At 47.7% G+C, this 140,986-nt stretch overlaps 2 protein-coding genes across 3 annotated transcripts; one reads left to right on the top strand and one right to left on the bottom strand.

Annotated features, from left to right (window-relative positions):
- Positions 1 to 75,244: 75,244 nt before the first annotated feature.
- Positions 75,245 to 93,978, bottom strand: LOC132586066 (heat shock cognate 71 kDa protein-like). Its single transcript, XM_060258005.1, has 9 exons — positions 93,862 to 93,978; positions 87,919 to 88,128; positions 86,102 to 86,307; positions 85,503 to 85,655; positions 83,837 to 84,392; positions 81,777 to 81,979; positions 79,220 to 79,418; positions 78,872 to 79,104; positions 75,245 to 75,686 (listed from the first exon to the last, which is right to left on the bottom strand). The coding sequence occupies exons 2-9, from the start codon at positions 88,121 to 88,123 to the stop codon at positions 75,504 to 75,506; spliced, it is 1,938 nt and encodes a 645-aa protein (XP_060113988.1). The 5' UTR covers positions 88,124 to 88,128; positions 93,862 to 93,978; the 3' UTR covers positions 75,245 to 75,503.
- An 11,953-nt stretch (positions 93,979 to 105,931) lies between these two features.
- LOC132586069 (interferon-inducible GTPase 5-like) lies at positions 105,932 to 112,447 on the top strand. 2 transcript variants are annotated; one of them, XM_060258010.1, is made up of 2 exons: positions 105,932 to 106,086; positions 109,539 to 112,447. In XM_060258010.1, exons 1-2 carry the CDS (start codon positions 106,082 to 106,084, stop codon positions 110,779 to 110,781), a joined length of 1,248 nt encoding a protein of 415 aa, XP_060113993.1. In that variant the 5' UTR covers positions 105,932 to 106,081; the 3' UTR covers positions 110,782 to 112,447. The 2 variants fall into 2 exon arrangements, with proteins under 2 accessions (XP_060113993.1, XP_060113994.1); XM_060258011.1 differs by having other exon boundaries at positions 105,989 to 106,073.
- Positions 112,448 to 140,986: the final 28,539 nt, after the last annotated feature.

Genomic DNA, 140,986 nt, shown 5'->3' with positions numbered 1-140,986 from the left:
GAAGCCTAGTTTGACATCATCTTTTACTTCACCTGGATTTCCTGGATGTTATTTGGCATTAGTGTGCTGAAAGAAAATAGGACTGGTTTCCGGTGAACACGTTCCTTGTTTTGTATTAAGGACTGATGGAGTTGTCTTTCTGAGAATATACTGTATTTATTGTTTATACAATTTGTATTTTTTTTGGTTTTTTGTTTTTGTTTGGAGGCTGGCTTTCACAGAAGCTTCCTGCTTTTGATTCCCCTGCCCCTCTTTTGCCATGATTCTCTGTTTTTGTTGCACAAAAACCTCAGGTGGGGGGCAGGGGATCCAAAAATGTAATTCTCTGGGGCATGCGGGACTGTGGTCTGCTGGGAAAGGGGATGGGCGGGTCTCTTGTTAGAGTGGGAGACATCCCACCATTTACCACTGCCCAGCCGGTAGGGAGGAAATAGGAAAAGGGGACAGCACTAATGATGTCACTTCCTTTTCTGCTGGAAGTGACATCACGATAGGCTTGCCAATCCCCAGGTCCCAGCGGGAGTTCTTCCACTTTCCCAGGCTCCTTCCCGCCCCCAGTCAGCTGGCCGGCGGGGGGAAGCCCCACCCCCAGAGGACCATGTGCCTTTCCACCTCCGGAGGCTTCAGTCCCTGATTGAAAGGCTTCCTCTTGGGATGGTGAGTCTGTGTTACTTGGAAGAAGCTGGCAGCAACTCGTGAGTAGAGAGGCCACTGCCTCGCTTCAGAGTCGCCAGAAAAGGGGGGGGGACGTCTGCCGAGCACTTCATTATTCCCTATGTGGAGATCAATTCTCATAGGGTATAATGGGGAATTGATCTGGAGGTTTTGTGAGCTCTGGGGGAGCTGTTTTTTGAGGTAGAGGCACCAACTTTTCAGTATAGTATCTCGTGCCTCTCCCCCAAGTACCCCCCAAGTTTCAAAACGATTGGACCAGGGGGTCCAATTCTATGAGCCCGAAATCCTTCATTATTTCCTATGGAAGGAAGACATTTTAAAAAGTGTGCTGTCCCTTGAAAAGTGATGGCCAGAACTCCCTTGGAGTTCAATTATGCTTGTCACACCCTTGCTCCTGGCTGCACCCCCAATGTCTCCTGGCTCCACCCCCAAAGTCCTCAGATATTTCTTGAATTGGACTTGGAGTGATGTCACTTCTTTGGTGGGAGTGGATGCAGGCAGCAGTTGGCAAACCCAGCTGTGAGGGAGGGACTTAATGCCCAGTCCCACAACATTTTCCAGACTTAAATTGATCCCCAGGGAGCCGCTATTTGACTACTTTAGGGAAACTTAAGTGCTCTATTGGACCATGTGTGTTTCTCCGACTGGGCAAAGGATTTATTTATTTATTTATTCCTTGCCTTTCCACCCGAACATGGCTGCCTTTAGAACAATTCTTTTGAGTCCAGTGGCACCTCAGACCATTAAAAGTTTTATTCAAGGTATGAGCTTTCGTGTGCACACACTTCCTCAGACACAGTGAAATGAAATGAAACAGCAATGAGGTTCCTGTGAATTTAGGGGGCGGTATTTGTGAAATTCCTGCATTGTGCAGTGGGTTGGTCTAGATGACGCTGAAGGTCCCTTCCAACTCTATGATGATAGATTAGATAGATAGATAGATAGATAGATAGATAGATAGATAGATAGATAGATAGATAGATAGATAGATAGATAGATAGATAGATAGATAGATAGATGATGATGAGGATGATGACGATGATGATGGTGATGATGATATTGGATTTATATCCCATCCTCCACTCCAAATCTCAGAGTCTCAGAGCAGCTCACAATCTCCTTCCTCCCCCACAACAGACACCTTGTGAAGTGGGTGGGGCTGAGAAATCTCTCACAGCAGCTTGCCTTTCAAAGACAGCTCTGCCAGAGCTATGGCTGACCCAAAGCCATTCCAGCAGCTGTACGTGGAGGAGTGGGGAATCAAACTTGGTTCTCCCAGATAAGAGTCTGCACACTTAACCACTACACCAAACTCTCTCTCTCTCTCAGCAAACTAGCATACAATTTATTGAAGATGTTTTGACATATGCAAAGACTAAGTAGCAAAAACAAGCTTAAGTTTATAGGTCACAGTATGTTTGCATTTAATTACGGGAGGGAAACAGTAGAGCAATAAATATGTCAAAGTAGGAGTCTACTGTGTTTAAACTATCTTTCTTAAGAGTAATAATGCTCCATTTGGCTGCCATTAGCGGCTCCAAGAGCTAATTCGGGTCAGTAAAACATGCAGTAGAAGAAGCTCTCTTTCCCTGCATGTGACAGTCCCAGTTCAAATTGTTTTTATTTATTCTCTAGGACTCAGCCTGGCATAGGAATCAAGTTCCAAGTAGAGAACTCCTAGGTCACATTTGATTGAAAGAACCCAGGCTGCTGCCTGGGGGGCATGAATTGCCAACCTCCAGGTGGGGCCTGGAGCCCTCCTGGAATTGCAACTTGATTTCCAGATCACTGAAATCAGTTTCCCCTGGAAGAAAGGGCTGCTTTGGAGGTTGGACTGGATTATACTCCACGAAGATCCCTCTCCTCCTCAAACCTTGCCCCGTCCCTAAGCTCCACGCCGAAATCTCCAGGAATTTCCCACCCTGGAGTTGGCAATGCTAGCCGGTGAGGCCTTTGTGATGTGAGAATTGGCTTTTGCAGATGGGTCAGCTGGGGGGGGGGGTGTTGTTTCCATTCTGATTCCTCTCTGTGCTGTATTCCGGGATGGATGTAACCTTGAGTCTGACGGGAAGTGGAAACCGCACTCTCACCAGCCCGGTAGCTCTGTGCAAGCAATCTTTTTGGCATCACTCAGAGGTGAAAGAAAGGGCTTGGGCCAGTTGCAGCCATCACCTCTATGAAAAACAGATGTCAAAGCTGAGTCCTAGAGAAGAAAGGAGACCATGAGATGAGGTAGGGCTGTCACTCTCCAGGTGGGGGCAGGGGATCCCCCGGTTTGGAGGCCTTCCCCCCACTTCAGGGTCATCAGAAAGCGGTGGGGGGAGGGAAATGTCCCTCTCAAATTGCTAGAGCGGGCTGGAAAACCATAGAGTTTTCCTGGATGGTCCTAGAGCAATAATAACAATAATAATAATAAAATTTTATTTGTATCCCGCCCTCCCCGCCGAGGTGGGCTCAGGGTGGCTAACAACATTTCATAAAAATTATACAGAGTTTAAAATCACATTAGCTTTAAAACATTCCAATTAATCGAGTATTATACAAGTTTCCAGGTGCTAATTCCATTTATAAATGATAATAGCGAAGTCACCCACAGCAGTCTCTCAGCCAGCAAAGGCCATCCTGAAAAGGGTGGTCTTGCAGGCCCTGCGGAACTGGTCAAGGCACCGCAGGGCTCACACTTCTTCCAGGAGCTGGTTCCATAAATGTGGAGCTGCGATGGAGAAGGCCCGTGTACGGGTGTTTTGGAGTTTGGCCTCCTTTAGTCCAGGGATAGTCAGCTGGTTCTTCCCTGCTGACCTCAGTGCTCTCTGGGGTTCGTATGGGGAGAGATGGTCCCTCAGGTAGGCAGGTCCTCGGCCAGTTGGCATGCGACATTGCTGGCATGATGACGTCACTTCCTAGTGATGTCATCATGCTGATGACATTGGGGGAGGATCTCCCCACTGGCCCACTGTGGGCCGGCAGGCTGGGAACCGCCAGGATGGGAGTAGGGTTGCCAATCCCCAGGTAGGTACAGGGGATCTGCCGGTTTAGAGGCCCTGCCCCCCCTTCAGGATCATCAGAAAGTGGGAGGGAAATGTCTGCTGGGAATATTATTCCCCGTGGAGACTTATTCCCATAGGAAATAATGGAGAATTGATCTGCGGGTATCTGGGGCTCTGGGGGGGCTGTTTTTTGAGGTAAAGGCACCAAATTTTCAGTATAGCATTCAGTGCCTCTCCCCAAAATAACCCGTAGGTTTCAAGAGGATTGGACCAGAGGGTTCAATTCTATGAGCCCCAAAGGAAGGTGCCCCTATCCTTCGTTATTTCCTATGGAAGGAAGGCATTTAAAAAGGTGTGCAGTCCCTTAAAATGTGATGGCCAGAACTCCCTTTGGAGTTCAAGTATGCTTGTCACACCCTTGCTCCTGACTCTACCCCCAAAGTCTCCTGGCTCCACCCCCCAAAGTCCCCAGATATTTCTTGAATTGGACTTGGCAACCCTAGATGGGAGAACTTGGCAGCCTTATCCAAGGCTGCTTTTTTGCAAGCTGATCACATGTTTGGAGATCTGGACGCTAATCCCTAACATCACATGCTGTTTCCCCCCCAGGAGGAGATCTTGTAACCTAACAGCTGATTGTTCTCATTTCTGCTTCGGGCTCTGAATGCTCTGAAGAACTTGGGTGGAGGAGAGCCAGTTTGGTGTAGTGGTTAAGTGTGCGGACTCTTATCTGGGAGAACCGGGTTTGATTCCCCACTCCTCCACTTGCACCTGCTGGAATGGCCTTGGGTCAGCCATAGCTCTGGCAGAGGTTGTCCTTGAAAGGGCAGCTGCTGGGAGAACCCTCTCCAGCCCCACCCACCTCACAGGGTGTCTGTTGTGGGGGAGGAAGGTAAAGGAGATTGTGAGCCGCTCTGAGACTCTTCGGAGTGGAGGGCGGGATATAAATCCAATATCTTCTTCTTCTTCTTCTTCTTCTTCTTCTTCTTCTTCTTCTTCTTCTCCCTCTCTGACTGTCCTTAACAAACAGGCCGGCCCTGCTACTAGGCAATAGCCTAGGGCGCCGGCCTTCTGGGGTTACAGAATTGGGAGCCCTCATGTGACTCGGTGATGTTATCAGTGCAGGAGGGGGGGGGAGGGTGGTACCAGAAGTTAGCCTTGTCTAAGGTGCCAGACAGTCTAGGGCTGGCCCCGATAACAAAAATCACATGGTGAACTGTGAAATGAATTGGATCGAAGAGTTCTTTAGAGAAAACTAAAGAAAAGAAATGATTCAATGTAGTGCTGCCAATCCCCAATTGGGGGCAGGGGATCCCCTGGTTTGGAGGACTCCCCCCCTCCCCGCTTCAGGGTTATCAAAAAGAGGGCGGGGAGGGAAATGTCTGCTGGGTACTCCATTATTCCCTATGGAGACTGATTCCCATAAGGTATAATGGATAATTGATCTGTGGGTATCTGGGGCTCTGGGGAAGCTGTTTTTTGAGGTAGAGGTAGAGGCACCAAATTCGCAACACAGCATCCAATGCCTCTCCTCAAAATACCCTCTGAGTTTCAAAAGGATTGTACTGTGGGTCCGATTCTATGAGCTCCAAAGAAGGTGCCCCTATCCTTCATCATTTCCTATGGAAGGAAGGCATTTAAAAGGTGTGCAGTCCATTTAAATGTGATGGCCAGAACTCCCTTTGGAGTCCAATTACTGGAGTCCAACCTTGCTCCTGGCTCCAACCCCAAAGTCCTCAGATATTTTTATTAATTGGACTTGGCTACCCTAATTCTATGCTGAGATCCAGGGGTCAGAGGAGAGAACAAAGAGGAACATAGTCCCCGAAATGTCCCGCCTACTTCTCTTTTCTCTTTCCATTCATCCTTGTGACCACCGTGGGCTGAATCACTGCTGACAGCGTCTGTCTTTACTCTGCACTAAAATACCGCAGCCTTGCAAAAGCAGATCTCTGTTTGCATTTCAAGCAAAACCTACCATTTGGAATGGGCCAGAAGAATGCCCCAATTCAGACCAATCCTGAACCCAGGAAGCAGAGCCGGCCAGTCACTGAAGTTCTGAAAACATCTCTCTTCTCCCCCCCCCACCCACCAGGCAATGGTAGTTGCCAGCTCCGGGTTGGGAAATCCATGGAGACAGGGCTTTTAAAAAGCAGGAACTCATTTGCATATTAAGCCACACCCCCTTGACATCCCCAGACGTGGCACTGCCTGTTCAGTAGGTTACTTTTCGCATATCAACACAGAACAGCACAGTGGAGCCAGAGCCTTGGCCAAGCTAGCCGGAACTGCTTTCCTGTGCGTTCCTGCTCAAAAAAAGCCCAGCATGGAGATTTTGAGAGTGAAGCCTAAGTAAGGCAGGGTTTGGGGAGAGGAGGGACTTTACTGCAGTAGAATGCCATAGAGGCCACCTTCCGAAGAAGAGATTGCATTTATACCCTGCCCTTCACTACCTACTAGCCCCGTGGCGCAGAGTGTTAAAGCTGCAGTACTGCAGTCCTGAGCCCTGCTCACGACCTGAGTTCGATCCCCGGCAGAAGCTGGGCTTTCAGGTAGCCGACTCAAGGTTGACTCAGCCTTCCATCCTTCTGAGGTCGGTAAAATGAGTCCCCAGCTTGCTGGGGGGAAAGCGTAGATGACTGGGGAAGGCAATGGCAAACCTCCCCGTAAAAAGTCTGCCGTGAAAATGTTGTGAAAGCAACGTCACCTCAGAGTTGGAAACGACTGGTGCTTGCACAGGGGACCTTTCCTTTTCCTTCACTACCTGAAGGAGAGCAGCTTACAATCTCCTTTCCCTCCCCCTTCCCCACAACACCTGTGAGGCAGGTGGGGCTGAGAGTTCTGACGGAAACTGCTCTTTCCAGAACAGCCTCTGAGAGAATTATGACTGACCCAGGGTCACTCCAGCAGGTGCAAGTGGAGGAGTGGGGAATCAAACCCAGTTCTTCCAGATAAGAGTCTTCCCAAATAACCACTACAACAAACTGGCTCTCAATGTGGCCATTTCCTCCAGGTGAACTGATCTCTTTCATTTGGTGATCAGTTGTAATCCCAGACACTACTTGCAGTTTGGCAACCCCCTCCAATGCAATCCATGGGGGCAGCCCATAGAGGACACCATGCAGATCGAACCGCCCCAGAGGCTTACATAATTGAGCTGAGCTGTATAGTGTAGGCTAAAGCAAAATGTTAAAAAGAAAAGTTAAGGTAAGTGTTTGTTTGCAAGGCAGTGGAAACAAGAATCAGCTCCTTAAAGCTGAATAAGAATCAGAGAGAAAACAGCAGAGATTTGGTTGGTCAAGTTGACATCCTCAAGGAATAGGGGGTGCGGAACAGCAGCATGAGCTAATTTGGAAACCGATTCTTCAGAAATGAAGTCATTTCACCATATAGGTCTTTGTTTTATGTATGTAAACATATTTTTTTGTATATCTGCCTGGGCGGGTGTTTATTTGTGTGTGTGTTTGTATGTGGGGAGTGAGTGAGTGTCAGCACCTGGAAGTCACGTTAACCTCTGGTGGCTGATCCCTACTGGTGGCCTGGAGGATATTCAGAGAGGTGGCTGAATAGAGCCTGCCTCTGCCTCCCGGCTCTGGTATTCCAAGGAGGTCTATCCAAGTATGAACACGGTTGTCCCTGCTTAGCTTCCAAGACATTATGAGATCTTGGGTTTTCCAGGTAATGGCATGTATATAAAAATAAGTTGTGTGTGTACACACACATATAGGTAATGATAGTGGATCGGGTGGTATCACCTCAGGTTTCAAATAGGGCCTAGTGAAATTATAGGAAAAAATAAAATTGGCTGGACCATGGATGGTCATTTTTAGGGCTTCCAGCTAACTAATTTTCTCATAGCATCCCACCCGCCCATGCTTCTAGTCAGTTTCCAGACAAGGGTTTCTCCATTAGGGTTTGTAGAATCTTTCGGGCTCAAGTGCCGTGTTCTACTGGAGAAAGTTTTTCATCCAGATGTTTCGTTCTCAGCTGCGGAGAACATCCTCAGTGGCATTGCAGCCGGAGTAGGCGCTCTGACCTTCTTGGCTGCTGTGCATTGAGTGAGGCCAGGGCTGCTGGAGAGCTGCTATTTCTAGGCTGGAGGGGGTGTGGTGAAAGGGCAATTGGTTTGTGGATGTGCCCATTGTTTGGTGGGGCTTCCTGGAAGGGTAGTGATAAGGAACACACTTGAGCCCGAAAGATTCTACAAACCCTAATGATGTTACCAGCCGTGAAAACCTGAAATCTTTGATAAGAGTTTCTCTCTTTATAATGGGGTGGGGGGTGGGTGGGATAGAAGGGAGATGGGTTTTCAGTTATTTATACCTCACTGTTTCCCTCATGATCAGAACTATTTGCATCGCTTGAGGTCCTTCTGATTGTGGCCAGTATTTCTGTGAAGTGTAGGTGAGGAGGGCAAGTTTTTGAGGTTGGGAAAATCGCACAGTTCCTTGGCTGAACCTCAAAGGCTATATCAAGCTGTCATGATGCCATTTCCTTGGGGGGGGGGATGCCTCCTGGAAGAGGAAACCAGAAGGAAGCACCCTTGTGCTCTCTTTTTCAAAGAAAACAGAAGGAAATACTCTAAGATAATATGAAGAAAGATTTGGCGTCTAGCCTGGTTAAACCAGCTAGCATTCTATGAACACAGGGTGAAGGGATGGGAAAGAAGGCAGGCCTGTTAGAATAAGCAAGGGCAGAATTCCTGAGTTTTCGACAAATTATGTAAGCAATTCCTTGCTCCTTTTTGGGTCAGGACATAACTCCCCTTGGATGAGTGGATTACTTGAAGGGCATTTTTCCTCTTATACTGTCCAACCTACCAGGTATGATCTTCTCTCTCCTCCCAAGGTGAGGCATCATGTTACAATCAAGGACGGGGCTTGTAAAGTGGTGGCACCTCACCTTTGGAACACCTCCCCCCCATAGGCTTGTCATTTGCTGCTGGTGGGAGAACCCTCAACAGCACTCAGTGGGGTGGGGAGAAAATCAGAGAGGTGAAGTGGTATCCATCAACATAGCAAGGTTAATTCTCACTGCCTAACTGGAAGTGATGTCACTGTGTCTTGCAGGGCAGTGATCTCACTTCCAGTGATGCAGCCAGAAGTCAAGTCATGACATTGACGGAAGTCGTTTCATTAAGCTCTGCTCCTGACTGTCTCACCAGTGTTGTCAACTCTTGAGCCTTGCCTGATGCCTACTGTATTGTGTTTCAGGACCAATACAATATATTTTTGGTACCCATGCCTTTAACTGAGGGGTTTCATCTTTTTAAACTGCTTTTATGATCAGCTTCTAGTCTGAGGGCTGTTTTAGGGATAGCATTTTGAGCTGTTGAATGTCAATTTGTGCCGTTTTCATGTCACTAATTGTTATACTCTTTCCCCTCAGTTTTAGTGTATTGTTTTATCCTTGTGAGGCATCTCAGTAAGCTCTCTGGAGAGGCAGTGTACAAATTTTCTATAAATAACCAGATTGGACAGAAATCCGTGAAATTATGTGCAGTTGCAAAACCCTCTGGGTAACTGCTCTTGCCTGACTAGAATCACAGAGAATTCCCTTGAACTGAGGTGAAGAGATTAGAAATGACTGAGCAGAGCACGTTTTTTCTTCCATTAGCTGTACCATTCTCTTCCCACCTGAACTACCTGTGAGTAACTCACACGGATTGCAAGATGCATTCCAGATAACGAAGTCACCGGGGTGGGCAAAGGAGTGACGAAGGGAATTCTGCACATTGTTATGACCCTGAACGACCAGAGACCAAGTGAAGTGTTCAAACGTCTCCGAAACATCTGTGGAATTTGCTGCATCATAATGCCGAGTCTTGGAACACCTCTGCAGCGGTTTTGAAAGATACAACTCAAAGCTAAGGAGAAGCTGCCTGGTGCATTCAAAATCAGAAAAGAAAGGAGGAATGTTGGGATATTAGAGCTCATAGGAATTGTCTTGATTGGACTAAAGTGTGTCGCTGCAGGTGTTTTCTTAGGGAGGAGTTTTATTGTACTTTGTATATTTTTTTAAAAAAATTGCAACTGTAGTCCCTTTTGAGCCAAAAGGAAAAAGCAAGTTATAAATATTTGAATTAATAAATATCACGGTGCACGTTCTCTGGTGTCTGGCTTCCAAGAGGAGCTGGACAGATGACTTGGGAAGGTGACCAACAGTGAGTGAAGAATTTAGGGTTCCCAGCCTCCAGGTGGTAAAGGGAGAGAGGTCATTTGTAGAATAAAGACAGTACAACCAAAGTTATAGTGACTTAGGGCTGCCAAGCCCCCAGTCCGGGCGGGGAATCTTCCTCCGGGAAGGTTCTCAACCCGCCGGCCCACACTGGGCTGGCAGGGGGAACCTCCCCCTGTATCGCTGGCATGATGACGTCACTCTGGAAGTGAGGTCATCAACATGGCAGCACCCGTGAGGGGGGGCACTCTAGGCATTTCTGGGAAAACTCTATGGGTTTTTCCAGATGCTCTAGCCATTTGGGAGGTAAAACTCTATGGAACAATAGGTACCATAGAGTTTAACCTCTCAAATGGCCAGAACGTCCAGGGAAAACCATAGTTTTTTTCCGGAAACACCTAGAGCAGCCTTGCACAGGTGCCACCATTTTGATGATGTCACTTCCTGGTGATGTCATTTCATCACGCACGCACACACGCATCGCACACACAGATGTCGCCCACTGGGGGATGACAAGAACTTGGCAACCCTATAGTGACTGAATAACTAAGAATGTACTGAAACAAAATCATACAAATATGTTCAATAGAAGACAAAATAGCAAGAACAATTCCCCAAAAGTTTCACAGTTCCATCAAAGGAGTCCCAATGAACAGGAGGTCAACTGGATTATTCCTGCTTCGAATCCTTTTTGAAGCCAGTATCATAATGCCCCTGCTTCGAATCCTTTTTGAAGCCAGTATTATAATGCCCCTGTATAAATCGATGGTGTGGTCTCATTTGGAATACTGTGTGCAGTTCTGGTCACCGCACCTCAAAAAGGATATCATAGGATTGGAAAAAGTGCAGAAAAGGGCAACTAGAATGATTAAAGGTTTGGAACACTTTCCCTATGAAGAAAGGTTAAAACGTTTGGGGTTCTTTAACTTGGAGAAACGTCGACTGCGGGGTGACATGATAGAGGTTTAAAAGATAATGCAATGGATGGAGAAAGTAGGGAAAGAAGTCCTTTTCTCCCTTTCTCACAGTACAAGAACTTGTGGGCATTCGATGAAATTGCTGAGCAGTTGGGTTAAAATGGATAAAAGGAGGTACTTCTTCACCCAAAGGGTGATTAACGTGGAATTCACTGCCACAGGAGGTGGTGGCGGCTACAAGCATAGACAGCTTCAAGAGGGGGTTAGATAAAAATATGGAGCAGAGGTCCATCAGTGGCTATTAGCCACAGTGTGTGTGTGTGTATTGGCTCCGTGTGACACAGATATTGGACTGGATGGGCCATTGGCCTGATCCAGCATGGCTTCTCTTATGTTCTTATGTTCTCTTCTAGCATAGGGGGCTCCAACCACATATCTCAACCAAAGGCAAAAGCTTAGGAAAAATATCAAAGTTTTTCTGATGCATCAATAAGTTGCAAAAGGCTGCAAAACCCAAAGGATTTTTTTTTCAGTGCATCCAAAGGCTGCCTAAATGGGACAGAAAGTCACGGAACTCCGAAAGGCTCCAGGTCCTACCTGGAGGCTGCTGGCATCCCTCCTTGATAGGCCAAGGGACTTCCTGTCCTGGAGTTTTATCTACTAACCGCAGGCAATATTTGCCAGTATATTGGGAGTTCTCAGCCTTGTGGGGGGCCCACGGCTCACCTTCTATAAGGCCTATATAGTGAAAAAGGCAGCCATCTCTTCCCATCCAGTTCACTAACGATCTCCCCAAAAGCAATCATTCTATTAAAAGAACGGTGTGTTTAGCAATGTTTCCTCATCTCCTCTTTCAAATCATTCCAGGATGGAAAAGCCTTGGAGCTATAAATAAATGAGGAACATTCCAGGGCTGAAAATCTTTTTAAGATGTTTTGTTTTGTAAATCCCACACCATGAAAACAGGACTACTTAGTACATCTCTCATCTCTTTCATTTCATGGCAGGCAGAGGTGGTAAGGAAGTGAAATCGTGTACATTTCGAGATGTAACTCCGAGGAAACCTGTGGTTTCTTTTAAAGTGGAAATAAAGTAGCAGTTGCCGAAGGCTTTTGTGACCATAAGGTTTCTTCCGTATATATTAACTATGCATGAAGACAAGGTCAAGAGATGTCCGTATAAGGGTAAAATATATGATTAACATCGGGGATAGGCAGAGTGTGCGCCTTCCGCGTTGGCCATGATTGGCTGGCGGGACAGATAGGGGGCGTAGCGTCGGGACCCTTAAATTGAGCTGGACTGCGACCCAGACTTCAGAGACCGCACCCCGGGCGCCTTCTCTCCATGCCGGCAGACATATATTCCAAATAAAACCTGTTTGCTGCTGACCGCCTTGTCTTGGTATTTTCCTGGTGAGATGAAAACAATCCATAACAGCCACACACCCTGATGTAGCCAATCCTCCAAGAGCTTACAAGGCTCTTTTTTGAAAGCTCTTGGACGATTGGCTACATCAGGGGTGGGTGGCCTATTGTGTAAAGGAGCTCCTGCTAGAATTCCACCCCTGGTTATTGCACTGTAAAACATTGCAACCAGAAAATGCTTTGTGGATTTGCCCATGTGCGATTAGAGCTGCCAAGTTCCAGGGCTGACGGGGGTTCTCCCACCCTGGAGGTTCCCAACCTGCCAGCCCACATTGGGCCAGCAGGGGGAACCTCCCCCATCATCGCCAGCATGATGATGTCATTCACAAGTGACGCCATCGCACTAGCAACATTGCGCGCCAGCCGGTCTAGGCATTTCTGGGAAAACTCTATGGTAAGGGTGGCCAACGGTAGCTCTCCAGATGTTTTTTACCTACAACTCCCATCAGCCCCAGCCATTGGCCATGCTGGCTGGGGCTGATGGGAGTTGTAGGCAAAAACATCTGGAGAGCTACCGTTGGCCACCCCTGCTCTATGGTTTTCCAGGACGCTCTAGCAATTTGGGAGGGAAAACTCTATGGTACAACTCTATGGTATGGCGTGCGAAAAAAGTCTCCCTCTGAAGACCATGGGGGACTTGGCAACCCTATGTGAGATTATGATAATCCAAATATATAATTACAATAGGTCCCGAGTCTGAGCACTACCTGTTTTGATGACCTTAAACACACACACACACACAGTTTGCAATAGAATCACACAAGACTCTTCTTATATTTAAAAGAGTTCTGATTTTTACCAGTGGGAGAATTTGAACACAGTGCTTATTTGCAGGCATTTAAGAAGACAGTGCGCAAAATCAGAATGTAGAAACAGGAGCTGTCAAAATGGGGTTGCCAATCTCCAGGTGGCATCCGGATGTCTCCTGGAATCCCAGCTGCTCTCCAGAGATTGGTCCCCCTGGCGAAAACATCAACGTTGGCGGGTGGATTCTATGACAATGGACCCTGGTGAGGCCCCTCCATTTCTCTGTGAATTGTGCTGGAAAGTATGGCCCATTGAATGGTGGTTTTGTGTGGACTTTTTATTATTTTTAGGATTTATGAAGTCAAGCTTAGACCATCAAACTCTGCAAAGTGTTCCTAGTGTCCCGTAGGCACTGCCTGCCTCTTCAAGGTGTTTATCTATCTTCTGCCGGTTTAAAATTATATTAGTATCTCAGCCTGACAAACCTCTAGTGTTTACTGATTATTTTGCCAACTACATGCCTGCCAACTGATTTGTTTTTAATACAGCTAATTAATATTATTTTTAAAAGAAGATATTGGATTTATATCCCGCCCTCCACTCCGAAGAGTCTCAGAGTGGCTCACAATCTCCTTTACCTTCCTCCCCCACCACAGACACCCTGTGAGGTGGGTGGGGCTGGAGAGGGCTCTCACAGCAGCTGCCCTTTCAAGGACAACCTCTGCCAGAGCTATGGCTGACCCAGGGCCATCCCAGCAGGTGCAAGTGGAGGAGTGGGGAATCAAACCCGGTTCTCCCAGATAAGAGTCTGCCCTTTCAAGGACAACCTCTGCCAGAGCTATGGCTGACCCGAGGCCATTCCAGCAGCTGCAAGTGGAGGAGTGGGGAATCAAACCCGGTTCTCCCAGATAAGAGTCCGCACACTTATCGATTACAGGGGAGGAATGTCTATGAGAGCTATGGCTGACCCAAGGCCATTCCAGCAGGTGCAAGTGGAGGAGTGGGGAATCAAACCCGGTTCTCCCAGATAAGAGTCCGCACACTTAACCACTACACCAAACTGGCTCTGTTTATCCCTCTCTCTTACCTTTTGTAAACCAATTAATATTCTTTTGTGATTTTGAACTTTAAAACGTCTGGTGCCTAGTCCTTATATATTTCTGACAGGATTTCTGTGAACGTGCCTGAGGTAATGAGTAAGGTGAGTGTTTGTAAAAGATCTCTTATCTCTGTTCACCATTTGTAGTACAACGGTACTAGGCTGTGGATAGGATGTTGTACACTGCTTCGTCGTTTAAAATGGATAATTAATAAAATAGCACAGAAAACAAACCTTTTTTTTTAATGTTGGTGAATGCAGTCCTCATTTGTCAGTCCTCAGTGAGAAATAAAAAAGGAATCACGGAACGGTTAACCTGAAATTGCCGACTGAGTGAACCTGGTTTAAGAAGCTTTGCATCATTTCTGCAAATTTCTAGCTGGAAATGCAATGAGATCTCAACAAACCAAGGACACAGAATTATCAATAATCAAATATCTTTACTGGTTCCCCCCAATAGGCATAGCATGGGGTGAGGGTGGGGAGGGCCAGGAGCTGTAACCGAAGCAGAAAGGAAGAGAAACCAAAACAGAAGACATAAATAAGATCAACTCTGCAGCCAACTATAGAAGGCAAAAAAATAAACCCTGGATCCAGGGCCGGCCCTAGACTGTCTGCTCCCCTAGGCAAGGCCAACTCCCCCCCCCACACACACACACACTGATAACATCAGCGAATCACATGGCGGGCACTTAATTCGGAGCCCCCAGAAGTCCGGGGCGCCCTAGGCAATTGCCTGGTTTGCCTAGTGGCAGGGCTGGGCCCGAGAATCTTAAAGGTTGTACTTCACAAATGAGAAAATGGCAGATTGAAGCCACACAAAAGCCTGCTTTGAATCTAAGCATCAGAAGCACTGATATCACATGCGGAGTTTTGCAAACTTCAAAAGCAAACAAGCTCTGGCAAGTTGCACTCAACAAATCTCATAGCCCGCCAATCTGGCACTGTATAGAGAAACGTCAGCCCCAAAGGCAGGCGCTGCCCCAGGGAGCTTCCAATCTGACTTGCAGAAAAGAGAAAAGGAAAACGTAAAGAGTGACTGCATTTGGGGGGCTTTGCTTCAATCGAGGATGAAAATCTAAGGGACTAAAGAAGCCCTGGCATGGATCTCAATTTCTGACACTGTTTATTTTTTAAAAAGAAACATCCTTCCCCCATTTCGCATTTTGAGCTTAGCCTTTTTCTGTTTCCTTCCTGGGGCTGATCTACCACGGATGGATCTTCGTCACCATTCCGTGTTCCACTTTGCTCTGTTTAGCTAACCAGTTTTACCACAGATGACGAAATGGGTCCTGGAGAATAAGTTTTCCTTTCAGGCCCCAGAGGGATGTTTCGTGTAACCGATTTCTTAGACCCCCAATGCCATTGTCCCTTGCATTTGTAAAAAAAAAAAAAAAATTTAAACTGCAAAAAATAAATACCCAGTGCAAGATCTCACAATAAACAGAACACGTTTCAATGCGTTATAGGAGTCCATTGCAGAAGAATGCCGCGGAGATAGCGAACCACAAGTTGATCCCTTTGTGCCTAAATTGCTATGCAGATGGCACCAGGCTGGAAGGCATTAAATGCATTTTGAGGAGGGAGGGAAGTGCGCAGCTGTTGCTGGGATGTGGCAGATGCCCGAACTTTCAGCCTTGGAAGGAACTACAACTTGGTAGTATAGCCAATAAATCACAGGTTGAACTAACCTCAATATTGCTGTCCATAGCAAGAACTACAGTAGCTGCAAACTGGAAAAACGAGTTACCTCTAAATCTACAATCGTGGTATACTCAAATGCGGTCAATATTTTGCATCGGCTAAAATAGCAGCGCATCTGACGATTCCTTTCTCAGAAAGAAAGTATCCTAATTTTGTTAGCGCCTGGGATCCTATGCAACAATTCCTGTCAGAAAAAAGATGCTCCGCCTTCTGAGCCCTGGGATAGAGATATGGTTATATTTTAAACAGTTGTAAACTATGTTTATAGGCAGGAAATGAATGCCTGCTGGGCTTTTCCTACCAAAAAAGCCCAGCAGGAATTCATTTGCATATTAGGCCACTCCCCCAACGTCCTCATTGTTTTACACAGGGTTATTTTTAAAGAAAAAGCCCAGCAGGAATTCATTTGCATATTAGGCCACTCCCCAAATGTCCCCATTGTTTTGCACAGGGGGGTTTAGAAAAAGCTCAACAGGAACTCATTTGCATATTAGGCCACACACCCCTGGTGCCTAGCCAGCCGGAACTGAGTTCCTGTGCGTTTCTGCATACACAAGAACGGCAAGATTACAAAGATTTTGTGATCTTATGAGCTTGAGTATATATTGTATTGAGTTCTTAGGATCTATTGTACTCATTTTGTTTATCTGATTTTTGAGCTATTTTATGTTTTTTGAGTTGCTTGTTTTCATAATATGTAGTGAAATGATTTATTATTTAAAAAAAATACAAAAAAGGAAAAGAAAAGGAAGGGTTTTTCCTTCCTTGGAGGGTTTTAAACAGAGGCTAGATGGCCATCTGGCAGCAATGAGAATACTGTGAATTTAGGGGGAGGTATTTGTGAGTTCCCTGCATTGGGTTGGACTAGATGACCCTAGATGACCCTGAAGGTCCCTTCCAACTCTATTTTTATCACACACACCTGGTATAATCTATTAATTAAGGGAACTCCTCCCCTTCCTTTGAAATTTCAGCTCAGACCAGGGAGCTGAAAGGTGCTGAGCACATTGACTGACAAGAGTCTGCTGTTATTGCTGTGGTTCTCGCCTCTGAATGGGATGTAGTTATAGCGATTTATTATTATTCTGTTTATGCTGGCACTGTAAGAATAAAACAGTTCTCTTTCTATCGCTGGCATGTTCATGGCTTTTGAAATCCCTGAGGGTTAAGGGACAACACATGCATGCTTGCAGTGTAAGGGTTTCTCTGGTTTTTTTTGGGGGGGGGTGTATTTTTTTGTATGTTGTGTGTGTGCGCACGCATGCCTGGGAGTCATGGCGACTTCTGGTGACCTCTACTGAGGCATGATTCAGAGAAGTGGCTTGCTATGGCCTGCCTTTGCCTCCTGGTTCTGGTATTCCAAGGAGGTCTCCCATCCAAATGACTTGCCAGGGTTGGCTTTGCTTAGCTTCCCAGATCTGGTAAGATCGGGCTTGCCTGGGTTATCCAGGTCAGGCTGAGGGTTTCTCTGTTGATGCCACTCAGTTTGGCAACATCGATTTCACCCTATGCGTCGGACTAGCAGCTTGGCGAAAAACAAACCTGCCACTATATTAGGAGTTAATCATCCTTTTGGTATATTTTATTGGACCGATATGTCTCCGGCAATGTGATATCCACCGAGAGCCACCTCCTGAGAACAGCTTGTCGAATGAAAACTCTCTTTTCAGGAAAAGCCGGCAGAGAGTCAGGAAAATGCAAAGAGTTACATTCTCATTCCAACCGAAGGGGGCTGAGATGCCATTCAATGACACAGATACGTGTTCACTCTCTCTCACACGAACCCATATTCTTGTACAAATCCCAGGTATCTTGGTTTAGCATCTTGAGTTAGAAGCCTTGGCTTTCTGGGTTTAAAGACGTCTTAGAATCCAGAATACCCTTCCTGGGTGTAAATATTCCTTTCGCGCGCACACACACACACACACACACAAAGGGAGTGAGGCTAGATCAAAAGTAGCTTCAAGGGGGGATTGGATAAGCATATGGAACAGAGGTCCATCAGTGGCTAATAGCCACTGTCTATCATTGGAACTCTCTGTCTGGGGCAGTGATGCTCTGTATACTTAGTGCTTGGGGGGGGGCACAGTGGGAGGGCTTCTAGTGTCCTGGTCCCACTGGTGGACTTTCTGATGGCACTTGGATTTTTTTGGCCACTGTGTGACACAGAGTGTTGGACTGGATGGGCCATTGGCCGGATCCAACATGGCTTCTCTTAGGTTCTTAGAACTGAGAACAAGGACTTGTAACATTTAAAAAGCCCACAAGGCAGTCCCTAGGAGCTCAGTGTAACAGATTGGCCAAGAAGAGGGTGAGAGAAAAGAGACCCAGGTTGGCAGCAAGGCCAAAGGCACCGTTGTAGGTGTTGGTTTTGTCTGGAAAGTGCGTTTTGCCAGGCAAGTCACTCCGGGAGATGCTGTCTTCCATGACCCGTTTCTCGGCTTCGGGCGAGGACATTAAGTTTAACCTTGGTTGCTTTTGAGACCGTAGCCGCTTGCAAGGGATTTTGGGACTGGGAGTGCCCACTCGGCTGCCTGAAACCCGGACCTCTCTATCAGGGTAGCTGGTGTCAACAGGTGCATCGGCACTGGTCATAGAGGGGTTGTCCAAGCCAGCGGCAAAAGTGTTGCTCTCCTTGGAGATCACATAGGGGTTGGGAAGAATGGTGTTGGCTGGGGGAGTGTGGCCACCAACCACAAAGTTCTCACCACCTGGGGCTACCACATTGGTGGCTCCATGGCTGCCTGCCCCTGAATGGCCAGGTCTTGGGGCGTGTTCCCCAGTAGCACCATGGGAGTGGACACTGGAATGGTCACCACCAAGGAAAACAGATCTTTCTGGGGACTGAGTGGATGCAGTGCCACGCTCTCTGGAAGCTATAAAATACTCCTCGGTGCTGACGCCATTTTCTTCCTCCTCACACTCTGCTTCATCATCCTCGGCTGTTCCCAAGTCCTCTTCGCTGTCGGTTGCTTCAGAAGAGGAGGTGGCGGCGGTGGTAGTGGTAGCGTTCCTTTGGGGGATGATGATGGGCACCAGCACGACCACACTGCCGTGATTGCCGGATGAGGTGCTGCCCGCTCCTGAGTTGTTCTTGTCCAAGTTCGTGGTAGATGAGGAACCACCTGTTGCGATGGGTCCAGACGCCGTAGCACCCGTCGGGTGCTCAACCTCAGAATAGCCCGTGAACAAGTCTTCGTGGGATTCGTGGGACTCATGGGACTCGTACTCATCTACAGCCGTGTCACCAGGGCGAATTGAAGCCGTCACCGTGTTGCCAGCAAAGGTCTCGTTCTCATGACCCGTCGAGTTGTCTGCGAGGACGCTATCATGGTCCACGGTTGATGTCTCATTACTCTCACTCTCGTCGCTCTCAGGAAAGGGGGCTACAACAGGAGGGGAGTGCACGATCCGAGCTTCGTCTTCCTCATCTGCGTAGCCGCAGGCAGGGTTTGTTGTGTGGCCAGATGGGGAGCCGGTGGTGGATGGGGCGAGGCACTCGTCATCCTCAGAGAGGTCGGGAGAGTCAGCATCGTCTCTAGATTCTGTCACTATCCCATTCACAATGCGAGTGTTGCAGAAACTGCCTTGGCAACACAGGACATTGGCATCTTCTAGCTCCTGTACTAAGGACAGGAGAGGACTACGGCACATAGCTTCGGACGCGCAGCCCTTGAAGGTCATGATTCCTAGATCCTTATTCCCTGCAGGTAAAGAAGAAGGAAGTGATCCATCTTTATTTCAACGGCCACAAGTGGGCAGGAACAACAGGTAGCGTCGCCAAGTCCAATTCAGGAAACACCTGGGGACCTTGGGGGTGGAGCCAGGAGACATTGGGGGAGGGGCCAGAAGCAAGGATGTAACGAGCATAGTTGAACTGCAAAGGGAGTTCTGGCCATCACATGTAAAGGGACTACGCACCTTTTGAATGCCTTCCCTTCATTGGAAATAATGAAGGATAGGGGCACCTTCTTTGGGGGCTCATAGAATTGAACCCCCTACTCCAATCCTTTTGAAACTTGGAGGGTGTTTTGAGGATAGGTGTCAGATGCTATGATGCAAATTTGGTACCTCTGCCTAAAAAAACAGCCCCTCCCAGAGCCCCAGATACCCACAGATCAATTCTCCATTATTCCCTATGGGAATCAGTCTCCGTAGGGAATAATGGAGTGCCCAGCGGACATTCCCTTCCCCCGCCACTTTCTAATGATCCTGAAATGGGGGGAGGGCCTCCAAACCGGGGGATCCCCTGCCCCCACCTGGGGATTGGCAACCCTACTTCCAGGTGGTGGGGTGAAGCACCGTTCCATGAGATTCGGTCCGTTGCAAAGGATAGGAACTTCTGCGGCCCAAGGGCCTTTCACCATCTGGAGTCTGGACGGAGGGGAGGCACAGAATCAGACCTGTAACCAGGATCTTAAAAGTCGGGGTGCATGCAGAAAAGTCAGGGGGGGCACTTAGTGGCTCCCTTCCTCTGGCCACCACTGCTGTGACTCAGCTGTGACACCACTGCTGTGCCTGATTCAGGGTGCCTGATCTTCCCCCCCCACCCCACGCCCCTGCTGCTCCCCCTTCCACAGTGCCCCTCCTGGGTACCCCTCCCATGCAATTTAAATTGTAGGAGGAGGGGGGGCAGCTCCCAGCCTCTCCTCTTTCATCCCCGCTGCGGTGGCAGGGGGAAGGGGAGGGAAGGTCATCGGCAACCAATGCTAAGTCAGGGGGCAGGCCCCCCACAGCCTCCCCCCTGTAGTTCCAGGCCTGCACAGGATGGGGAACAGCAGTGAGGAAAGATAATCTGAGTCCCAAGGTCAAATTCATGATTTTATTTCTCTCCAGGAAAAGAGACTGTCAATGGGCCCCCAATGCTGACGGGGTTTAAAGAGTGCACGCCAACCAGTATCTGAAGGAATGTGCTTGCACACGAAAGCTCATACTTTGAATAAAAGCTCGTGGGTCTTAAAGGTACCCCTGGACTCAAACGTTGTCCGACTGCTTTAGACCCACCTGAATCTGCCAACTGAGAAGACACTCAACATATGAACATATAAACATGAACATATGAAGCTGCCTTCTACTGAATCAGACCCTCGGTCCGTTAAAGTCAGGATTGTCTACTCAGACTGGCACTGGCTCTCCAGAGTCTCAAGCTGAGGTTTTTCACACCTATTTGTCTGGACCCTATTTAGTTGGAGATGCCGGGGATTGAACCTGGGAGTCTGGTACCTTCTGCTTACCCAGTGGATGCTCTACCACTGAGCCACCATCCCTCTCTTGACAACAGTCTTGTGTGAGCCAGCCAACCAGGATTATTTTTGGAAAAACCTCACTGTTCAGGCCTCGGTGGTTCTTCACCATGCCCATACCAGTGTTGCTTTTCAGAAAAGTGAAAGACGATGGCTGCCAAGCGCCCCGAAGGGTCAGGAATCCCTTGTTACAATCTCCTTCAGCAGCCTACAACTGCTCCGAGCAGTGGAATATAGCACTACATCACATCCAGTAAAAAGCCTGGAAATGACATGGGGTAGCTCTAGGAATTGCTGGAAATTCTATGGTTTTACCATAGAGTTCTAGGTGATTCCCTAAGTCTTTTCTCACAAGTTCCTCTTACCGGTTAGTAAAGCAGAGGCGACATGGCATCTTTTCTGACCAGCTTCTGAAGATCTTCTCAGCGGTCCCCTACCAGACTCAATGAGCTTAGGGTTGCCAAGTCCAGTTCAAGCATATCTGGGGACTTTGGGGGTGGAGCCAGGAGACATTGGGGGTGGAGCCAGGAGACATTGGGGGTGGAGCCAGGAACAAGGTTGTGACAAGCATAATTGAATTCCAAGGGAGTTCTGGCCATCACATTTAAAGGGACAGCACACTTTTTTAAATGCCCTCCTTCCATAGGAAATAATGAAGGATAGGGGCACCTTCTTTTGGGGCTCATATCATTGGACCCCCTGGTTCAATCGTTTTGAAACTTGGAGGGTATTTTGGGGAGAGGCACTAGATGCTATACTGAAAATTTGGTGTCTCTACCTCAAAAAACAGCCCCCCCAGAGCCCCTGATACCCGCACATCAATTCCCTATGGGAATAATAGATGGGGGCGGGGCTTCCCCCTCCGGCCAGCTGGCTGGGGGCGGGGGGAAGCCTGTAAAACCAGGGGATCCCCCACTGGGACCTGGGGATTGGGAAGCCTAAATGAGCTACACCTTGCCATCCTTTGGAGACGCAAAGAACCCCCTTCATGGAATCCATAGCTTAGTCTTCCGATGTCTCCTCTGGGCATAGCGTCTGGGAGTGCCTTGTGAGGGCATCTTTGTCTGAGTAGGGAACCATGCTGTGCCACACTCACCTTTGCGGCTTTTGCCGACCCCTTCCAGGCACATGTTATGGATGCCGGTGCACTGCACTGTCGAGATGGTTTCGTCGGAGCACCCGGACTCACTGCCGTCCCCGTCTGCGCAGCTGTAGCATTCAAGGCCGTTGGTTGCCTGCCTGTGCAGGTGCAAATCTGGAAGGGAGAAAGGGGTGGATGTTGGAAGTCAAGGACGGCACTCTGCCTCTTAACTCTCCCGAGAAGATAAAGGACTAAACGGAGGCTGTCTTCCTTTGGTAGGGCTGCCAATCCCCAGGAGGGTGCAGGGGATCCCCCTTGTTGGGAGGCCCTCCCCCCCCCACCCGCTTCAGGGTCATCAGAAAGTGGGGAGGGGGAGGGAAATGTCTGCTGGGCACTCTGTTATTCCCTATGGAGACCGATTCCTATAGGGGTATAATGAAGAATTGATCTCTGGTTATCTGGGGCTCTGGGGGGGGCTATTTTTTGAGGTAGAGGCACCAAATTTGTAGCAAAGCATCCAGTGCCTCTCCCCAAATTACCTTCCAAATTTCAAAAAGATTGGACCAGTGAGTCCAATTCTATGAACCCCAAAAGAAGGTGCCCCTTTCCTTCATTGTTTCCAAATGGAAGGAAAGTATTTAAAACGTGTGCGGTCCCTTTAAATGCGATGGCCAGAACTCCCTTTGGAGTTCAGTTATGCCTGCCACACACTTGCTCCTGGCTCCACCCCCAAAGTCTCCTAGCTCCACCCCCGAAGTCCCCGGATATTTCTTGAATTGGACTTGGCAACCCTGTCCTTCGGTCACATTATGGGAAGACGAGACTGGAAAAGACAATCATGCTCAGGAAAGTGGAAGGAGGCAGGAAAAGAGGAAGATCCTTCCAGCATGAGATGGGTTGACTCGATGAAGGAAGCCACAAGGGCCCTCAGTCCGCAAGACCTGAGCAAGGCTGTCAATAGGATGCTTTGGAGTTAATTATTTAGAGGGTCATCATAAGTCAGAAGCGAGTTGTCCGGGAATCAGACCCAGTTCTCCAGATTAGAGACCCCCACTCTTAACCGCTACACCCAACTAGCTGAGACGGGGTGCTGGAGATAAGCTGTGAAGGTTCCCCCCTTCTGCAGTAGAGCCAGTTTGGTGTAGTGGTTAAGTGTGCGGACTCTTATCTGGGAGAACTGGGTTTGATTCCCCCCTCCTCCACTTGCACCTGCTAGCATGGCCTTGGGTCAGCCATAGCTCTGGCAGAGGTTGTCCTTGAAAGGGCAGACTCTTATCTGGGAGAACCGGGTTTGATTCCCCACTCCTCCACTTGCACCTGCTGGAATGGCCTTGGGTCAGCCATAGCTCTGGCAGAGGTTGTCCTTGAAAGGGCAGCTGCTGTGAGAGCCCTCTCCAGCCCCACCCACCTCACAGGGTGTCTGTTGTGGGGGAGGAAGGTAAAGGAGATTGTGAGCCGCTCTGAGACTCTTCGGAGTGGAGGGCGGGATAGAAATCCAATATCTTCTTCTTCATCTTCTTCAGTACTGGGCTATTAACTCAACTCCCAGTTGGGGTCAGGCAGGTTAATGAGCCCAAAGGCTGAAAAAGGCATGCTGGGAAGAGTGCCGGTCCAGGATTCTGCCTACTGCCACGCTACCTAATTGGATGGCTGCTTACCTGGGGTGAAGCTGTTGCAGAGCGGCGTGTCGCAGCAGGTGGCGTGGATGGTACGGGTGCCCGAGAAGAAACTCAGCGTGTCCTGGCAGTTAGGGAGGCTGGCACACCCCCTCAGCTTCATGTTGGAAAGCTGACCTGCGGGGGTCACGAGACAGGGCTGATAAAGTGAGACGTACCTCACCACCTCCCCTCGGCAGCTCCTCCTCCCACAACGTCCTCCCATTCTTCTCCTTCCTGCTGTGCCCCTCCGACCTTCCTCCTCTCCTCTAAATCCCCATCGCCCCCTCCTACTTACCCATGTGTCCGGTGACGTCAAGATTCACACATTGGTCTTGGTCCCCGATGCAGCTGATTTGACTGCGGGCACCTTCGGGGCACCACGGGCCCTGGGTGGCACAGGTGTGACAACGCATGTGGTTGGCAGGGGGTGGATGGGAGACTGTGGGGAGACAGACAGGGGGTTAGTGTGGGTGTAGGAAAGGAGGTGGCAACGGGAGAAGGTCACAGGGAGAACAGCACCACATTGGCAGCTAGAGAATTCCGTATCCCTGAATAATATGCTTGATTCTGCAAGGATTGTACCCGGGGTGGGATTCTAGCAGGAGCTCCTTTGCATATTAGGCCACCCGCACCTGATGTAGCCAATCCTCCAAGAGCTTACAAAAAAGAGCCTTGTAAGCTCTTGGAGGATTGGCTACATCAAGGGGGCGTGGCCTAATATGCAAAGGAGCTCCTGCTAGAATTCCACCCCTGAATAGTCGCCTAGTTGCTGTGTTGCATCTGAGTATCTTTTGCCAATCTATGTTCATGGTGAACTAGCTGTGTGGCAATTCATCGCATGAAAAAGGCTTCAAGGGTACGCAAGTCCCCTGTGATAGGTACAAAATTTTCACTCTGGATCAGACTGAGGTCCATCAAATCTGATATTCTAGACTTTTTTAAACAACAAAGGAGCCAGGATAAACTAGCCTATGAGCGGACAGAGAAAGACAGCTTCCTCCTTCCATCCTCCTGCTCCCCTTCTGCTCAAAAGCACACTATACAACCTACTTTTCCAGAGTTCCAAAGAATGAAAAAGTGGTGTCGAGAAGGGGGCACTGAACTGAAAATAGACAGCTCTGAAAAAAGCTAAAAGGATTATCTGCAGCTGAGATGCACTCTCTCCGGAGAGCCAGTTTGATGTAGTGGTTAAGTGCACAGTCTTATCTGGGAGAACTTGGTTTGATTCCCCACTTCTCCACTTGCAGCTGCTGGAATGGCCTTGGCCATAGCTCTCACAGGAGTTGTCCTTGAAAGGGCAGCTGCTGTGAGAGCCCTCTCAGCCCCACCCACTTCACAGGGTGTCTGTTGTGGGGGGAGAAGATATAGGAGATTCAGAGCGGCTTACAATAAGTCAGTTCCAGAGCCTAACCTACTTCACAGGATCATTGTGAAGATAAAAAGTAATTGGTGGTGGTGGTGGGGGGGAATTGTGGACACTGCCCTGAGAAGTGTGGCTTAAAAAAACTAAAATAATTAAATCTCTCTCCCACCTCCCACCCTCCATGCCGTACATCACTGATATTTTTTTCTCTCTCACAGGGCTTTCCCCCATTCAGAGCTTTCCCACTTGTGAGTTCCTGTTGCTTGGGAACTGTCTTGCATGTATTTTGCTCCCTCTATTAGTCAATTTGATATTACATCACTTTATGTCCAGAATAAAAACCTGCATTTTAAATGTGCACAGAGGTATGCTGGACATAACCAATGTAATAGATAATCGGCCACTAGAGGGAGCAAAACACACGCAGAACAGATAAAAATCTGAAACAACAGAAACAACACACCAGGAAAGTGAGAATGCAGAAAAAGCCACTTATGTCTACAAACACCGTCCCCTCAGCCAGAAGACCCTTTCATATCTTCTTGGAATTTCACAATGAATGAGCCTGGGTGGCAACTGCAGAGTGCCATGAGCTTTCCTGAGGAATTCCACCTGCCTGTTTGCCTCCTTAAAAAAAAAATCAGTTTTGCCTGAGTAGAACCCCTCACTTCACATTTCAATCTTTGGTGCCAGCGACAGGACTCACCGAAATAGGTCTCATTGTTACACCCGTCCTCTGAGCAGAACCGTGACTGATATGAAAGAGACATCATATGTGAGTTCAGGGAGATAGATTCATGTGGGTAGAGCTGGCGAGCACAGCCTTTTTTAATGGTTTGGAAGTCCATGAATGCTGGAAGACAGAAATACAGCACATGAAGCAACTTATGTACAAAAGCCTGCAATGACCAGCCATTTCATGTTTCCCTCTGTGTCTTAGGGCCAAAGCATTGACCATGAGATGTCTGTAGTGAAAACTAGGTTTGCAGTTTACACACACACCTGAACAGCATACTCAAGATTGCTACAGCACATACATCGTCTCCAGATTTTGATGAAACAATTCAGAGCTATTATTTAACAGTCATCAGAAACTGTGAAATAAACAAAAAATGGCAAGAGTGCTAATCTTTTAAGCATATTTTAAAATCTTTGTGTTTGTGTGCTTTATAAAGTTTATATCTCTGCTACCTGGGATTACATTTTATGACACACATGGCCCGAAATGACAAGGTCTCTTTTATGTCAGATCCGGCCCTCATAACAAATGAGCTTGACACCCCTGCTCTATGTATTGGCCAACAAGTTTTTATCAAGTTTGTCCTGTATTGTTATTGATCTGCTAATCCTACCTTCTGTATCCCATTTGTCTCCCACCCCCATAGCTGTCTAACATGGCTGTTTGCATTTTTCAAATCTGTTTAGAGAAGAAACAATCCTTTACAAGGAATGGGGAGGGACAGTGGCTCAGTGGTAGAGCATCTGCTTGGTAAGCAGAAGGTCCCAGGTTCAATCCCCAGCACCTCCAACTAAAAGGGTCCAGGCAAATAGGTGTTTAAAACCTCAGCTTGAGACCCTGGAGAACCGCTGCCAGTCTGAGTAGACAATACTGACTTTGATGGACTCAGGGTCTGATTCAGTATAAGGCAGCTTCATATTTATCATATGTTCCTATGCCTTTAAGCATCAGTGCAGATCGTACGTACAGACTGAAGCCTTGCGGACAGTGGTGGTGCAGCTGGCCCAGGGGTCTTTGCATGTTACGGTCGCTCCAACGCAATCATATTCTCCTTGGCACATATTGCACTGCAGGCAAAAAGCTAGAAGAGAAGGAACAGGAGTCATTATGAAGATATTATGATTATGGAATGCACTGAGTCCTAGTATGCTTGGGAGACAGGAACACCATAGTATGTAGGAAAACTCAAATCCTAGAGAGACAAAGCATCCCCACTGAGCTCTCTCCTTGTCCAAAACTTTGCCCCTACTCTCCAGGGAGCAAGTTTGGTGTAGTGGTTAAGTGTGTAGACTCTTATCTGGGAGAACAGGGTTTGATTCCCCACTCCTCCACTTACAGCTGCTGGAATGGCCTTGGGTCAAGCATAGCTATCGCAGGAGTTGTCCTTGAAAGGAGCTGCTGTGGGAGCCCTCTCAGCCCCACTCACCTCACAGGGTGTCTATTGTGGGGGAGGAAGGTAAAGGAGATTGTAAGCCGCTCTGAGACTCTGAGATTCGGAGTGGAGGGCAGGATATAAACCCAATATCTTCTTCTTCCAATAACTTTCCAAGCTGGAGTTGACAACCCTATTGATCACACTTCCCATCAGGGGTGGAATTCTAGCAGGAGCTCCTTTGCATATTAGGCCACACCCACCTGATGTAGCCAATCCTCCAGGAGCTTACAAAAAAGAGCCTTGTAAGCTGAGGGGTATTTTGGGGGGAGGCACTAGATGCTATGCTGAAAATTTGGTGCCTCTACCCCAAAAAACAGCTCCCCCCCCAGAGCCCCAGATACCCGCAGATCAATTCACCATTATTTTCTATGGGAATAAATCTCCATAGGGAATAATATAGTTCCCAGCAGACATTTCCCTCCCCTTCCCCTGCGTTCTGATGACCCTGAAGCAGGGGGAGGGCCTCCAAACAGGTGGATCCCCTGCCCCCACCTGGGGATTGGCAACCGTACATAAACAGCAACTTAACAGTCGCTGGGCAAAAGAACCCAGGAATCAGGAGCCAAGAAATCCAGCTTGGGTCTGTTATTTGTGCTCTCTCTGTCCATCACAAGGAGCATGGCACATTCTGTGTTCTCAGAGGCAGCAATTCCTGGGTATTCATTCGAAGTATGAGATGAGGCCATCTCAGGGTGGAGACGCCGTGTGCCATCGTGTGGTTAGGCAAGTGTAAACTTGCAAGAAAGCTGGTGGGAGTATCTGAGAGACAGTTCACCATTGGGCCAGGCTGATACTTGGAAGGCAGGAAAGGACCGAGGGTGGCTCTTAAAAGCTGGAAAAGGAAACGCCGCTTGCCACTGCAATTTGCCCCTCCAGGTCTTTCGTTTCCCCACTGACACAAGAACTAGGGTTGCCAAGTCTGGGTTGGGAAATACCTGGAGACTTTGGGGGTGGAGCCAGGAGAAGGTGAGGGTTGGGGAGGGGCCTCAGCAGGGCTTTTTTGTGGGGAAAGCCCAGCAGGAACTCATTTGCATATTAGGTCGCATGCCCTGATGTCACAACTGTTTCACACAGGGCTTTTTTGTGGGGAAAGCCCAGCAGGAACTCATTTGCATATTAGGTCGCATGCCCTGATGTCACAATTGTTTCACACAGGGCTTTTTAGTGGGGAAAGCCCAGCAGGAACTCATTTGCATATTAGGCCACAACCCTGACATGAAGCCAGCCGGAACTACATTCCTGCTCAAAAAAAGCCCTGGGCCTCCGCATGGTCCAATGCCACAGAGTCCACCCTTCCAAGCAGCCATTTTCTCCAGGGGAGCTGATCTCTGACACCTGGAGGCTGGCAACCCTACTTCGGGGTGGATCCAGAAAGGGGCAGGGTTTGGGAGGGGTGGGGTCTCAGCATGGTACATGAGAACAGAGCTTTTAGGTCCCTACTGGCCGGCCTTAATGTCTCAATCAGGGATCAAGCCATTTGTAACATTTCAGCTTACGACTCTGATCTTTTTAATGACCCATCTTCACCTGTTCTGCCCAATGTCATCCTAATGCAGGGATGTCAAAGACGTGGTCCGGGGACCGAATCAGGCCCCCGCAGGGCTCCTATCAGCCCACCCCCGAGCAACTGGCTGTCATCTGCTTCCTTCTCCCTCTCTTGCTTCCTTCTGCATCACAGCTTGCTTTGAAAGGCTTGCACAGGAGCTACAGAGCAATACCTCTATTTTCTCCATTGGCTGAGGCTCCTCCTTTGAGAAAGTGGGGGGGAGGAACAGCTTGTTTTGCCAGGCTCTCTCAATCACACAGCAGAGCTACTGAGCCAAACCTCTCTTCCTTCTATTGGCTGAGGCTCCTCCCCCTCCTGGTCCCCTGGGGAAGGAAGGAAAGAGCCAGAGCTTCCTTTACCCAGTTCCCTGGATCCCATGGGAGAGATACAAAGAAAGCACGTTTAAAACCAATGAGTGCTAATGTTTTAAACATGTTTTAATTTTTTTAAAAAATTATCTTTAATTGTGTTTGTCTGTGTCCTTTATAAAGTTTACATCTCTGCTACCTAATCTTAAATATGACCCGACAAGGTCTCATTTTTATCAGATTTGTCCCTTATAACAAATGAGTTCGACACCCTTGGTTTAGAGGTGCTGGAGCTCTGCTCCTGTGAGCTCCTGCCCCAAATGAGGCCTGGTTAACACACAAACAGTGCTCTGAAAGAACACTCTGAACTAATGCTAAGTTATTATTGTTATTTTCCAGTTGTTCTTGAACACCATTAGATGCTTATACGAGCGTCATACAGTTGATGCTCAGCTAGGCTGAGAATGGAGAGTAGCCGGCTGGGCTGTTGTGGACAAATAGTGGGCTGTGCAAGTGATGTTGCAGGACGTGCTCTGGGCCAAGACCCCACTAGAGACATGGGTCCTTGGCTCAGCGTTGCTCTTCTCCTTGGCTGTCTACCTGTGAGAGACACTGGGTGTTTTTACATTCAGTTTTGATCCAGAGTTATTGAGTATTCCAATCGCCTGCCACTGCACCGCTTTAATTATTTCCTTTTTACATTTGTGGATTTGCTCTGCTCATTTTGCGGAGCTAAGCTTCTGTATTGCAGCTCATGCACAGACTGCTGATGTCAGTTACAGGAACTGCAGCTATATGGTTCTGAGACATCGCATTTTATCCGGAAGCCTGATTGCTACATTCTGCAGCTCTTTCCAGTGTTCACGGTTTCCTTCATGATGCGGATTATTGTGAGCAAAAATTAAACGTTGTGAGATGAGCCGTGATCAGGGCAGCCAGAATTCCTTTGCTTAGTACAGGGATGTATACAATTGCTTAGAAACCATCACTATGCAAATGTAAATTGAGGCAAGCAATGAGATGTCAAAATTTCAAGTGCTGTCAATTCTCATGCAAATCGGTGGCACCTTGTGGCTTTCAGAGGGACAGGGAGTGGGATCTGAAAATAGAGGAAAACTTCCACAACCTTTCATTTGATCCGCCTCTTGAGAAATGTCCAGATCAAAACTAGTTTCAAGAAAAACGAGGCAACAGCAGAGTCGGCACCCATTTCGCCTAAGCAAATGTAGATGTTTCGGGAAGCGACGATGCAAGACAGTTGTGAGCACGTTCTGTGGTGTAAAAGGTCAGTTTCCAACGCGAGAGCAACAAACTGTCAGTGTAAAAACACCCACTGTCTGCTTGGTGGCAGAGGATGGTGTACAAGATGACAACTCCTGTCCTGTTGGAACTGGGACAGACAAGGCTTTTTTTTTTTTGTAGCAGGGACTCCTTTGCATATTAGACTGTATTCCCCTGATGTAGCCAATCCTCCAAGAGCCTACAGTAGGCCCAGTACGAAGAGTCCTGTAAGCTCTCGGAGGATTGGCTACATCAGGGGTGTGTGGCCTAATATGCAAAGGAGCTCCTGCTACAAAAAAGAGCCCTGGGATAATGGACATGGAAACGTTTGCAAAACCTCGCTTTTATCAGCTGGATGAAAACGCTTTCAGCTTCGGGTCAGGTCTCTGTTCTGAGGTAGAGGGCGCCATCTGTGGAGGAATTCCTTTCCTTGGGTCTGTATCTGGAGAGATCTCAGAGTGCGCCAGCTCAGAGTATGAGGTCATCCAGTCTGTGGTCTTCTTGTTGCTTGCTATACTTTTCAGCACAGTCCCAGGCCTCTATAATCCCTTTGTCATAGAGGGAAAACGCGGCTTCAATCAAGGGACCAGGGACTGTTTTTGAAAGATGCTGTCAAGAACTTTGTGGCGACTCAATGCATCCTGCTCCCTATAACAGTGCTTCTGCTTTACATTATTAAAACAGAGGGAGACTATTTCTTCATCTATACATGGCTTTTCATGTTAGTGGTTTCTTTGGTTCTCATCATCACTATCTGTGCAGGCTACAGTGCTCGTCTTTAGTTCAAGAAATTCACTCCCCTCCCTCATGCCAGTTTGGGGTAGTGGCTAAGTGTGTGGAATCTTATCTGGGAGAACCGGGCTTGATTTGTCACTCCTCCACTTGCAGCTTCTGGAATGGCCTTGGGTCAGCCATAGCTATTACAAGAGTTGTCCTTGAAAGGACAACTTCTGGGAGAGAGCTCTCAGCCCCACCTACCTCACAGGCAGCGTTCCCTCTAAGATGAGTTAGTGTGAGCTAGCTCACAGATTTTTAGCCTCCAGCTCACACAATTTTGTCCTAGCTCAGGAAAAATAGCCCCAGAGCACAATAATTTATGCAGTAGCTCACGACTTTAATGATAGCAGCTCACAACTTTAATACTAGTAGCTCACAAAGTAGAATTTTTGCTCATAAGGCTATGCAGCTTACAGGGAACATTGCTCACAGGGTGTCTGTTATGAGGGAAGAAGATAAAGGAGATTGTAAGCTGCTCTAAGACTCTGATTCAGAGAGAAAGGCGGGGTATAAGTCTACGGTCTTCTTCAAGCAACAAACTGAGGCAATGGCAAAGAATGTACGGTAGGTTTTCTTCTGAGCAAACTTTACATTGTAGAAGGTTTCAAACAATCCTCCCACAGCAGCTCTTATTTAATGCAGATATTATCCTATCTATTTTTCAATCTGGTTATGTGTCGACATCTCATGTACCGTGATAGGACTCCGAAGAAGGCTTGTCCAGAGTGTAGACTGTAAGAATTCTCCTCACTTACAGCTCAATTACGAGTCATATCTGCGAAGCATGAGATTTTCTGATATAGGAGGGATTTGTGGAGACATTTTGCGCCTAGTGTTTACCTCACACCTGTTGTATTCAGCAGAAGCTTTTTAGCTTGATAATACTCAGGTTCAGCAGGAGCTCACAGGAGATTCAGATTCAGCAGGCGCTCACAGGAAAGCATAGGGCTGCCAAGTCCAATTCAAGAAATATCTGGGGACTTTGGGGTTGGAGTCAGGAGCAAGGGTGTGAGAAGCATAACTGAACTCCAAGGGAGTTCTGGCCATCACATTTAAAGGGACAGCACACCTTTTTAAATGCCTTCCTTCCATAGAAAATAATGGATAGGGGCACCTTCTTTTGGGGCTCATAGAATTGGACCCCCTGGTCCAATCATTTTGAAACTTGGGAGGTATTTTGGGGAGAGGCACTAGATGCTAAATTTGGTGCCTTTATCTCAAAAAACAGCCCCCCCAAGAGCCCCCGATACCTCCAGATCAATTCCCCATTATACCCTATGAGAATCGATCTCCACATAGGGAATAATGAAGTGCCAAGCAGACATTTCCCTCCCCACCCCTGTTTCTGGCACCTTTGAAGCGAGGGATTGGCCTCTCTACTCACAAGTTGCTGCCAACTTCTTCAGTGACACAGACACACCATTCCACGAGGAAGCCTTTCAATCAGAGACTGAAGCCTCCGGAGGTGAAAAGTCACATGGTGGTTGTGAGGGCGGGGCTTCCCCCCGCTGGCCAACTAACTGGGGGCGGGAAGGAGCCTGGAAAAGCGGGAGAACCCCCGCTGGGACCTGGGGATTGGCAAGCCTAGGAGCACAGTTCCTGAACCTTTTTGATGGTGCCCCCTCCTCCCCTTGTCCAATGAATAGTAGGTGCAGCTGCATAACAATCCCTGGATGAGGAGAATGGGCAGCTAGCCAGTCACCAGGGGCTTTGCCACCCCCCACCCCAGCAATCCTCATTAACCCCTGGAGAAGCCCACGTTACCCCTTCTCCACTTCTTATGCGATTTTGGGTGGTGGGTGGCTTGGTGTCCTTTTGACTAGGGAGGAGGGCAGCTCAGAAGAGCCCCAGGTGAGCATGGCCTGTTTGGGCTGGCTGGATCTCTAGCCAGTCCAAGCAGGCCTCGCTTGCCCAGGGCTCTCCTTTCTTGCATTGAGTTGCTTTTGGTTGGGAGGGGGTGGCATATGCTAATGAGTTATGCTAATGAGCTCCGCCACCTATTTTTCTACAAAACGACCCCTGCTAATACTTATTGCACCACCGAGGAAAGCAGTTAGCCTGAAGGGTAGGGTTAGTAATCCATTTTTGCAAATACAACGTTGTCTGCATGCATTTGTTTTGCAGAACTCTTCTTCTGCTCTGCAAGTTGTGAAGAAAGTCAAGAAACTTTACTGGGTACTGAAACAAGGGGAAAGCCGTTGAGCACAATATGGATATTTTTATCTGCCGCATATGATAAAGAATACCTTTACAGTTAATCCAGCAAGAACTCATTTGCATATTGGGCCACACCCCCTGATGCCACCATAGTTTCACACAGGGCTTTTTGTAGGAAAAGCCTACAAAACAGAGCTCATTTGCATATTAGGCCACACCTCCTGACACCAAGCCAGCCGGAACTGTGTTCCTGTGTGTTTCTGCTAAAAAAAAAAGCCCTGTATATAGGAAACTGATGTTGCCTGGGCAGATTTTTAGGGATAAAATGATATGGTACTGGACTATCTGAGCTGTTATAGTGAGGAATTCGACCCCACCCCACTCCACCCAGTAAAAGAAAATTGGAAGGATTCAACTAATATCATCTTTTGCCTCAGGCCCAAGATTTGGGAAGGTGGTTTCCTGAAGTGTGTGCCTAGGATGAAGAAAAGATGCTCATTGTTTTCCCAACACGGCACTGTTGTGTAAAGCGTCAGAAAAGGACTTGAAAGAAGGGCATTCAGATTGCTACACTGCTATGAAAGTTTGTCAGTTTGACCTTGGGTCCATCACAATGACTCAGCCTAAGTCACCTCACAAGGTTGTTGTTGTTAGGCTAACGTGGAGGCGGGGAGAATGATATGATAAGTGGCTCCGTGGCTCCATGAGGGAGAAAAAAAGAGGGACATAAATAATAAATAATAAAATTAAATATAAAAAGGAAAAGAGTTGGAGCAGAACAGCACTGGCAATTTTTTCCTCTGGCACAGGCCTTTTTTTAGTCTTGACCAGGGATGGCCAAACTGCGGTTCACATGTGGCTCTTTCACACATATGGTGTGGCTCTCAAAGCCCTCACCATCCCATCAGCCAGCTTGGAGAAGGCATTTCTCCCTTCAAATCACTTATCCAAGCCAAGCCAGCTGGCGGCTTGGAGAATGCATTTAAAATTGCTTTCTTTCCACCTCTCCCTCTTCCATCTATTTGCTTCCCTCCCTCCCTCCCTTCCTTCCTTCCTTCCTTCCTTCCTTCCTTCCTTCCTTCCTTCCTTCCTTCCTTCCTTCCTTCCTTCCTTCCTTCCTTCCTTCTCTCAAACATCTGACATTTATTTTATGTGGCTCTTACACTGGGCAAGTTTTGCCACCCCCGATCTTGAGCAAGTCACTTGTTCTGACCATGTTTTTTAATCCCAAATTATTTAATTAATCAAACAAACACAGTTTAACCATCATGGGGAAATAGAATGAGTAATATCTAATCAAGTCTCTAATCAAGTCTCATGGATACCCATCAAACAGCGTATCACACTTGGGCTAGCAACTGACTAGGGATTTTAGTCTACACACTGACTTCTGACCAATTGTTTATATATTGCAGGCATGCAATTAAAGGAGGAGGAGTTGGGTCTCTCTTTGCTCGTTCGCAACATTACTGGTGGCCAGTTAATTCTGGACACAGATAAAGACCGATTCCCCACTAGCCTTATGCTGCTCTCACTCTCCTCTTCTCCGTGGGGCTTCTGTCGAATTTCACACTATCTGCCCTGGAGCTGCAACTCGCTCCGCCTCTTTCATGCAGCAAACAAGATCCTCTAAAAACTGGTTTCTGTTTGCTGCATGAAAAAGCCAAAGCCCCGGGGCAGACAGTGTGAAATCCTACGGAAGCCCCTTAGAGAAGAGGAGCGGGAGAGCGGCATAAGGCTAGTGGGGATTCGGTCTTCAAGGAGAAACCGTCTTTTTGCCAGTTTGTGGGAAAAAAGGGTCCGAATGCAATCAGCGCATTGTATGCAGCGGTGAAGGAAGAATGTCAGCTCTGCTAAATTGTGGCTGGGAGGGAGGGAGTATCCCCGACTGTGCTCCTCCACAAGAAGCCAGGTGGATGACCTTGGATCAGTCACAGCTCTCACAGCTCTCTCAGTCCCCAAAATAAGTCTAGCTTACCACCTAGTGGTCCATAACTCTAAAAGAGTCAGAACATAAAGCTGCCAGACAATCTTAGGGGTCTCCTGGCTATACTACACAGCCAGAAGTAGCCAAACTTGCATAACTTAAGAGCCACATAGAATAAACATCAGATGTTTGATAGCCACAAGACAGGAAGGAGGAAAGGAAGCTGAGAAGGAAGTGAAAGGGGGGGGGGGTAGGATGGAGGGAGAGGTGGAAACTTTAAATGCATTTCCCAAGCTGCCAGCTGGCTTGACTTGGACAAGTGATAAAAAGAGATCATAAAATTGATCTTCTCCAAGCCACCCAGCAGGGCGGTGAAGGTTTCAAGAGCCACAAAATATGTATGAAAGAGTCACATGTGGCTCCCAAGCATCAGTTTAGCCAACTCTGCTACACACAATGCCATAAAGGTAAAGGTAGTCCCCTGTGCAAGCACTGAGTTGTTACCGACCCATGGGGTGACGTCCTGTCATGATGTTTTCTTGACAGACTTTTTATGGGGTGGTTTGCCGTTGCCTTTCCCAGTCATGAACGCTTTACCCCCCAGCAAGCCATGTACTCATTTTACCAACCTTGGAAGGATTTATTTATATTTATTTATTTATTTATTTTATGATTTATATCCCGCCCTTCCCACCAAGTGGCTCAGGGCGGCTTACAAAATAAAATCCCACATAAATTAAGTTTAGGTATTTAAACAGTTAAAATAATTAAGAACATTTAAAACATTAAGAGCAGCAGAAGTCTAATAAAACCACACTTAGTTTCTTGTGCCGGTTAGTTATAGGCCAGCCGGAAGAGGGTTGTCTTACAGGCCCTGCGGAACTGAGCAATGTCCTGCAGGGCCCTCACCTCTTCTGGCAGCTGGTTCTACCAGGAAGGGGCCATAACAGAGAAGGCCCTGTCCCTGGTAGATTTTAAGCGGGCTTGGATGGAAGGCTGAGCTGGCTACCTGAACCCAACTTCTGCCAGGATTGAACTCAGGTTGTGAGCAGAGCTTGGACTGCAGTACTGCAGCTTTACCACTCTGCCCCACGGGGCTCATAGCCTTGCATTAGGAGCTTGCCAACATCTCCGTTTCTGCAGTCCAAGGCAGGCTGAAAGACCAAAAGGTATCCTATTGCGATACCTTTGACCTTGTGAGGTCACAGATACCTCAGGCCTTGCTTTAGTTATTTCCTGCAATTTTTGCTTAAGGTTCATATCATTAAGTTCCCTATCAAGGGAGCAATCCATAAATACTTCCTTGAGAACAGTTTCCATTTACATCAGCAGGACTAAGCAGTAAACAAGGTTAACCAACAGGCTGCCAGTCTGAGAGCTGCCGCCGCCGAAATTTCACCGGATGCAAAAATCTGAAGCGAATCAGTGTCTGAGGCATTTGGGCACAAGCCCAAAAGATTTTTCTTTGATACGTGCAGTAAAATGTCTCAAGGGACATTATGGAAATCTCTAGACTGTCACCAGGTTTGCCGAGGGGGAAATCAGAATATATTTGCAAGTCCCGACTTGAATGAGACATCTGGAGAACTTGGAAAGCCGAAGAATTTATGAAATCCCTGCTTATCCCTAACACCGACAATAAATAACATCCTATCCGTAACAGACCTGGCACCCTTGAATTTATCTTTACCTTGGCTGAGGAGTACGGATAGCAGCAAAACTGCCAGGAACCTGGCCATCTTGAGGCACCTCTACGTTTCCCCTCGGTGTCCTTTTCCCTCTCTGTCTGTCTGTCACTGCCTGTCAAAACCTCTTAAATTCCCCCACCCAAGCCTTCCTTTCCATAGGGCCCAGCCCCAAGCAAAGTGCCTCAATTGGTCTCCGGCTGGGATCCACCTCTTTTCCCAATGGCTGGAAAGAGACGGTACTTATTAACATTGCTAGGCATGTGAGAGAAAACAGCACAAAGAAACACTCTGGAGGGGATCCACCCGGTATTAAGGTGAGTCACAGTCAGGAATTCAGAGCCACTGGGAGCATCCCAAAGGAGAGACAAGAAGGAGGATTGTGTCAGGCCTCAGGAATCCAATCCATCTGGTTGAGAAAGAAAACCCAAGTCAGGTGGAAAGAGCGAAGAAGGGAGAAACCGAGCCAGGGAGAAGGAGAAAGGCTGAAGAGAGAGGAAGAAAGAAACAAAGCCTGCAAAGAGAGCCAATGTAGAGTGGAGGATCAAATATCGGATTAGGATTGATATAATTAGGGTTCAAATCCCAAATTGCCTGAATAACATTGGACCAATCACTCTCTGTTATCTCAAACTACCTCACCATGCGGTTGTTTTGAAAACTGGAGGAAGCGCCAGGCATGCCACTCTGAGTTTCTTTGGCAGTGGTGGTGAGGGAATTAAAAATTGATACTCGGAAAGGAAAGGGGCTTTCCTCTCAGGCCAAGGAGACCAAAATCCTACCTCTTCTTCCTAAGAAATTATTTCCTCAAGCAGAGATGACTCCATGTTTTGGGGTCTATGATGTTTCCAGATCGGAAGTCCTCAGAGGGTCATCTCCACAGCTGACACTGGTGGAGTGAAAAGACCACCTCCCCCAGCAGAAGTGGATCTCTCACTCACTGCTGCCATCTTGAATCAGTCTTTCATTCAGGTCTTCCAGCGGCAGGAAGGACAAAGAACAGAAGGGTTGAGGTTGACTATTCTGTGCCAGGTTGACTATTCTGCATGCAATCTGGCCCGCAACTACCATAAGATCATAAGAGAAGCCATCTTGGATCAGGCCAGTGGCCCATCCAGTCCAACACTCTGTGTCACAAGGTGGCAAAAAAGAAAAACACAGATGCCATCCTGAGGTCCACTAGTGTAACCAGGACACTAGAAGCTCTCACGCTCTTGTCCCCCCCAAGCACCAAGAATATAGAGCATCACTTGCCCCAGACAGAGTTCCATCTATACCTTGTGACTAATAGCCACTGATGGACCTCTACTCACAAGAACATAAGAGAAGCCATGTTGGAACAGGCCAATGGCCCATCCAGTTCAACACTCTGTGTCACACAGTGGCCATATGTTCATCCATATGCTCCATATGTTTATCCAATCCCCTCTTGAAGCCGTCTATGCTTGTAGCTGCCACCACCTCCTGTGGCAGTGAATTCCATGTGTGAAGAAGTACTTCCCTTTGGGTGAAGAAGTACTTCCTTTTATCCGTTCTAACCTGACTGCTCAGCAATTTCATTAAGTGCCCATGAGTTCTTGTATTGTGAGAAAGGGAGAAAAGTACTGCTTTCTCTGCCTTATCTATCCCATGCATAATCTTGTTAACTTCTGTCATGTCAACCCTCAGTCGTCATTTCTCCAAGCTAGTGCCTTAAAGGACCTCAGGCAATTGCCTCACCTTGCTGGTGTCTGGCGTTGGTCAAGTCCACATGCCTCAATATGTAAACAATAGCCTAATTTCCCATCTGAGTGTAACGGAAACGGTTCTTGTCTCATTATTTAATTTGAAATGAGTTTCTTTTTTCCCTCCAATATAAGTAGGCAGTTCAAATCTGTCAGTCCGTGAGCACACGTACTGATTGTTTTTGCTAACTGGAAGAAAGGAATATAAAATGACGGAGAAATATTTATTTATTTATTCTTCTCGTTTATATCCCGCCCTGCCCGCTGACGCAGGCTCAGGGCGGCTAACAACAATTAAACACCCAACAATAAAACAGTGAGCAAACAATTAAAATTGACAATCAATTACCAGTTAAACAATTAAAACAATTTAAAACAGTTTAAATTGATTTAAATAATTTTTGGTGCTAGAGTTGGTACCACACATTCAGCGATGTTCAGCGCTTTGGGGCATCTACTCATACCGTAGTTCAACTAAAGGCAAGTCGAAATAGAGCTTTTGCAGGCCTTGCGGAACTGGGCAAGGTCCCGCAAGGCCCTTACATCTTCTGGGAGTTGGTTCCACCAGCGGGGGGCAGCAATTGAGAAGGCTCTTTCTCTGGTAGCCTTCAGTCTTGCCTCCCTCAGCTCACTCACCACCTCCTACTGGTGGTCTCCGCAATCGCCTCAGACCAACTGAGGTGTGATAGTCGCAGCAATGCAGAAAAGTACAGAGAGCCCCTGAGCTATACCTGAATATGCCTCCAATTTGATGGTAATAATACCTTACCAACCAGTTCAGTCTAACCCAGTATTCCAATTTATCCTACAAACTAAATTTATAAAACTTCAATATTATAATTAGTCAATTTCCAATTAGTACTATCAATTTACTCCCAATCTAATCAGCAACTTCTAACATTTAATTTAGCAGCCAATGTTTCTCTGGAGGGAAGGGTGAGGGGAAAGGAGGGGAGGACAAGGAAAGGTAGAAATGAGGTCTATTTACTATCTACTTAATTAATTAAAAATTAAGTTAATTAAACGATCACTATTGCTAATTAATTAAACATAATCAAATCAATAAGCAATCTATGTGCAGAATCGAGGCACAGCGCAAACTGTGGGAGAGAGGCTCAAAGACCCACATTAGCATCACGAGGCATTAAAAACGGTTCTCGCAATCATTCGCTTGCAAGGAGGAGACATTCGGCTAGCCAACCAGTTTCAACACTCCCCGCCTCTTAACTGAACTCAATCCTTTCCTAAGTGAAGCCTCAATTAAGCGTTAAAAAATCCAAGCGGCTAATCAATCTGCCGCCTTCTTCAGTCAACTGCTGCCAGATTTCCATCGGAGCTTCTGCCAAATCCTTGGTTGTTTATCAGAGGCTGGTGTGCTCCACCCTAGAGCTGGTTGCATTCCGTTGGCACCATCCAGCAAGCCGGCATCTCCGTTCTAAAGAGGGGAAGCGAGAGCCCTTGCTCTGTAGTGCCACAGGGAGCAGATTTCCCCAGGAGGATCCCTATCTAGCTACTAGGGTGACCAAGTCCCTCAGAGCCTCCGGAGGGTGACTTACCTATTGTACCATAGAGTTTTCCCTCCCAAATGGCTAGAGCGCCCGGGAAAACCATAGAGCCTAGAGGGTCGCTGTGTGACATCACCAGCACGATGATGTCACTTCCGGGTGACGTCATCGCGCTGGCAAAATGGGCCAGTGGATTGAGAACTTCCCAGGCAGGGGATTTCCTGCCCAGACTGGAGGCTTGGCAGCCCTACTGTCTACTCTACCCAAAAGTAATCTGCAAAGAGATCCCTCTTGTCTTAGAGGCCCTCCAGGGAGGGGCTTTGGCTCACTTGGTAGATCAGGGGTGTCAAACTCATTTGTTATGAGGGCCGGATCTGACATAAATAAGACCTTGTCAGGCTGGGCCATGTGTGTCATGAAACGTAATGCTAGGTAGCGGAGATATAAAGTTTATAAAGGACATAGACAAATACGATTTTTAAAAAAACTTAAAATAAAGCATGCTTAAAAGATTAGCATCCTTGCAATATTTTATTTAACAATCTCTGATAACTGACACTGCTTGCTCTGAATTATTGCATCAAAAGCTGGAGACAATGTCTCTGCTGTAGCAATCTTAAGTATGCTGTCCAGGTGTTGTTCAGGTGTGTGTCTGTAAGTTGGAAACCTACTTTTGATTTATTAACATTCATTACAGAAATCTCATGGTCAATGCTTTGAGCCTAAGACCCAGGGGAAAGCATGAAATGGCTGGGCGTTGCTAGCTTTTATATGTAAGTTGCTTCATGTTCTGGTCAGCCAATGAAGAAAACAGAGGCTTTGCTCTGTAGCTCCTGTGCAATTGAGCAAGCCTGCAGAGCAAGTTGTGATGTAGAAGCAAGAGGAACAGAAGGAAGCAGATGACAATGAGTTGCTCGTGGACCTGATAGCTGCCCTCTGTGGGCCTGATCTGGCCCTCAGGCTGAATCTTTAACACCCCTGTGGTAGAGCATCTTCTTGGCTGGCATTCAGAAAGTCCCTGGTTCAATCCCTGGTAACTACGGTTCAAAGGACCAGGCAGTAGATGATGTTAATTACTGTGACTCTGGAAAGCCACTGCCAATGCAAACCTTGGTTCAAAATTCAGTGGCATGTGTCCTCACTGGGACACCTCCAAGAGCAGGTATACCAATACTGCATCTAAACTGTGGAGTCTTGTGATCAAAACTACTTTGTGAGTTACTAGCATTAAAGTTGTGAGCGACTGGCATTTAAGCTGTGAGCTCCTGCATACATTAGTTTCCTCTGGGGCCATCCTTCCTGAGTTAAGAGAAACATGTGTGAGCCGGAGGCTAAAAAACTGTGAGCTAGCTCACACTGACTCAGCTTAGAGGGAACACTGTATATAGCCAGTGCTCAGTCAGCTGCACCAGCTTCCAACTGAATACTGGATCACGTTCAAGGTTATGGTGTTAACCTTTAAAGCCCTGTACAGTCTGGGACCCACATATCTGCAGGACTGTCTCTTCCACTATGTCCCTTGCAGAGCTCTGCATTCGGCAGACCAACTTCTGCTGGTGATCCGCAGCTCAAAGGACATCTGCCTAGCCTCAACCAGAGTCAGAGCCTTTTTGGTTCTGGCCCCGGCCTGGTGGAACACTCCCCCAAGTGAGATCAGGGCCCTGTGGAACCTGCTACAGTTCCACAGGGCCTGCCAAATGGAGATGTTCTGCCAGGCTAGGGTTGCCAATTCCCAGGTGGGGGCAGGGTCCCCCGATTTGTAGGCCCTCCCTCCGCTTCAGGGTCATCAGAAAGCGGGGGGGGGGGAGAGAAATGTCTGCTGGGCACTCCATTATTCCTTATGGAGACCAATTCCCATTGGGTATAATGGAGAATTGATCTGCAGTTATCTGGGGCTCTGTAGGGGCTGTTTTTTTGTTTTTTTTTAAGTAGAGGCACCAAATTTGCATCATAGCTGCTGGTGACTCTCCTCAAAACACCCTCCAAGTTTCAAAAAGACTGGACCAGGAGGTCCAATTCTATGAGCCCCCAAAGAAAGTGCCCCTATCAAAGATTTCAGGTTTTCACAGCTGGTAACATCATTAGGGTTTGTAGAATCTTTCGGGCTCAAGTGCCGTGTTCTACTGGAGAAAGTTTTCCTTCCGGACGTTTCATTCTCAGCTGCGGAGAACATCCTTAGTGGCGTTGCAGCCGGAGCAGGCACTCTGACCTTCTTGGCTGCTGTGCATTGAGTGACAGCAGCCAAGAAGGTCTGAGCGCCTGCTCCGGCTGCAACGCCACTGAGGATGTTCTCCGCAGCTGAGAACGAAACGTCCAGAAGGAAAACTTTCTCCAGTAGAACACGGCACTTGAGCCCGAAAGATTCTACAAACCCTAAAGTGCCCCTATCCTTCATTATTTCCAATGGAGGGAAGGTGTGTGGTCCCTTTAAATGTGCAGCCAGAACTCCCTTTGGAGTTCAACTATGCTTGTCACAACCTTGGTCCTGACTCTACTCCCAATGTCTCCTGGCTCCACCCCCAAATTCCCCAGATATTTCTTGAATTGGACTTGGCAACCCCATGCCGGGCCCATGGTTGATATAAACAAACCAAGGGAGAAGATTAGGCAAATAAGCCTACAGTGAACTGTACCAACAAGGTATCGTAACCAAAGAACTAATAATTACTCATAATAAGATAGATAGATAGATAGATAGATAGATAGATAGATAGATAGATAGATAGATAGATGAATTTATTGTCATTGTTCTCAACAAAAAGAGAGCAACGAAATGAGGTGCTCTTCCACAAACATACCAACACATCAAACACACATATTCATAAACCATTTAAATACATCTAAAACCATTAAACCATTTAAACCATTAAAACCATTTAAATACATCTAAAACGGATAAACATTCATAAAACCATTAAAACCATTTAAACCATTAAACATTCATAAAACCATTAAACATTCATAAAACCATTAAAACCATTTAAACCATTAAATACATCTAAAACAGATAATCCTTCATAACCCTGCATTTAACCTAACCACAGCACTTGGATAGAAACTGTCCTTAAATCTGTTTGTCCTAGCCTTCAACACTCTATATCGTCTACCTGACGGTAAGATCTCAAAAAGCAAATGGCCCAGATGTGTATGGTCCCTTAGGATCATTTGTATCTTCCTTTTACATGCCATATTATACAGATCCACCAATGAGGGGAGAGAACATCCACAAATCTTTTGTGCTCTTCTCGTCACTCTTTGGAGCACCCTTCTCTCTGCTTCCGTGCAGCTCCCAAACCACGCGCAGAGGCAGTAAGATAAAATGCTCTCAATGGAACTACGATAAAAGGCAACCAGCAGACTCCCTGACAGTTGTAGTGATCTTAAGAGTCTTAAGTAGTATAGTCGTTGCTGGGCCTTCTTCTCTAGAGCTAAAGTATTTGCCCCCCATGTTAGATCCTGTTTCATGGTAATTCCCAGAAACTTCCATTCTGTCACCTGTTCTACCATAACACCATCAATAAACAACCTAAGAATAAATATGGAAATTATCCATTTCAGATTACTCAACAGGTGCAATATGGAATTTTTAAAAAAAAATTCAAATACAAAAATCACTCAATGCACAGATGCAAAAAATGTAGAATTTTCACATGACGATCCGCAGACATCCCCCGCGCCCCCTGCTTTCTAGGGTTGCCAGGTCAGACTCAGGAAATATCCAGGGGCTTTGGGGGTGGAGCCAGGAGAAAGGTTGTGACAAGCACAACTGAACTCTGAAGGGAGTTCTGGATATCACATTTAAAGGGATCGCGCTACTTTTATATCCCTTCCTTCCATTGGAAATAATTGAGGATAGCGGCACCTTCTTTTGGGGCTCATAGAATTGGACCCCCTGGTCTCATCTTTTTGAAACTTGGGGGGGGGGGGTATTTTAAGGAGAGGCACCAGATGCTATGCTGAAGGTTTGGTACTTACTTCAAAAACAGCCACTTCAAAGCCCCAGATACCCACAGATTGATTCTCTATTTTACCCTACAGGAATAGGTCGCCATAGGGAATAATGGTTGGAGCCCCCTATGCTAGAAGAGGATTCGAAGCAGGAATAATCCAGTCGACCTCCTTTTCATTGGGATTCCTTTGATGGAACTGCGGAACTTTTGGGGAATTGTTCTTGCTATTCAGTCTTCTATTGAACATATGTGTATGATTTTGTTTCGATACATTCTTAGTTATTTGGTTACTATAACTTTGGTTGCGCTGCCTTTACCCACCTGGGGTTTGGCAACCCTAGCTAGTAGCCCTACCCAGAATTAAACCTGGGACCTTCTGCTTGCAAAGGAGATGATCACCCATTTAGCCAGGGCACCTCCCTCCAGACTTCACTGCCCACACTTCCTTTGCTTCCCAGCTGTTTCCCAGACTCAGGCTCTCCCAAGCGTCCCTCTTGTATTCCCCACCCTGCCATTTCCACCTTGCACACACCTGACTGCTTTGTTTGGGCCCTCGACTGCTGGCACATGGCTCCCCCCGGGGCATTCCCAGGCCTGCTCCGAAATCCAAGCTTCTCCCTCAGCCAATGCCAAGCCAAGGTTGCAACAGAATGGGAGGACACAGCAGTGGGCGGAAGCCGGAGGACACAGACAAGGTCACCCCATAGACTTGCCAATCCCCAGGACCCAGCGGGGGTTCTCCCTCTTTCCCAGGCTCCTTCCCATCCCCAGGCAGCTGGTCAACAGGGGGAAGCCCCGCCCTCACAGCCACAATGTGACTTTCCACCTCCAGAGGCTTCAGTCTCCGATTGGAAAGGCTTCCTCTTGAGATGGTGTGTCTGTGTTACTTTGAAAAAGTTGGCAGCAACTTGTGAGTAGAGATGCCAATCCCTCGCTTTAGAGTCGCCAGAAACGAGGGAGGGAAGGAAATGTCTGCTGGGCACTTCATTATTACCTATGTGGAGATCAATTCTCATAGAGTACAACGGGGAATTGATCTGGGGCTCTAGTGCCTCTCCCCAAAATACCCCCCAAGTTTCAAAACGATTGGACCAGGGGGTCCAATTCTATGAGCCCCAAAAGAAGGTGCCCCTATCCTTCATTATTTCCTAGGGAAAGAAGGCATTTAAAAGGTGTGCTGTCCCTTTAAATGTGATGGCCAGAACTCCCTTGGAGTTCAATTATGCTTGTCACACCCTTGCTCCTGGCTCTGCCCCAATGTCTTCTGGCTCCACCCCCAAAGTCCCCAGATATTTCTTGAATTGGACTTGGCAACCCTATCACCCCAGTTGGTTTAACTAAAGGATTTCTCTGCTGCTTCTCCAGAGACCCACTCAAGGAGGATCACAGAATTTAAAAGGTAACATGAAACCAGTGTTCCCTCTAAGCCAAGAGTGTCAAAGTCATTTGTTATGAGGGCTGAACTGGACAGTAAAGAGACCTTGTCAGACGAGGCCATGTTGAGCTGTGCCGTGTGTGTCCCTATTTAAGATTAGGTAGCAGAGATATCAACTTTATAAAGGACAAAGACAAAGACAATTAAAAATTTGATTCTTCTAAAAAAAGCTTAAAACATTAGCACTGGTTGGTCTTAAAGATCTTTCTTTGTATCTCTCCCATGGGATCCAGGGGACTGGGCAAAGGAAGCTCTGGCTCTTTCCTTCCTTCCCCAGGGGGAGGAACCTCAGCCAATAGAAGGAAGAGAGGCTTGGCTCTGCAGCTCTGCTGTGCATTTGAGAGAGCCCGGTGAAGTAAGCTCTGCCTTCCCCCCCTTCCTCCCCAAGGGAAAAGCCTCAGCCAGTGAAGAAAATAGAGGCTTTGCTCTATAGCTTCTGTGCCGCTGAGCAAGCCTTTCAAAGCCAACTGTTATGTAGAAGGAAGCAAGAGAGAGGAAAAAGGAAGCAGATGACAGGCAGTTGCTTGGGGGGGCTGCTAGGACCCCTCTGGGGGCCTGATTTGGCCCCTGGGCTGCATGTCTGACACCCCTGCTCTAGGCTGAGTTAGTGTGGGCTAGCTCACAGTTTTTTTAGCCTCCAGCTCACACATCTTTGTCTCGGCTCAGGAAAAATGGCTCCAGAGCACACTAATTTATGCAGTAGCTCACAACTTTAATGTCGGCAGCTCACAACGTAGAATTTTGGCTCACAAGACTCCACAGCTTAGAGGGAACATTGCATGAAACTGTATCACAATTATTGATATTGAAACAGACCATGAAAATCTGGTTGTCGTATGGCAGGCAAACTCCCACCAGTGCTTAAGGGAACTGCGAGGGATGGGGTGGGGTGAGGATGGGAGAAACAGCATGGCGGGATGCTGAGATGTCACTTCCAGGTGTCACCACGACACTCTAGAAATGTTCCCAATCTCAGTGGTTTTTACCGTAGAGATCAGGGGAAATCGTTAAGAGTGTTGTGCAATGCAGTTACATCACCTCTGGGGTTCTAGCGAGATGTGATGTTTCGACATCAGTCCCTGGGCCTGGACTCAATATGCTCCTGCTGCTGTTGAGTCTGGGGCTGGGAAGCCTACACAACTGTGATGCATAGAAACAACACAAAGCAGCATTCAGCAGGCTATAATGATCCATAAAGCAGTCCACAGGCCCGATGCAGAGCATAAAGACAGCTTAAAAACATGGAAAGAGTCCATCAAACACCTGAGTAAGGGGAAATGTTTTGGCCTGTTCGATTACATCCTGCCTCCACCCGTCTCCAAGCTAAGGTTTGGCAATCCTACAGAATGCCCACATTATGAAGGAGGAGGAGTTGGTTTTTATACTCCACTTTTCACTACTCAAAGTGACTTACAATCACCTTCCCTTCCTCTCCCCACAATGGACTCCTTGTGAGGTAGGTGGGGCTGAGAGAGCTCTGAGAAAACTGTGACTGACCCAAGGTCACCCAGCTGGCTTCAAGTGGGAAAGTGGGAAATCAAACGCAGTTGAGTTCAGCACTCTGTATGCTCTCGTTGTTGATGGATTTCCAATTGAATAACGAGACTTACTTTATTTTGGGTGTCTTTCCTTCTGTGCTGTTGGCAGCATTCAGCTTGGCAACTGGGCAGATAGCCCATCCATGGCGCACACACAAAAACTGGGTTGCCAGAACTAGGTATGCTCAGGGGGTCATCACACCTCAGAGTTGTGCATCATTTTAAAACGTGTGCCTTCTGAATGCAGGCTGCTTTTACAGCCACGCTGTCGGCGGCATTCGTCATGCTCAAGATTTAGCAGGTTAAAACTACAGTTCCCAGATGGCAGTGCAAGCGCGTGCGATGTATTTAAGATCCAATTTAGAAGGCTCAATGACCGCGCTCAGCTCTAAGAGTCAGGCCAGCAAAATTAAGATGGCTGGAATGCCAGAGAGAGAAGTCACGTGGGATTCCATCGCCAGCAAGATCAAGGCACCCAAGCGAACCACTTAGTTCAGGTGTGTCGAACTCATTTGTTATGAGGGCCAGATCTGACATAAATGAGACCTTGCTGAGCCGGGCTGGGCCATGTCAGGCTGGGCCATGTGTGTACCTATTTAAGATTAGGTAGCCGAGATATTATTTATTTATTTATTTATTTATTTATTTATTTATTACATTTATATCCCGCCCTCCCCTAACGAGCTCAGGGCGGCTAACAGCAGTTAAAACAACATCATGTTAAAATAGAATCACAATAAAATCAATGAAAACATTTCATGCAAATTCAGTGGTTCCAATATGTCATACCATTTCAAGTTCTTTTTATAAACTTTTAAATAAACTCTTAATAAGCTCTTTAAAGGACACAGACAAACACGACTAAAGTTTGTTTTGAAAGCAATTAAAACATGCTTAAAACATTAGCACTCGTTGGTCTCAAAGGTGCTTTCTTTGTCTTTCTCCCATGGGATCCAGGGAACTGGGCAAAAGAAGCTCTGGCTCTTTCTTTCCTTCCCCAGGGGACCAGGAGGGGGAGGAGCCTCAACCAATGGAGAAAACGGAGGTTTTGCTCTGTAGCTTCTGTGTGATTGAGTAAGCCTTGCAAAGCAAGCTGAGATGAATAAGGAAGGAAGAGAGAAGAAGAAGGAAGCAGACAACAGCCATTTGCTCGAGGGCCTGATAGGAGCCCCCTGGGGGCCTGATTCGGCCCCCGGGCTGCATGTTTGACACCCTTGACTTAGTTTGTAAGTTATTATTTCCCCTTTGGTTGATTTGAGCATATGAAAGATGGCGAGGTGGACAGCCATGGGAAAGCAGTGTGAGAATGTGCATGCCCAAAGCATTTGCAATGCAGAACGACTCGGAGTGCTCAATAAAAGCAACCTTTCCCACCCAATGAAATTGTAATTTGAGCCCAGGCGTGCTCCGGCGGCAGCATCTCCGATGCCAAATTTAGACCTCGTGTCCCAGAAACAACCTCCCACGCAACCTTCCTGGAGACCAAAACTGCATCCCAAGCAGGGCGTGAGATCCTTTTAAATAGCTGATCCCATTGCCACGCTGTAAACAGCATACCTGCAACTGGGTGGAATGCAGAGGACATTCTTATTCCTTACCGAGAGAAACATCCTGTGACCTCGGAGAGGAGAAGGATATATGAAATGCCTCAAGGCTGGTTTGCCCACCTCGAAGGCAATAACATTGCATTCGGGATAATGCACATAACTCACGGAAAGAACAATCCCCTTTTCCAGCAGCAATCAGAATGTGCAATTCGCAGCCAGAGGATGTAGGGATGGCCTTAGGCATAAATGGCTTTAAAGACAGATTCGTGGAGGATTGGTCTACTAAAGGAAACCTCCAGATTCAGAGGCAGTCAGCCTCTGGATCTCAGTGCCAGGAGGCAACATCAAGGGAAAGCCTCAACCTCTGTGCCTTGTTGTTGGGGCCAGTTTGGTGTAGTTGTTAAGTGTGCGGAGTCTTATCTGGGAGAACCAGGTTTGATTGCCCACTCCTCCACTTGCAGCTGCTGGAATGGCCTTGGGTCAGCCATAGCTCTCTCACAGAGCTGTCGTTGAAAGGGCAGCTTCTGTGAGAGCTCTCTCAGCCCCACCCACCTGTTGTGGGGGAAGAAGATAAAGAAGATTGTAAGCCACTCTGATTCAGAGAGAAGGGCGGCATATAAATCTACGGTCTCCTCCTCCTCCTCCAGAGAAACTGGTTACCCACTTTGTGAGACAGAAAGAATGCTGGGCGAGATGGACCTCTGGTCTGATTCAGCAGGGTTCTTCTTATATTCTTATGTTCTTAAAAGTTAGTATTGAGTCCTGAGATGCAGAATTAACATATGGAACTTGCTGCCACAAGACAAATGTGGCGCTTTACCGCCAGTTCCTGGGCATTAAAATCGAGATAAAGGGAGGGAGGAGGAGGCTGAGGAGGCAAATAGGCATTTGCCTGAGGGCGGGGCAAGGGGGAAGACCGAATTTAGCGCACCCGCCCTGCGGGCGCCCTCGACAATTGCCTAGTGGGCGAGCTGGCCCTGGTCATTGGCGAGATGCTGGGAGGGAGATCTATGCATCTTGTTTGGTTTTACCTGTATTTTTTTTAAAAAGAGGCTTCAGACACCTTCACAGAAGGCTAGCTCAATTTAAAAAACACTGTTAGGCTGAATCGGTGCCTTTGTTTTCAGAGGCAGCATGCTGCAGGTTATCAGACACTGGGTGGCAAATAAGGCCCTGCTTTTGGGCTTCCAGGTGCATCTGACTGGCTATTCTTGGATACAGCACGCTGAACCTGGTGGATCTTCAGTCTGACCAGTCGCAGCTTCAACACGCATGAACACAGGCAGCTGCCTTAGAATGAATCAGACTCTGGGTCCGTCAAAGTCAGTGTTGTCTACTCAGGCCAGCAGCTGCTCTCCAGGGTGTCAGGCAGAGGTCTTTCCCATCTCCTTCTTAAAAGAAGATACTGGGGACTGAACCTGGGATCTTCTGCATGCCAAGCAGAGGCTCTACTACTGAGCTACAGCCCCTGGCTCTGCAGGGTCTCAGGCTGAGGTCTTTCCCATCATCTCCTGCCTGATGATGCCTTTAAACTGGAGATGCTGGGGATTGAACCTGGGACCTTCTGCATGCCAACCAGATAATCTACACCACTGAGCTATAGCCCCACTTCCTGGATCTTCAGGGTCTCAGGCTGAGGTCTTTCCCATCACCTCCTGCCTGGTCCTTTTAACTGGAGAAGCCGGGGATTGAACCTGGGACCTTTCGCATGCCAAGGAGATGCTCCACCACTGAGTCACATGCCTCCCCCAACTCGCTCACCACTCACTTCAATCCCATCAATTATAATCAGCATGATAATCTCCTAGTAACACACACCCCATCGAAAGCCAGCATCTGGAAGCACCCTAAGTAATCCTGGTTAATAATCACATGTGTGTATGGTTGGACTTGTTGGAGGGAACAAGGCAGGGAGGGGGACGTTTCCACCTCCAAGGATATGGTTTCTTTGCCAGATCCAGATATGGTGGCCTCATTCTCTTTAATTTACTGATTGATTCATTGATTTGTATATATACCGCCCTCCCCCTAAAAGCATTGTGAGCTTTTGTACAAAGCTGCTTCATATGCAGGTCAGCCCGATCTCTTGGCTTGACTTCGTGAATGAAGATTTAAGAAAGGTGCAGTAGTCCACGTCTGCTGCAGGCTCGCTGGTGGCTGACAAGACCAATGTGGGAGAGGCAGGTCCGGCCACAGCGGCTGCAGGGAAAAGTCTGATTTAGGGTTGGTCCTGTAGCAGTGCGATTCTTCCTCAATCTCCTTTTGTCCTCAAGACGCGTGCGTTCTCAAAGGAAGAGACAGCCTGGTGGATGGTGTGCCTCCATGCTTTGTGATCTGAGGCTAGGTCAGACCACTGGTGATGGTTAATGCCACAGGTACCAAGGGATTTCTTCAAGGAGTCCTTGTACCTCTTCTTTGGTGCCACTCTATTTCGATGGCCGGTGGAAAGTTCGCCATACAGGGCAATCTCGGGAAGGCAGTGGTTTTCCATCCTGGAGATATGCCCTGCCCAGCGCAGCTGCGTCTTCAACAGCAGTGCCTCGATGCTGGTAACCTCTGCCCGCTTGAGGACTTCAGTGTTGGTCACAAAGTCACTCCAGTGGATGTTGAGGATGGTGCGAAGGCAGCGCTGATGAAAGCGCTCAAGGAGTCGCAGGTAATGACGGTATAAAACCCACGATTCGGAGCCGTAGATGAGGGTTGTCATCACAACCGCTTTGTAAACATTGATCTTTGTGCCTTTTTTCAGATGCTTGTTGCTCCACACCCTTTTATGCAGTTGGCCAAATGCACGGTTTGCCTTTGCCAGTCTATTGTCAATCTCCTTGTCGATCTTGGCGTCTGAGGAGATGATGCACCCCAGGTAGCTGAATTGCTGGACTGTCTTCAAAACTGATTCACCCACAGTGATGCAAGGAGGGTGATAATCTTCCTGGGGTGCAGGCTGGTGGAGAACTTCTGTCTTCTTCAGACTAACTTCTAGGCCGAATAGCTTGGCAGCCTCTGCAAAGCAGGACGTCATATGCTGCAGAGCTGATACCGAGTGGGAGACAAGTGCAGCATCATCAGCAAACAGTAGCTCTCGGATAAGTTTTTCCATTGTCTTGGAGTGGGCCTTTAGTCGCCTCAGGTTGAACAGGCTGCCATCGTTGCGATAGCGGATGTAGACACCATCGTCATCATCTAAATCTACTGCGGCTCTTTGAAGCATCATGCTAAAGAAGATCGTAAAGAGAGTTGGCGCGAGAATACAGCCTTGCTTTACACCTGTGCAGGTCAGCCAATGGAGAAAATAAAGGCTTTGCTTGTAGCTTGATTGAGTGAGCCTGGCAAAGCAAGCTGTGATGAAGAAGGAAGCCAGAGAGGGAGAAAGAAGTAGAAACAGTGAGTTGCTTGTGGGCCTCATGGGTGCCCTCTGGGGGCTTCATCCAGCCCATGGCCCACATGTTTGACACCTCTAGGAACTTGAAGGTCAGTACCAGAACCTGGAACCTGATCCAATACTCAACTTGGGAGCACTGCAGCTGGCTAAGTACTGACCTTGGATATGTGCTACTGATGGGATCCCTACACCGCTGCATTTTGGACAAGCTGTCATTTCTGGGTCAGCCTCAAGGGCAGTCCTGCCTAGAGCACATTACAGTAGTCTAGCCTGGAGGTGACCGTTGCATGGATTACTGTGGCTAGGCCAGGGCAGGACAAGATGGGGGGCAGTTGCCTTATCTGGTGCAGCTGGAGAAACGCCTGTCTGGAAACATTTATGACCTAGGCCTCCACAGATAAGGAGGCATCCAGATACACGCTCAGGCATTTGGCAGTTGGCACTGGAGTTTGAGGTACGCTGTCAAGAGTCGGGAGTTAACATCCCAATCCCACACCAGCTCCGCTCAGCCCCAGAACCTTCATCTTCAAGGGATTCAGTTTCAGTTGGCTCTGTTTCAATCACCCAGCTAGGGTTGCCAATCCCCAGGTGGGGGCAGGTTATCCCCCAGTTTGGAGCTCCTCCTCCTGCTTCAGGGCCCTCAGAAAGCGGGGCGGGGGGGGGGAGGGAAATGTCTGCTGGGCACTCCATTATTCCCTATGAGACCAATTCTCAAAGGGTATAATGGAGAATTGATCTGCAGGTATCTGGGGCTCTGAGGGGGCTGTTTTTTGAGGTAGAGGCACCAAATTTGCAGCATAGCACTTGGGGCCCATCCTCAAAGCACTGTCCAAGTCTCAAAGGGGTTGAACCACGGGATCCAGTTCTATGAGCCCCAGAAGAAAATGTCCATCCTTCATTATTTCCAAAGGAAGGAGGGCTTTTAAAAGGTATGCGGTCCCTTTAAACGTGATGACCAGAACGCCCTTTGGAGTTCAATTATGCTTGTCACAACCTTGCTCCTGGCTCCACCCCCAAAGTCCCCAGGTATTTCTTGAATTGGACTTGGCAACCCTACACCCAGCTATGGCCTCCAGCCCTTCAGCTGCTTTGGAAGGTGAGCTCTATGGCATTATACTCTATTGAAGTCCCTCTTCTCCCCAAACCCTCTCCAGATTCCACTCCCCACCCCAAGTCTCCAAGAATTTCCCAACCAGGAGCAACTCTACCCTGGACTGTTATCAGTCCAATGGCCAGGCAAGCTGGTTACTTGGTTTTTGTCTAGCAGGTTCTGACAACCACATAAGATAAGAACATAAGAACCCTGCTGAATCAGACCAGTGGTCCATCCAGTCCAGTATCCTGTCTTATACAGTAGAAGCAAGAGATCTACGAGAGTTCCGTCAGTAGGGTTGCCAGGTCCAATTCAAGAATTATCTGAGGACTTTGGGGTTGGAGCCAGGAGACATTGGGGGTGGAGCCAGGAGCAAGGTTGTGTCAAGCATACTTGAACTCCAAAGAGAGTTCTGGACATCAAATTTAAAGGGACTGCACACCTAAATCTCTTCCCTCCATTGGAAATAATGAAGGATGGGGGCACCTTCTTCTAGGGCTCATAGAATTAGACCTTAGAATTAGAATTTTTGAAACTTGGAGGGTATTTTGAGGAGAGGCACTGGATGCTATACTACAAATTTGGTGACTCTACCTCAAAATACAGCTCCCCCAGAGCCCCAGATGCCCATGGATCAATTCTCCATTATGCCCTATCAGTCTCCCCAGGGAGTAATGGAGTGCCCAGCAGACATTCCTCCCCCCTTTCTGATGACTTTGAAGCGAGGGAAGGGCCTCCAAACCGAGGGATCCCCTACCCCCACATGGGAATCGGCAGCCCTATCCGTCAGCTAAATAATGCTTCAAGCAGAAGAAACTGGAGATCTATGGGGGGGTTCCTTCAGTTAAATGGTTCTTTGAGCAGAAGAAGCCAAGGATCTTCAAGAGTTCCTGCAACTAACTCAGGAAGTCCCAAGATTCACTGATGGGAAACATGGACCAATTTCGCAATAGTTTTTTAAGCTTGGTTTAGCCCTTTCCCCAAGCTGACGTTCTACACTAAAATAATAGTGATAGAGTTGGTTTCTCTGATTCTAGTGTAGAATGAAGTAGGAGTTACGCCTTTAAGACCGACAAAGTTTTATTCAGAATGTAAGCTTCCGTGTGCTAAAAGCACACTTCTTCAGACGACGGGCTCAGGTACAGTGGGCTGAAATACGTGCAGTTTGTTGATTAAGAGGGCAAACTCATACCGAGCTGGGATCACATGGTGGAACAGTGTGGCAATTTAGAAGGCCATTTGGTCTGGATAGCCAGAAAAGGTAATAAGAGTTGCCTGCCAATTGGTGTTGCTGCAAGTCTAGGTAAATTACAAAAGGACATCTATTTCCTTGTTCTTATCCGCCTAATTTACTTCTCAACATCATTCTATACATTATAAACATCCTTCTAGCTTGCCCACTTGGATCTATCTAGTGCAGAATTTCAGTTTGGGGACAGAGTTAAACCAGGATAATGCCCCTGTATAAATCGATGGTGCGGTCTCATTTGGAGTACTGTGTGCAGTTCTGGTCGCCGCACCTCAAAAAGGATATTATAGCATTGGAGAAAGTCCAGAAAAGGGCAACTAGAATGATTAAAGGGCTGGAACACTTTCCCTATGAAGAAAGGTTGAAACGCTTGGGACTCTTTAGCTTGGAGAAACGTCGACTGCGGGGTGACATGATAGAGGTTTACAAGATAATGCATGGGATGGAGAAAGTAGAGAAAGAAGTACTTTTCTCCCTTTCTCACAATACGAGAACTCGTGGGCATTCGATGAAATTGCTGAGCAGACAGGTTAAAATGGATAAAAGGAAGTACTTCTTCACCCAAAGGGTGATTAACATGTGGAATTCACTGCCACAGGAGGTGGTGGCGGCCACAAGCATAGCCACCTTCAAGAGGCGTTTGGATAAAAATATGGAGCAGAGGTCCATCAGTGGCTTTTAGCCACAGTGTGTGTGTATATATAAAAAATTTTTGCCGCTGTGTGACACAGAGTGTTGGACTGGATGGGCCATTAGCCTGATCTAACATGGCTACTCATGTTCTTATGTTCTAGGATTGTAGTGCGAAATTGGCCATGGCATGGTTTCAGTGGACGAATAAAAAGGAGTTTCTAAAGAAGTTGATGATGAATCTTTGGAGACCTTTCCAAGAAAAAGAGACCATCTCTGTTTGTTTTTATGAGAGCATCACCTAATTACATCCGAATCGCTTCCTCAATGGCCATCATCTATCAGATCATTTAAATCCAGAGAGATAACAGGAAGGAATTTTATAGCCACAGCCAGAAGGGCAGAGGGTTGTATCCTGGAGCTGATGGTTGTATCCTGTACTCATTCATCCCGAGGAAAACATCACCTGATGGAGTAGGAAACAACATCAATCAAAGCAATGTAGATTGGAATCCCCAATTCATATGCAAACATGCACAGGAAAGATAGGGGAAAAACTGTCCAGACTCCAGATCGGGTTCGGACTGTGACTGCCCCCCAGACCAACACAAAACTTCACAACTCCTCCAGGCCCCTGTGTCCATGCCAGGCAGCAAGCCTACCATGGGAGGCCATATATCCCCCAAAGAGAATCCCACCCTCCGTCCCCAGCTCCACGAAAGGAGGGAAAGGGCGGCAGATGCAGACTTCCCCAATGGCTGGATTGCGCTGGGCTCAGCGCATCTGGAGTGAACACAGTTTGATCCAGTGGAGCCGGTCTTCCCCACAGCTGGGGGAAGTGGGGGAAATGGGGCCACCTGGTGAGGGTGGAGAAGAAGAAGAAGGAGAGAAGAATTAGAAGAAGATGATGATGATATTGGATTTATATCCCGCCCTTCACTCTGAATCTCAGAGCCTCAGAATGGTCACAATCTCCTTTACCCCCCCCCCACTGCAACAGACACCCTGAGAGGTAGGTGGGGCTGAGAGAGCTCTGACAGAAGCTGCCCTTTTCAGAACAGCTCTGCGAGACTTATGGTAGACCCAAGGCCATTCCAGCAGCTGCAAGTGGAGGAGTGGGGAATCAAACCTGGTTCTCTCCACGCACTTAACCGCTACACCAAACTGGCTCTCTCACACCAAACTGACTGGGGCTGAGAGAGCTATGACAGAAGCTGCCCTTTTAAGAACAGCTCTGCGAGACCTATGGCAGACCCAAGGCCGTTCCAGCAGCTGCAAGTGGAGGAGTGGGGAATCAAATCTGGTTCTCCCAGATAAGAGTCCGTACACTTAACCACTACATCAAACTGGCTCTCTCACACCAAACTGGCTGGGAGGGGCAACCAGTTCAAAGGGGGGACCAGGGACACTAGCCAGGGAGGAAGGAGAACACAAGACAGCCGGAGGAGGAGGACAGCTGGAAGAGAGAGAAAAGGGGTCCCCCACTCCTCGGCTGGGGTGTTTGGCAAGGAGAGGGACAACAGTGATGAAACTGTCCTCTCCTGCATGGCCTGAGGCTCTGGGAACTCTTGGACCCCAGGACAGCCAAACTGAAACCCTGGAGCCCACTCCTCAATCTGGTGACCCTTCTCCATCCACAGCAGCAGACAAAAACCTTCCCAATGAAATATTTCTGGTTTCTATATCACTTTTTGACTGAAAAAGCCTGGCAGGAACTCATTTGCATATTAGGCCACACCCCCTGACCACCATTGTTTCACACAGGGCTTTTTGTAGGAAAAGCCCAACATGCTTATTTAGATTTTAGGCCACACCCCCTGACACTAAGCCAGCGGGACCTGCATTCCTGTGAGTTCCTGCTAAAAAAAAAAAAGCCCTGCTTTTCGAGTGGTCAAATACATTCTTGTGAATTGTCACTACGTATGATAATGACCAGTGTTCCCTCTAAGCTGAGTTAGCGTGAGCTAGCTCACAGTTTTTTAGCCTCCAGTTCACACATTTTTGTCTCATCTCCAGAAGGATGACCCCAGAGCACAATAATTGATGCAGGAGCTCACAACTTTAATACCACTAGCTCACAAAGTAGAATTTTTGCTCACAAGATTCTGAAGCTTAGACGGAACATTGATGATGACCCAGGTTTGCCTGATCTTGTCAGAGCCTGGAAGCCAAGCCAAGCTGGCCCTGATTAGTTGGAGAAACACCACCAAGGAAACCCAGGGCTGATACACAGAGTCAAGCAACAGCAAACTACCTCTGTTTGTCTCTTGCCTTGAAAATGCTGTTAGGTCACCGTGATTCAGCTGCAACATAATGGCACGTTTCACTACCACCATCATAATGTTCAAGTTCCATGACTAGATCTACGCAGGCCTCAAGTTCGGCAGGAGCTCACAAAAGCGCAGATCCTGAACCTTTCTGATGGTCCCCCTCCTCCACACCTACCTTTTTATTTATTTCATTTTATTTTTATTTATTTCATTTATTTGTCCATTGAATAGGAGGTGCAGCTGCATAACAATCCCTGGATTAGGAGAGCGGGAAGCCAGCCAGCCACCAGGGGCTTTGCCACCCCCCCAGCAGCCCTCATTAATCCCTGGAGAAACCCACACCACCCTTTCCCCACTTCCTATGTGATTCTATGTGGTGGGTGGCTTGCTGGCCTTTTGACTGAGGTTGGGGGTTGGCTCAGGAGAGCCCCAGGCAAGCAAGGCCTTCTTGGGCTGGCTGGATCTCTAGGCAGCCCAAGCAGGCCTTGCTTGCCCAGGGCTCTGCTTTCTTGCATCGGGTTTCTTTTGGCTGGTAGGGAGTGGGGTGGGATATGCTAATGAATTATACTAATGAGCTCCGCTACCTGTGTTTTCTACAAAATGACCACTGGATCTACCAAACTTTTTAAAAGCCCCTAAACACAACAATATGTTATCATCCCTACAGAGCTAGGAAAGGGGCGAGTTCTTCTTGCTGTGCTGGATGAGGATGCCTTGAATTTTGGTGGTGATGGTGGGAGAGGGAAAATATATAGGTCAGTTTCCATAGCATCCTCTCCATTTGTTATTCACCTCTCTACTTTTAAAGTGAACCTGAATGCACCTTATTTTCCTATGAAACTATGAAATGGTTCCATTTGAAATCAAAAATCAAACTGACCCCTACCGTGTGGATAAAAGCATTGGGGAGATTTTTATGGTTTAACTAGGCAGTTTCTTTAATATAATTGTGATTTCCTGATGCACATGAAAAAGGCACCACGTGTACATGTACCACATGAACATTTTACAGTGAAAAAAATGCACGTTGTGAGTAGGGTTGCCAAGTCCAATTCAAGAAATATCTGGGGACCTTGGGAGTGCAGCCAGGAGACTTTGGGGGTGGAGCCAGGAGACATTGGGGCGGAGCCAGGAACAAGGGTGTGACAAGCATAATTAAACTCCAAGGGAGTTCTGGCCATCACATTTAAAGGGACAGCACACCTTTGTAAATGTCTTCCTTCCATAGGAAATAATGAAGGATAGGGGCACCTTCTTTTGAGGCTCATAGAATTGGACCCCCTGGTTCAATCGTTTTGAAACTTGGTGGGTATTTTGGAGAGAGGCACTAGATACTATACAGAAAATTTGGTGCCTCTACCTAAAAAAACAGCCCCCCCAGAGCCCCCGAAACCTCCAGATTAATTCCCCTTTATACCCTATGAGAATTGATCTCCACATAGGGAATAATGAAGTGCTCAGCAGACGTTCCTCCCCTCCCCCTGTTTCTGGCGACTCTGAAGCGAGGGATTGGCCTCTCTACTCATGAGTTGCAGCCAACTTCTTCCAAGTAACACAGACACCCCATCCCAAGAGGAAGCCTTTCAATCAGAGACTGGCGCCTCCGGAGGGGGATAGTCACATGGTGGCTTTGGGGGCGGGGCTTCCCCCCACCGGCCAGCTGACTGGGGGAAGGAAGCAGCCTGGGAAAGTGGAAGAACCCCTGCTGGGACCTGGGGATTTGCAAGCATAGTTGTGAGGGGAGACAAACTGTGGAAAGGAAAACCTATGGGTTACAACCAATGTTCCCTCTAAGCTAAGTTAGTGTGAGCTAGCTCACAGATTTTTATCCTCCGGCTCACCCATTTTTGTCTTAGCTCAGGAAAAAATGGCCCCAGAGCAAACTAATTTATGCAGTAGCTCACAACTTTTGTGCCAGTAGCTCGCAAAGTAGAATTTTGCGAGCTACGTAGGATGTTCCTGAAGGGCGATTAAGACACGTATCTTGGAACATATTTCAAGGGTTCGCCATCAAGTTCCTGGTGTTCCTCTCCTTCAACATTTTATTTAGACTGATCATGACTTAGAATCCTTAAAATTCTTTGTGATACAAAAAATTGGTGAAATTGGTGAAAGTAGAGGGGGTGATTTTCAAAGGACTATGTTACAAAAAGAGGCAGGGTGGATACATCGTTTAAACACTATTGAACCCTTTGGTCTTAATCAATACAATGATCTTTCCTGTTATATATAGTGTTTGTTGTTTCTGGGGTATGTCGTTATATTTTGGGTTATGTCGCTTTTAAATAGTTGATTAACAACAGCTGTGACCGTCTTTTTTTAAAAAAAAATCCATGTGCTCAATTAGATTAAGCCGCTAATTAAGATACTGAAATGGGCATTTGAGAGAGAACTTGGCTGGAATTTTCAGGTTGTTGTATCAACTGTTTTGTATGTTTTTGTCAATATTACTTTTGGTAAAGGCGGTTTTTATCGGTCACGTCTGTTGTTTACAGTTGGCTTATGAGGAAGCTGCAGGAGCAGCGGAACGCAATCAAAGCCGGAGTTTGCGTGAAGGCAAGAATTTTTCCTTCAGAAGCCAACAAGCAACGGAGGGACTCCTGTGGAACTTTATTATTGAGTCTTAGTACTCAGTTTGGAAAATTAAGAGACTGTGAGGGGTCCTCCCTGAACTACTGTATTTGAGACTCTTGTTTGGCTTTAATTTCTGATTGTATGAATGTATGCCTACTTTTGTAGGCTGTTCATTATATGACACAATACAATATACTTAATTTTGTATAAACTATTCAAGAGTGCGTGTCTTGCACAATATTTTTGATATTTTTGTATTCCATATATTGTGCTGCCATTGTTCTTTTGCATTTTTACAGAATACGGTGGGGCTGTGCCAGTACTTGGATTCTACTGGGGGGGAAGGAACTCTGCAGAAGACATTGACAGAACAGCTTCTGTTCCTGTACACAGCAGAATTTAGAGGTTAGGGTTATTCAAAAAAAAAAATCTCCTGGACCCAACAGACTCTCATGCACCCAGCATGCCAAACTCAGCCGCTTTGATAAGTCCTCAGGGCTCTACTTGGCCCACCAACAAAACACAGACCAAACTAAGTCACCCCGACGTCATCTTCAAACAATAGCCAAGGTGGGAGCATTCTTCAGGTAGACAGTCCCAGCAGGTAGGGCCTACCACAAACAGACACACAACACTCAGTTTCTAGCCCTTGTTTCATATGTATGTTGGCAGCACACTCTTTACAATAGATGGGTTCCTGCATTCTCCACCAGCTGATATTTCCAAATTGTCTTCAAGGGTAGCCCCAGGTAGAGTGTGATGCAGTAGTCTAGCCTCCTGTCTACCGCAGCATGGCTCAGATAGAACAGATCGGGTGAGTGCAAGTAAGGAGACAATTTACGAGCCAAACGCACCCAATGAAAAGCATTCTTAGCAGCTACATTTATCTGTTTTTCAATCAGTAATGCTGGATCCTCAGAAATTCGCAAAACTCATCACAGAGGCACACCAGGGCAACTGAATTCCATCAAAGGATTCAGCTTTATCCATGGAGTTTTCAGATGGCTTTCACTTTACAGGATTTTCTACTTTTCTTGAATAGTATACTACCATAAATCTTTGTGTGTACAGGGAGGGAGGATGATGATTTATTTAATCTTGATAAATCTGGTTTTAATAACAGGAAGATACCAGACTAGAAACAAATGCTGCTTACAAACATGTGGTGCAATCGTGACATAGAAACAAGCCACAGCTAGACAAAACCCAAAGAACTGTCACAGGCTATTTTATTTTATGCCTCTTCCCACTCCCATGAGATGGAAAGTAAGAGAAGATATCTTGGCACTCACAAAATCTACCACAGGAATTTTTTTTGTGGTTCTGTTTTTTTGATCTTGAGCTGCAGAATACCAGAAACAACACTTTCAGATTTCTCTCTTATTCCAGAATTTTCGAACATTACAAAATTCCACAACCTGCAAAACTGCCCATCAAGTTGGAGCTTTTATATAGTTAAAATCTCAAAGCCCATGATGCAGTGCGACCGAGAAATCCAAAACAAGGAATTTGTAGTACAGGGTGAATTGAAACAGAACTTCTTTGCTGTAAGTCTTGGATATTGCTTCATATGCACTACTTAGTTTTGGAATGTTGCTGTTGAGTAAAACTACGCACTCCAAGGACAAACTATTAAATCACAGTGTACTACTAAATCACAGTGTATCATGGGTTTTGGTGTTTTTAAAAGCGATAATTGATTTTCTGTTTTGCAGCCAGAGAAACATGGAAACACATGTGATTTCCTAATTCCAAAGCCAGGGTACAATCCAGGACGCCGTTGGGAAGGTGGAGTTGCATTCAACCACGCACTCAAAGAACAAACAACCCGTAATGAGAAATTAAATCAAGCTATATCCAGACAAGGATGCCAGACTGGTTGTACTGACCTTTAAGTGCAGCATGCCTGCCCTTAGGGCAGTGACTCAGGGCATACAATGAACCACAGAGAGAAAGGCCATTGGCTGGTCCATAGAGCCCCATCGAACCACACCTCTCTATGCAATAGCAGCGGCAATTTGTGTGGGCAGGGGGGAGTCCCGGTTCAGTTTCTTGGCATGGAAAGAAAAGCAGTCACGAAAGCAAAGCTGAAACAAAGGCCGATAATGGCCAGGCCCTGACTGAGTCCAAACATCTCCCGTGCTGCTCTGGCGCCTATAAAATAAATAGTCCGCTGCTGCCCGCACAGGATGCAAGATGAGGCACTGAGTTCTAATTCTGCTCCGGCATCGCCCTTCCAGGAGCTGGGGGCTTACAGCCAAATCTTTGACTCACTGGTTTGAAAGGAAAAAAATGTAAAGGTAGTCCCCCGTGCAAGCGCCGGGTCGTTACCGATCCATGGGGTGACGTCACATCACAATGTTTTCTTGGCAGACTTTTAAAGGGGTGGTTTGCCATTGCCTTCCTCAATCATCTACTAGGGTTGCCAATCCCCATGTGGGGGCAGGGGATCCCCAGGTTTGGAGGCCCTCCCCCTGCTTCAGGGTCATCAGAAAGCAGAGAGGGAGGGGGAAATATCTGCTGGGCACTCCATTATTCCCCATGGAGACGGATTCCCATAGGGTATAATGGATAATTGATCCATGGATATCTGGAGCCCACGGGGCTGTTTTTTGAGGTAGAGGCACCATATTTTCAGCAGAGTATCCAGTGGCTCTCCCCAAAATACACTCCAGGTTTCAAAAAGATTGAACCAGGGGGTCCAATTCTATGAGCCTCAAAAGAAGGTGCTCCTATCCTTCATTATTTCCAATGGAGGGAAGGCATCTAAAAGGTACGTGGTCCCTTTAAATGTGATGGCCAGAACTCCCTTTGGAGTTCAAGTATGCTTGTCACAATCTTGCTCCTGGCTCCACCCCCAAAGTCTCCTGACTCCACCCCCAAAATCCCCAGATATTTATTGAATTGGACTTGGCACCAGTGTTCCCTCTCAGCTGAGTTAGCATAAGCTAACTCACAGATTTTTAGCCTCCAGCTCACACATTTTTGTCTTAGCTCAGGTATGCTGCAAATTTGGTGTCTCTACCTCAAAGAGCAGCCCTCCCCAGAGCCCCAGATACTCACAGATCAATTCTCCATTATACCCTAGCGGAATAGCTCTCCACAGGGAATAATGGAGTGCTCAGCAGACATTTCCCTGCCCCCCGTTTCTGATGACCCTGAAGTGTGGGAAGGGCCTCCAAACTGAGGGATCTCCTGCACCTCACCTGGGGATTGGCAACTCTAGGATGGTCTGATATTTGGGCAAAATTCCATGGGTTTTTTGTCCTCAAAGCCATACAGCTTGCCCATATACAAGAGCGTCTCCCACGCAACTTCCCCAGCATGATGACATCACCTGGATGTGACATCATCTTGTTGAGGACATCATGAAGAGATGTCCCTGTTTGGGGGTGGAGTTTCCACCACTGGCCAGCATGCTGGCAGTGGATCATAGTCCCCCAAAGCGAGAGAACCCACTGCTGGGCCCTGGAGGCTGGAAACCAGGGGTAGAATTCTAGGAGGAACTCCTCTGAATATCAAGCCACACCCCCTTGATGTAGCCAATCCTCCAAGAGCTTAGAAGGGTTTTTTTGTAAGCTCTTGGAGGGTTGGCTGCATCAGGGGTGTGTGGCCTAATATGCAAAGGAGCTCCTGCTAGAATTCCACCCCTGCTGGAAACCCTGTCCCCAAACCCCAAGCATGCTAGGCTCCCCCTCTCCCCCCCAAATCTCAGGTATTTCTCAACCTGCAGCTGGCAACTTTAGCCCAATCCTCTGCTAATAGCTGTCGATCAGGGCCAATAGTAGTAGTTTCTCGGTTTGGTATTTAGAATAAACATCATGGGATGCTGGGGAAGGAAGGATGCCTCCAGAAAGTGACTTCTTGTCTGCTCTGGGAGCAGCTTAGGACTTACCCATCCAGGGTCCTCTTCAGAAATTTCTGTGCTTGTGGCCTCCACTGTGGGAAGGGGGCTGGTAGCACTGGAGAGTTGGAACAGACACTGCTGTTTCCTACCACAGTTCAGGGCGCCCCAATGAGATTGTGTGTGTGTGGCGGGGTGCCACGGTACCAGTGATGCCAGCTGTCTGAGATGCCCTAGACCAGGGGTGTCGAACTCATTTGTTATGAGGGCCGAATCTGACATCAATGGGACCTTGCTGGGCCAGATCTAGGGTTGCCAAGTCCAATTTAAGAAATACCTGGGGACTTTGGGGGTGGAGCCAGGAGAAATTAGGGGTGGAGCCAAGATCAAGGCTGTGACAAGCATAATTGAACTCCAAGGGAGTTCTGGCCATCACATTTAAAGGGACAGCACACCTTTTCAATGCCTTCCTTCCATAGGAAATAATGAAGGATAGGGGCACCTTCTTTTGGGGTTCATAGAATGGGACCCCCTGGTCCACTCATTTTGAAAATTTGGGGGGGTATTTTGGGGAGAGGCACTAGATGCTGTACTGAAAATTTGGTGCCTCTACCCCCAAAAAGCCCCCCCCCCGAGCCCCAGATACCCGCGATACAATTCTCCATTATTTTCTATGGGAATAAATCTTCCTAGGGAATAACGGAGTTCCCAGCAGACATTTCCCTCCCCTCCCCCCGCTTTCTGACGACCCTGAAGCAGGGGGAGGGCCTCCAAACCGGGGGATCTCCTGCCCCCACCTGGGGATTGGCAACCCTAGACAGATCATGTTGGGCTAGTTTGTCTAGCGGCAGGGCCGGCCCTGTGTCTGAGACCTCACAACCCGATGACCGTGGTTAATAAGATCAGGAGATCACAGCAATAGAAATCTGTGCAATAAAACCAGGCAGGGCAGAAAGGGTGACGCAAGACCAGAGCCAGGTTGCTGGGTGTCCTCCCCTGTCGATCTAAATCTGCTGGGTCAGCATGAATCAGCGCTTACTGCATCTCCCACAGGGGCACCATAGCCAGGGCTGCTGCCAGTTCCTGAACTGGCCCTGGTTGCAAACCCTTTAAGAGCAGCCATTATGCTCAGCTTTCTCTGCCGATGGCTGCATGCGAGACCTTGGCTCTGGGGTGGCCAAACTTGCTTAATGTAAGAGCCACATAGAATAAACGTCAGATGTTTGAGAGCCACAAGACAGGAAGGAAGGAAGGAAGGAAGGAAGGAAGGAAGGAAGGAAGGAAGGAAGGAAGGAAGGAAGGAAGGAAGGAAGGAAGGAAGGAAGGAAGGAAGGAAGGAAGGAAGGATTAGGGTTGCCAAGTCTAATTCAAGAAATATCTGGGGACTTTGGGGGTGGAGCCAGGAGACATTGGGGGTGGAGCCAGGAGCAAGGGTGTGACAAGCGTAATTGAACTCCAAAGAGAGTTCTGACTATCACATTTAAAGGGACCACATACCTTTTAAATGCCTTCCTTCCATAGGAAATAATGAAGGATAGGGGCACCTTCCTTTGGGGCTCATAGAATTGGACCCCCTGGTCCAATCTTTTTGAAACTTGGGGGGTATTTTGGTAAGAGATACTGGATGCTATGCTGAAAATTTGGCACCTCTATCTCAAAAAACAGGCCCCCCCCAAACCCCAGATACCCGCAGATTAATTCTCCATTATTTTCTATGGGAATAAATCTCCGTAGGGAATAATAGAGTTCCCAGCAGACATTTCCCTCCCCTCCCCCTAAAGTGGGGGAGGGCTTCCAAACTGGGAGATCCCCTGCCCCCACCTGGGGATTGGCAACCCTAGGATGGATGGACGGACAGATGGTGGAGAGAGGTGGAAAGAAAGCAACTAACTTTAGATGCATTCTTCAAGCTGCTGGCTGGTTTAGTGAAGTGATTTAAAGAGAGAAATGCCTTCGCCAAGTCAGCCAAATAGGCAATGGGGGCTTTGAGAGCCACACAATGTGTGTGAAAGAGCTACATGTGGGTCCACCCCTGCCTTTGATGAAGGGACAGGAGGAAGCCTCACTGCAGGTGAGTGTCTCCCCACCACACACCCTGGCTGGTTGCCAGGCAGCTCTAATGCCACCTTAGACTGCTAAATTCCAAGGGGAGCCTGGAGATCTCCTGCTATATTGCAATTAATCTCCAGATGAACCAGATCAGTTCCCTGGGAGAAAACGGCTGCTTTGAAGGGTGGACTCTATGGTATTATACCTGCTGAGATATTTCCCCAAATCCCACCCTCCCCAGGCTCCATTTCAAAATATCTAGGTATTTTCCAACTCTTAGGCTGGCAGCCTTGCTTACCAACCTTTAGGTGGGGGCTGGAGATTACCTAATACTACAATTTAGCTCTAGGCAACAGAGATCAGCTCCCCTGGAGAAAATGGAAATAACAGAAAAGCCACCGGAAGCAATGAAATTTGCACGGAAATGTGTATAAATACGTTTTAGTGCAAGCTTAAATGAAACTTAAACAAAACAAAACTAAGGAACACTGAGCTTTCAACACATGAATTTTCCCACACAGTCTTTCAGTAGCCCTGTAAATCGGCTTCCCTCGAGTAGACTCAGTTGTGGGTGAATGCTTTTTTTCCTCAGTGCCCAACTTCTAACGATGTGGAGAGAGTAAGGAAGGAACCGCTTATGAAAGGACTCCTCACGGTTTCGATCACTTCATCAGCCTCCTTCTCCCAACGTTACATGGAGCCTCAGCTGCTTTGATCAGTTGCTGCTCTGACGAGAGCATGCGTAGATCCGTGTTGAAAAAATTGAGCTGAGACTCCATTGACTGGGCCTCTCTCTTTTTTCTAGGAGTGGGATGGTGGGGTCTTGAGGCAGGGGAACCCCACCTCTCCTTGCCAGGTCAAGGGCAGTTTGAAAGGGCATCCAAAGCTTTCTCACAAAGAACTTGGAACTGACCCAACAGGATCTTTCAAAGTGTTGTTTTGAAAGCAAGCAAGAGTTGCAGCAGGTTTCACAACGGACATATTCCGGTTAGGCAAAGACCTGTCGTATTTCTCCACACACTCCCAGGCCATGTTCGGAGGAAACTCTTGCTTCAGCTGATTCCTTTCACTCAATCTTTTCCCCAGAACGTTCCTTTTGTATTTAATCACTTTTATCACCGTCAGACTTTGCCTCACGCTGTCGGGTCCGCTGCCGCGCCTGGATGCTATTAAGCACAGTTCTGTGTCACAATTTCACTGGCAAAGTACAGAAATCCATTCAGGGCCTACCATTGAAACTCTGAGCTTCCATTCTGAAGGAAAGTACAGATGACTAAACGATTTTTCATTCCATTCCATTCGATTTTCATTTTTCATTCAAGAAAGTTTACATAGCACAGATTCTTTTCTTTTTTTGGCACAAAATATAACAATAATTGAAATCGAATGACTAAATTAGGACCGCAGTTATAGGACTGCAAGTAGGTCTAAATTCCTGGTGGCAGTTGAGGGTTGCTGGCTCATGGGTAATTAATTCCGGGATATTTAGAGGTAGGGCCTGAGGAGGGTGTAACTTCGAAAGGGGAGGGATACCAGCATGGAAGGCTGCCAGACCCCCAGTGGAGGAAGGAGACCCCCCCCACACACACACCAGGTCCCACTACCCTGCCACCAATCAATTGGCTGGTGGGGGGGACTTACCCTTAAAAAGGCCCTGCTGACCTAGAGCAACGTTTCTATGTCACTGACCATGGGACACAGAAGTGACATCATCACATTGGTCGCCTTGGGGCGAGGGACAAAAACTCTATGGCAGAGACCAGCTTGACCATAGAGCAGGGGTGTCGAACTCATTTGTTATGAGGGCCGGATCTGACATAAATGAGACCTTGTTTGGCCAGGCCGTGTTGGGCCGGACCATGTGTGTACCTAGGAGATATATAAACTTTATAAAGGACACAGACAAATTCAATTAAAGTTTAAAAAAAACCCAAACTTTAAAATAAAACATGCTTAAAGCAGTAGCACTCATTGGTCTTAAAGGTGCTTTCTTTGTATTTCTCCCAGGGGATCCAGGGAACTGGACAAAGTAGGGTTGCCAAGTCCAATTCAAGAAATATCTGGGGACTTTGGGGGTGGAGCCAGGAGACATTGGGGGTGGGGCCAAGATCAAGGCTGTGACAAGCATAATTGAACTCCAAAGGGAGTTCTGGCCATCACATTTAAAAGGACCGCACACCTTTTTAAATGCCTTCCTTCCATAGGAAATAATGAAGGATAGGGGCACCTTATTTTGGGGCTCATAGAATTGGACCCCCTGGTCCAATCTTTTTGAAACTTGGAGGGTACTTTGGGGAGAGGCACTGTATGCTATACTGAAAATTTGATGCATCTAACCCCCAAAACAGCCCCCTAAGAGCCCCAGATACCCGTGGATCAATTCTCCATTATTTCCTATGGGAATAACTCTCCACAGGGAATAATAGAGTTCCCAGCAGACATTTCACTCCCCTCCCCTGATGACCCTGAAACGGGGGGAGGGCCTCCAAACTGAGGGATCCCCTGCCCCTACCTGGGGATTGGCAACCCTAGGGCAAAGGAAGCTCTGACTTTTTCCTTCCTTCCCCAGTGGACCAGGATGGGAGGAGCCTCAGCTAATAGAAGGAAGAGAGGCTTGGCTCAGTCACTTTGCAGTGGGATTGAGAATGCCTGGCAAAGCAAGCTCTCCCTGCCTCCCTTTCTTCCCCAAGGAAGGAGCCTCAGCCAATGGAGAAAATAGAGGTTTTGCTCTGTAGCTCCTGTGCGATTGAGCAAGCCTAGCAAAGCAAGCTGTGATGCAGAAGGAAGCAAGAGAGAGGGAGAAGGAAGCAGATGGCAGTCAGTTGCTTGGGGGCCTGATAGGAGCCCTCTGGGGACCTGATTCGGCTCCTGGGCCGCATGTTTCACACCCCTGCCATATGGCTTTTGTCCCAATACCAGAGTGTCACCCCTGACATCACTGTGTGATGACATCACTTCCGGGATGTGGACACACTGCTGCAACATTAGCCGGGCCTCCCTCCTGCTCCTGGTAAGTCTCTCCACCCCCTGCAAGTTGTCAGGAGGCACCTAACAACCCTAGCTCCATCCCATGGCTGCAAGTCTCCCTTCTGCATCCTAACAAAGACCATTCATCCACTCTTCCTGTGGCAATGAGAAGGTCTTAGTTGCCTATCCACCCCATGTTCTTAAGGATTCGTGGACATAGGTTTCCAAATCCTCTTGCCCATTTGACAGTGGTTACAGCAGGGGTGTCAAATATGTGGCCTGGGGGCCGAATCAGCCCCCCGGAGGGCTCCTATCAGGCCCCACAGCAACTGGCTCTTGTCTGCTTCCTTCTCCCTCTCTCATTTCCTTCTGCATCTCAGCTTGCTTTGGAAGGCTTGCTCAATCGCACAGGAGATACAGAGCAAAAATCTCGATTTTCTCCATCGGTTGAGGCTCCTTCCCCTCCCGGTCTCCTGGGGAGGGACAGAAACAGCCAGAGTTTCCTTTGCCCAGATCCCTGGATCCCTTGGGGGAGATACAAAGAAAGCACTTTTAAGACTAACGAGTGCTAATGTTTTAAGTATGTTTTATTTTAAGGGTTTTTTTTTTTTTTTTAAATCTTCAGTCGTGTTTGTCTGTGTCCTTTAAAAAGTTTATACCTCTGCTACCTAATTTTAAATAGGTACACACATGGCCCGGCCTGACACAGCCCAGCCTGGCCCAACAAGGTCTCGTTTATGTCAGATCTGGCCCTCATAACAAATGAGCTCGACACCCTTGGGTTAGTCTCTCAGACTAGAAACTGGGATAGGGTTGCCAGGCCCTTCCTTGTCACCAGTGGGGGACTTGGGGGGGGGGCATTTCTGGAGGGGGCAGAGATGTCATGCAGAAGCGATGTTATCGCATCGAAGACAGGTCCCTGCACGCCTGAACTCCCAGCGGTGAATTCACTCCTTGGAGCACGCACGCACACACCTCTTGCAAAAAGCATTTTAGGAAAGGAAATAATAATAATAATAATAATTATTATTATTATTTTATTTTTGTATCCCGCCCTCCCCCGCCAAAGGCGGGCTCAGGGCGGCTCACAGACATGGAATTCCATGATTCAAGTAAAACAATGTAAACAACAATTTTAAATATAAACAATTACATAATAAATTATTTAAAATAGCTAAAATAGATAAGATAGGTGCTATAAATTACTATAAGCCATAATATCCACAAGATGGTTAAATGGCTACACGTCAGATTAGTCAGGTTCTGTCTCAAAGGCAAGCTGGAAAAGAAATGTTTTGCAAGCCCTGCGGAATTGGTTCAGGTCCCGCAGGGCTCGTACCATCTCTGGAAGGTCCCCTGTGCAAGCACCAGTCGTTTCCGACTCTGGGGTGACATTGCTTTCACAACGTTTTCACGGCAGACTTTTTACGGGGTGGTTTGCCATTGCCTTCCCCAGTCATCTACGCTTTCCCCCCAGCAAGCTGGGGACTCATTTTACCGACCTCGGAAGGATTGAAGGCTGAGTCAACCTCTAGTCATCTACCTAAACCCAGCTTCTGCCGGGGATCGAACTCAGGTCGTGAGCAGAGCTTAGGACTGCAGTACTGCAGCTTTAACACTTTGCGCCACGGGGCTCTTCCTAAAAAGCATTTTAAAGGTCCCTTAAAATGCTTTTTGCAAGAAGTGGGGGTAGGGCTGCTAACCCCCCGGGCCAGGCGGGGGTTCTCCCTCCCAATTTTGGGAGGGAAAACTCTATGGTAACATAGAGTTTTTACCTCCCAAAATGCTAGAGCATCCAGGAAAACCATAGAGTTTCCCCGGAAACGCCTAGAGCAGCTGGGGTGCGACATCGCCGGTGTGATTTGCACACACAAAAACAGTCCCCCGCCATTGGCCGCAGTGGACTTGGCAACCCTAAATGCGGCCACATGTGCCTGCACTCCAAGCAGCAAATTCACCACTTGGGAGTTCAGGCACATGCAGCCCTCCCACGGGGGATCTCCCAGTTTCGGTGGTTTCACCCCACCACTGACCAGCTGTCCAGCAGGGGGAAACTCCTCTCCTAAACAGAGACTTGCATGGGGGATGTTCTGGTTTTTGGGTTAACTCTAGGGCCAGTTTTACCATAGAGTTTGTCCGAGAACCATTGTCCCCGCATGACATCCCTGATGATGACCAATACTCCCTCTAAGCCCAAGCAGGCCTCACTCACCTGGGGCTCTCCTGGGCCGCCCCCCTCCACTTAATACTGAACGAAAAGGCCAGCAAGCCACCCACCGCCCCAAATCACATAAGAAGTGGTGGCGTGGGCTTCTCCAGGGGTTAATGAGGGATGCTGGGGGTGTGGCAAAGCTCCTGGTGTCTGGCTGGCTGCCCGCTCTCCTAATCCAGGGATTGTTATGCAGCTGCACCTACTATTCAATGGACAAGGTAGGTTGGGGAGGAAGAGGAGGGATGTCAGAAAGGTTCAGGAGCTGTGCTCCTGTGAGCTCCTGCTGAATCCGAGACCCGCTAATGTCCACCAGGTCCAATTTAAAAACTAAACTCCAAAATGGGCGATGAGGGATGTGAAGACTGGAACCTAGAACTTCGGTACTGAAGCTGATGGGCAGGACGGACAAAAGGAAATATCCAAAGGACTGTCCATGCAAATGAAAGCTTGTACCCAGAAGTAAAGTTGGTTGGTCTTTGAGGTGCCATTTGATTCAGCTGTGTTCTCCTGCTTCTGACCAACATGGCTGCCCCCCTGAATCGACTTTAAACAGGGAGTGATTAAAATGTGGAATTTACTGCCAGGCAGAGGTCATTTTGTAGAAAAATAGGTGGTGGAGGGATTGTCATGCCGCTGCACATTCTATTCAATGTAGAAGGAGGTGGAACTCTCAGAAGGAGGACTCTCAGAAAGGTTCAGGAACTGTGCTCCTGCGAGCTCCCACTGAATCTGAGGCCTGCTGCCTGGGGATGAAACGACGGCCATAGGAATAACCAGCTTTAAAGGGGGATTAGGTAGATTCATGGAGCATAGGTCTATCAATGGTTAGTAGCCATGGTGGCAGAGGGAAATCTCCACATACGGAGGTACTAAACCCAGGAAGCAACATCAGGGGAAGGTCATGACCTCTGTGCCGTTGTTGGCCCTCCAGAGGAATTGGTTGGCCCCTGTGGCAGACAGGATGCTGGACTCGAAGGATAACTGGTCTGATCCAGCAAGGCTTTTGTTCCTATGAAGGCCTCGGACTCTATGCCCTATGAGTTGGAGGCTAAAAAAACTGAGCTAGCTCAAACTAAGTCAGCTTAGAGGGAACACTGCTCATTGGTCTGATCCAGCAGGGCTCTTCCGATGTTCTTATGAAGGCCTCGGCTTCTCTGCCCTGTTGTTGGCCCTCCAGAGGAACTGGTTGACCACCGTGTGAGACAGGATGTTGGACTAGATGGACCCTCACTGGTCTCATCCAGCAGGGTTCTTCTGATGTTCTTATGAAGGCCTCGGCCTCTGTGCCCTGTTGCTGGCCCTCCAGAGGAACTGGTTGACCACCGTGTGAGACAGGATGTTGGACTAGATGGACCCTCACTGGTCTCATCCAGCAGGCCTCTTCTGATGTTCTTATGAAGGTCTCGGCCTCTGTGCCCTGCTGCTGGCCCTCCAGAGGAACTGGCTGGCCAGTGTGAGACAGGATGCTGGACTAGATGGACTACTGGGCTGCTCTAGCAGGGCTCTTCTTAATACTGAACAAAAGCCCAGAAGACCCTTAGTAAAGAATTCCATACATGGAAATGTAGTTTATCTGAGAGACAGAACTGTTGGTGTCCTTGGCCTGTCCCCGTTTCTCACTACAGGACTGCAGGGAGAACTGAGAGCCAGCCTGGTACAGTAGTTAAATCTTAAGACTATGATCTGGGAAAGCCAGGTTCGAATCCCAGTTCTGCCACTGAAGTTTGCTGAGCAACCTTAGAGCCAGTCATACACACTCAGCTTAACATACCTCACGGGGCTGTTGTGGTGATAAAATGGAGGAATGATACAAACTTTTAGGTATAAACTGCTGGCCTTTTAGTAAGTGGGGTGGGGGAAAGGAACCTCACTATTTTTAATTTTTTGGGTATTTGTGTCCACATCTGGATGCCACAGCGACCTCTGGTGACCGACCCCTACCGGGGGCCTGGAGAATATATTCAGAGGTAGCTGAATAAAGTCTGCCTCTGCCTCCAGAGCCCGATATTCCAAGGTCAAGAAATCATTAACCTAAAAAAGAACCATTAAGTTACTGACTCACTCCTAACACGAGGTCACCGCTTGGCATACCTGTGTTAAACCAACTATTCCAGTCTCGGATAGTTATGTTATATGGGAAATGAATCAAACGCCTGTCCCATTTAGAACAGCAACAAATCAATGAAGTTACGCCACGCTGAACTTCAGGACAATTCTACCTTTGGGGAATCACGTCTCTCAAGTTTACAAAAGGATGCTTGAATTTTCTTGCTAAATATGTTGGAGGGAAGCAATAAGCTTGTCTCACTCCCCCCCCCCCCCCCCATTTATAGCTGCACTGTTGGGCTGGGTCATATCAGGTTGGGTTGTCAGGCCAGGCCATGTGTGTACCTATTTAAGATTAGGTAGCAGAGATATAAGCTTTATAAAGGACACAGACAAACACAATTAAAGATTTTTTTTAAAAAAAAACCTTAAAATATGCTTAAAACACTAGCCCTTGTTGGTCTTAAAGGCGCTTGCTTTGCATTTCTTCCATGGAATCCAGGGAACTGGGCAAAGGAAACTCTGTCTCTTTCCTTTCTTCCTCAGGGGACCAGAAGGGGCAGGAGCTTAAGCCAATAGAAGGAAGAGAGGCTTGGTTCAATAGCTCTGCCGTGTGATTGAGCGCCTGGCAAGGCAAGCTCTGCCTCCCCCCCCCTTCCTTCCCGAGGAACCTCAGCCAATGGAGAAAATAGAGGCTTTGCTCTGTAGCTCTTGTGCGATTGAGCAAGCCTTGCAAAGCAAGCTGTGATGAAGGAAGCGAGAGGGAGAAGGAAGAAGATGACTAGTTGCTTCGGTGCCTGATTGGAGCCCTCTGGGAGCCTGATTAGGCCCTTAGGCTGCATTGACACCCCTGGCCTAGTGCCATTTGGTAGATAGGCCTGGTCTCACCAGTTGAGCAGAAAGCATCAAGTCACATAGGGTTTTCAAGGCCAGAACACAACCATGGTTTGCCATCGCCTGCCTCAGCACAGCAACCCTGGAACTCCTTGGTGGTCTTCCATCCAAGTATTAACCAAGCACAGCCCTACTCAAAACCCAAAGAATTGGTGGGGTCTTCACTTCAATGTAGACAGCCCATGTGGCTTGCATACTCTAGTGCAAGGGTCCACAACCCCCGGGCCGGTACCAGTCCGTGGCCTGTTAGCAACCGGGCCGTGAGTTGTATAATTATTTCATTATATATTACAATGCAGTAATAAGACAATGGGATTTATATCCTGCCCTCCACTCCAAATTTCAGAGTCTCAGAGCGGCTCACAATCTCCTTTACCTTCCTCCCCCACAACAGACACCCTGTGAGGTGGGAGGCTCTCCCCAGAAACTGCCCTTTCAAGGACAACTCCTGCTAGAGCTATGGCTGACCCAAGGGCATTCCAGCAGCTGCAAGTGGAGTGGGGAATCAAGCCCGGTCCTCCCAGATAAGAGTCTGCACACTTCACCACACCAAATTATTAGAAATAAAGTGCACAATGGTATCATCCCAAAACCGCTGCACCCCTCCACCCTCCCCAGTCCATAGAAAAACTGTCTTCCATAAAACCAGTCCCTGGTGCCCAAAAGGTTGGGGGCCGCTGTTCTAGTGACTTCAAGGTCTCTGGCAGACTTTCTCCAGTACAACACAGGGTCTGAATTTAGGAAATCAGTGTACAAATCATGTGGTCTATCACAAAATAGCACCTGCTGTCCACATTAGTCTCATGCGAGGGAGCAATGCTTGGTGGCCTCTAATTCCCCACTTAAAAGTCTTGGCCACTTCGATTTGAATGCCAGTCCTTCCCAGTGCCAAGTACCAGTGGAATACCAACATCTACCTTAGATCTTTCAAAGCAACAATATGCTCTCCCCTCCCCATATTAATGACTCTGGAACATTCCATTCATTGAAATTACAATCTGGAGTGTTGGGCTCCCACCAAAGCGATTAACCGATTTGGGAGCTGGTTTAAACACTCAACCAGCCATCTGCAGACATTCCAGGGCCTACTTTTCCGCTTCTGCTCCCCACCGTTTATAACCTCATCCCTTATACCTTTTTCCATCTCATTCAGGATGCACTAACAAAAACATTTCCTCTTCCGCCAGGCTAAAAAAAGCCTGTGATGTGAATTGGAAGTCGCTTGGACATAATGCAAAAATCTTTCCTATGATTGGAAAATTGGCAGCTTGAAAAGGGCGAGGTTGAGAGCATCATGTTCTATGATGACTTGGTGGGGCAGGGAAACAGATGCATATAAGTGTGTGTGGGGAACAGAAGTGCGTGTCCTTAATTTTTGTAGACATAAACCACACTGACACCAAGATAGCAGGATGACAAAATGCAATAATTTATTCATGTGAACACCACCTAAAGATGTCTCACTGTGGCGAGAACGCCCAACTCAGTCACAGAGCAGAAAAAAAAAAAGAGGGAGGAGATTAAAGAGTGAAGAAGCTCAGAGCGGGACGAAGATACAGGGTAGACGGAGATGGTTCTAAGGACAAAGTGGGACTGAAGGAAGCCCTGTGACTGCTGGACTTCCGTGCCTCTTCCATGCAGGTTGTCGGATGCAGGGAGGGGCCTCAATCCACCTCTTCGATGGTGGGGCCGGAGGAGCCGCCGCCCCCAGCCCCGCCTGCTCCGGGAAAGCCGCCGGGCATCCCCCCAGGCATGCCTCCAGCCCCCTGGTACAGCTTGGTGATGATGGGGTTGCAGACGTTCTGCAGCTCCTTCTGTTGGTGCTCATACTCTTCTTTTTCGGCCATCTGTAAAGGAAGAGAGGGAGCAGGAAACAGGTTACGGTCTGAGTTCCTTGCCAAACCCTGTAAGGACCTTGGAGGAAGATATCAACTCTGCTCCTGTCCACTCTAGCACCTGTTAAAAGAAGGATCGTGGCTCAGCGGTAGGGCGTCTGTTTGGTGCGTGGAAAATCTCAGGTTCAATCCCCAGCATCTCCAGTTAAATCAGGGGCAGCCGAACTTGCTTGACATAAGAGCCACACAGAGTAAGCATCAGATGTTTAAAGAAGATATTGGATTTATATCCTGCCCTGTACTCTGAATCTCAAGAGTCTGAGAGCAGCTCAGCCTCCTTTACCTTCCCATCCTCCCCAATCACCACAACAGACACCCTGTGAGGTAGGTGGGGCTGAGAGAGCTCTTACAGCAGCTGCCCTTTCAAGGACAACCTCTGCCAGAGCTATGGCTGACCCAAGGCCATTTTCAGCAGCTGCAAATGAAGGCGTGGGGAATCAAACCTGGTTCTCCCAGAGAAGAGTCCATGCACTTAACCACTAAACCAAACTGGCTCACCAGTTTGAGAGCCACAAGACATGAACGTCAGAGGCTGGAGCTGTAAAGAAGGAAGGCAGGTAGGCAACTGATGGGGGAGGGAGAGGTGGAAAGAAAGCAACTTGAACTTTAAATGCCTTCTCCAAGCTTTTGGCTGGCTCGGTGAAGTGATTTAAAGAAACAAATGCCTTCTCCAAGCTGGCCGATAGGGTGCTATGGGCTTCGAGAGCCAGACAATGTGTGTGAAAGAGCCACATGTGGCTCTCAAGCCGCAGTTTGGCCACCTCTGAGTTAAATGATACGTTAACAGGGTGATGTGAAAAACCTCTACTGGAGACCCTGAAGCGCTTATGCCAATCTGAGCAGACCAAACTGACTTTGCTGTACCAAGAGGGTAAAGTGCTGAAGACCACCCCTCCTCCCACAGAAGCCCATTTTTAAACTTGGGATGGAGAAAGCTCACAAAAAAGACTTTTTAGAAGGCCGATGGAAAAAGCCTTTTCATTTAAAAAAAAATGTGGAAGTCAGACAAATGCAGCTATTTTACTGCTGATATTTATTGCACTTAACTAAATAGGAAACTGAAACTTTTGTTTATGCACTGCAGTATGAATTATGTACATGCATAATGCCACTTGCATTTTTTTTGTATTAAGTGCATTGCATGCTAGGCATTAACTGCCTCTTCTAAAGAATTCTGGGACTTGCAGTTTAAGACACTACAACTCTTCCCACAGATATGCGCCTTTGGCCTTCTCACAGACTACAGCTCCCAGGAGTCCTCATCCCACAGGAAAGGAAGTTTTAATGTCTCAGCCAATCCCTTCAAGAAACTCCGCAGCCACAGGCCATAGTTAAGTTTGGATGGCTTTGCTGCCTCCTAGTGGAACAGCAGTGTACCTTGCGGAGCAGTGGGGTTAGAACGAATAAAAAGTACTTCTTCACCCAAAGGGTGATTAACACGTGGAATTCACCTCCACAGGAGGTGGTAGCAGCTACAAGCACTTGAGGGGACTGGATAAACATATGGAGCAGAGGTCCATCAGTGGCTATTAGCCACAAAGTATAGATGGAACTCTGTCTGGGGCAGTGATGCTCTGTATTCTTGGTGCTGGGGGGGGTCGGCAGCAGTGGGAGGGCTTCTAGTGTCCTGGTCCCACTGGTGGACCTCCTGATGGCCTCTGGGTTTTTTGGCCACTGTGTGACACAGAGTGTTGTACTGGCTGGGCCATTGGCCTGATCCAACATGGCTTCTCTTATCAACTGGCCCCAATTTCAGCCTGAACGACAATTCCTGGCAAATTGGGGGAGAATCAAGCTTCTAAGTAAGGATTCTTCCCTCCATGGAAGCAAGGAAAGGACTTCTGCTCGCAAATGAACATATGAAGCTGCCTTATACTGAATTAGACCCTGAGTCCATCAAAGTCAGTGTTGTCTACTCAGACTGGCAGCGGCTCTCCAGGGTCTCAAGCTGAGGTTTTGCATGCCTATTTGCCTGGACCCTTTTAGTTGGGAGATGCCAGGGACTGAACCTGGGACCTTCTGCTTACCAAGCAGATGCTCTACCACTGAGCCACCGTCCCTCTGGCTCTGCAGCTTCCCCAGAACTAAAATGACACCCTCTCTTTGGTACTTGCAATTAAGCAAAGACATGCAAAACGTCACTTTCAGGCTGTTTTTTATCCTACCCGTCCTTCCTAGAACTGTGCAGCCTACTTAGTGAACAGTTGCCAGCCTCCAGGTAGGCCCTGGAGATCTCCCAGTATTGCAGGTTGATCCCCAGACTACAGAGATCAACCCACTGCAGGAAATGGCTGCTTGAAGGGTGGACTACGGTATTACGCTCCCCCGATGAGGTTTTGCTGCTCCCCGAACTTCACCTTTTAAAATCCCCAGGAGTTTCCCCAAAGCTGGAATGAGCAATGCTAAATTAATGGGTACGTCCTGGTATAAACTCCGGACTCTACTACAGACCAACTCGAAATCATTTTAAGTGTTTATATCGGGGCTGGCCAAACTTGCTTAACGTAAGAGCCACGTAGAATAAATGTCACATGTCTGAGAGCCACAAGACACAGACGTCAGATGTTTGAAAGCCGCACGGCAGGAGGAAAGGCAGGCAAAATGGATGGGAGAGGTGAAAAGAAAGCAACTTTTAACTGCATTCTCCAAGGCACCAGCTTTGCTTTGCTTGGGGAAGTGATTTAAAGAGAGAAATACTTTCTCCAAGTTGGCCGATAGGGGGTGGGGGCTTCTGAGAGCCACCCGGTGGGTGTCAAAGTACCACATGTGGCTCCCGAGCCGCAGTTTGGCCACGCCTGGTTTATATCCTTTCGCAACTAACACACAAAAGTAAGAGGCCCAGTTAGACCATAAAATAGCTGGATGGGCTGGGCTCAATGGTCCCTCTAAGATATGGAGTCTTCTGAGCAAAAACTCCACTTCATGAGCGATTGGCGTTTGAAGATGTGAGCAGCCATTGGGCTACTGCATAAACTAGTTTGCTCTGGGGCCATCTCTCCTGAGATAAGACAAATATGTGAGAGCCAAAGGCTAAAAAAACTGTGAGCTGGCTCACACTAACTCAGCTCACAGGGAACACTGGCTGGGCCCCATCTGGCCCGCCACGAATTCGACCTCTGCCCCCTCGGCAAACTCACCTGGTTCCTGTCAAGCCAGGAAATGACCTCGTTGCACTTGTCCAGGATCTTCTGCTTGTCCTCCGGGGACAGCTTGTCCTTGAGCTTCTCGTCCTCAGCCGTGCTCTTCATGTTGAAGGCCAGCGATTCCAGGGAGTTCTTGGCCGCGATCTTCTCCCTCTGGACCTCATCCTCGGCCTTGTACTGCTCGGCCTCCTGCACCATGCGCTCAATCTCCTCTTTGCTGAGGCGGCCTGGGGCGGGGAGGAGCAGCCAATCAGACGCAAAGAAAGGGGAAGCAAGACCACGAATACTCCAGGCAAGGGACCCATGGCTGCCTTCCTCTCAACCCCTCTCTTCAAACCTTACCTTTGTCGTTGGTGATGGTGATCTTGTTCTCCTTGCCGGTGCTCTTGTCCACCGCGGAAACGTTGAGGATACCGTTGGCATCAATGTCAAAGGTCACTTCAATCTGGGGGACGCCCCGAGGAGCGGGAGGGATCCCCGTTAACTCAAACTTGCCCAGCAAGTTGTTGTCTTTGGTCATAGCACGCTCTCCTTCATATACCTGCATGGAGGGAAAGACCCCAGTGGATTAGAAAGCAAACCTTAGTGTGAGGGGCACCACACAACAAAGGCAGCTAGAGATCTTTCTTGTGCATCTCAAGGCTTTCCAGTTATTCCGAATAGCAGCCAAATTACTGAGTTATTCCGAATAGCAGCCAAATTACTGAGTTGGTATAAAATGCTGTTCTCATTCTAAGTTGTTGACTGGTGCACAGAAAAAAAATCGAACCAGAACTAGGAAAGTCAAATAAAGACCTCTGAAGCGCTCCAGAAGCCAACCCCCGCCCCAAGCTAAAAGGTTTCTTTTTCTTTTTTTAAAGGAGGAAGGCAAAATGAGAAAGATTCCAGCCCTCGATGCAAAAGGCCTCTGCTCTTCAGTTTGTTCACAATATGCATTGAAGGCTTGGATAAGGGGCTGCTGGGTACAAATGGTTCACGGTGCCCCAAAAGCCTTCCTGGAAGGAGCTGTTTGAATATCATGATGCAACAGCGTTTAAGGTGCTGTTGCTGGTACTGCAGTGATTTTCATGCCAATTATTTTCATGTGGCAGAAATGATAAACTAAAAAAAATAAAATTTTGATGCGTTTCTACTTTGCCTGCCTTTCTCCTTAACAGAATATGAAAGGTAGAGGTTCGACAAAGGTCTCTCCGGCTTTCCTGGCTGCGTAACAAGCCCCCTTAGTCAAGTGGCTTGGGGCTCTTTAGCTTGGAGAAGTGTTGACAGAGGTTTAAAAGACAGAGGTTTACAAGATTATGCATGGGATAGAGAAGGTAAAGAAATTCTTTTCTCCCTTTCTCGCAGTACAAGAACTTGTGGGCACGCAATTAAATTGCTGAGCAGTCAGATTAGAATGGATAAAATTAAAATGGATAAAAGGAAGTCCTTCTTCACCCAAAGGGTGATTAACACGTGGAATTCACTGCCACAGGTGGCGGTGGCTACAAGCATAGCAAGCTTCAACAGGGGGTTGGATAAATATATGGAGCAGAGGTCCATCAGTGGCTATTAGCCACAGAGTACTGATGGATCCCTCTGTCTGGGGCGGTGATACTCTGTATTCTTGGTGGTGGGGTGTGGTAAGGAAACAGTGGGAGGGCTTCTAGTGTCCTGGCTCCACTGATGGACCTTCTGATGGCACCTGGTTTTTTGGCCACTGTGTGACACAGAGTGTTGGACTGGATGGGCCACTGGCCTGATCCAACAGGGCTTCTCTTATGTTCTTATGTGACCAGAGTGGTGGAGTGGATGAGCCATTGGTCTGATGCAACAGGGCTTCTCTTATATTTTTATGTGGCACAGAGTGTTGGACTGGAGGGGCCACTGGCCTGATCCAACAGGGCTTCTCTTATGTTCTTATGTGACACAGAGTGTTGGACTGGAGGGGCCACTGGCCTGATCCAACAGGGCTTCTCTTATGTTCTTATGTGACCAGAGTGGTGGAGTGGATGAGCCATTGGTCTGATGCAACAGGGCTTCTCTTATATTTTTATGTGGCACAGAGTGTTGGACTGGAGGGGCCACTGGCCTGATCCAACAGGGCTTCTCTTATGTTCTTATGTGACACAGAGTGTTGGACTGGAGGGGCCACTGGCCTGATCTAACAGGGCTTCTCTTATGTTCTTATGTGACCAGAGTGGTGGAGTGGATGAGCCATTGGTCTGATGCAACAGGGCTTCTCTTATATTTTTATGTGGCACAGAGTGTTGGACTGGAGGGGCCACTGGCCTGATCCAACAGGGCTTCTCTTATGTTCTTATGTGACACAGAGTGTTGGACTGGAGGGGCCACTGGCCTGATCTAACAGGGCTTCTCTTATGTTCTTATGTGACCAGAGTGGTGGAGTGGATGAGCCATTGGTCTGATGCAACAGGGCTTCTCTTATATTTTTATGTGGCACAGAGTGTTGGACTGGAGGGGCCACTGGCCTGATCCAACAGGGCTTCTCTTATGTTCTTATGTGACACAGAGTGTTGGACTGGAGGGGCCACTGGCCTGATCTAACAGGGCTTCTCTTATGTTCTTATGTGACCAGAGTGGTGGAGTGGATGAGCCATTGGTCTGATGCAACAGGGCTTCTCTTATATTTTTATGTGGCACAGAGTGTTGGACTGGATGGGCCACTGGCCTGATCCAACATGGCTTCTCTTATGTTGGCACAAGATTCCTTCCTCAGAATTCGACTCAAGTTATAGCTAGCAGCACAACACACGTGCACTCAGGGTTCAATTCTCTGGTTCTCTTGCATTAATGCATTATGTTCCCTTGGTGAAGAGCTCTGCTTTCGCGCAAGAGGATCAGGGGATATCTCCCAGCTCAGGGAAGGATCCGAACCACGACCTGCAAAAAGTTCACATACCTGGATGAGCACCCCCGGCTGGTTATCCGAATAGGTGGTGAAGGTCTGCGTCTGCTTGGTGGGAATGGTGGTGTTGCGCTTGATCAGGGCCGTCATCACCCCGCCGGCCGTCTCGATGCCCAAGGAGAGAGGCGTCACGTCCAGCAGGAGGAGATCCTGCACGTTCTCGGACTTGTCCCCACACAAGATGGCGGCCTGGACAGCTGAGGGGGGGGGGGGGGGGAAGAGACAACACCAGCCGGGTCAAGGTGGGAAGGCTGAGTCAGGGACATGTCCAAAAACTCCATTTGGGTTTTGTCTGTCCTGAATTCCCTTTGTTTGCTCAGGAAGGAGGGGAGCTGATTCTTTCCTTCCAGCAGTTAAGAGACTGGCATGGACAACTAAAATGAAACTGCGCTCAAGGGAGTTTTTGCAGGAGAGCAAAAGCGCAGACTTTAATGAGGGACAATAGGACAATTTCAGCACTTGAGGGATTGTTAGTACTAAAAAGTAAGAACTCGTCTGCACCAACTGTAAACAAAATGGTCGTCTGCACCAACTGTAAACAAAATGGTGTCCAGTCTGCTAATGGAGAGTGTCCTGGAATCAGCTTGGGGGTTTTTTTTTGGGGGGGGGGGGGACTGCTCCAGCTCCACATGTCAAAAGCTCTGGTTTGACTCCTGCCACCTTGATTGTATATGCCTTCAACCCAAGGCTTCTCCGCAGCTCTGCAAATGCGGCATACAAGAGCCACTCTGAGTTATGACTGGAGATAGGTTCTGCCCCCTTCCCCTCCATGCAGTTGAAAAAGGGATTACAGGCTCATGGCTAGATACTCTCAAGCTCCTTTTGCTTCTGGTAAACAACTGTATGCGTCTCAAAAAAACAACACCACCACAATGATGATAGGAAGCATCAGTGGAAATACTTTATATGCTCAATGTGGGGAGGAGATTATAACATGCGTAGAATCTCTCAGTGAAACATGACCTAATGAATTCCTGTTCCTAATTTATACAGTCAGCTTTCTTCCCCCTCATCCTCCCCAGTTTCACCCCATCCTTCCTAGTTGTATTACATGCTATACATATGTTCTGGTAATTATACTTATGCACAGTAATCCTCAACTTCATGACTGCAAGTGTTATACTTAGGAAGCAACATTAGATATGACACAACGAAGAAAAGATGGAACGTAAGAGATCACAGAAACGAAAATTTAGAGCCTTCATAACTATACTTGATGTAACGATGTTAAGTTCTTCTTGTCAACTGTGATACACAGAGTAGTACAAAATTTGGGTAGAAAACAGAATAAGCATAAAGACCATGAAGAATTGTCTATGCTTACAGCTATGCCTGTGTGTTCGGCACAGAATAGTGGGTAGAAAACAGAATAGAACGGAGTTTCCCAATAGCAGGGTTGAGACCTGGCACCGGGCCACGGAGCCCCCAACGCTGGGCTGCGGGGCCTCCCATCCCCTGGCCACCCCTGCATTGCGCTCCTCCTCCCTTCCCCACCACAGGCAGGTCTATTTCATGCTGCGTAAACCCTGCCCCGATTGGTGGGAAATCAGCGCTGAGCTCACGCCACGCTGGGCCAAGCCGGCCGCAGTTCGAACAGACCGCGGCTGAAAAGGGCACACGGCTCCTCCCTCACCGGCACTTCCTTTCCATCCAGGAAGTGCCGGCAAGGGAGGAGTGGGCCATGAAGGAGAAGTGTAAAAATAACCGGGCCAGCGGGGGGTGGGGGGGAAGTTTGGGAAACCCTGGAATAGAATAATCAAAAAGACCATAAAGATTTGTCTATGCTTACTGCGATGCCTGTGTGTTGTGCACAAAATAGGAGGTAGAAAACAGAACAGAATAAGCAAAAAAAACCCCATAAAGAATTGTCTATGCTTATAGCTATGCCTGTTTGTGTTCATGTGAGACAGTCACCTACATATACTTGTACTAACGTACTGAATATAAAATTTTGCTGTTTGTGAAAATTAAAAATAATGTATTAAAAAATGTGAAGAGACACTTCTCATTCACTCCTGCTCCAAGCCCCGTGCTCGGGGATTCAGCTTCCTTACCTGCCCCGTAGGCCACCGCTTCATCGGGGTTGATGCTCTTGTTTAGCTCCCTGCCGTTGAAGAAGTCCTGCAGCAACTTCTGGATCTTGGGGATGCGGGTCGACCCGCCGACCAGCACAATGTCGTGCACCTGCGACTTGTCCAGCTTGGCGTCCCGGAGGGCCTTCTCCACAGGCTCCAGGGTGCCCCGGAAGAGATCGGCGTTGAGCTCCTCGAAGCGGGCTCGGGTAATGGAGGTGTAGAAGTCGATGCCCTCATAGAGGGAGTCGATCTCGATGGAGGCCTGGGTGGAGGAGCTCAGGGTGCGCTTGGCCCTCTCGCAGGCCGTGCGCAGCCGCCGGACGGCCCGCTTGTTGTCCGTGATGTCCTTCTTGTGCTTGCGCTTGAACTCGGCCACAAAGTGGTTCACCATGCGGTTGTCAAAGTCCTCCCCACCCAGGTGGGTGTCCCCGGCGGTTGACTTCACCTCAAAGATGCCGTCTTCGATGGTCAGAATCGAGACGTCGAAGGTGCCGCCACCCAGGTCGAAGATTAGGACGTTGCGCTCCCCACCGACCTAGAATAAGGGATATTAATCCAGCAGTCAGGATGGCGCTGTATTTGGGACAAACCAGACCTCAAACACCTGTGCCCGGCACTGAAGGTATTCTGAACTGTCATCAGCATCTACCAGTGTAAAGAGGAAATACAAGAGGCATACAATCTAGAACACGGGTGATGTAGATAACGATTATAGTTTCAATATTTTTAGTCCGTATTCCACTATCATTTAAATACTTAGTAGGAACAGAAAGTTGACACGCAGTTATGCTAATATTCAGGTTTTTGGGATAGTTCAGTGCAGGAATTCGTTAAACTACTATTAAACAGATTATTGCTACTTAGATTCTTTAAAGGAATAGGCAAAAAGTGAGAACTCACCTCAAAATATCATAACAATGTTTAATTATCTGCTTCTACATTTGAAATGTGTACTTTTACTAATAAAATTAATTTTACTTGTTGCATGTAATTATTCATAACACCTGAAAATTTCTGATAAAAATATATTTTTCCCTGCCCCTTTTTTCTCTGCTGTACCCAACTTTTTTGATAATTTTTTTTTTAAAACCCCAAACCCTTAATCACCAGAACCTTTTTGAATCCAACCTTTTTGAGTCTGTGAGTCCTCGGAGTCCCGACAGAAAAAGACTGCAGCCACAAAATGGCTGCCGTAAGTGAAGCCAGCCACAAAATGGCTGCCACAGTATATGTTCAGTCACATAGTGAAGATCTTTGAGCTGTGGGGAGCAGCTGCCACCACCAAAACAATGCTTCTAAAAATCTGCATAGCCAATCGAATGTCACATAGCCAATCGGGAGTCTTGCTGGGCAAGACCTTCACTTGGCCATGCCTACTTTTCTAAAAACACTAAGTGGGCACCAAGAAAGGTGCCAGTGGGTGCTACGTTGGGGACCCCTGTTCTAGAAGCTGCAGATGTTAACATAGTCCAGTTGACATGTACCAGTCGACATATACCAAGAGAAAAAGTTCATAACCCACTAAGCCAGACTGATAACAAACTCTGAACTTGATTCAGCTATTATAAAACCCTCTGGAAAATCCCAGGATTCAATATTTTCACCCACACCATTGAACAGGATCAACCCTATCCTTCCTCCTCACCTTTTTATCCAACCCGTAAGCAATGGCCGCCGCTGTAGGTTCGTTGATGATGCGAAGCACATTCAAACCCGCAATGGTGCCAGCATCCTTGGTGGCCTGCCGCTGGGAGTCGTTAAAGTAGGCCGGGACCGTAATTACGGCGTTTGTGATACACTTGGGGGAAGAGAAGAAGAGAGGAACAAAGATGTCAGTATGAATTAAGGCTACTTTGCCTCATGTTGAGTGGGAACCCTTATTCTAGGAATACCAGATAAATTTTCTGTCACACAACATCCCTATGATGTCTGGTTCTTCAAATCCAGTACCCTGGCCCTTGCAGGCCGGTTGCTCAAAGTCAACTATTTCCTCAACACCCTAGAGCCATATTTGCCAGCATGCTGCCACCCTTTCTCTACCTTCAACTTGCACCTTCTTTTCCATTAAGACTTTAAAATAACCCCCAAAGTCTTGTTCCATTACCTCTGAACTCCTGCTAAAATTCAGGGCAGAGACCAGTCAGCTTTGGTTACAAAACTCTAAAGCATAAAATAAGTTGATGAGGCTTCATATAAACACCTCCCATGATGCACAGCTGTGTCAAGAGTCCCTTAGCTACCCACCTTCCCCAAGTAGGCCTCAGCGATTTCCTTCATCTTGGTGAGAACCATAGAGGAGATCTCTTCAGCGTAGAAGGTCTTTGTCTCGCCTTTGTACTCCACCTGCACTTTGGGCCGACCCCCATCGTTGATCACCTGGAAAGGCCAGTGCTTCATGTCTGAGTGGACTACGGGGTCGTCGAAGCGGCGGCCAATCAGGCGCTTGGCATCTAGGAAGAGGAGACACAGGAAAGAAGTCAGCAGAGAAGATTCCACCAGAACTATATCGATTCAGAGGGGAGCAGTGTAGTACAGTGCCAGAGCTTAGGGATGAGAGATCAGAATTCAAATCCTGTTCTCTGCATTGCTCAGTTTGGAGAACCAGTTTGGTGTAGTGTTTACGTGCGCAGACTCTAACCTGGGAGAACTGAGTTTGATTCCTCACTTCTCCTCATGCAGTTGCTGACCCTGGGTCAAGCATAAGTTCTCTCAGAGCTGTTCTCTCAAGAGCAGTTCTCTCATCCCCACCTACACCTCATAGGGTGTCTCTTGTGGGGAGGGGAAGGGAAGGCGATTGTAAGCTGCTCTGAGACTTTGAGTGAAGGGTGAAGTATAAATCCAATCTCTTCTCTCTCTTCTTCTCAAAGGGTGACCCTGGGCTCATACTCCTCTTAGCATAAACAAGCTCAAAGGGTTGGTATGAGGATAAAAACAAGGAAGGGACAATCATGTTCACCACGCCAAATATTCGTGGTGGGGCTAACCCAAGAAAGACACCGCCCCTCCCCCCGGCAGATATCTGGGAAATAAGAGTCATTCAACATTAAATTTATAGCAGCCATTAACAATAGTGGTTTTAGACATGGATGAAGATGGTCGCTTATGTGTTGACAGATATCTCAAAATGGTGGTGGTGGTGGGGTGACACACAGATCGTCGAAGGATTCTGGGAATCACATACTGGCAATCCATAATTAGATCCCGCAATGAATATTTTTATCTCAAAAAAGCAGCTAGTGGGGAAGACTCCACCCTGCTTCAGTTGCTTCCCCAAGACCAGCTACTTCAGACAACTGTTAGCCTCAAGAGAGGACAAGACAAAATAGGCACACCTTTCTTTTCTGTACTGAGGTTCAAAGCAGCTATAAACAAGGGCAATTTTAATCAAGGAAGTAGCTGGAGGGGGAAATAAAATTTTTTCCAGTGCACTAGAGGCCTCTGTCTATGGCAGGGGTCCTCAACCTACGGCCCGCGGGCCAGATGTGGCCCGCTGAGGACATTTATGCGGCCCGCCGGGTTATGGCAAAATCAGACCGGAAGTGACGTTCGACCTAAACTTGCGTTAGCAACGCACACTTCCGGCACTGGGCTGAGGCGGCAGAGACAGAGTGTGAGGTGATACCGAGGTGAGGTGAGTTCCCAGGCCAGGGTGTGTGGTGTGGGGAAGGGAGAGAGATGCAGAAGACGGAGAACTGACGGCCCGCGGCCTTGTACAGTAACGGCAGTCCGGCCCTCCAACAGTCTGAGGGACAGTGAACTGGCCCCCTATTTAAAAAGGTTGAGGACCCCTGGTCTATGGTATGCCCCCCCACACACTTTTTAAGGCTAGATGGCACAGTAGTCAAACCTGACTAGACTTTTAGCTTCAACCTAATTTGGAAATTTCCACTCATTTTCCTCAGAATTTGCTCCCTAGCCCAGAATCAGCCGCTATAGTATTCACCATCCTGAGGTGGAATTGAGCCCACCGCCTTCCCTAGAGCAATTCCTGTATTCTATCCCCGCCCCTCCCGCCAACCTGGAACAGAGGGAACAGCCCCCCCCCCCCCCCGGCTCTTTACCAAAAACGGTGTTGGTGGGATTCATGGCGACTTGGTTCTTGGCAGCATCGCCGATGAGGCGCTCCGTGTCCGTGAAGGCGACATAGCTGGGGGTGGTGCGGTTGCCCTGGTCGTTGGCGATGATCTCCACTTTGCCATGCTGGAAGACGCCCACGCAGGAGTACGTGGTCCCCAGGTCAATGCCTACAGCTGGACCCTTGGACATTTTGGCTGGAAAAAAAGAGACCGGGAGCATTCAGACAAGACGCAGAGTGTGTTTTTGGGTGACCCAATTCCATTCCCAGCCAGGAGGCAGAAGACAACGTATCATCCCCTACATTTCCAAACTGGAGATAAACGTTTTATTTCATTTATATTCCATTTCTCCTCCCTAATAGGCAGGACTTTCTTTGTAGCAGGAATTCCTTTGCATATTAGGCCACAGACCCCTGATGTAGCCAATCCTCCAAGAGCTTAAAGGGCTCTTAATACAGGGCCTACTGTAAGCTCCAGGAAGATTGACTACATCAGCGGTGTGTGGCCTCATATGCAAAGGAGTTCCTGCTACAATAAATACCTGCTAATGGGTACCCAAGGTGGCTTACATCACTCTCCTCCATTTTATCTTCACAACAACCCTCTGAGGTAGGCTAGGGCCAAGAGCACGAGTGGCCCAAATTTCCCCAGAAAACTTCTACGGAAAAGCAGGGATTCACATCTGACTCTGTCAGATCTAAGGCTGACACTCCGACCAGCACACCAAAGCGCCTTCTCCCTCTAGGCTCATTTTGAAAGCCTTGTTTTCCTGCAGGTGTCGTGAAAGTCTAGCTTCTACCCTTAAGACACATCTTTCGCAGAACACAAACAAGAGTCCAGCGTGGGCTCTCTTTAAAAGCAAAGCGGCCACAATTTGATTGAAGTTTCATTACATTCTCCTTTAATGGTGTCTTCCTGGTGTAATCTGATTTTACTGCATTGTTTATAGCCTGCATTATACTGATCTATATTACATGTTTTTTTTTTAAAAAAACAATAATCTTGTACTTTGCTTCCAGAAAGTCAGATGATTAATTAATGAAGCAAATCCTAAATTGCTGCCCAAGCACTTAGCCGAAGAGATAAAAGCAAATTGCTGCAGTTTCAAAACCTTGAACTTCAACTGCAAAGGACAACAGCGCCTATTATCCCTCTTAAATTAAAATCCAAGGGAAACTTTAATATCTAATACAGTAGAGGTGGCTAAACTTGTTTAACATAACATCCACATAGAATAAACACCAGACATTGGAGGGAGGAAGTGAGGGAAGAAGGAAGGCAAATAAACGGCGGGAGGGGGAGGGAAAGAGAGGTGGGAAGAAACCAACTATAACTTTAAAGGCATTCTCCGAGCTGCCAGCTGTTTTGGCTTGGAGAAGTGATTTAAAAAGAGAATTGCCTTCTCCAAGCCAGCTGACAGGGTGGTGAAGGCTTCAAGAGCCACACAATGTGTGTGAAAGAGCCACATGTGGCTCCCAAGCTGCAATTTGGCCACCCTTGTGATTAGGCATTGAGGATATCTCATGTATAGGCCGGGCATTGCTATTTACATTGCTGATTGCGCTCTGCTGGACAGTTCGGGCATGGCATCTTCAGCTGTTTGGAAGTAGCTGGAAAAAGCCATGAGCAGAGGGGGGATTGAGCTTGCTAGCCCGACCGACAGCCAGAGGAGCTGGAATAAAAGCTGCAATTCCCAGACTCCGTAAAACAGCCCTGGAAGTCCCAGTTTCCCCCTGTGCTGATTCCAGAGGCAGCTTCAAAACAGTCAACTGAAACATGAGCTTCCCTGAGTCAGTGCTTGCTTCTTCAGATGCTGTGAAGAGGAAATCATATCCCATGTTTCCATAGGGGAAACGACAGAACAAGTTAAGAGCACGGGAGCAAAGAAGGACAGGGGTGCTCCGGTTGTAAATCTCTCAAGGCTCTGAGCAACCTGATCTAGACTGCCAAACAGTAAAAGAATCCTAGAATCCAGGGCTTTTTTTGTAGCAGGAGCTCCTTTGCATATTAGGCCATGCACCCCTGATGTAGACAATCCTCCAAGAGCTTACAGGGTTCTTATTACAGAACCTTCAAGCGCAGGAGTCGGGATGTCAGGATGATGCAGGGGAAGTCATGAAATCTGGAATCTTAGATGTTTGGAAGTAGCTGGAAAAAGCCATGGAAGGAGGGGGGGAATTCCACTTGCTGGCCCGACCCAACAGCCAGAGCGGTTGGAATAAAAGCTGCCATTTCCAGACTCCATACAACAGCCCTACAAGGCCCAGTTTTCCCTTCTGCTGCAGCCTTAAGTCTGAGACTGATCAATCACGTCTGCAGACCGACTGCTGTCAAAGCCACAACTTAAGACAGCCAGCTTTGATTAAGACTGGGATCCGGAAGATTGAGGTCCAAATCTCCTCCGCTCACCCATGGAAGCTCGCTGAGTGACCTTGGATCACACACTCTCAGCCGAGGCCTACCTTACAGGGTCGTTGAGAAGATGGAAAGAGGGGGTGGGAATGTTGCAAGCCACACTGGGGAGAAATGGGAACATAAACAAAGCAAACTATCTTGTATCCAGTGTGTTGGAATGGTAGATTAAGCATTCCACGGGCTTCCTGCCATGAAAACAGACTCTGAAACAGCCAATTTAAGGGTGCAATTCACACTACACTAAATAACTGGTTTTGCAACTGGATTTTTACTGTGCAAGAAAAGCAAAAATCCAGTTGCAAAACACGTTTTTAGCGCAGTGTGCATGCACCCTAAGACTCAAGCACCCACCTCAATAGGGTAATTCTCTCTGTCAGTTCAGCACAACAGACCACACAAGGTTTACAACGCCCTAGTACTGACAACGTACGTCTATACATAATCCTAACAGGTTTAGAAAAATATTCCTGAAGCCCAATTGCCAGCATAGTGACTTGCTCACAAAGCAATGTACAGCAAGCTCCTGAATTAAAAGAAACAGATCTCTCCTTGTGCTCTGGATGGTGCATTAAAGGCAGGAAGGGCACACCTTACCCCACAACCATGTGGGGCAGAACACGGAAGGAATTTGCAGTGGTCAACCACTGCTCAGGGGAGGAGAGTCCCAGAACATCTCAGATTCCAGCCCTAGCTGTTCAAAGGAGGCTAGGAACTCCTAACTCACCCCCCCCCCCCATGTACGAGCTTAACAACTGCAATGGAGTCTGTGCATGCTCAGAGACTCTTCTCAGACTAGCAAGGCACTACAAATAGTCTCCCGCTCTGCAGGATGGGAATGGCTCGGGTTCTAGGACTAGGATCTTTGGAAAAGGGGAAATCGAAGGATCTAAGACTGGCTGCAGAACTGTCACACAAGCGGGGGGCATTGGTGCCAGCCCCTCTACCAGAGCTGCCTTTTGCATTAGCTGACATTCATCTAACAAAACAGCGCCCCCCCCCCTCAAAAGAAAAAAAAAACTGCATCAAGTTTTGCAGGGGCTGGCATCAACTGAAATCCAGCCCTGGAGCCAGCCAACGCGCAGGCATTTTTGTTTGCAAAAAGGCGGCAGATCGCTCCGCTTCAGGGAGGGCACGCAAGGGAAGTCCCTGGCACGGAGCCTCCAAAGTCTGAAGGGCACAGCTGTTGCCCGCGATAAGAGCCCGCCAGCCCCACAGCCTGGCTTTGCCCATGTCAGGAACAGCTGCACAGGAAAAGGGGCGGAGACACCCTCTTGTGGGTGGCGACCCTTCCAGAACAGAGTCCGACGGCGTGCTTCCCCCCCCCCTCCCGAATTTTCTAGAACTTCTGCAGAGGGCTTGAGAGATTGCAGCGAGAGAAGATCCAAACCCTGGAGCTGACAAACCAACAGGATTTCTCTCTCTCCCCCCCCAACAGCATCCAACTCTCAAACCCAATCTACGTTCCCACGGCTGACCCCCCACCCCTAGAGCCCATTGCTTGTCCAAACCTAAAAAGACAGGCCAGGCATCCTAACCCCTCTACTCTCCTAAATGCCCTGAATTCCAGCACTTCTGGTTGCAAAAGAAAGCAGCAAAATCCCCTCCGAATCACTGTTCTGCTCCAGAACTTTCTGGAATGCAAGAGTTCCTCTCTAGGCTATGTAAGGTGGGGGAGAGAAAAACAGTGTAGTGGAAAAGAGGCAGTGGAAAAGAGGGGGCTGTTTTGGTTCTGCAGCTTCCTGGAGGGTTTTAGCCCCAGCGCCTTTTGGTTCCATATGTTCAGCCCCAGAAAAGAGCTTCCCCACACCTAGCGGGTGGGGAAGACAGCTTGTCAAACTTCACCCCGTATGTCTGAACGCTGTTTTTAAGGCAGAAATAGTGGGAAATGCCCCAAATGTGGGAAAATCCAGTTAGAAAGAGGTTTGGTTCCTCTCGCGAAGTAAAGCCCAGGGAAGACCCCCTCCAAATTAAGGGGAACTAAATACAAGCCATTTCTTTTGCTGTCCAGATAATCAAATTCCTCTCCCCCCCCCCATCAATGGGGCATCTAACACTATAGCCCCCTCTTGAATCAAACACAGCTAGAGAACTACAGCACTCCACAGAAAAGCCTGTTCAACGCACCAGAGAAGAAGCCGCCTTCCTTCCACCCCCTTGAATGGAGGTTACCCCCCCCGCCCCCCCACAGCTGTGTCCTGTGTGGTCAACTTCTCCCCCAGACTCGCTGTGCTTTAAAGCAACAACTTGTGGGCAAGATCAGTTTGCAGAGAGGGTAGAGGTATTCTCTTTCCCATTCATCCGCAAGCAACGCCAAGCAGAAGAGCGACAAGACCTAGCGGTCAGTTGGCATTGGCAATTTTTTGACCAGGTCCGGCTTAAACGCAATGGAGAGAGGGGCTGTCCCTCCCTTTGGCTTCCCTCGATTGACGGCTGGGCTGGGCGTAGAAAGAAGTGTGACACTCTCACAGGTAGGCAACCTGCTCAGACACCTTCTTATCCTTTGGGGCGGGATAAAGGCAGGCAGGCAAATGCTTGCAAAATGGTTGCAATTGCAAAAAGCCCCTGTTGGAATATATCCATCCTCCCCCTCCTGTTTTTTGTGTCCCAATATTGGCTGCAAAGGGGGGAGGGGGGCGCCGGAGGAGGATTTTCCAGGCAAAGCTGGAAATCAGGAGGATCCATTAAAACTCCCCACCTCCCTCCAACTATGAACACCTAAGTGCAATCCTTCCCCACTTTTGGAAGCGCAGAAGTAGACACCAACCCAGGAGTCCCGGCTCCCCACTATCCCTCCCAACTCGCCTAATTAAGATACGTTAATTAAGACACGCACGAAAGAAAAAATGTAACCCCCCTCCCCGCCCATTGCTATTTACCCCCTCTACACTCCGTTCATTGGCGCTTTCGTACCGAGGCGTGCAGACATGAGCCTACGCGCGTTTACTCGGGAGTAAACCAAACCCCGCTTGCGCGCCTTTTGCATTTTCCAGCAAACTTGTTTAGAATCGGGCTGCAGGTCTCAAGTGCAGGGCTCCCGGTATCCCCCCCTCTCAAAAGTAAAGGACCCCCCCCCCGCAAGCTGTTTATCTCTTCGAAAACAGGACCCCGCAGCCCCTCCGAAACGGTGCCGGGGCTCAGATTTACCCGGTAAATCCAACCAACTCTTCGCTTTAATTATCTGCGCTATGCTCAAGAACGCTCTTGTCAATCTTTTCGAAACCCTTTCGTCGTTCCAAAACAGGTCCCGGGGCTGTAGGGAAACCCTCTACCCCACTCATTCGCAGGCAACAATATGTCCCAAACGCAACTTCCTTGCTCGAAAACATAAACCCCGAGCTGCAGAAACAAGCCTTCGACGCCCCTCCATCCCGACTCCTCCAGCTGAGCTCCGGAGCGAGCCCTCTCTCCCGTCTAAACACCCGATCTGCGCATCTGTCAACAACTACGCAACGCCAGCAACTTCGGGTCCGGGCGGCTCGTTCTGATTTCTCCTCCAGCCCCCTTGCGTGGTACCTTTTCTACTCTGCGATCGCCTCTATTTCGCACTGCGCCAAGAGAAAAACCCCGAGTCTTCCCCGCGCTTGGAAGCCAGTCTCCTGCACCGTGCACACGCGTGTTTCCCGAACCTACGGCCGCTCGCGCCTCTCCCGGGTTTTATAAGCCACCCGCCCTTCCCGTCGCGTCCCCTCCCCTCCCGGCTGGCGCATGACCCCCTCCTCCCGCTCCTAGGGCTCTGACACTTTGCAGAAGCTTCTCGATTTGGCTGGGCTCTGGCGGCCAATCCGGCTCCGGATTAGAGTTGTCAATCAGGCTGGAGGGGGTGGAGTGATTCGAATCGCGGGCCGGGTCGAGCGCCAGCTGTCGCCGCTCGTCCCTCCCGGGAAATGGGTGGGCGGAAAGAGCCGAGGCGGGGTTCGAACTTTCACGAAAGAAGGGTGGCGAGCCGGGGCGGGAGTGCGAGAAGCCTTTCCCCATTTACACCGCAACCGGCGCGACATCCGATCCTGCACAAATGCCTCCGCGCGGGGCCGTGTCCCCAAACGGTGACTTCAGCTTCTAATTTCGCCCTGCTCGTGGGAGTATTTTTGGCCAAAACGGTAGATGGGGCACCAAAGGACAGCAGGGAGGAGTCTGCAAGCCCCACCGGCCGAGCTCTGGTTTTGGAGAGATGCGGCTTGTCAAAAGGTCGTGTGATGGGGCGAAATGGAATGGCTGACTTTCTACTAAAAGGGCATTCGGGATTACAGGATAGATCCAAGTTGGCAGCCGTGTTGGTCTGAAGTGGTGGAACAAAATAGGAGTGGATTGCACCTTTAAGACCAACTGAGTTTTATTCAGAACGTAAGCTTTCGTGTGCTCTCTTACGTTTAGAGAGCACAGGAAAGCTTACGTTCTGAATAAAACTCAGTTGGTCTTAAAGGTGCAACCCACTCCTATTTTGGGATTACAGGAGTTACCGAAATGCAAAACTAGACCCCCTCCCCCGCAATAAAAAAAACGTGCTGTCAATAAAAAAGAGCAACGTCGTTTTGCATTAGTAGGCAAGTTACAGTTTGGTCCAATAAGTTGTATGCGTGTGTAAAATGCTTTAAGGGGGCACCTTACAGTTAGGATCGTCTTCCTTTTGAGTAAATGCTATAATTCAGGGTTTGGTTTGGTCTTTTTAATGCATAGGGTATGGTGTAGCGCTGCAGCAAGGAGCCTCTGCCCCCAAGCTGTTTACGGTTTAAAAACTTACACTGGGCTGCGATTCTAAGGCCACTTTCCTGGAAGTAAGCAGCCCCACTGAATAATATTGCCTGTTTAGGATTGCCCCCTATTAGGTTAGAGGAGGAAGGAACCTGTGATGCTCAATGCTTCCTCTAAGGCAGGGGTCCCAACCCCCCCCCCCCTCCATGGCCTGTTAGCAACCGGCCGGGAGTTGTATATTATATGGTACAATGTAGTAATAATAATAATAATAATAATAAGATGACATTGGGTTTATATCCTGCCTTCTACTCCAAATCTAAGTCTAAGAGTGGCTCACAATCTCCTTTCCCACAACAAACACCCTGTGAGGTGGGTGGGGCTGAGAGAGCTCTCCCAGAAGCTGCCCTTTCAAGGACAACTCCTATGAGAGCTATGACTAACCCAAGGCTATTCCAGCAGCTGCAAGTGGAAGAGTGGGGACTCAAACCCGGTTCTCCCAGATAAGAGTCCGCACACATAACCCCCACACCAGACTAATAGAAATAAAGTGCACAATTGTATCATCCTGAAACCATCCCCCCCCCTTTACCTTCCTCTCCCACAACAGACACCCTGTGAGGTGGGTGGGGCTGAGAGAGCTCCCGGAAGCTGCCCTTTCAAGGACAGCTCTGCAAGAGCTATGACTGACCCAAGGCCATTCCAGCAGCTGCAAGTGGAGGAGTGGGGAATCAAACCCGGTTCTTCCAGATAAGAGTCTGCACACTTCACCACCACAGCAAACTAATAGAAATAAAGTGCACAACTGTATCATCCAGAAACTCCCCCTCCCCCCTAACCCGTGGAAAAATTGTTTTCCACAAAACCGGTCCCTGGTGCCAAAATGTTGGGGGCTGCTGCTCCAAGCCATGGAGTCTTGTGTGCAAAAATTCTACTTTGTGAGTTACTGGCATTAAAGTTGTGAGCGTTTGCATAAATTAGTGTGCTCTGGGGTGTGAGCTGGAGGCTAAAAATCTGCAAGCTAACTCACGCTAACTCAGCTTAGACGGAACACTGGTTGTCACCCACAAACTGCATTCAGTGGTACGCTGCTCTTGAGAATGGAGGCTCCATTCTAGCCCTGACAAGAGGGAGACTGCTGAGGAGGAGGAAAGGAGGGGAAGCTGGGTTGCCAACCTTTTCCTGGGTCCCTGCTCTTGTGCCTTTAACAGCAACTGGGCCTGTGGGCATCCGTCAGCACCTGCACTTAGCTCCCTGCTATGCCAGAGAAATCCTTGTGGATTTCCGCAGATCAGACTGCTGCTAAATCAGATTTTCTCCTAATCGGTTGGCAGCTTTACCCCGGTAGCTAAATGTCAAGCCATAAGCTTGCATGTAACACTGACTTACTCATTATTTTGATTTTTTTTTTTAAGTCCAAGGAAAGGACCTGGACTCATTCCGAGACCATCCTAATGTCCCCTCCTCCTGATATTTATGGACTGAGGTCTAGGATGGTGATGGATGCTCTCAATGGGAGCAATGATTTTTGCACAGAAAACTTTCTGCCGTTCTAAGAGCCCCTTTATTGCTTTCCTGTTTGATTCACGGCTGCACCGGTTACTTTTCAAGATTGCATTATCCCTTAGGAGCGGTAATGGGTTTGCAAGTGGGGGAGGGGAGGGGGATAGTTGGCAGTGACTCCGTGGATGTTGCCGCAGTGGTGCATTTGAGCCTGTAATTTTCCACCCTCAACTTTACGAGGAGTCTTCCTTTCCTCCTGCCCAGCGGCCTTACTCTGAAGCAAGGAGATTCTTTGGCTGAGAAGATTCTGGGCTGCTCTTTTTTTTCCAGCAAAAGAAACCAAAGAGCCAAACCAAAGAGGATGTGACATTTTGCTCCCAGTCTGAAAATAAGGCTGTGGTTGTGTCTTGTGACAGGAAGTCCCAACTTCAACGTTTGGGGGGAGGGCGGCACAGTGGCAAGAGAACCTAGCTCTTGTGTTTCCTCCACACTGCCTACACCTTGGCTTAGTTTTCGTATGCAGCGCAGTGAGGGAATAGAATTGACACTATAGCTGCAGAATTGTACATCTTCCATAAAAAAAAAAAAACCCAAGACCACATTTCTATGGAGTCTTTTACATGAAGAAGAAATCAACTGGTGCGTACAAAGCGCAGCCAGAACTGGAATTATACATTCCATCTCCCAAGAAATGGTGTGTGGGGGAAGGGTTTCGTATAGGCTGTACCCACAGTTGCCAACTGGCCACATACGCACACACACAAAAGTCCTTTTGTAGAAGCTTAATGGTATGTTAAGAGTCCCATGGTGCAGAGTGGTAAAGCTGCAGTACTGCAGTCTGAGCTCTCTGCTCACGACTGAGCACTCTCTGAGCTCTCTGCTCATGAGTTCGATCCCGGCGGAAGTTGGGTTCAGGTAGCCGGCTCAAGGCTGACTCAGCCTTCCATCCTTCCGAGGTCGGTAAAACGAGTACCCAGCTTGCTGGGGGGAAAGTGTATATAACTGCGGAAGGCAATGGCAAACCACCCCATTAAAAAGTCCCCCGTGAAAATGGCAGGATGCAACGTCACCCCAGAGTCGGAAACGACTAGTGCTTGCACCTTTACCTTTACCTTTAATGGTATGTTATTTACCGCCGTGCTTCTGCGCCCCATTTCCACGCAGAAGGAGGACAAGGTATTTTTCTCCAGGTCAGCTGGCAACCCTAGCTGTCCCACTTAAGAACAGAGAGAAATGTTCTGGCCTAGCCCTACACACACTGTCCTAGTCTTCCACTAAACGGCAGAGATTCCCAACTTGATGCCCCATGGAATGCATCAAATGTTTTACAAAGTGGGCGGGGCTTTTTTTTTTTAAACATTGCTTTGACAGTAGCTGCTACCACACAATCAATCAATCATTTTATTTATATCCCGCCCTCCCCGCCGAAGCAGGCTCAGGGCGGCTAACAACATCAAATCAAATACAGTAAGTTATATAATAAATATTTAAAAGCAAAAGCAATAGCTAGTTTAACAGAAGGATATTTGCTGTGTGACCAAAGGCAAGCTGCAGCAGCCATTTTGTGTCTAGCTCCACCTCCTGCGGCAGCCATTTTATGTCTCTGGCCACCACCTTGTCTTAGAATTCCAAAAGTGCCTATGGGCTCAAATATATTGGGGATGGGGATCTCTAAAATAGGGAATTATCTATGGTTCCTTTGGGGGGCGGGGCGGGAGTCATCTATCAACCCCATTTTTCTCCCACTCTTTATCCAAGGAGTCTGGAGGAGCATGCATCCCACCCCCATTCTGGGATTGCACTATGGGGTAAGTTAGGGTGACTGATTGGTTGCTCTCTGCAAGCGTGATAGTCTCAATATAGAATCATAGAGTTGGAAGGGACTCCAGGGTCATCTAGTCCAACCCCCTGCACAATGCAGGAAATTCACAAGTACTTCCCCCTAAGTTTTTTTCCCTTTCAAATATATTTCATTGCATTTAAATGATCAGATACAAAGGTCATACATAGTACGTAGTACGATCATGCACCAAACATACAACATAATAAGCTAAATAGTTTATTCGTTAAAATTGATTATACAGTTTTAACCTTCATATGAAAATGTACATATATAATAGATTTGAACTTATTAACTACGAACTAAAGGAAGTCATATTGTAAGTGCTAACAGCAGAGATGAGATAAAATTCTACCATACTTCCAAGTTCACCGGATCAGCATTGCTGTCAGATGGCCATCTAGCCTCTGTTTAAAAACCTCCAAGGATGGAGAGCCCACTTGGGGAGGGACGGTGGCTCAGTGGTAGAGCATCTGCTTGGGAAGCAGAAGGTCCCAGGTTCAATCCCCGGCATCTCCCAAAAAGGGTCCAGGCAAATAGGTGTGAAAAACCTCAGCTTGAGACCCTGGAGAGCCACTGCCAGTCTGAGAAGACAATACTGACTTTGATGGACCAAAGGTCTGATTCAGTATGTTAACCGGTTTTAGGAGCTATGCTCCTATCCAATAACAATGACCAGGCTGGAGACCTTCTTGTTCAGAGAAGACAGCTTTATTTACGTATCTGCAGATAACGGAGAGAGGGGCGGACCAAACAAAATGCCCTCTCTGCCTATTTGGCCAAGCCCCTTGCCTTTTATAAGATTCCCGACGCGATTTTTCCCTCTCTTGCTCTGTGGCAGTCTGCCATTGGTCAGAACTCACAATCTAAGCTAAGCCGGCCATTGGTCAAGGGCCTTAGCCATATAAGGCAAGTCTTAAAAGTTACAACATGTTCCTCCCAGCAACAGAATTTATGCGCATGTCCCTTTAACTCAGTACATATTCTAGAACTTTTACCTCAGCAACTTACACCACCATTTTCTTCATACTAAATGCAGTTTTGCTGAGAAGAATTTTACCAGAGAAAAATATTACCTCATGTTGACTAAAGAAACAATGTTGTGCAAAAGGGAGGGGGGGGATTAACTCCAAGCCTTAAACTAGAGGGTTGCTGAGAGACTCCAGCAAGGAATGGCACAACATGTCAGAAAGTTAGCACACAGAAGTTTTAACTGCTAAAGGTTGGGGAAAGGTGGGGGCCTCCTGGCTTTTATACCCCTTCTCCTTACAATGAATGAATGAACATTATCCATTTGTTCTAACAAGTATAAGGCAGCTTCATATGTTCACTCCTGAGGAAGCCTGTTCCACTGAGGAGCCACTCTGTCAGAAAGTTCTTCCTGATGTTGAGTTGGAAACTCTTTTGATTTAATTTCAACCCATTGATTCTAGTCCTACCTTCTGGGGCCACAGAAAACTCCACACCATCCTCAACATGACAGCCTTAAGTACTTGAAGATGGTGATCAGATCACCTCTCAGCCTTCTCTCCAGGCTAAACATGCCTAACTCCTTCAGCCTTTCCTCATAGGACTTGGCCTCCAGACCCTTCTCCATCTTCGTCGCCCTCCTCTGGACCTGTTCCAGCTTGTCTTTATATGAAAGAATCAAAACCTTCACCAAACGTTTCCTTGAGAAGGAGGTTTTGTCATGGTTCCTTTACCCTTCATTTCCAGTCTTAATCACACTTTTCAGAGTTGGAATTATGCTCAAACTGAGGAAACCAGAGTTCAGAGCATCAGAGTGCATGACAAAGAAACCCTCAATGACATTTCTCTTTGTTAGAAGAACAAAGTTGGAGTTCAGTTGCACCTTTAGGACCAACAAAGTTTTCTTCAAGGCATAAGCTTTTATGTGCAAGCACACTTCTTCAGATACAACAAAATGGAAGTTATCAGTTCATACATATAGGTGGGCCTAGGATTTCCAAATCCAATTCAAGAAATATCTGGGGACTTTGGGGATGGAGCCAGGAGACTTTGGGGGTGGAGCCAGGAGACTTTGGGGCTGGAGCCAGGAGCAAGACTGTGACAAGAATAACTGAACTCCACAGGGAGATCTGGCCAACACATTTAAAGGGACTGCACACCTTTTAAATAATGGAAATAATGAACGATAAGGGCACCCTCTTTGGGGGCTCATGGAATTAGACCCCCTGGTCCAATCTTTTTTAAACTTGGAGGGTTTTTGAGGAGAGATTAAACCATGTGGAGGCCCCTAGGCAGTCAAAATCTTGGGGACCCCCTGTCCTCCTCCCAAATTATCTGAGCACCTGCCCCACTGCCCATGGACCCTGCTGCATCCTGCAGGAACCTTCTTAAAAGGGGTAGAGGCAGAGACAGGCAAACGTGGCAACAACGCCAGCTGCAGCCACATCAGGCAAGCTGCAGCCACATCAGGCAAGCTGGGCAAAGAGCAGCTCAGTTGCTGGCTGTGCAGGCTGGGAGGGCTTCAAGCAAGGGGAAATGGGGTGGGGGTGGGGAGCTGGCCCGGAGACCCTAACCGCATGGGGCCCTAAGGGCAGCACCTTCTTGGCCTAATTGTTAATCCAGCTCTGCACTGGATGCTATGCTGAACATTTTTTGGTGCCTCTACGTCAAAAAAACGGGAGGGGGGGCAGAGCCCCAGATATCCATGGATCAATTCTCCATTATACCCTATGGCAAGGGTGGCCAACGGTAGCGCTCCAGATATTTTTTTGCCTACAACTCCTATCAGCCCCAGCCAGCATGGCAAAAAACATCTGGAGAGCTACCATTGGCCACCCCTGCCCTATGGGAATCGGCCTCCATAGGAAATAATAGAATGCCCAGAAGACATTTCTGATGACCAAAGCAGGGAGAGGGACTCAAAACTGAGGGATCCCCTGCCCCCAACTGGGGATTGGCAACCCTAGGTGGGTAGCATGTTAGCATACAGAATAATGATTATATTTAACAGATGCAAGGACCAAGCAGAAATTGCAAGCTAAGTTTCCCATTTGTTTTGGTTTAATTGGAGGGGGAGATACATAATGAAGGAAATAAATGTCAAAATTCGAGATTGTGGAGCAGATGTAGCCTTAACTGTGGGATGCTGAGAGTAATTAACTGAGACCCTGCCATTTTTATTGTTGTTAGTTATGCAATAGGGCCTCTTGAACTTGACATGGTTTAGGGGCTCATCCCTTCACTCAGACCCATTTCCCCCATAAGGATACCAGAAACTGGATTTTGGCAGCTCTTCAAAGCTACCTGGGCTTTTTCTGCATTTGGGCAAACATGAGCGACTGCGACTTCATTCAGCTCAATGGGACCGCTCCGGAATGGCTGCGCGGCTAATCAATCTAACCGGAGCCCGCCTTCTATTGCAAAGGCGCGCCAAGCGACGCCCCCCCCACCCCCACCCTCCCCAGTCTTCAGGAACGTTCTAATCCTCGCCCCTTCAGCAGCCTCCTGTCAAACTGCTCGTCGGCTTGAAACAGCCAATAAAACAAGAAGGAGACCGCCGCTCTCCCAATGACGAGGAAGTGCCCGCCTCTGAAAGGATACCGCCCCACACAGCGATATGAGAGTTGTCACGTAGCTGCCTTGGCTTAGTACAGGCGCCTCCCGCGGGGCTTGGTAACCATGGTGACCCCGGGCCTAGTAGTGGGGAGGGCGGCTCTGCGTTGTTTAAAAAGATCCCGTCTTTAGGTGTTAACATAATATGTTTTTGTGAAAGGCTCACTTGAGGCTTTCTGTGGATCAAGCTCCACCTTTGCTTGGCAAAGAAGTAAAAATACTTGGTAATAAGGTTGCCAGCTCCAGGCTGAGTAATACCTGGAGATTTTGGGGGTGGAGCCTGTGGTCAGGGTATGGCGGAGGGGCAAGGCGTCAATTGGGTATATGCCCTTGAGCCAATCTTCCAAAGTGGCCATTTTTTCCAGGTAAATCAGTTTCTAATGCCTAAAGATCACTTGCAATCCCAGGAGCTGTCCAGTCACCACCTGGAGGTTGGCAGCCCTAGCTTCCAATGTTATACACACACATGCTAATGTCCCATTGAATTCCACAGGATTTACTTCAAGAATCCCCGCCGGGTAGTTTGGCAACATTGCACAATAACTTTTTAAAAGGTAAAGGTAGTCCCTTGTGCAAGCACCAGTTGTTTCCAACTCTGGGGTGAGGTCACATCGCAACGTTTTCACGGCAGACTTTTTACGGGGTGGTTTGCCATTGCCGTCCCATCCACCAGTTCAACTCATCTCCTGCTCTACTATCATGAGAAGGGAACTGATGCCTCACCATGCAGTTCAGGCTGCCCATAAGTAGCCTGATCCAGTTTACCAGGTTGTTTTCTGACTCTGGGGTGACATTGCTCTCACATTTTCCCGGCAGACTTTTTACGGGGTGCTTTGCCATTGCCTTCTACAGTCATCTACTCTTTCTCCCCAGCAAGCTGGGTGCTCATTTTACCAATCTCAGAAGGATGGAAGGCTGAGTCAACCTGGAGCCGGCTACCTGAATCCAGTTTCTGCTGGGATCGAATTCCCCCTAAACCTAAACTAAAGGAACCCTATGGTGCAGAGTGGTAAAGCTGCAGTACTGCAGTCCAAGCTCTCTGCTCACAACCTGAGTTTGATCCCAGTGGAAGCTGGGTTAAGGTAGCCAGCTCAAGGTTGACTCAGCCTTCCATCCTTCAGAGGTTGGTAAAATGAGTACCCAGCTTGCTGGGGGGGGGGGGGGCGGGGGAGGGTAGATGACTGGGGAAGGCAATGGCAAACCACCCCGTAAAAAAGTCTGCCATGAAAGCGTCATAATCTGACATCACCCCGGAGTTGGAAATGACTGGTGCTTGCACAGGAGACTACCTTTACCTACTCTTGAAGCCCCCACCACTCCTCCTGCCATCTTTTCCCCTTTCTTCCTGTTTCATGGCTCTCAAACATCTGATGTTCATGTCTTGCAGCTCTCAAACATCTGGCATTTATTCTATGTTTGTTGGTCTTACATTAAGCAAGTTTGGCCACCCCTGATCTAAACTGTGGAGTCTTGTGAGCAAAAATTCTACTTTGTGAGCTACTGGCATTAAAGTTGTGAGCTACTGCATACATTAGTTTGCTCTGGGGCCATTTTTACTGAGCTAAGACAAAAGTGTGTGAGCTGGAGGCTAAAGAATGGTGAGCTAGCTCACACTAACTCAGCTTAGAGGAATCCAGGTGGGCAACTGTGTTGGTCTGAAGCAATAGAACAAGATTTGAGTCCAGTAGCAGCTTTAAGACCAACAAAGTTTTACTTAGAATGTAAGCTTTCGTGTGCATGCTTAGAGAGAACATTAGTTATTAACTTTCAGGTACTGGCTAGAATTCTCTTGGCATTACATACGATCTACAGACTAGAGATATCAATTCCTCTGAAGGAAATGACTGGGGGTGTCAAACATGAGGGCCAAGAGATAGATCAGGTCCCTGGACTGCTCCTATCAGGCCTGCAAGCAGCTCAGTGTCATCTGCTTCCTTCTCCCACGCTTGCTTCTTTCTGCGTCACAGCTAGCAGCTACGCAGCAAAGTTTCTATTTTCTCCATTGGCTGACCAGCACATGAAGCAACTTACGTACGAAAGCTCGCAGTACCTAGCCATTTCATGTTTTCCCCTGGGTCAGGCTCAAAACATTGACCATGAGATTTCGGTAATGACTGTCAATAAATCAAAAGTAGGCTGGCAGCTTACATACACATGCCTGAACTACACCTGAACAGCATACTCAAGACTGGTGCAGCACAGACATGGTCTCCAGAATTCGATTCAATAATTCAGAGCAAGAAGTGTCAGCTATCACAAAATAGAGATTGCAAAAGTGCTAAGCTTTTAAGCATGTTTTAGTTTAAGTTTTTTTTTTAAATTTTTTAGTTGTGTTTGTGTTCTTTACAAAGTTTTTATCTCGGCTAGCTAGTATTACATTTTATGACACATACGCCCAGCCTGACAAGGCCTCATTTATGTCAGATCCAGGCCTCATATCAAATGAGTTCGACATCCCTGCCATAGATTCTAGGGGGGAAAAAAAAGAAGTCCTATAATGCCATTGCACTGTAGCCGAGTGCCCTTTCCTTCCCAAAGTCTTCCATAACCAGGCTTTTCCAAGATGGAGCTGGCAGTCCTAATTTTCCTGTCCTATTAGAAGAAGACTGCAGATTTATACCCTGCCCTTCTCTCTGAATCAGACTCAAAGCGACTTACAATCTCCTACATCTTCTCTCCCCCCCCCCCCCCACAACAGACACCCTGTGAGGTGGATGGGGCTGAGAGAGCTCTTACAGCAGCTGCCCTTTCAAGGACAACCTCTGCCAGAGCTATGGCTGACCCAAGGCTAACCAAGCAGGTGCATGTGGAGAAGTGGGGAATCAAACCCGGTTCTCCCAGATAAGAGTCTGCACACTTAACCACTACACCAAACTGGTTCTCATACCTGAACTACACCTCTGGTGTTCAGAACTCAGTTCTGTTTTCAACATCAGAATCAATGTCCATACAATATTCCTGATTCATTCTCCACAATTTTAATCGGTATCCATACCATGGAATAATAATCTGTATTCATCCTGTGGAATAAACCAAGATCACCAAGGCACAGCAAAACTAGCAACAATGAGAACAGCAAGATGCTTAAGACAAATATATTACGTGAACGATGCAAATTGTGGCATTCCAAGGCCAAAAATCAACAAAATCAGATGGTACCTACAACACTTCTGCTAGGCTGGAGTTTGGGGATACACGCTTTGAAGAATCAAAGTTCCCTTTGTGTTGTCTCTGTATCTGAAGAAGGGAGTTTGACTCGCGAAAGCTATCGTAAAAAAAAAAAAACCTGGTTGCTCTCTAAAATGCAAGTGGACTGGAATCTAGCTGTTTTACTGCAACCCAGCATGGCTATCCTCTGAAATAATAGTCCTCTTTTCAGCACCCCAAATAACTGGGTGTCACCCACAAACTTGGCTATGTCGCTCACTATTCGGAGTCGCTTATCAATAAATCAGGGGCGGGCAAGCTTGCTTAATGTAAGCCACATAGAATAAATGTCAGATGTTTGACAGCTGCAAGACATGAATGCCAGATGTTCGAGAGCCACATGGCAGGGAGGGAGAAGTGGAAAAAAGTAACTTTAACTTTAAATGCACTCTCCAAGCCGCTGGCTGGCTTGGCTTGGAGAAGTGATTTAAAGAGAGAAATGCTTTCTCCAAGCTGGCTGATGGGGTGGTGGAGGCTAAATAAAGGGAACGAGGCGTTTTGTCACTTTCTGAACTTTTGCAGGAATTCCTCTTTGCACCAGGCACACTGCTTTGGTCCCGCGCAGCAACTTTGTTCGCTTTAAAGCAGCCACCGAACTCCCAACTTTGTTCTACGGCTTCAGACCAATACCACAACCCGCCTGAATGTATCTTTGGGACCACAGCCCGACTATGACGTTACCGCAAAGGGTTAATCACCGCAGACACTTAAGTCCCGCCTTTCCCGGGGAGCTATTTACGCACACGATGCTCATAGGCTGTCGGCTGCTGTCCATTCCCAAGCCGAGCCAATCAGCGTATTTCCTGTTCCACCTCCCGCCATAAAATGGTTTCTCTTTCCCTTCCACCTACGACCTACAAGAAAAACAATCTGTTTACTGGCGCTGCTGCCCCTTGAGAATTAGGTTGGAAAATGCAGTGAGTATAACAAGAGTGGTGGAGTATAAGGAGAGTTCAAAGGGTAGGAGGTCTGATTGACAGGGATAGAAGTAAGATCCCTCGCGAGGTGAAGGTGGAGGTAGGAGAGATGTTGCTAATGGTTAGCCTAGGGAATTTAGGCACTGGCATTCCTTCATTCCAGAGCAGGCGTGGCCAAACTTGATTAATGTAAGAGCCACATAGAATAGACATCAGATGTTTGAGCCACAAGACATGGAAGTCAGATGTTTGAGAACAGGAAGGCAGGCAGGCAGGCAAATAGATGGGGGAGGGGAGAGAGAGGTGGAAAGATAGCAACTTTAACTTTAAATGCACTCTCCAAGTAGCCAGCTAGTTTAGCTTACAGAAGCGATTTAAAGAGAGAAATGCCTTCTCCAAGCTGGCTGTTGCGAGAGTGAGGGCTTTGAGAACCGCACAATAGGTGTGAAAGAGCCACATATGGCTCCCGAGCCACAGTTTGGCCACCCCTGTTCCAGAGCTGGGCAGCTAAGAATGGCGTCGGAGGCTGCCAACTTCTCTCCTGGCCCCTGGTCCTATGTCTTTAGCAGCAGCAGACTTTTGCAATCTCAGAAACTTCGCTGGTTTTATTTGTTAATGCACTTTTAAAACAACGCTTCCTTTTGCTCTAAGGCACTTGCTTCCTCTCTTGCAATGGTTGCCGGTTGTGCTTTCTGTTTTACTTTTAATAATGCTTTGCATTGTAATATATGCCTGCATCGTACTTGGGTGGGAAGGCGGCACATGATCTGGAAAGTTAAGCCCGGCTGAGAGTTGGGAGGGAGACCGCGGAGGAAGGCTCTGCAGAAGAAAGCAATGGCAAACCACCTCTGCTTCTCACTTGCCTTGCCTTGAAAGGCCCTTGCTAGGGTTGCAGGTCCAATTCAAGAAATATCCTGGGACTTTGGGGGTGGAGCCAGGAGCAAGGCTGTGACAAGCAGGATTGAACTCCAAAGCGAGTTCTGGCCATCACAAGGGATTATACTCTTTTTATATGCCTTCCCTCCATTTGGAAATAATGAAAGTGGGGGGACCTTCGTTTGGGGCTCACAGAATTGGACTCCATGGTCCAATCTTTTTAAAATTTGGTGTGTGTGTGTGTGGGGGGGTGTTTTGAGGACAGGCACCAAATGCTGTGCTGCAAATTTTGCGCCTTTACCTCAAATCCCCCCCCCCCCCAGAGCCCCAGATAGCCGCAGACCAATTCTCCCATTATACCCTATGGGCATCTGTCTCCATAGGGAATAATGGAGTGCCCAACAGACATTTCCCTCCCTTCTGGAGTGCCCAGCAGACATTTCCCTCCCTTCCCCCTCTTTCTGATGACCCTGAAATGGGGGGAGGGCCTCCAAACTAGGGGATCCACTGCCCCCAACTGGGGATTGGCAACCCTAGAGACCACCAAGGAAGGCTCTTTAGAGGAATGCAGTGGCCAACCACGTCTGCTTCTCACTTGCCTTAAAAACCCCTTGCTGGGGTGGCCATAAGTCAGCAGCAACTTGACAGCACTTTACACACTCACACAACACACACACCCGTTATGCTTCTTTTGTCTACCATCCTGAACCCCTGCATATTCTATTGCTGCTTGTGGGAGACGCATGGATGTCATTCGGTGTTGAAACTTGCAGGTTAGGGTAGTGTGGTTCAAGGAAGGGCAAGCCTTTAAGGGATGGCTTATGTCAGGGGAGCGGCCCCGTGGCGCAGAGAGGTAAAGCAGCACTACAGCACTGTGGTCTGAACTCTCTGCTCACGACCTGAGTTCGATTTTGGCGGAAGCTGGATTCAGGTAGCCGGCCCAAGGTTGACTCAGCCTTCCATCCTTCCAAGGTCGGTAAAATGAGTACCCAGCTTGCTGGGGGGAAAGAGTAGACAACTGGGGAAGGTAATGGCAAACCACCCCGTAAAAAAGTCTGCCGTGAAAACGTTGTGAAACGTCACCCGAGTTGGAAACGACTGGTGCTTGCACAGGGGACCTTTCCTTTTCCTATGTCGGGGTGGAATTCTAGCAGGAACTCCTTTGCATATTAGGCCACACCCCTGTGATGTAGCCAATCCTCCAAGAGCTTACAAGGCTTTTTTTGTAAGCTCTTGGAGGATTGGCTACATCAGGGAGGTGTGGCCTAATATGCAAAGGAGCTCCTGCTAGAATTCCACCCCTGGTTTATGTAGCTGGTGTTTCCTGTGTAATACCATTTCTTGATTTGCAGCCCAATATGGAGGGGGTGGTCACCTGATGCACACGGGGAAGGCGGCTATGCAGATTCTCTGATTTGCAAATCATGGTGGCTTGAAAACGATCATGAGTGGGAAGGCCTCCTTCTTCAACAAAGTGCAGAATGAACTTGTGGAACCGACTGCCACTAGATTGGGTGGTGGCTACTAGTTCAGATGGGTTTAAAGGAGACTGGACAAATTCGGGGAGGGCAGGCCCATCAGTGGTGGTTTGGTGCGATGCCTTGAAAGCGGCATGTAAGGGGAAGCATTCACTTCTGTGCCTCTGGGGGCTGAAACAGGATGCTGGACCAGAAAAAATATTGTCCTGATCCAGCAGGGCTCTTTTAGCTTCTCATGAAAGGAGTCTGCTGTCAGTTTGAGGCATCTCTATGAAAAGGAAGAGAGGTCCTCAAAAAGTGCAGCTTTCCCTACTGATGTTTGACAAGCACTACTATGTCCTCTACACAATTTATAACATTTATTCCAGGGGTGTCAAACATTTGGCCTGGGGGCCGAATCAGGCCCCTGGAGGGCTCCTATCAGGCCCCTGAGCAACTGGCTGTTGTCTGCTTCCTTCTCCCTCTCTCTTGCTTTCTTCTGTTTAACTGCTTGCTTTGCAAGGCTTGCTCAATCGCACAGGAGCTACAGGGCAAAACCTCTCTTTTCTCCATTGGCTGAGGCTCCTCCCTTGGCGAGGAAGGGAGGGGAGGAAGAGCTTGCTTTGCCAGGCTATCACAATGGCATAGCAGAGCTACTGAGCCAAGCCCCTCTTCCTTCTATTCCTCTGGTCCCCTTTGGAAGGAAGGAAAGAGCCACAGCTTCCTTTGCCCAGTTCCTTGGATCCCATGGGAGAAATATAAAGAAAGCACCTTTAAGACCAATTAATGCTAATGTTTAAGTATGTTTTAAGTTTTTTTTTAAAAAAAACAAACGTGTTCGCATGTGTCCTTTATAAAGTTTATATCTCTGCCATTTAATCTTAAATAAGTACACAACATGGTCCGGCAAGGTCTCATTTATGTCAGATCCAGTTCTCATAACATACGAGTTTGACACCCCTGATTTATTCTGTTGTTGGCTGGGATGTCCCCATCCCTGTGAAAGCCAGGAGTATTGGTTTCTTTGAGGCTTTGTGGTTCAGCCACCGGCTCGCATGAAACATATACAATAGGGCCGCAGATAACCCTGACTCTGCTATTTCTCTTGCGCTGTTGCAGAACGTCCTCCATGAATGCCCTTGAGATCCGAGAGCAGGACCTCAAAGAGATGGGCTCCCTGATCCAATCCCGGGTGGTCTTGGAAGTGTCCACCCAGGTCCAGTCACTCCTGGATTCCCTGGACAGCACCACGCTGGACATTGCAGTGACAGGGGAATCGGGTGCGGGCAAATCCACCTTCATCAATGCTCTGCGGGGTCTACATGACGGTGACCCCTGTGCCGCCCGCACCGGTGTTATCGAGACCACGGCTTCACCCACGCCGTACCAGCACCCTCACCTGCCCAGCGTCCGGCTCTGGGACTTGCCTGGCATCGGCACCCCGTGCTTCCAAGCCGAGACCTACCTGCACCAGACTGGGTTTGAGAGGTACGATTTCTTCATCATTGTTGCCTCTGAGCGCTTCCGGGAGAGCCACGTGGGGCTGGCCCGTGCCGTGAAAGCCATGGGCAAACGCTTCTACTTTGTGCGGTCCAAGGCAGATCAGGACTTGCGTGCCTCACAGCGGCGACGGCCGACCCGGTTCCAGGAGGCTCAGGTGCTGCGGGAAATGAAGGAAGACTGCGTCCGCCAGCTTCAGAAACAGGGCCTGGATTCTCCCAAGGTCTTCCTGGTCTCCAGTTTTGAACTGCACCGCTTTGACTTCCCGCTCTTGCAGGAGACGCTGGCAGAAGAGCTGGAGGGCCACAAGAGGCACGTCCTCCTGCTGTCTTTTCCGTCCGTCACGGCTGCAGCTGTGCAGAAGAAGAAGAACTCCCTGCGCAAGCACATCTGGAAGAAGGCCCTGCTGGCCTCCTTTGTCTCCGCTTTGCCCGGCCTTCCCATCCACCTGAACGTCCCGATGCTCATGAACACCCTCGTCACGTACCGCAGGAATTTCGGCCTGGATGACGCCTCTCTGGGGGCCTTGGCCCTGGCGTCTTCTAAGCCGTCTTGCGAACTGAAAAGTCAGGTCTGCTCGACTTTAGGGAGGGATCTCTCAGAGAATGCCGTCCACAGCATCTTGAGCCAAGCTGCCCTCTATGGGCAAATGGCTGCCCATTTGGTGAAGAACAAGGTGCCCCTTTTGGACAACTTAGTCGCCGGGGGCATCTCTTTTGTGGCCGCTTATTATCTGCTGCACACGGCCCTCGACAGCTTTGCGCAAGATGCCCAGAGGGTCCTTGAAAAGGCCTACAGTTTTGAGGATGAAGCCCAAGGCTCGCTCTGTTATCCTCCGGATCCCGGGTTCCTCTTCGATTGAGGTTGGGCCAGGCAGGGGCGGAATTCTGGCAGGAGCTGCTTTGCATATTAGGCCACACACCCCTGAGGTAGCCAATCCTCCTGGAGCTTAGCAAAAAAAGAGCCTTGTAAGCTCTTGGAGGATTGGCTACATCAGGGGGTGTGGCCTAATATGCAAAGGAGCCCCTGCTAGAATTCCACCCCTGGAGTGAGGAAAGAATTCACCATGCAAGCACTTGTGATCGCCAAATGTTCACTACCCCTGCTCAGCTTCCGTTTCTCTTCATATATTGTCCTGCCGGGCCCAACTGGAGCTTAGGAACGCACTGATAAATCTGAATATTTCCACCAGAGTGTTTTCCAAGCGTAACGAGGAGGAGATACCTTCAATGAACGGTACTGCTATAAACTGGAAACATATATTATGCACTTAAGCGTGGTAGGACTGGATGTCGGAGAATTGTCTCTGTGTTGTGGATGACATACGGGTATCACTGCATTTGGTGGATTTTATAAACCTTCTGGTTTCCCCTGCTGTGACAGCAAAATATGTCTGATTCTTGTGCCTTTCTGGGTTAGGGAGTGATGGCTGTTGGAGGAACAGCTGGGTTTTTTTTGTTGCAGGAACTCCTTTGCATATTAGGCCACAGTCCCCTGATATAGCCAATCCTCCAAGAGCTTACAGGGCTCTTGCTACAGGGCCTGCTGCAAGCTCCACGAGGATTGGCTACATCAGGGAGGTGTGGCCTAATATGCAAAGGAGTTCTTGCTACAAAAAAGCCCCTGGGGCTTCCCATATGGAAGATGAACGCAGATAACTATGCCATTTTTACAGGGTATATCTTTTCCCAATGGAATTTTTAAAATGTGTGTGTTTGGGGAGGGGGGGCGGGTCTGGGGAAATTAGAACAGCAATGATGTTGACAATTTTAAATAATTCTGATGGGAGGGAGTTTTACTGGGAGAAGGCAGGACTTTGATATTTATTCAGCGGCTGGCCTAACTGCAGGTTTTCACTGGAGATGGTTCAGTGGGGGTGGGGGGTGACATCAGGAGAAAGATGCTGGAAGGCTGTTTTGCCTGCCAACCGTAATAGTATCAATTTCTGCAATGCTGGAGACCTTCCAGGGCATTCCACAGAGTCATCACGTGTGCTCAAAAGCTTAATCTCCACAAGGACCAGTTCTGTCTCTGCATCGTCTGTGAGCGGGTTTGAACTTTTGTTAGCGCCCGGCTAATATCCTCAAAGACAACACAGTTGAGCTTCTTTTTTTTTCCTTTTTGGGAGCCATGCAACACCCTGGGGAGCAACGAGGGACTTTTGAAATGGCAATTGCAGTGGGGGAAAAAGAACACCAAAGTTTTCCCAGCAGGCTGGTGGCAGACATAGCCGCCGCAGTCAATGCCTCATCTTGCTATTGGCAAGGACGTCACATTGCGTAAAAGGCTAGCTCTCTTAATGTATTACCGTCTCTTTTTCTTCTTTTATTAAAAAAACCCCTTAAAATACAGATTTCTGCTAATTAGAAAGCTTAGTAGCTGATGGCTTGTGAGGCGCCGTGCTCTCTGATCTCTTAATAGCTGCACTGACAAGAGGAAAGTTGCCTTTCTCAAGATACATATTTTTGGCAAAGTGAAGAATTTTCAATCCAGTAAAATATCAATTCAATAAAATGTTTATTCTTCTGCTTCTGTTGTTTTTGACGTGCGTTTGCGGTGCTGATAGGCAGTGTTCCCTCTAAGCTGAGAACAACCACAGCCACTGGGGATGGACAAGAACAGAAAGGGTTTCCTGAGGAGAATCCTAGTCAGAGCATGGAGGCTATGAAACTACAGTTAGAGTTAGCCAAAATCAAAGCAGAAAAAGAAATCCAAATGGCTAGACTGGAGGTAGAGAGAGAAAACAGAGAAAGGGAAGCAGAGAGAGAGATTCGAATGGCTAACCTACAGGCAGAGAGAGAGAAAAGAGAACATGAGGAAAGAATGTATAATTTGAAGCTCCAGGAAATTCAGGCGAGGCCAGAGCTTCAAAATGACTCTAGTAATGAACGTTGCCTCACATTAGAACAGAAGAAATTCCCCAGATATCAAAAAGGGGATGACGTAGAGGCTTTTCTGTTCAGTTTTGAAAGAACCTGTAAAGATTTGAAAATTGCTGAGGAGGACAGAATGATCTATTTGAGACCACAAATTTGTGCGGGGCTAGCTCACAGTTTTTTAGCCTCCTGCTCACCCATTTTTGTCTTAGCTTGGGAAAGATGGCCCCGGAGCAAACGAATTGATGCAGCAGCTCACAACTTTAATGCCAGTAGCTCACAAAGCAGCATTTTTGCTCACAAGATTCCACAACTTAGAGGGAGTATTGCCCGGATAGGGCCTGGATCCTGGAGAGACCCTCTTGAAGTAGGAAGGAGACATTAAGGATGGTAAGAGAGCATATACAGGGAACACCAAACTGACTCCCCCAATCCATTTGTCTCCTGCCTTTCTTCCATCTTTAAATTGGAAGGTAGAAAATGTCAGCCTCTCATCCAGGGACTGAGGAAAGCAAAAACACCGTGTGCAGCAGACTTCTGAAGCAAAAATGAACACTTAGAGATATACAGCTCAATAAATATTTCTTTAGAAAAATGTCTGCAATTTATTCAATCCATATGACTTGCATCCGCAAATAAGTGTGGAATTTTCATTCACTATAGCATCAATATATAAGGGGTAACTGGGTGAAAAAGCTTGAACACCACACAGCACCCGCAAAAATACAAAACTGACAGGCAAAACCGGTCTATTTCCCTGTTTCGCTGTAAGCTTTATCTAAGCCATAGTTCGCACATTTATTACAGTTTATCTTCCACTCTCAAACAACATTTCACTCTACACTTTCAAATAGCTGATTGGAGATTCCACACATTTGCTGATGCAAGCATATGGATTGAATAAATGGAGACATTTTTCTAAAGAAATATTTATTGAGCTGTACATCTTTTAAGTGTTCATTTTTGCTTCAGAAGTCTGGTGCACATGGTGCTTTTGCGTGTTCCTCAGTTTCACATCCCGTGTGACTTTTTTGGTTGTCTCACCCGGGAACTGGCAGACTTGCTTTCCTTCATCCTGGTGGTTGATCTGTGTGCATTTCAGCGGTCTCACACCCAGTACTGATTTATTTAGAAAATTTACAGGCTGCCTCATCAGAGATGTTTCAAAGTTGCCAGCAAAGTAGAAACACTCTATTAATAATATCATAAGTCTCAAAACATTAAAAAGAAAACCTCATGCATTCTAAAGCCAACGGTAAGAAACACAGATGGGACCTAAAAACAGCAGGGCCAGAGTTTGACAACTTAAGATATCAGCAACACAATTTAACATGAAACTACTCTTAAAAGTAAACCACCCCCAGACTACGGGCAGGCTTTCAAGACAGCTGCTCAAACATAGAACAAAATCTGTGCAATATTCAAAAACTTAAGAAAAGCCTTGCTGGATCACACCACAGGTCTATCTTGTCCAGTTTCCTGGCTCTCCCACTGGCTAATCAGTTGTCCCACAGGGCATAGAGACCAGAGCCTGCCCTGATGCTGCTGCCTAGCACTGATGTTCAGAGTTTCATTGCCTTTCAGTCCGTTTTATTTGGGCCAACTGAATTAGCACAAAATACTGCATCAGCCTTTGAGCTCAACAGATCTCTTCAGCAAGCTGGGCATTAGAAGGCAGAATTCTCATGCCCTGTCCTTATGGTCTGATCTTAGAACAGGGGTGGCCAAACTTATTTAATGTAAGAGCCACATAGAATAAATGCTAGATGTTTGAGGGAGGGAGGGAAGGAAGGAAGATAGATGGGAGGAGGGAGGGAGAGGTGGAAAGAAAGCAACTAAGTTTAAATGCATTCTTTAAGCTGCTGGCTTGGCGAAGTGATTCTCCAAGCTGGCCGATGGGGTAGTGCAGGATTCGAAAGCCACACTATGTATGAAAAAGCCACATGTGGCTTCCGAGCCACAGTTTGGCCACCCCTATCTTAGATGTATTCTTTCTGAGATACCCATAAGCAGGCCTCAGATTCAGTGGGAGCTCACAGGAGCACAGCTCCTGAACCTTTTGGTGTAGTGGTTAAGTGTGCGGACTCTTATCTGGGAGAACCGGGTTTGATTCCCCACTCCTCCACTTGCACCTGCTAGCATGGCCTTGGGTCCGCCATAGCTCTGGCAGAGGTTGTCCTTGAAAGGGCAGCTGCTGTGAGAGCCCTCTCCAGCCCCACCCACCTCACAGGGTGTCTGTTGTGGGGGAGGAAGGTAAAGGAGATTGTGAGCCGCTCTGAGACTCTTCAGAGTGGAGGGCGGGATGTAAATCCAATATCTTCTTCTTCTTTCTGAGAGTTCCACCTCCTCCTGGTTGTTCCACTTCCTTGTCCATTGAATGGTATGTGCAGCTGCATAACAATCCCTGGATGAGCTCCACCACCTGTTGTTCTACAAAATGACTGCTGCCCATAAGCAATTAGCTGCTTCTTCATTTTTAAAAAAATTGTAACATCCAACCTGAAAAAGAGTTCTGTTGAGCTCAAAAGCTGGCACAGTGTTCTGTATCAATTTGGTTGGTCCCAATAAAAAGTAGTTTGGAGATTTTGTTCTTGTTTATTGGAGTTTGCGTGGACAATTATGGCTGTACATTTTTTTTTCTATTGCACAGGATCCTGGGTATTGCCACGGACACCGACGGAAAACTTGCATCCCAGTTTTTCAAGCTATCATCAGTTTTCATCCCAGTTTTTCAAGCATCCCAGTTTTTCAAGCTATCATTAATGTTTTTTTAGTTGCCCTAATGTTCATATTCTTTTTTTTTAAAGTTCTTTAGGTAATCTGGAACAGTACACAGTTACCTGAAATTAGCCTTAGCACATTTATTTATTTAGGATTTATATCCCGCCCTTCCCACGAATGGCTCAGGGCGGCTGTGTGTGCTCATATGTGCTGTGTGTGTGTCCTCCTCCCACATGGTTTTCTTAACCAAAACTGCACACCGTGGTCAGTTGTTTCCCCTATGAAGGATAAAAAAGAGGGAAAAGAGCACAAGGAGGGAGATGGATTCAGCGCTCCCTCCTCTAGCCCCACCTCTCAGAAATGCCAGCACCTTTCACAGTTAAGTTTTGGTTCAAAAACAAAACAGCAGTTGATCTGATTGTGTATCTCCTGCCTAACTGGAAATGTGGCCCTTAGTTTCCATGGCAATTTCTCTCGGTGTGGCAGCTAGAGTGCTGGACTAGGATCCGAGAGACCCAGGTTCCAATCTCCACTGCCACAGAAGCCTGCCAGTTTTTCTCCCTCAGCCCCAGTGTATCTCACAAGGTTGTTGTTTGGATAAAATGGAGGAGCAGAGGATGATGTCAGCCACTTTGGATCCCTTTTGGATATACATAATCAATCCATTAAGCAGCAGCAACAACAGCAGCACAACTTCTACTTAATGTAGTCAGGATCAAGGGCCTCGCTAGATGGCGCTGTTTCCTCACAATCTATCGACCAGTAAGCCAAATGTGTCACTGGAGGGTGCTCTCCAGCTAAAGAAGCTGGTTGAGGGTTCTGAAGCAAACTGCCTTGGAAAATATTTTTGTCAAGAAGGTGCTGGAGTGTGGGAGGTCAATTAAAATGCCTCCTAAGGTAATCAGTCGCAGCTTCCCTAATATTGCCACAGGCACTGGGTTTTTTTGAGTCTATTTTTAAGAGTGAGTGATGGTATCACTTTACTCTGCTCTGGTAAGATCTCACCTGGAGTATTGTATTCAGTTTTGGGCACCACATTTTAAGAAGGATATAGAAAAGCTGGAACAGGTCCAGAAGAGGGCAACAAAGATGGTGAGGGGTCTGGAGACCAAGTCCTATGAAGAAAGGTTGAAGGAGCTGGGCATGTTTAGCCAGGAGAGGAGGAAGCTGAGAGGTGATGGGATCACCATCTTCAAGTCCTTGAAGGGCTGTCAGATTGAGGATGATGTAGAATTGTTTTCTGTGGCCCCAGAAGGTAGGACCAAAACCAATGGGTTGAAATTAAAAGAGTTTCCAGCTCAACATTAGGAAGAACTCCCGTTAGAGCAGTTCCTCAGTGGAACAGGCTTCCTTGGAAGGTGGTGGGCTCTCCTTCCTTGGAGGTTTTTAAACAGAGGCTAGATGGCCATCTGACAGCAATGAGGATCCTGTGAATTTAGGGGAGGTATTTGTGAGTTTCCTGCATTGTGCAGGGGGATGGACTCGATGACCCTGGAGGTACCTTCCAACTCTATGATTCTATGAGTGTTATAAACCACCCACGGCTCTCTTCCAAGCAGGTATCCTAGGAAGGCCACATCCTACATCATGGCACATTTCTCCAAAGGTAGAGCAGGCTCCTGGACATTTCCATGCGTGGACGAAAAACTAGGACCACATGCTGAAAAATCTGAGACACAAGAGGAGCCATGTAGTAGCCTGTTCATCTACCCATGTTCATTAAGCTTATTTTGGTGGTACAAATTAGCATCTTGTTAAGGGCTCCTCATTCCTAACTGGTGAGTGGAGGGTCTGTGGCCGGGTATTCTGTGAGAGAAAAGAGAAGCCCTGTACCTGCTGCGGTGCCCTGTCCATCAAATCTCCCCTCAGGCATTAGTTAGTTTATTTGAAAGCCAGCTTTACTTTATAAATCAACTTTATGCAGATATAGGCTAAATGGTTAGGCTAAATGCAGGGTTATGAATGGTTATTTGTTTTTAGATGCATTTAAATGGTCTATGTCCTTTTTTGGGTGTTGATGTGTTGGTATGTTTGTGGAAGAGCACCTCATTTCGTTGCTCTCTTTTTCTTTTTTGAGAACAATGACAATAAATTTATCTATCTATATATTCTTTACCTTATTAAGTACCTTATTTTTTTGTTAAATAAGACTTTGTTGTTCATCTCCATCTGTATAGCCAGTTTGGTGTAGTGGTTAAGTGCATGGACTCTTATCTGGAAGAACCGGGTTTGATTCCCCACTCCTCCACTTGCAGCTGCTGGCATAGCCTTGGGTCAGCCATAGCTCCGGCAGAGGTTGTCCTTGAAAGGGAAGCTGCTGTGAGAGCCCTCTCAGCCCCACCCACCTCACAGGGTGTCTGTTGTAAGGGAGAAGATATAGGAAGATTGTAAGCTACTGACTCTGAGTCTCTGATTCACAGAGAAGGGCAGGGTATAAATCTGCAGTCATTGTCTTCTTCTTTTTCCTAGATTTTGAATTCTGATGGCAAGCAGAGGGCCCAGCCTCAAAGTCTCGCTACCTTTCTGGAGTGCTTCACGTTCAGTGCAGAAGCACAATGTGGGCCCGTGCACCATGATCTGGAACAAAGGGTTTCTCCATCCAATGAACAGTCTTGCTTCCATCCTCTTGCAAATGATGACCTTTCACTCTGTTTAAGAAAGGGGATCCTTTTTTCCCATCTAGACCCTATCAAGTTTGCCTTCCCTAATTCTTGCAGTGATCTCACAGTTCCCAGGCTTTTCATGTCTCTCCCCCTCTTTCCATCTTGTTGGTGTTCATAGTTATAACTTCTCCTTTCTTGTCGGGTTTCCCCCCCTCCCCCAGCTGGAAGGTGTTAATGTTTGCCGTGAACAAATATTTGCAGAAAATGCCCCATGAGTTCAAAGTCTTCTTTGCTGATGCCCATCTCTCATATATGCCAGGCTGCCCATCCCTGCTTTGTTCGTTTGTTCTGCCTTTCTTTGTTTAAAACAATTTTATTCAGTAACATATGGTAACAATATCTATTTCTTGCATCGTTAATAACTTCTTTTTATCTATCCCATATATTACTTTCTAACCACCCCTCCCCCCGTTACTTGACCCTCGCCGGTGTTATTTACTTAAAATACTAACATTTAAAGGTACCCTTAACTAATAAAAACAAAGATTAATATTCTTCTTCCTTCTAAGACTTAATCATTATCAAAAATTGTCCAATGTCCTTTTATTTTCCACTCTTTTTCTACATATCTTCTAAACTTTTTCCACTCCATCTTAAAAACTTCTAAGTCATAGTCTCTTAAAATTCTTGTTAATTTGTCCATTTCACTCCATGTCATAACTTTTACAATCCAATCCCATTTTTCTGGCATTTTTTCTTGCTTCCACAACTCCGCATACAGTGTCCTAGCAGCTGAAAACAAATACCAGATTATAGTTCTATCTTCATTTGGAAATTTTTCCATTTGTAATCCCAACAGAAAAGTCTCTGCAACTTTCTTAAATTCGTATCCCAAGATCCTAGAAATTTCTTGTGGAATCATCTGCCAATACTTTTTTGCTCTTTCACAAGTCCACCACATATGGTAGAAAGAACCTTCATGTTTTTTACATTTCCAACATCTATCTGGCATCTTATTGTTCATCTTTGCAAACTTTTTAGGAGTCATATACCATCTGTACATCATTTTAAAACAGTTCTATTTAATACTATGACGTCGAAAGCTTTATATAATTCTTTATAAAGCTTTATATAATTCTTCCACAAATATTCCCAAGTTTCCATCTGTATTTCTATATTTACATTAATTGCCCACTTAATCATTTGAAATTTCACTACTTCATCTTCCATAGACCATTTTAAAAATAATTTATATAATTTTGAAATTAATTTTTTATTGTCTCCAAGCAGAACTTTTTCCATTTCTGTTTTCTCTCTTCTTATTCCTTTTGTTTTAATATCATTTTCCACTAAGCTCTTTATTTGTTGCATGTGGAACCAATCATATTTATTATTCAACTCTTCAGCAGTTTTCAATTCTATTTTGCCACTTTGTATTTTTAATAGTTGATTGTATGACAACCACTTTTCTTCACCCGTCTCAGCTGTTATTTTTATTACTTCTGCTGGCACTATCCATAACAATTTTCTCTCATCCCTATACTTCTTATATTTCATCCAAGTATTTAGCAAATTATTTCTTATATAATGCTTAGAGAAAAAAACATCCATCTTTTTCCCCCATAGTACATATAAGCATGCCAGCCAAATTTATTTCCATGACCTTCCAACGCTAAAAGTTTTTTGTTTAACAGTGTCACCCATTCTTTTATCCACACTAGACAAACTGCTTCATGATATAATTTTAAATCTGGTAATTGGAATCCTCCTCTCTCTTTTGCATCTATTAAGATTTTCATTTTGATCCTTGGTTTCTTCCCAGCCAGCACAAACTCTGAAATTTTCCTTTGCCATTTATTAAATTGTTTACTGTCTTTCACAATTGGAATAGTTTGAAACAAATACATTATTCTTGGCAGAATATTCATCTTAATTGCAGCAATTCTGCCAAGCAATGACAAATTAAGTTTATTCCATTTTATCATCTCTTCATCCATTTACGCCATAGCTTCTCATAATTGTTTTTAAACAAGTCAATATTCTTCCTTGTTATCTCCACACCCAAATATTTTACCTTAGAGGTAACTTCACATCCCGTTATCGTCTGCAATTCCTTTTGTTTGCTTACTTGCATATTTTTACATAGAAGTTTTGATTTTTCTTTATTAATACACAGTCCTGCCAATTCCCCATATTCTTGTATTTTAGCTAAAAACAAAGGTGTGACTTGTATGGGCTATTCATTTATAAACATATCATCTGCAAATGCTCTATATTTGTAAGTAAATCCGTTTACTTTTAATCCTTCTATTTCTTTATCTTCTTGGATTTGCATCAGTAAGATTTGGTTTGTTCTGCCTTTCACTCTGTTTTCTGCTTTCTAGAATACAGAGGGAAATTGGAAAAGATAGGGATAGGAGCTGGGGAGTTGTCTTTTAGCATGGAGGGTAGACTTCGGGCAGAAAAGAGGGTGTGGGAATTTCAGTTTCAGCTCTTTTAATAATATATTAAGATTAAGTAGCAGCTCTTCTTACATTCTTACAGTTGGCTTTTTTGGTAGAAAAAGCCCAGCAGGAACTCATTGCATATTAGGCCACACCCCCAGTGTCACTATTGTTTCATATAGGGCTTTTTTGGTAGAAAAAGCCAAGTAGGAATTCATTTGCATGTTAGGGCACACTCCCTGATGCCAAGCCAGCCGGAACTGCGTTCCTGTGCATTCCTGCTTAAAAAAAGCCCTGCGTTTTTAAATAGTACAATTATATCTCACTTTCCTCCGTTTTATTTTCACAACCAGGGCTATTTTGCAGCAGGAACTCCTTTGCCTCTTAGGCCACACACACCCCTGATGTAGCCAATCCTCCTGGAGCTTATAGTAGGCCCTGTACAAAGAACCCTGTAAGCTCTTGGAGGATTGGCTACATCAAAGATGTGTGGCCTAAGAGGCAAAGGAGTCCCTGCTACAAAGAAAAGCCCTGCTCACAACAAACTTGGGAGGTAGGGTAGGCTGAGAGTGTGCGACTGGCCCAAGGTCACCCAGCAAGCTTTCATGGCTGAATGCGGATTCGAATCTGGGTCTCCCAGATGCTAGTTCAACACTACATCACCACTACTGCCTCTTGGGATACTAAGTTCCTATTCCAAATAGAATTTTCCTTATAATTAATTGTGTGTACAAATATTTATGTTCATTAAGCGTTTAGACCTTAAAAGTTAAGTTAGTCTAATCCAGGGGTGGCCAAACTTGCTAAACGTAAGAGCCACATAGAATAAACGTCAGATGTTTGAGAGCCGCAAGACGTGAATGTCAATGGTTTGAGAGCAGGAAGGAAGGAAAATAGATTGGGGAGTGGAAAGAAAGCAACTTTAACTTTAAATGTATTGTCCAAGTCACCATTTGGCTTGGCTTGGAGAAAAGATTTAATGAGACAAATGCCCTCTCCAAGCCGGCCAATGGAGTGGCGGTAGCTTTGAGAGTCACATAATATGAATTAAAGAGCCACAGTTTGCACACTCCTGGTCTAATCATACAACCGTGGGGGCAGGGGGTGGGGGGGAGGCAGATCCTTTAACTTGTCAGACCATGCATTTTGACAGATTGGAAGACTTTCCCAATGACGAGGGAAATCCAAACAAGCAGCAGTAACAAAATACCATAGAGGGTCCTGTAGACCGCTTGAATCTGGATCAACAGTAGTCAAGAGTAGAAAAGAGAAACTGTACTTAAGCTTCTAAGTGCATTTGGCAGGGGTTACAAAATTGGTTACAAGGGGTTACAAAGTTTTGTGAACAGTGCTTTCTAACAAGTCGTGCCATTGGTCTTTCTAGCTCAGTACCATTTATTCTCATTGGAGAACCAAAGTACTACGCTGGTTAGAGCAGAGGTGTTAAACTCATTTATTATGAGGGCTGGATCTGACATAATTGACACCTTGTTGGGCCGGGCCTGGCTGTGTTGGGCTGGGCCATGTGTGTACCTATTTTAGATTAGGTAGCTGAGATATAAACTTTTTAAAGGACACAGGCTAACACAACTAAAGTTAAAAAAAAACTTAAAATAAAACATGCTTAAAACATTAATACTAGCTGGTCTTAAAGGTGCTTTCTCTGTATTTCTCCCATGGGATCCAGGGAGCTGGGCAAAGGAAGCTCTGGCTCTTTCCGCCGAAAGTAGTTGAAAATAGTAAGAGAAAGGTTATATCTATTTTGTTATCCATAGCTAAGAGTGAACTAGCTATGAAATGGAAGGATAAAAAAACCTCCATCTTTGAGTCACTGGAAGGATAAAATATGGGATTATTTCATTTTAACAAAAATGGCGTATTATTCCTCAAATTTTTCTCCTCAATCTTTTGAAAAAAAAGTTGCGATACCTTGGTTTCCAGTTGTGACTTATCTTATGAATAATGATATTTTACCACAAAATCCTGTATATCATAACCTGATATATTTTTAGTTGACTGTAATGAAATCATTTGTTCAATAAAATTCCTTTTTATCGGGGGGGGGGGGTGGGGAGAAAGAAATACATTTGCCCTTGTATTTGGAAAAAAAATGCAGAAAGAAGCAAGAGAGAGGAAGAGGGAAGCAGACAAGAGCCAGTTGCTTGGGGGCCTGATAGGAGCCCTCCGGGGGCCTGATTTGGCCCCTGAGCCGCATGTTTGACTCCCCGCGGTTAGAGGACCAGATTTATTGTGTACTCTGTCTGCGTGCACAAAAAACAACCCGGCAAACTGGATCAGGCTACTTGTGGGCAGCCTGAATTGCCTGCTGAGCCATCAGCTCCCGTCTCATGACAGGAGAACAGGAGATGAGTCGAACAGATGGGTGTTTGGGCATTCTCCAGTCTTTACACCCAGGCCTCATTCTGAGCAGGAGCTCACAGGAACAGAGCTCCAGAACGTCTACATTTTATTGTGCTCTTGCTTTCTTAAAGACCCCCTCCCCCCCCAAAAAAAAATCTTGCTTCTAGGCTCCATTGTTCAAACCCCCTGTGAGAACTCTGCTGAATTCTAAGATTTGACAAACTTTCTAATATTTTCTCACACACAAAAAAATGGGAAAATAACCAAAACATGTAAAACAGGCAGATGGAAATCTTCCTCGTGCCACTGAGACAGGAGGAAGTCATTTAAAAAGTATGATGGGAGTAAGGTTTTATCATGACAATTATAATTCAAGAAGCATTTTAAGGTAGATGCTGAGATAATATAATTTAGTACACCTTCTGGTGATGTCGGGGGGGGTGTGGCATATGCAAATGAGTTATGCTACTGTGCTCCATCCTCCTGCCTGGTCCTTTTAACTGGAGATGCTGGGGATTGAACCAGGGACCTTCTGCATGCCAAGCAGATGATCTACCACTGAGCTACAGCCCCACTTCATGGCTCTCCAGAGTCTCAGGTGGAGGTCTTTCCCATCACCTCCTGCCTGGTCCTTTTAACTGGATTAACTGCTGGGGATTGAACATGGGACCTTCTGCATGCCAAGCAGATACTCTATCATTGAGCTACAGTCCCACTTCAAGGCTCTCCAGGGTCTCAGGCAGAGGTCTTTCCCATTACCTCCTACCTGGTCCTTTTAACTGGAGATGCCGGAGATTGAACCTGGGACCTTCTGCATGCCAAACAAATACTCTGCACCACTGAGCTGCAACTGCACTTTGTGGCTCTCCAAGGTCTCAGGTGGAAGTCTTTCCCATTACCTCCTGCTTGGTCCTTTTAACTGGAGATTCTGGGGATTGAACGTGGGACTTTCTGCATGCCAAGCAGATACTCTACCACTGAGCTACAGCCTCACTTCCTGGCTCTGCAGGGTCTCAGGCAGAGGTCTTTCCATGTCACCTTCTGCCTGGTCCTTTTAACTGGAGATGCCGGAAACAGAGTTATGTGCAGCCTTTTGGACCTATTCCGAATGATATAACAGAAGGCGATTTTGCTGTCTGTTGTTGCGTGGCTCTTTGGTTTTACTGTTTTGGCGACAAACACGCCTGTATATGTTTTAAGTCCTCTCCCGTACGCACCACGGTTCAAAGCTTCTCTAGTGAGCAGGGCTTTTTTGTAGAAAAAACTCCAGCAGGAGCTCATTTGCATATTTGGCCACACCCCCTGATGACACCATTGTTCCACACAGGACTTTTTTGCATGAAAAACCCAGCTGGAACTCATTTGCATGTTAGGCCACACCCCCTGACACCAAGCTAGCCGGAACTGTGTTCCGGTGCCTTCCTGCTCAAAAAAAGCCCTGGGAAATGGCCAAAACCTCCTACTACTGTAGGTAGTGATCAAAATCTCTGCCTTGCCATGGAGACTGCTATCAGGGCGGGCAGCCTAAAAGGGCCCCTTTTAAGATCACCCCAATATTTGAAGAAGACTGCAGATTTATGGTCTTATGACTTATGGTTTATGGTCAGGGACCTGCCTATCTACGGGACCGCCTTTCCCCATATATCCCCCAGAGAGCACTGCGATCAGGGACAAAAAAATCTGCTGTCTGCCCCTGGCCCAAAAGAAGCCAGGCTATGCGTAACAAGATCCAGGGCTTTCTCGGTGGCAGCACCAGAACTTTGGAACACCCTCCCAGAAGCTATAAGGGCCCTGCGGGATTTGTCGGTGTTCCGCAGGGCCTGCAAGACCGAACTGTTTAGACAAGCTTTTCTGGTTGACTGAAAATGGGCTGCCACCGGACATCCTACAGAAGCTGGCGATCGTAGTCAGAACCCAATACCGCCAGACTGGATTGAGACAGCGCAAATAGTTTTAAATTGATAAGTGAACTATGTTTTTATATGTTTTATGGAATTGATTGTTTTTATGATATTGTAAGCCGCCCTGAGTCCGCTTGCGGAGAGGGCGGGATATAAATGTAAAGTAATAAATAAATAAATAAAATAAATATACCCCACCCTTCTCTCTGAATCAGAGACTCAGAGCGGCTTTCAATCTCCTATATCTTCTCCCCCCACAACAGACACCCTGTGCGGTGGGTGGGGCTCTCACAGCAGCTGCCCTTTCAAGGACAACTCCTGCGAGAGCTATGGCTGACCCAAGGCCATTCCAGCAGCTGTAAGTGGAGGAGTGGGGAATCAAACCCACTTAACCGCTACACCAAACTGGCTCTCTCTACACCAAACTGGCAAACAGGGCAGTGCTTGGGTCAAAGCGGACCAAGAGGGATGCCTGGGAAAACAGTTTCAAACTCAAGTTAGAGGGGCTGGCTGGTATGACCTGGTCCTTGCCCGGGAGAGATAACGCGACTTTAGAACAATGGGTCAGGCAGGACTTATTGATTCACCCAGCATCATCCCATCCACACCCCAGTCTCACTTCCCCTTCGCCCACTGCTTTTGATTAAGCGGTGTTTAATCAAGGCTTAAGTCATCCTTCCCGTCCGGTGTTTGCAGAGCCATCTAACCTCCTCCTGCCTTTTTGTCTACCTCTGAGAGAACCAAGGCCGGCCCTAGAGTGCCTGGCACCTTAGGCAAGGCTAACGTCTGGTGTCCCCCACCCCCCACACTGATAATATCACCAAGTAAATGCCAATATGGCGCCCCCAGAAGACCACCGCCCTAGGCAATCACCTAGTTTGCCTAATGGCAGAGCTGGCCCTGGAGAGAACCATTGTTTTGTATTCCTCTGGCGTGGAGTCAACCTGTCTCAGGATATGTTTAGCTCTATAAACATGTCAACCAGGGCTCTTTTTCTAGCAGGAGCGCCTCTGCCTATTAGGCCACGCCCCCCTGATGTAGCCAATCCTCCAAGAGCTTAGAGCGCTCTTCGTACAGGGCCTACTGTAAGCTCCAGGAGGATTGGCTACATCAGGGGGTGTGGCCTAATATGCAGAGGAGCTCCTGCTAGGAAAAGAGTCACCCAGCTGATCCAACTCTGTGCTTGTGTGTGTGTGTGTGTCCCCAGATCCCTTCTCACAGTCCCACTTGCATGGGGGTCTTCCTCTCTCACAAAAATAAAGAGAGAAAGTTTGGGGTAGTGGTTAAGAGCAGCAGACTCTAATCTGGAGAACTGGGTTTGATTCCCTGCTCTTCCTCCACATGTAGCCAGCTAGGTGACGTTAGGTCAGTCGCAGTTCTCCCAGAGAACTCTCAGCCTCACCTACCCCACAGGGTGTCTGTTGTGAGGAGTGGAAGGGAAGGCGATCGTAAGCTGTTCTGAGATTCAGAGCAAGCAGGTAAATCAAGGAGGGAAATCCGAAAGATTAATGCGTGTCGAAGCAATGAACTGCTCATAACCAAAAGCCTGGTCAGGGTTGACCAGATCAGATCAGTGGAAATTCACCATGTGTAATTTGTTGAGTTGGTACTGCAGTACCACCATCTGGCCATCAGTAATGGTGGCGCCAAAGTGTGGTAAGGAATGGGTCAATAACTCCCACTCTAGCAAGGTAGCCTAGTGGCAAAGGTATCACTGTGACATCAGTGTGTGCATGCATCTTTGTTTTACCCAGGCATACTTAGATCTTCAGCATCCGTGAAACTTATAAAACTTAGACTGATTTCACACTCACTTTATGCCGCTCTCACATTCGTCTTCTCAGCGCGGCTTCCTTCCGATTTCCCACTATCTGCCCCGGGGCTGCAGCAAGGATCGGCATTTTCGTGCAGCAAACAGAAAACGCTAAAAACCAGTTTCTGTTTGCTGCGCGAAAACACCGATGCTTGCTGCAGCCCCAGGACAGATAGTGTGAAATCGGAAGGAAGCCGCGCTGAGAAGACGAACGTGAGAGCAGCGTAAGGTGAGTGCGAAATCGGTCTTACAGAAAAATACTGTGTGTGTATTGGGGGGATCTACCACACCCAAATCTTAAACGAAATAGCTAGAGAAGATGCTTCAAGTCACTAACCTTTTTTGGCATCTGAGTATATATTGCAGGTGTGCTAGGCTCTAGCTGGTGGATAAGAAATGTTTTAACAGTACGCTTACCTCACAAATATACTAGGCTCGGACGTCCCTAGGCCTCGAGTGAAGGTTTTCTTTCAAGCAACCTAGTCTTCAGCAATAACTGCCCTCAACTGTCAAACTTCTGTGGCTGAAGCTTCCACCTCTGCTTTTGGAATGTCCAAACGCATTCCGTGACATCACAGTGTATCTCCGTTGACTCACTTACTTTGTTGTCACAAAGGTATCCAGATTGCCGGTGCGCATTGTAAAATGCCACCTGTCTTACACGGAAATAGAAATCTGATATCTTCGGCAATGCATACAGAAGTCTGCAATACATGGAGAATAAAGCCAGTTTGCAGTACATGGAGAACAAAGCCACCAGGAGGTCTGGCATCCCTGCACCAGACAAATCTCAAAGCAGGGCTTTCTTGTAGCTGGAACTCCTTTGCATATTAGGCCACACATCTCTGATGTAGCCAATCCTCCTGGAGCTTACAGTAGGCCCTGTAAGAAGAGCCCTGTAAGCTCTTGGAGGATTGGCTACATCAAGAGGTGGGGCCTAATATGCAAAGGCGTTCCTGCTACAAAACGTTCTGCTCAAGGGGAAAGGTGTTCCAGACATACCCTGTTTCTGGTCACCACCTTTCTAAACTCTGAAAGGGGGGGCACAGAAAGAAGGCTTCGAATGGCAAATCTTAACACATGGGGGGGAGGAATGGATAGTATGGGACAACCACCCTTTGAGGGAGATTAGGCTGAGAGGGAGACAGTGATTGTCCCAAGGTCACCCAGTGAGCTTCCATGGCTGAGTGAGGATTCAAATCAAGGTCAAAGACTGGTTTTGTGTGCCGCCAAAAATGTAGGGCTTTCTAGGTTAACCGGGGCCACTTTCACCCAACGCAATGGCTACATAAAAGATTCCCATCAGTCCATATCAGTTAAAATTCCCGTGCCAGCATTTTGAAGCAACTGGTTATTGTGGACCTCCATCAAGGGCGGTCTTCTAAAGAGGGCATTACAGTAGCCTACCCACCACATGTCTGCAGAAGATGCACGATCCACTTCTCTTCCCAATCCACAACTAGAAGTAATTGGGTGTTAGCAGTGTCCTGTTAACATCTGAGCACACGCTGTGCTGGTCTGACAGCCATCCAAATTTACCCAATGTACCCACTAGGGTTAACAAGTCCAATTCAAGAAATATCTGGGGACTTTGGGGGCGGAGCCAGGAGCAAGGTTGTGACAAGCATAATGGAGCTCCAAAGGGAGTTCCGGCCATCACATTTAAAGGGACTGCACACCTTTTAAATGCCTTCCCTCCTTTGGAAATAATGAAGGATAGGGGCACCTTCTTTGCGGGCTCATAGAATTGGACCTCCTGGTCCAATCCTTTTGAAAGTTGGAGGGTATTTTGGAGAGAGGCACTCGATGCTATGCTGAAAATTTGGGGTGCATTGCCCCGCAGAGCCCCAGTTACCTGCAGTGGCGGGGCGCCAGGCGGGGAGCCTGCCTTGGGTGCCATGCACCCAATTGTCGCCACTGCCCTCCGCCCTACTTTCTGATGACCCTGAAGCAGGGGGAGGTCCTCCAAACCAGGGGATCCCCTGCCCCCACCTGGGGATTAGGGGAAAACCGTGTTGAGAGCGTTAAATCTACCAACGCTAAAAACTTACTCACAAGTAATACTGATTTTACAATAATGCTTATAATTAATTCTGAAAACGATCAATTTTCACTTTTCTAGGAGAGAGCACCGATAGTGTCTGCTTCAAGTAACTGACCAGTAACACTGCTGGTACCGTACAGAGCACTGGTTCCAGACCAATTGCTATCAGCTTGTGGCAATGGCCGCTAAGGAGAACTGTGCTTTGTGAAATTGACCCATACGTTCTATGAATTGAGCCGTGATTCCAGAGAAATTAATCTTTTTTTGGTTGGACGAAGAATCGCATTCAAAACACGTATATTTACCGGAAACATGTCACAAACAATTAGTTTTTCTGGAAGAGAAACTCTGGCACTTTTATGTATAATTTTTCATGTATAAATTGTTCTTCCTGTATCAGTGGGCTATACATGAAATTACTTATGTGTCTTCAAATGTGCAGTGTATGTCTCTAAGTATGTATGTCCATGACAGAGAAGTGCAAATGGATCGTTTTCAGAATTAATTCTAAGCATTGTTGTAAAATCAGTATTACTTGGAACAGTTTTTAGCGTTGGTAGATTTAACGCTCTTAACACGGTTTTCCCCTAGTCTTCAGCCTTCTGTGTTTCTCGCCCCTTTTTTCTCACCCGCCTGGGGATTGGCAACCCTAGCACCCAGTGGTATTCAGCATGATCTGAGTGCCAGCATAGGCCAGTGGGTTTTTTGGCAGCAGGAAGTCCAGTGACTCAGTCACACTTCTGTAACACGTGTCAGCTAGAAGGAAAAGGAATTTTGATATGGGCATTTCAGAAACTGTTGGGCAGGCCGTTGGAATGAGGTGCCGCTGGGGCAATAAAAAGAGATAGCATCCCCATTCCGATCCATATCTACAGCGTGCATGCCCATATTTAGAAAAGTATGTTCTAGTGTCCCCACCCCAGGAGGTACATAGCAAAGCTGCATAAAGTCGTATTTACGAGGGGCCAATCTCCTTTTCACCCAAGGGCTTGAAGGGTGCGTGGTTTTTTTTTTTAATAGCAGGAACGCACAGGAACGTAGTTCTGGCTGGCCTGGCATCAGGGGGTGTGACCTAATATGCAAATGAGTTCCTGCTGGGCTTTTTCTACAAAAAAGCCCTGTGTGAAACCATGACGACGTCAGGGGTCTCTGGCCTAATATGCAAATGAGTTCCTGCTGGGCTTTTTCTACAAAAAGCCCTGCTAGAACCGAAATACAAGAAGAGTGATCACACAAAATTAGAGCAACCACTGACCTATACAGGCTACTGTGATCAAAAATTACTGTGCTGTAAGAACAAATATTGGTGATATTTAACAAAACCAGGGCTTGAATTCAGCAGGAGTTCACAGGAGCGCAGCTCTTGAACCTCTGGCCTGGGTCTGCATGCAGTTGGGAGTTCTTTCCCCACTGCACACAGCTCCCGGGGTATATGCAAATGAGATTCATTTGCAATTTATCCATTTATCCAATTTATCTAGTGGTTAGAGCCTCAGAGCTGGTGCAGAGAACCAGGTTCAAATCCCCACTCTGCTTGCTGGGTGACCTAGAGCCCGTCCCATATTCTTAGCTTAACCTACCTCACAGGGTTGTTGTGAGAACAGAGTGGAAGAGAGAGGGAAGATGTAACCCACCCTGAGTCCCCATTGGGGAAAACATGAGGCATACATAAAGTAAATAAATAAATAATCTGAAAGCATCGATGCCTTTTTTTTTTTTTTTAAACCACAACCTCACAGGAACTACGAGGAATGATCCAAGACGTTACACAATCCCCACTGAAAACCTGGAGGGCAGCAAGCATCACGGGGCGGATCTTTTGCTTTGTTTGGACTGTAAATGCTGTCCATTTGGTTCTTATCTTTGCAGTAACTTTTTTTGAAGAGCTCCTTCCCTGGATCTCCAGCTTTATGGGCACCAACAGGATATGAGCAAGCTTCAAGAAAGCCAGAAGCCTGGGTGCCTCCTTTGGATTCTTTGACCTATCTGTCTTCTGTAGGGTTAATTGGCTGACATACAGGGAAGTTGTCGGGATGGCTAATTTCAGGACTTGGCGCGGCTACCTCTCCACATAGAGGACAGAAGGGAGTGTGTAGTCTGGTAGATTTCACAGTAGGTGCACACAACGGAGCTGCACCCACAGGTATCGCATCGTTGTGTGCAGGACTTTTTTGATAGGAAAAAGCCCAGCAGGGACTCTTTGGATGTTAGACCACACCCCCTGGTTTGACACGGGGCTTTTTTGTAGAAAAAGCCCAGCAGGGGCTCATTTGCCTATTAGGCCACACCCCCTGACATCGCCATCGTTTCACACAGGGCTTTTTTGTAGAAAAAGCCCAGTAGAAACCTCTTTGCATATTAGGCCACACCTCCTGATGCCAAGCCAACCAGAACTGTGTTCTTGTGTGTTTCTGCTCCAAAAAAAGCCCTGGTTGTGTGTGTAAAGTGCCATCCAGTCTCCGTTGACTTATGGTGACCCTGCAGGGTTTTCAAGGCAAGAGACATTCAGAAGAGGTTGGCCACAGCCTGTCTCAGCGAAGCCACCCTGGACTTCCTTGGTGGTCTCTCGTCCAAATGCTATCCAGGACTGAACCTGCTTCGCTTCTGAAATCTGAGGAGATCAGACTATCGAAGTTTACTTACTTATTTAAAACATTTCAATCCCCACCTTTCCCATGGAGGCTCAGGGTGGCTGGACACCACTACTATGGCCTGGGACCTGCCTACCTGAAGGACCGTCTCTCCCCACACGTTCCCCAGAGAGTACTGAGGTCTGGGACTCAAAACCTTCTCACCATCCCCGGGCCCAAGGAAGTCCGTCTCAAGACAACCAGAGACAGGGCCTTTTCTATAATGGCCCCCACATGGTGGAACCAGCTGCCGGAAGAGGTGAGGGCCCTGCGGGATCTTACTCAGTTCCGCAGGGCCTGTAAGACAACCCTCTTCCGGTTAGCTTATGCCGACTAGATAAATGTAGCTTATCAGATTTTAGTGAAATATACTGGATAGTTTAATGTTAAGATTTTAATGTTTTTAGGTTTTTTAAATGTTTTGACTTTTAAATGTATTAACTTTGTACCTTGTTTTATTGTTTTGTCGTTGTTGTGAGCCGCCCTGAGCCACTCTGTGGGAAGGGCGGGATATAAATTATAGAATAAAATAAAATAAAATAAATACTTTGTGAGCCAGTTTGGTGTAGTGGTTCAGTGCACGGACCCCAATCTGGAAGAACCGGGGTTGACTCCCCACTCCTCAACATGCACCTGCTGAGTGGCTTTGGGTCAGTCACAGTTCTTGAAAGAGCTGTTCTCTCAAGAGCAGTTCTTGAAAGAGCTCTCTCAGCCCCAACTACCTCACAGGGGAGGGGAAGGGAAAAGAAGATTGTAAGCCACTCTGAGATTCCAAGTGAAACGTGGGCTATAAATCCAATCTCCTCCTTCTTCTTTGTGTGGTCAAAGTGTGGGATGAGGATCTACGAAAGCTGAGTTCAAATCTCCACTCTGCCATGGAAGCTTGCTGGGTGACCTTAGACCAGTCGCATGCTCTCAGCATAACCTGCCACACAGGGTTGATGTGAGGGTAAAATGGAGGAGAGAAAAATGACTTAAGCTACATCGGGTCCTCATTGGGGAGAAAGGTGGGGTATCAGTGGAGTAAGTTTATTAACTTTGTTAAGTTAAAAAACAAAGAACCAGGTCTGCAGCGAAACTAAAATGGGGTAGTATGCAAGGAATTCTGGGGCTTGAACATGGAGCATGAGAGTCTTATGCAAGTGCTTTAGTATTGGTGTTTACGGCCTAGAAATGCCCAAGATCAGCTCTTCCAACTGGCTAGTGGAAGCCTTTGTATTGGCCAAACATGACATGAATAGGAGGAGCCTTGGGTTGTAACTATGGACGGGCAAGGAATGCAAAAAACAGTGGTTCGTTTCATGGTTTGTTGGTTTGCCGAATTTGGTGGTTCGTTTCATTCCATGGTTTTTTTGATTTTCTTAATGAATCATGGTTCGTTCAGTTCGTTTGGTTCGGGAGCACCTGTACACTGTAACATGCCCAATGTGATTACATCACTTGGAAGTGACATGATAGAGTATCCCTCCGGCAACTTGCCCAGCACAGTAACATTACTTCCAGGTGACGTCATCATACCTGGTACCTCATGGCACATGAGGAAGATTCCCCACCGATAACAACACAAACTCTCTGAAAAACAAGCCACTTCATTTTGCAAGTTGTGCATAGTGCGAGCTCCCGAACTGATTTGGAATGACCCACAAACTGCCTATTTTAGGCATGACTCACGATTCATGCTTCGATTCATGCCCATCCCTATTTGGAACCTACCAGTTTTTCCAAGGGTGAAAGACAGAGAGGTCTTCTTTGACCACCAAAAAGGCTATGCTGGTGGGACTCGTGTGAAAGCCACGTGGGATGGGGAGAGAGGGGAACTGGGTAAGACTGAGTGAAAAAAGCTGGCTGGCTGGACTTGGTCTTGAAGAATGAAGCAGTAGTTGCACCTCATTTTCCAAGAGTAAAGACTAACACATGAATGGTCAACATTCAGACATAATGATGCCAAGTGATCATCTGGACACATGAAAGAGCCATTGCAAAACAGATTCACTAGAGGAAGGGTCCTCAACATGGTGCCTGTGGGAACCATAATACCTGTCAATACCTTTCCTGGTTCTGACTAAGTAGTTTTGAAAAGGGGAGGTGCAGGTGGAGCTCTTGGCAAACAGAGGTTCTGATTGGCCACTGTAGGTTTGATTGGCTGTGCAGTGTTTTGTTTTTTTTTAAACATTGCTTTGTAGGCAGCACAGTCCAAAGATCTTAATTTTGTGACAGAAGAGAAGATGCAGCAGCCATTTTGTGGCTGGCTCTAGAGGCCTCCTGCAGCAGCCATTTTGTGGCTGGCTCTAGAGGCCTCCTGCAGCAGCCATTTTGAGGCTGTGCTGACGATAACATGTCATTGTTCTTGAAGGTGCCTGCAGGCTCAAAAAGGTTGGGGACCCCTATCCTAGAGTTTAAACAGACCTTTCACACCACCACAAAAACCATGTATATCAGGGGAAGCAAGTCACATGTTCAGTGCTTGCCCTTGAATGCTGATGGGATGGAGTGAGGCACATGCATGAGTGAAGCAGCGTCTTCATTGTGTATGTGTGTGGGGATCCATTTACACCTATTTCACACTTGCAAGATGGAATTGGGATTTGGGAAAGTTCACACACACATGCGTTGCTCAGTTTCTTTACAACCAGTCACTTCATGAATTGGCGAGGTGCTGAATGTGTAAAGTGATTCCACTTGGGAGTTCTGCATTTTGAGGCAAAGAGAGGCAAAACAGAATCTTTTGTTTGTGATTCATGCAAGGAATATCACAGTTTTGGTGTCACAGTTATCCAGTGATAAAAACCAACCTGAAGATTCGGCTCCATCCATGATTTGTCACATGGAATTCGTTGACCTGTTGGCGGCTGATGTGGATTTATGGGATGTTACGGGCAACAAACCTCAGTCACAGCTAGTTCTAGTAATAAAAAACCGCCAAGAAGGACACAGCGAACTTGACAGTACTCCTATCATCTCAAGGACTGGGGGGGATTTTCTCAAGGAAGGATGCTCCTTAATCTAGAAGGAGAGAATCGTGCAAAACTAAGAATTCTCTCACCCCCACACCTGATCTTCATGGATGCTCCATTAACATGGAGAATGGCAGCATTCTCTGGAGCTACGTCCATTGGTGGGCCAGAGGCCATGGAAAATGCCCATCCCTACCACTTCCTGGAGCTGCCCTGCTTTGTGTAATGTGGTAGTTACGATGGCTGGTTAATGAAAAGCCAATATGACATTCCTATTATGGTAAATGTTCTTAAATATAAACCTTCATAGGCTGTGGATCTGTCCTTTCTATAAGTAGGAGAGAGCAGCCTCTATATAAAGGAGGAGAAGAGAGCAGAAGATATTTTAGTACTTCAGGCAGAAGATATTCCTGCCCCGACCAAACAAAAGCAGAAGACTAAAGGCGCCTATCCTCCTTTTTTGGGACAACACTCAAGCTAACTGGAGCACTTCAGAGGTAAGAGATTGTTTCATTTATTTTATGTTCAGATGAACATATATAAACAAAGAGACAGGTTTTTTTTAAAAAAATTTACACCCTCTTGGTGTTGACTTCAAGAAGATACTTCATGTCGACTCAGCAGAGTCGCGTTCAGGATTCAATGGAAATATCTACGAAGGGGCAAACCCCACAGACTCACAGAAGCTGGGAAACGTTCCTTCACCCGGCTAATCTGGAATTTTTCTATGGACAAAAGGGGGAAACCCCCACAAATTTCAAATGCCGTCATTCCATTTTTGATTCCATAATTCAAAATGACAAATTTTGATGTTAGATTTTGGAATCTAAGAGCACACATTTCTTAGGAGGGCAGAGAGACCTGAATGGGTTCCGTAACAGAAGAAGACATGAGACCTTTAATTAGGGATGTGAGGAGAAATGTCTCCAGGTAAGGAAAAGAAGAGATTTGTAGATGAGTTTAGCTCATTTCTTATTGCAGGGAGTAATCAATCAATCAATCAATCAATCATAGATCGGTATAAAACATACGTTAGCACTGCGGAGGATAATTTCATTGCATTTTTATGATTTAATTTCATTTATTTTACTTCTAGCCCTCCCTCCCCTGTGAGCAGGCTCAGAGCGGGTTGCAACAGGACAATAAATACGTAATCCAATATCTAACTTTCCAATTACTCATTAAAACATAATAAATAACATCAACAACAGCAACAAATGACAATCAATGGCACAACTGAACCAAAGTTAAAATAGAACGTTTTGTCTCCATCCGCTCCTGTTTAAGTGCCCCACATGTGCACAGTTTGAATGGAATTTGATGCTGTGGGGTGGGCAGACAAAAGTAGGGTTTCCAAGTCCCATTTAAAAAATATCTGGGGACTTTGGGGGTGGAGCCAGGAGACACTGGGGTGGAGCTAGGGGGAGGGGGGGAAATGGCGCCGGGGAGCGTGGCTGCTCCTCTGAGATGGGCTCAAATTGGGCCCCTCTTGGAGGAGCAGCTGGGGGGGGGGGGGCAGCAGCATCGCGCGCTCCACTCCGCTTCTGGGTTGGAATCGGGGGCTGCTGCAGGAGGGAGACGCACCAGCCTACCGCGGCCTGCTGGCCCAGTGCCTCGTGGGGCTGCCCGCCCTGCCACTGCCACCGGCCGCTGAGCACGTGTCGCTTCTGCCCCTCTGTGCCCGCCGGCCGCGCCCCTCGCCTTGGCGTTGCGCTGCTGCTGCTGGTGCTGCTGGGCGGTGGGCAGCACGAACGAGGAGGCGCCCATGCCGCGCGGGGACTTCTTGCGGGACATGCTGGCTCAGGGCGCCGTCAGTGCCACCGCCAGTACCGGCCTCGCCCACCCAACGCAGCTCCAGCCACCCTTCCCGAGCGCCGCCGCCATCCCGACCTGCTGCTCGCCCGCCTTCTCTTCCCTTCCCGCGGCCCGCTACAGCCGGCCCCTCGGCGCCTCTCTCAGCCACTGGCAATGCCGCGCCCGCCCTGAGCTGCCCAGCCAGCCCCCAAACCCGGCCAGAGGGAACGGCGGCTGCACGTGCGAGCAGGGGGGCCGGGCCGGGGAGCGCCCCAGGCCCCCCTCAACACTCCGCCCCCGTTGCTTCCCCTTTGGGAAACGGCCGCTGGCTGAGAGCAGAGCCCCCTTGCCCGGCTTGCCTGCCCTCGGCAGCCTTTGGCCCAACAGCGCCACGGAGGAGCAGCTGCGGGGGCAGGGGGCGGCATTGCCTGCTCTGGGATGGGGCAGCTCGCCATGTTTGTGGCACCATTTCCCCCCTCCCCCCGCTTCCATTTTGGGGGGGAGCGGGGGAAGAGGGTGGAAATCCTGGCGTCCCCCGCCAGAGTGGGAGGGTTGGGAAGCCTAGACAAAAGACAATATGTACTGAGTAATGCAGGGGAGGCCAATATGGATATATCTTCCTCGCCTTGACCATAGGCCTGACAGGATATCTCCATTTTACAGGCCCCGCGGACCTCCAATAAGTCCCACGGGGCCCAGATTTTGGAAGGGACAGTGTTTCACCAGGCTGGTGATAGAGACAAGAAAGCTTTGCCTCTGGTTGAGGCAAGATGGACATCTTTGGAGCTGGGAGCCCCCAGTACATTTTGATCCTACGAGTGTAACACTCTTCTGGGGACATTCCAGAAGAAATGGTCCTGTAGGTATGTTGGTCCCAGGCCTTGTAGGGCTTTGAAGGTCAAAACCCCACCTTGAACTGTAGTATCGAGGCATAGGAGACGCCATTATTCAGGAGCCTTGTTAAGAGCTTTCTGGAGGTTCGAAGGAGAGGGAAAGGCAATGGAGCATAACTGACAGAGACAACAATCAATACTCTGCTTCTTTTTTTTCCTACCAGAACTGATTTACTGTATATTTTTAATTGAGGATTATTTTATTTTTTTAAAAAATTCAAACTAAATCACCAATTAATGGTTTAGGAACACAACAAGCCAACCATCGTGCAAACAAATCCTTTCTTAGCTGGGCTTCAGAGGAACAGGCTAGACATTATGGTGGCCATGGGTCCAACGGCATTGGTGGCCAAGGGTTGGACCCAGGCCATGGCCCTCAGGCAGAGTAGGGTTGCCAAGTCCAATTCAAGAAATATCTGGGGACTTTGGGGGTGGGGCCAGGAGACATTGGGGTGGAGCCAGGAGCAAGGGTGTGACAAGCATAAATGAACTACAAAGGGAGTTCTGGCCATCACATTTAAAAGGACTGCACACCTTTTAAATGCCTTCCCTCCATTGGAAATAATGAAGGATAGGGGTACCTTCTTTTGGGGCTCATAGAATTGGACCCCTGGTCCAATCCTTTTGAAACCTGGAGGGCGTTTTGAAGAGAGGGACAGGATGCTATGCTGCAAATTTGGTGCCTCTAATTCAAGAAACAGCTCCCCCAAGAGCCCCAGATACCTAAGGATCAATTCTCCATTATTCCCTATGGGAATCAGTCTCCACAGGGAATAATGGAATGCCCAGCAGACATTTCCCTCCCCCCCTCCCGCTTTCTGATGACCCTGAAGTGGGGGGAGGGCCTCCAAACTGGGGGATCCTCTGCCCCCACCTGTGGGTTGGCAACACCAAGGCAGAGTCAAGTTTGAATGTGGGAATACATAGATGGTAATGATCACTGCTCGCCCCCCTGCTGATGACTGTCTAACATATACAGTATGTTTGTTCACAACTTGTCTCCAGACTCACCATTTTGATCACTGGCAGACATCAGCTCCAAGAATGTGACTTTAAAAGCTCCAGAAGACGATGGTGGGTGACATGGGTGGAGGAGGCAGCTTCTCCTTCCATGCATCTGCCTTTTTCCCCTGAGCCTAAAGAACCCCTGCCCTGGATGGTCCACGCTTGCCTGATTTCTTTAGATCTCAGAAACAAAGCAGGGTCGGCCTTGACTAGTACTAGAGCCAGTTTGGTGTAGTGGTGAAGTGTGCGGACTCTTATCTGGGAGAACTGGGTTTGATTCCCCACTCCTCCACTTGCACCTGCTGGAATGGCCTTGGGTCAGCCATAGCTCTCTTATCTGGGAGAACCGGGTTTGATTTCCCCCTCCTCTACTTGCAGCTGCTGGGATGGCCTTGGGTCAGCCATAGCTCTCTTATTTGGGAGAACCGGGTTTGATTCCCCACTCCTCCACTTGCACCTGCTGGAATGGCCTTGGGTCAGCCATAGCTCTCTTATATGGGAGAACCGGGTTTGATTCCCCACTCCTCCACTTGCACCTGCTGGAATAGCCTTGGGTCAGCCATAGCTCTCTTATCCGGGAGAACCAGGTTTGATTCCCCACTCCTCCACTTGCAGCTGCTGGGATGGCCTTGGGTCAGCCATCGCTCTCACAGAGTTGTCATTGAAGGGGCAGCTTCTGTGAGAGCTCTCTCAGCCCCACCCAGGTGCCTGGTTGTGGAGGAAGAAGGTGACGGAGACTGTAAGCCACTCTGAGACTCTGATTCAGAGAGAACGGTGGGGTATAAATCTATGGCCGTTGTCTTCTTCTTCTACTTGGCTGGGAGACCACCAAAGAAGTCAATGGTTGCTATGCAGAGGCAGGGAATGGCAAAATCACCCTAAGGGGTTATCATAACTTGGCTGTGACTTGATGGCACTTCCCACCAAAGAACCCCCAATGGGACGCTATTTGCATTACTTTGGAGACCTTCTGAAGCTTTCAACGCAGCATTCTTGGAGCTGTCATGTGACTCTGATAACAAGTGGATCGTTTCAGAGGCTGGCCGCGTTGCCCTCCAGTAGAGGAGTGAGACACGAGTCCAGTAGCCCCTTCGAGTCCAACAAGGTTTGCTGGGTCTGATCTTTGGAGAGTCAATGCTCCCTGCGTCAGAGTTTTGACTGTCCGGATCTCATACCGGAAAAATCTTGTTGCATCTTTATTTGGGCTTGTATCTATTTGATCCAACTGTTGAACCCAGAGGCAACTCCATCCATGTCCCCATCGTTCAATGGGTGTGTTGGTCGTTAATTTTTTTTTGTAGCAGGAACTCCTTTGCATATTAGGCTACACCCCTCACCCTATAGCCAAGCCCAGCACTAGGGGTTCTGGCACCCCAGCTCGAATCCCACATCCCCCTTCTTGGCTCTTCTTGTGCATGCAAAGTGCGCACGGCCCAATGATGTCACCCGGCCGTGTGCAAAGTGCGAATGCTCATCCTGCCACCTCCCACTTCAAAGGAAGCTGGGAAGAGGCCATGTCCTTTTTTCTTGTGAAGACAGAAGGAGGCAGCCTCTTTCCGGGTCCCTCTGAAGCAGGAGAGGGCCGGGCAAGGGGTGGGGCACATGTTATTTCTTCGAGAACACATGGTGCAGCTCAGCTCACCCCTAGCCCAGCCCTCTCCGGCTTCAGAGGGACCCGGAAAGAGGCTGCCTCCTTCTTTCTTGGCTCTTCCTGGCTCCCTTGGAAGCGGGAAAGACTGGGCGAGGGGTGTGCTGAGCTGCACCACGTGTTCTTGAAGAAACAACATGCGGCCAGGGTCGGTGCGTGGGAGTAGGCGTGGGAGTGGGAGTAGGCAAAGTAGGCAGTTGTCTAGGGCGCCACCTGGCCTAGGGGACACCACTGGGTGCCCCCTCCCAGACGCATGACTCTGGCTCCTGACCTCTGTCACCTTGTCTTCTCCCATCACCAAGCTGCCCTCAACAAAGCCAAGCCACCCCCCTCTCCCCAATGTGCGACTTGGCCTCCCACCTCATCCTATCCCGCCACCCTCTTTCCTGGTATGGCCAGCAAGCACTTATTCTCACAATTTTTTTATAACGTATCACATTTTTTTTAATTAAAATTAAAAATCAGTAAATTAAAAATGTGAAAAGTTTCAAGTTTGGCGCTCTTCATTTCCCCTATATTTTTAATAAGGGGCGGGGGGGGGGCGCTAGTGGGTGATTCGCCTAGGGTGCCAGAAAGACTAGCACCAGCCCTGCATGCGGCTCACTCCGCGCCTTGCCCGGCCCTCTCCTGCTTCAGAGGGACCTGGAAAGAGGCCACCTCCTTCTGTCTTCAAAAGCGGAAGAAGGCTGGGGAAAGGACATTCTGGTTGGTGTGAGTGGGGGCGGGGAGGGGGCGCCTGCCCCAGCCCCTGTGGCAAAGTGGTGTTCCAGGAGGCCACCTACTTTGCCGACTCCCACATGCTGGCCTGCCTGTAACCAATCCTCCAAGAGCTTACAGGGCTCTTATTCCAGGGCCTATTGTAAGCTCTTGGAGGATTGGCTACATCAGGAGTACGTGGCCTAATATGCAAAGGTGTTCCTGCTACAAAAAAAGCCCTGCATTTATACGTGATCTTTCTTATCGGTTTTAAATCAGCTTGAGGTCTTTTCACATTTCAGGACCTTCTGGAAGATAACAGTTTGCCGAACCGGAGCCTCCTAAATCATGCAGACACTTTATATCTTTTGCCTGCTATGCAGTGCCTGGGTTCTGGCTCTTGCTGCAGAGGAAGCCCCATCTAAAGGTATATTGATCTATTTTTTTGATGAATAGCTCTTGGCTGCCTGTGGCTGCCTCCTTATCTCAATACACACATTCCTCAAAGTCAGGCATTCTCTAGACCAGGGGTGGCCACATGTGGCTCTTTCACACATATTGTGTGACTCTCAAAGCCCCCATAGGCTAGCATGGAGAAGACATTTGTCTCTTTAAATCACTTCTCCACGCCAAGCCAGCTTGCTTTCCTTCCACCTTTCCCCCTCTACCCCATCTATTTTCCTT

The sequence above is a fragment of the Heteronotia binoei genome, chromosome 17 (assembly GCF_032191835.1).
Source record: "Heteronotia binoei isolate CCM8104 ecotype False Entrance Well chromosome 17, APGP_CSIRO_Hbin_v1, whole genome shotgun sequence".
Taxonomy (NCBI): Eukaryota; Metazoa; Chordata; class Lepidosauria; order Squamata; family Gekkonidae; genus Heteronotia; species Heteronotia binoei.
This window is presented reverse-complemented; position numbering and strand designations above follow the sequence as displayed.

What these genes read in the sequence shown, in the direction of transcription:
- LOC132586066 (XM_060258005.1), bottom strand. Translation starts at nt 88,123, where the DNA reads ATGTCCAAGGGTCCAGCTGTAGGCATTGACCTGGGGACCACGTACTCC. An exon ending in AGCGGTGGCCTACGGGGCAG is followed by an intron (nt 81,980 to 83,836) that starts GTAAGGAAGCTG and finishes CCCCCCCCTCAG; the next exon opens with CTGTCCAGGCCGCCATCTTG. An exon ending in AGCCGGGGGTGCTCATCCAG is followed by an intron (nt 79,419 to 81,776) that starts GTATGTGAACTT and finishes CCCTCCATGCAG; the next exon opens with GTATATGAAGGAGAGCGTGC.